This window comes from Saccoglossus kowalevskii, chromosome 2 (assembly GCF_978046115.1).
Source record: "Saccoglossus kowalevskii chromosome 2, keSacKowa6.1, whole genome shotgun sequence".
NCBI classification, from domain to species: Eukaryota; Metazoa; Hemichordata; class Enteropneusta; family Harrimaniidae; genus Saccoglossus; species Saccoglossus kowalevskii.
In genome coordinates this window covers 34,215,105-34,358,169 of record NC_140642.1, presented here as the reverse complement: position 1 = coordinate 34,358,169, position 143,065 = coordinate 34,215,105, and the positions used below count along the sequence as shown (strand labels likewise).

General features: G+C 36.7%; 4 protein-coding genes across 4 annotated transcripts; 2 read left to right on the top strand and 2 right to left on the bottom strand.

The window, feature by feature from the left end:
• Positions 1–35,260: 35,260 nt before the first annotated feature.
• On the bottom strand, positions 35,261–44,562 carry LOC146748944 (uncharacterized). The gene is made up of 4 exons (XM_085505796.1): positions 44,463–44,562; positions 37,397–42,040; positions 36,971–37,076; positions 35,261–36,715 (listed from the first exon to the last, which is right to left on the bottom strand). The coding sequence occupies exons 1-4, from the start codon at positions 44,518–44,520 to the stop codon at positions 36,523–36,525; spliced, it is 5,001 nt and encodes a 1,666-aa protein (XP_085361922.1). The 5' UTR covers positions 44,521–44,562; the 3' UTR covers positions 35,261–36,522.
• A 1,610-nt stretch (positions 44,563–46,172) lies between these two features.
• On the top strand, positions 46,173–63,647 carry LOC100367846 (zinc carboxypeptidase-like). The gene is made up of 14 exons (XM_085505795.1): positions 46,173–46,199; positions 51,977–52,078; positions 53,701–53,805; positions 54,050–54,160; positions 54,294–54,384; positions 55,785–55,993; positions 56,892–56,976; positions 57,622–57,814; positions 61,198–61,324; positions 62,199–62,390; positions 62,502–62,588; positions 62,737–62,898; positions 63,156–63,245; positions 63,522–63,647. Exons 1-14 carry the CDS (start codon positions 46,173–46,175, stop codon positions 63,645–63,647), a joined length of 1,707 nt encoding a protein of 568 aa, XP_085361921.1.
• A 7,510-nt stretch (positions 63,648–71,157) lies between these two features.
• Positions 71,158–136,980, bottom strand: LOC100368150 (protein phosphatase 1 regulatory subunit 21-like). Its single transcript, XM_085494834.1, has 18 exons — positions 136,788–136,980; positions 136,174–136,242; positions 131,177–131,323; positions 125,238–125,336; positions 123,511–123,829; positions 121,844–121,896; positions 118,287–118,436; positions 117,620–117,721; positions 116,388–116,476; positions 115,828–116,057; positions 115,030–115,157; positions 114,362–114,529; positions 113,661–113,855; positions 113,134–113,268; positions 112,311–112,460; positions 76,176–76,274; positions 73,386–73,520; positions 71,158–73,181 (listed from the first exon to the last, which is right to left on the bottom strand). The coding sequence occupies exons 1-18, from the start codon at positions 136,839–136,841 to the stop codon at positions 73,152–73,154; spliced, it is 2,352 nt and encodes a 783-aa protein (XP_085350960.1). The 5' UTR covers positions 136,842–136,980; the 3' UTR covers positions 71,158–73,151.
• A 5-nt stretch (positions 136,981–136,985) lies between these two features.
• On the top strand, positions 136,986–138,498 carry LOC100368000 (transmembrane protein 223-like). Its single transcript, XM_002739209.4, has 2 exons — positions 136,986–137,767; positions 138,156–138,498. Exons 1-2 carry the CDS (start codon positions 137,227–137,229, stop codon positions 138,446–138,448), a joined length of 834 nt encoding a protein of 277 aa, XP_002739255.2. The 5' UTR covers positions 136,986–137,226; the 3' UTR covers positions 138,449–138,498.
• Positions 138,499–143,065: the final 4,567 nt, after the last annotated feature.

The following is a 143,065-nucleotide window of genomic DNA, read 5'->3' as shown; positions in this document are numbered from 1 at the left end:
TTAAAGACTTTTTTTTCCATATAAGGTATATGATAAAACGTCGGTCGCACCACGGGCGCTTGCAACAGGAGATGCGGTGTATTCGAGATGCGGTGTATTCTGCTGTACTGCCGCAGGATACACCGCATCACTCGTGAAAATAACTTCCATACGCAACGAAAGCCACGGGCAGGGTGTGGGGTTCTGTCATAGTATAGAAATAAAGACAGGGTATGAAACGTCCGCACTTGGAATCGCTGTATACCAAACAAATATGGCTGGTTTGTGAATAAACTCACACACTACACTCACCAAAAAAGCAATCTACTTGACTATCAGACTCTTATTTATCCAATTTTGTCATACGTTTGTAATAATTTGCCTGTAAATTCGCAAAAAATTATAATTTCTGGCGCCATCGAGCGTCACGACGTGAAAAACACAACTACTCCCTGACAAGCTCCGCCCATCGAACGCTCATTGGTGGAAAGAACTCGGGTCAAAGGGTCACACTCTCGCTCACCTCACCGGGGGATATCACCCTATTAATCAAAAGGTGACTCGTTTCGTTGACAGTGGTTGGTGCTCTACCCGCTTTGTCGCAAGTCTGGCATCTCGCCGTTGATGCTTAATAATATCAATGTCATTGAATTCTTCGCCCAGGTTAATTTCACCGACATATTGATTTTTGCCGCCCTTGTTGTCAAGCTGCAAATCTTCTTGTATGCTCATTTCATCCATTATTATGCCATCAGTTAATCCACATTCCAGTACACGTCGTTGTCCACCTGAACACATATGGGTTGAATCCAGGCCTTTGATTTATGACATTTTTATACATCATTAACAACCTCGTGGACAGCAGAATCAAGTACTTGTTGTCAATGATATCCTGGTAACCTTGTGGACCCCTGCACCAAAGTTGAATTGCAAACTGGATTACTGCCCTGTCTCTCTACGTTCTTTGGGTTGCACTTTATACTATTATTGATTATTGAAGTCAATAACGAACGCATGTTTGAATCACCGTTCGGTGCTATTATGTTTAACACATCCCTTACATTCATTTCCGAAACGACACATTTTTTTCTTTCAGGGCTAGGCTCATCTAAAGTTGTCTTTCGTTTTTGGCCGGTAGCGCTTCTGATAGTAGAACTTTGCTGACAGCTTCGACAAATATCGGAAGCAGAAACCTATGATAATATGCGACAACACTTTGAACAGTTTTACTATTTACTGGATTTGATTCAATTAATAGGCTGTGTGACATTAATATTACATGGTTTGGTTACACCAGTGCATAGTTTTATCCTGTCTAAGAAGAGTACTAGAATATTTAAGTTATATTCTGTAGAAAACATGGTTGTTGGAAACCCATACTGTTTCAAATCAACTGCCGTATCATTTAACTTAACACTAAAGGAGTCATCACTGATAAGCGTTACAGACATAATGTGGATAACAATCAGCTTCTCTCGGATAATGTGCTTTCACAAGGTTACAGTGTTACTAGTAATATCGGACTGAAATAACCCTTTATTCAACATGAATGTTGCGATTTCACATATATCAAGTGATTCTTTATATCCATCCTTATTGTGGCACCATGTTATAACTCTGTATATTTCTGAAAAGAAAATACACATCGTACTCAACTAGACTGAAATACAGTCAGATTATTATGACAGGGACCATGAAGAAAATTGCTGAAAGCCTCAATCACTTGGAAAAATATACTGTGAGTAATAATTGCGTGTAATAAATTACAAATTAACTGTATAATAATTAGCCACTGCAATTATTGTTTAAATAACGAAATACCCGATTGTGATTTCGCATTGGAATTGTGCACGAAGAAGGATGGGAAAATCAACGCGCACACGTACTACCCGAATGAATACATTGATTTCTAAATTAGCTACAAAGGATTGCAAAAATGACGACGATACAAGTTTATGATAAACTCATAATATTTCAATTTCACAAAGGGACCGACACCTTACAAACAGATTATTTTGTGTATGGCTATGCAATGACATTTTCTCTTTCCATACAAAAGTGCTGAATTTGGTACCCCATCTGGTGGCACATATGTGTATATCTTTTCAACGGGAGTACCCCCTAGAGGTTGAACAAATCCAGTGACGACTCAGTCACGTTGTGATTGGAGTTTGACTGGAAACTCAAACTAAGGTAACTAGAGTGATTTTGATAAGTCGTAAGCGTGAATAGTGTGACCGGCTTTATCTACATTGTTTACACACCTTCAACGTGTCTTTTTTCACTTCTCGGTATATATTCCAATCTGTCTTATTATTTCCAATCACAGCCAACGGTTGTCTATTGCGGTTAGACCTATATATTGTTGGTACAAGACATTTCAGAGCTCTAGAAAATGTCTGCCATTGAAATCGGAAAATAATGATATAGTACATCACTAAAAAAAACAAATCCTAGTCTATAACAACACACACCAAAAGGCGATATTTAATAGGATCTTACAGAAACAGAGCATTGATTGAGTCCTAGTCTATGTACATTTTTACTGTTTTTAATCTTGTCGTTCTCAGGTGGTCACGTGGTCGCAAATGACGTAGAATACGCTTTGTAAACTGACCCACACACAATACCATCACTCTCATTTGCACTTCTCAAGTTTGACAAAATCCTGTATATACATATACATGTAAAAACAGAATTTAAAAAGAAGACGAACTAACTTGCAATGTACTGTATATATACTGTGTAGATTGATGTATACGTATGGTGAAAAATAAATTCTAATTTATTCATATTAACGATTACAGTCATATTCGATCATCTATTCATTATAAGATACATGTAATAGCGTTTTGAACGTGTGTTACAAGTGTTGTTTTAACTTTAAAGCAATCGGTACAAACGCGAGACCGTGTTCGACGCCGGAAATGCTACTTTAATAGTGGCACCCCCTGTAAAGCAGCGAATTTTCGAAAAAGCATTTACCAACGCGTTGAGATTGGTGTAAAATAGTTGATGTTATATGCGATAGTACCTACCAATAACTATAAAATGCCATCTTTCAGTATTCATAAGAGATGAAACGCCCATTTCTTCCGGATTTTGGCTCCCGTATTTGCGTTCGTAGGTGACCGCTATTGTATTTGAAATCCGTGTGACCCTTTGACCCGAGCCCTTTCCACCAATGAGCGTTCGATGGGCGGAGCTTGTCAGGGAGTACATGTAGTTGTGTTTTTCACGTCGCGACGCTCGATAGCGCCAGATATTATCATTTTTTGCGAATTTACAGGCAAATTATTACAAACGTATGACAAAATTGGATAAATAAGAGTCTGATAGTCAAGTGGATTGCTTTTTTGGTGAGTGTAGTGTGCGAGTTTATTCACAAACCAGTCATATTTGTTTGGTGTACAGCGATTTCAAGTGCGGACGTTTCATACCCTGTCTTTATTTCTATACTAGTATATAACCCTACCCAAGCCCGTGGGTCGCACGGCTTACGCAAGCTATGGCGGTTCCGCCGCACGACCTCTGGCCGCAAAAGCCGTATCCAGTCCATAAAGAATAGTAGCGCCCTCCGCCGCAACTTGACTTGATTAGATTTGAGACAACAATATAGTGATAATAGTGATAGAGGGATAAGCCCCCCCCCCCCCACCAAGGGGGGACCAAGTCAGACCTGGTACCCATGCTGAAGTATAGCTTTTCAAAAAAGTCTCTAAACACAAACTTTTTTGTGAAATTATACCTCTTTTCTTAAAATAGACACCCTATATGCACACTAAAATCATACTGTTTCCAAGTTGAGGTAACATGAATTCATGAGATTCCATTTTTGCACACTTCACTACTATATTCTATGTTACGTCCGGTACACGCGTCAAATAACTAAATAACACCCCTTTTATGAGTTTTTTTATTTTGTACTGCGGCTTGCGTACCACATTTTATTCAGATACCCTCCCTGAGGATAAGGGTGTGAATAAACGATGACAGAAATATTCAGAATATGACATTTCCTTCGGTACGCAGTATAGCCGGAAATGGATGTTTACATAATCCCTAGAGGGCGCTTCCCGCATACCGCGATGGCTTGTGTATAATTTGACGGAGTTTCGTCAGAATACGTGTTGCCACGTAGCATTTAGCAGCTTTGTGTTCTACACTCCTTTAATTTAGTTTTATTTACGAGGTAACTCATTAAGCAGAGTAAGTTTAAATAACAAGATTATTTGTCCATTGCAGTAAGCATACTCGTAGATGTACAACTCCATTAGACGCATAGGGATGAAACCCACCACCCTCCCTCAGGTGCATTCGAGCATGTGGAGGGTGCAGCGGTTTTTAGTCCCGTCATTATTTGGGGTTTTCTGTTGTTGTTTTTTGCTGCACGTCTTGTGTGTCGCTTACAGGGATCGCAGTGTTTACTATTCTATGTGCGATAGTTACAAGCGTTCAATTTTCTCATCTATAAATCTTGAGATCAATGTGCTCGTGGCAACGGCACTACACTCTGATTACCAGTGTTTGCGTGGTTTTATGGTGTTGCAATGTATGTGGTAGAGTGTAAACTCCCAAATTATTGGAGAAATACTCTTAAAAGTTACAGACAAACGAGAAAACAAACCAAGTGAGGACAACTCTAGTTGACAGCTGGCTAGTTACGTACATAGGACATTATGTGTCTAAATTGCAATGACGGTACATTTAAAACAAGACATCATATAATGGAAATAACACCAGAAAACGTAACCGCTACGTTAGGCATTCCGAACGGAAAAGCCCTAAAAGTATGAACCCGACGCATTGTCAAATGCATTCAGAAGTCTCTAAAATGTGAAAACACAAAAATGTACAAAACAAAATTAAGATAATAAACGCGAGCATGAAGTGTAAACATATCACAAAGTAAAAAAAAAATCATCGAAACAAAACAATAATAACATCATTGATGTAGCCACTAGGAACTGAACTCGATGGATTGTCAGATGAACAAAGATACGAGTATTGGGGAGTCAATCAAATTTATATATTACACAAAACTCGAAAATGTACAAATCAAGGGATATAAATATGAAAGCTTTAAGTAAATTGATCATCGATGCATGGTATAAATATGTATTTATGACAAGATTTTAGGGTCACTTATGATATTATTGAACAAAACTTTTAAACATTACGAAATGCGAGCAAATTAATGCCTTCTTTTCAATGCAATATCACAATCTAATTACTTTTTTTTATAAAGCCAGAATGCTTTTTTAAAACCTAGGGTTTACTTAAATGTAATTTGTCACCTGGCCCACAGCAGTGGCCCAGTGGCGGATCTAGATGGGGGGGGGGGTCCTGGGGTCCAGGACCCCCCCGTTGAAAATGTATTCAATTTGTTTTTGTATAATATAAAAAAATCATTAACTGGCGATTTTAAAGTTTGGACACCCCCATACAAAAATACGGTATCCGCCCCTGTGGCCGCTGACCATCACATCCAGACCCGCATTCCTGACAATTCCTGCGAACCTGAAAACAAGTAATTTGCCGGCATCGCAAGCAACTGAATTGTCACGGTAAAAAGAAAATTGCCAAAATCCAAATACTTTAATGTAACTGCCGTATGTTAGAGTTTTGAGCGTTCCAACCTTCCACTGCTGAGGGCACTGCATTCATGACTTCATATTGAGTGAAACCAACAAGATACGTATGCATAGTGTTTTCAAACCAACATCCGTTCCAATCATAGGAGAAGTTTCCTATTCTTCTTCCCGATCGCCTATATTTACGCCAATAAAAAAAAGAAAAAAACGAAAAGAAATTGACAGATGTTACTATATTGCTCTTAAATAATTTCATAGTGGTATTCAGAGTGTGGGGACGGCTCAAATGAATCGATATGTATGCCCCTAGTATACAATAAGACAACAGTCGAATAAAAGAACCTTGTCTGGTGAGTGTGGACGAGAATAGTTCTCAGTCGAAATGTTTTTTTTTTTCTTATTGTGGCAAATAATTTTATTATAATATATAAGTAATTCATACATGTATGTATCGTTGACGCCAGCTTTACACACGACCCTAACATTCAACTAGAGACATATGAAGTGTCACATAACTTATAGTTGACGTGTCCTGTCAATTTGATTTCATATTACAGATCGCTAGGAACCCTTGATTTTGTACTGGAATTCGCATTAATTTCTCAGGACCCTGTACGATATGAGAATGATCTTATCTGTAGGAGCTGCTACTCTTGTTTGTAGGCAACACGCTGAATCATAACAAACATTTAATTATGGTCCATCCACATTTTCTCATTGTCTAATTGAGACAGTATTTAAAATTGAATTGGGTCTATGCCATTGACAATAATTATTAAATAATTATAGACCAGTGGCAATTGTGTCCGTTTTATCTAAAGTTTTAGAATCGTGTTTGCTAACGCGCCTCGAGAAGTATATTCATACCAGTGACTATCAAGTTGGCTTTAAGAAGAGGCACTCGACAGATATGTGTATTTTTGTACTTAAGTGCCACCAGTCGCCGGTATTTGCTTGTTTTATGGACGCATCTAAAGCGTTCGATCGGGTGAATCATTGGACACTGTTCAGTAAGTTAATTAATAGAGGTGTTCCATTGTTTATTGTGCGTTTTCTAATGGTTTGGTATAGCAGCCAGCTTTTCTGTGTACGGTGGACTTCGGTGGTTACAAGTAGCTTTAATGTGACTAACGGTGTCCGCGAAGAAAGTATACTGTCACCACAATTATTTGCATTGTATGTAGACGAGCTCAGTGATAAGCTTCGTTTGGCAAAAGTGGGATGCCATTTAGCCGGTGTGTCTATAAATCATTTACTTTACGCCGATGACTTGATGTTAATGTCTCCGTCGGTGAAGGCACTTCGTAAATTGGTTGAAATATGTGAGAAGTATGGTACACGCCATGATATTATATTTCATCCAATAAAAACAAAATGTATGGCTTTTCCCCAAAATATTGGAAACAAACCAGAGTTCCCTCTGTATATTTGTATAACAAACCATTACAATTTGTTGGTGATATAAAGTACCTTGGATACATTGTGTCAGCCTCTGGAGATGATGCTAGAGACATGCGTAGACAACTCAGGTCAATTTATGCAAGGGCAAATCTCATTTTGAGAAACTTTGAGAAGTGTTCGAATCATGTGAAATGTACTCTTTTTCGCTCATTTTTATATAGTAACTATTGCTTAAATGTATGGAGCAATTATAGTGTTAAGCAGTTGCGTGCTCTGCATGTAGCGTACAACAATGCACTTCGGTTGATTTTTAAATTAGAGAGGTCGAGCAATGCAAGTGGTAATTGTGTCAGAAGAAATATTTTCAATTTTTCAACACTTCATAGAAAATCTTTGTACAATTTTAAACAGCGATTGTTTCAGAGTGACAATAGTATAATTGATAGTTGTATAAACAGTGATTTATTTCTAAGGTCAAGTTTTTGGCGCAATTATAGACGCCTTCTTTATAAATAATGTTATTTCTGTTGTAATTTCTCTATGCACCTTTGAGTCTGAAATAAAGTATAATAATAATTTAAAGCGAGGGAGTCGTCACCTGCGCATGCGTCAGATGGCCATAGCGTGTCATTGTTTACAAACAAGCGTCTACCCGTGAGCATTTGCATTATTAGCGTGTGTTGTTATCGTCGCTTGGGACTCAATTCCCTAGCGTGCGCATCATTAACAAAGAATAATTATAGTTTTTTTTTGTAGATGAAAGTTGGCGACAGTGGCGGATCCAGCAAAATGCATTGGGGGGGGGGGGGGCAAGCTACGCTTAAGATATACGGAGCGTAAATCGCAGAGAAGCTATGCGTAATCCAGATAATACGAATCGTCATGCGTTTGGGGGGCATGGCCCCCTGCCCCCCCCCTCTGGATCCGCCACTGGTTGGCGAGATATTCACTGAAGCAGTGGCGTCAGGCAATGGACAACAATATACGTACGGTACCATCCCAGATTTACTCTGCAAGTGTTGTAATTTGTCTTTCGCACTGAAACTATTAGCCCTGAGTACAGTCCTGTAGGTTAGCCTTCTTCCGATGATCCTTCGGCCCCCACAGTCCTGAGAAGTCGCATAGACCGAGGATTCGACACCCGCCTACAAATTTATGGCGGAGAACCGTTCTGCAGTTTTCATGATTGTAACCAGCTAAAACATCTGTCGATCAATCTAGCGATGACAAATACTTTTTTGTGGCCGAAAAATGAACCTACATTACTGGAACGTTGGCGAAAACTGGTTTTACGCAACAAAACAACGTTTTGTTAATAAATACGTCAAGAACAAGATGGCGGCGTATATTTTCGGTTGACGTTGGAAAATGTCGATTTGATCGACCCTAGTGGGAACTCTTATGTAATTTCGCTTCCAGTTAGGGTATTTAGAATAGTTGGACCTATCGACCTGCTTCATTTTTAACTGCAAAGCTGAATGCCTCTTAAATCGCCCGATACATTCCTTCACAATAGTGTCGAATCCTCTGTCTATGCGACTTCTCAAGACTGTGGGGGCCGAATGATCAGCGGAAGGAGGCCAACCTACAGGACTGTACTCAGAGCTATGAAACTATACGATAAATATGTTTGTAATACGTCATCATCAACTGACCCGACTGCTCAAATCAAATGGGGATTTCCTGAAACAGAATGTGTATTTATTTATACTAACCATATGTCATACGTTGTGAATTCATGTGAGTGTTGAATTATTGTCACTGCAACTCAATATAATGGATAGTTTTATGGGAGGGACATGGACCACGATTTTCATATCTAGACACTGAACATCTTTCAATGAAGTAACTTTTTTATATCATGTAATATTATGTCAAGAAATAATATGAATCAACCAACTATCCAGGTACATGTATCAGTTAATTGCGTTATAACCTTGCTACATCTATAGGTACGATATTGCCCCATTCACCAATTCAACATATTTCAATATAATAAAACACTCAAAGATGCCATAACTTACTTAAAGGGCGGTAGTCGTCGCGTCGCGTCCTGTTCGATATGGGACTCATAACGACGTATACAACGCGTGTAAAATACATTGTTTATTTACATGAAATTCAAACACGCGCTGCGCGACGACCACCGCGCTTTAATCGTCCGAATACTTTATTCCGATATCTCAGTATTAATACCTGTATCTAAATAATTGCAATTTTCACAGATGTATCGTCAGGTTGCAGTGTTGACTGGGAGCATGGCATTATGGGTATCAAATATTCCCATACCACAGAACTCAGGGACACTAGAGAATATGCATTTCTACTTCCGGAAGACCAGATTATTCCGACAGCGCAGGAGACATACGCAGGCTTTGTCGCGGCTTACGAACATATTATGAACGAACGCGTATCTTCGTAAAGTAATTTACGTGAATTTCTGAAATTCAATAAAAAATTGTTTTAATAATAAACTGCTTATTTTAATCGGCATAACTATGGCCGATAATGTGGTGTATATCGATAACGTCATATCTCATTACGCTCTCTCACTTTACACTGGCCATTCTAAATTATTCATTCGTATTACTAGTAAGACTGACTCGTTGGTGTCAGCGATGGGAGCTGAAATTAGTATGAACAAATGTAATTACCTTGACTAATAAGAAATCCCTAATTGTTAATCAATCGTATTTCCAGTGATAGAGCCAAGTCTGTAAAATACCTAGGTATCAAAATTATTATTGCTACTAAGGCTTTTAAAGTGATATGTTTTCTTTAGCGTACATGCTCTCTTTTTGATGATATTTGAGTTTTGACAAGTAACCTGGAGTACTGTTCTCATGTCTAGACACCATCACAGAAAGCCAAACTTGAATGGATACACATTAACTGTATCATATCTACGATGGAAAGTTCAAATACTCTTCCATTCTTAGTACATCGATTTATTCAAACACTTTTGCATTCCTACACCAAAATCTCCTAAACATGTTCAAGATATAATAGGTATTTTCTGGGAAAGATTCATTCAAGTTTCATTCATGTATTTCCTGTCATAATATCAGAAAATTCTTTTTTTACCACGTGTGTGTAGGTTTTTTAATAGTACCCTCTTTACTTTAAAAAAATGTTCATCTTATATTGGGTGTAAGGATACTGCACAGTTCAAAGTTGTTTTTCTTCTACCACTGTCTTTGAGGGGCGACAGAGATGTGGAATTTACACATTAACACATTTTGCCATAGAAAATAAAGAGTTGCACTAATTTCCAACATAATAAACATCTGTATATACATTATAGCAATGGTCGACAATATATATGTTGATTGCAGTGCCATCTGACATCGTAATTTTACGAACTTTGAATTGTATTCACGACTAGGTAGTATGTGACGCCTCTAGGTTATTGATCTTAGGTGCTTCCCAAGCTTAGAAGGCGTAGGTTGTTACGACGTAAATTCCACACAATTTACGTAGTTGGAAGCAAATTATTACGTAGTGAAATCACGACTTTGCTTGTTTGGAAAAATTCACAATTTTCGTTTACTTATTCCTTCATTTGTATTTACTGATATCGTGTAGTGTTTTGTCGTACATGGGCTACACAAAACAAGTAGCGTTAATAATATCATCATTTATTGACGTGATGATCGAGGCTGGGTTAATTTTTATTATCACATTAAGTTCAAAAATCAAAGCAATTACTACCGCAGACAAATGATCGGTGCGTTTCTATTATTGGACCAATAACGCGCGCGCCAAAACGACTGGATGGCGTTCGCAAATAAACATCAAACAAATAAACCTTTAAAAAATGAAAGTCATTTCTCCATAAACATATTGGTCGGCGAATAAAATACACATTACCCACACTACATTCATCCAAACTACTAACATAGAAATCGTAATCATGGGCGTGTCGATGTATGCTACTACAGTGTGTGTTCATTAGGCCGTCAACGCATGCCAACCAATACGACTGGATGGCGTCCGAAAATTTGCAACAAATAAACATTCGATAATTGAATTATTTTCGCCCACGACATATTCGTCGGTGAATAAAATACACGATTTAGTGAAAAGTGCCTGTAATATCTTTTATGTTTATCATTAAAACACAACGGCAAATTGTCTGAGGTAGTATTCGCCAATTGCGGGATAATCAACCAAGACTAGATGAGAACTGATTTTTCTGTTTGATGACGCCTGACGTATTCATATCTCGATCGAGTTTGTATCATTAATATAATTATTAATTTACTGGTCAATTGTATTCAACCCAGGGAGTTCCGTTTGTCATAAACCCAAATAACACATCATATTAGCGATAATTTATTGAACGTTCTGACTTTCTGTTTGCTTTTTGAAATGAGCCCATGATTTTGAGCCAATTGCAGTACTTGTATGTGAGGTTCTACACGGTCCCAGGACATCAAGAATACAGTTAAATGTTACCACAGTATCAAAATCAAATTTCACTGCAGTTAAAAACACGGTAAAACCAATGTATTTAAAATCCATCACCAGTCCAAGGCAATTTACTAAAAATCATGATACCATTGTTGTCAATTGAAAGTGTGGGAATAAATACTATAAATATGCGCATAGCAAGTTTGTTACTGGCAGTAATCGTCTCAATTTCCAGAAAAAAAATAAGTTGCAAAAAGGGGAGAATACCCCTAAAAAAATAAGTCAGCAACTCAATATTTGACATTTGACACTCTTTCCCAATTTTAGGATGAAATGTTGAATGATGTTGCTGAATAATACAACTGAAACTATCCCTTTGAAAGCATCAGTATTACCATTGAACTGTAATTTCACGGTATTACTATCTATGTTTTCTAATATAAGTATTATTGTCAAGAAAACACCGCCTAATTGAAAGTATTGCATTTGAGTACATATACTGTACTTTACATACACTGATGTTAACAGCACTGGCAAGTTGGTCTCCCAACTTTTGATCAAGGCCACAGGCTTTTAAGAGTTGATATTCCATTTGTCTAACACATTATTCGTAGGAATTTAACACTACACACTACTGAGGCAAACAAATAACTTGCTCCGCGGATTTTAAATGACTTGTATATTTTACCGTTTGGGGTGATATTCTGCTAAAATCTGTTAAATGTTTTCAGATATTGTATAGCAAAAACATAATAATTATGTAATTTAGAAAGCAAGAGAAACTGTTTTTGAAAAGTTTTTTGGTAAAAAAATTATTAAATATTTTTTAATTGTGCTTGATATTTTTTTTTAATAACTTCTGCTCATTATCGCTATAGTGCTTAGATGGCCTAAATATTTGTTTTAATAAAGCAGTATTTTTAATTAATCCATCGAAAAAAGACCAAAACCTCGTGTTGTATGATAGCTAGGTAGGTAGTTACGCTAGGTAAATTATGCCAAAGACTGTCAGGAAACCTAGTTTCCTAGGGAAAACAATTTTTCTCACCGTCGGGCGGAGCTATTAAACCCCCCAAAAATTCCACACTACAAAAACGAGAACACCTTTTACTCTAAACATGTCTTCGGGATTTTAAATCAAATCGCCAACTTTCAGAATAAAATGAAGTGCAATTAAATAAAAGCTGTGGTACTAATTTAATGGGTATGTACAGAAATTTCCATTTTCCCTTTATTACTCAAGCTACAGAATTTGGGCAACTCATCAAATACGTATCTATATAGAGTGATTTTTTGATTGAGGAAATTAGAGAAACTCACCTGTTCATTTTTGAGTTAGTATATACTCTCTTTCTAGGCTTACGTACATTCTTTCCTCCTACGCTATAGTTTATAACACGATTTACTACCATTGGTATCTATTTATACCATTTCCTGTCCAAGTGGAAATGACTGATGAAATACATAATATTACCATCAAAGTAGGAATATCCAAAATCAACTGCATTGTAACGCAAGAAGACAGTATATAAGGCGTTGCTGCGATGGAGTGGCAACTTATTTCTACTCAACTCTCGACCAACTTCAAGAAGAAGCTACACCATTTGCAAAGGTAAGTACACTATAATGCTTTATTTTTAATTTGTGTTATGTTTTTTTATTTCCGAATAATCATTAAATAAAATTGAATTTATTATTACAATATTGAAACATGCATCCTAAACTTAAATAAAAAATATATAACTTGAAATTGTTTTAATGAGCTTAACTGTTACTTGATCGATGTTACAAACCGTTTGGTTTCTCATGACACTTTCCGACTATTACGCATGCCTCTTATAGTATCAGGTACTCACTGTGGATTATTTAATAATGCAATAGCTTCTATAAGTAGTGTTTGTAACTCGGGAGACAAATAGATCGTAATCACTAATATTTTAAACAGCGAATACAGGAAACTCTTTTTATTTCATAAACCAATTTGCCACACGTCCACACCACTTTCAAACACTTTTTGTAAAATTACCACCAAACTGTTAACGCATCTACAAACTCAGTGCCCAATAATGATCAACGGAATCGTTTTCAATAGTCTCAGAATTTCTAGTAATTTGTTCTTTAAAAAAAGAATTATTAACCTTTGTGTACACTTTTGTGGATGGTGTACAAATAATCACTGACCACCGAGCAACGCCATGCATACACTTCAGTTGCTCGGCCGACCCTCTTATACGTGTATAAAATATTAACTTATACCAACACGCAGCACTGAATAGTAGAGTACTGTTTTATGAACTATTAACGAAGTTGTGATTTGTAGCCGATAACCGCTGAGACTTTAAATGATGTTATAATCAATAGGCAATAACAATAAACGTAAATGGTGAAGTGTTTGCTACTATGTAATCTTTTGATTTATGTGGGTTCTTAAAACTATATTGCGTGTACTTTAATATAAGCATGTCTATCAAAATCCTGCTTTCAGATGTATGTTACACTATTCCGAATATTGGCACTCGCTCCCATGATGCATTTCGTCTCTGTAACAGAAGCAACACCTTTAGTGCATAGCGCACTGAGACGACAGAGTATGTGCGGACAGAACGTTAATTTTTGTCAACAGGTGGTTGATGATAATGACTGGTCAGTTGAAGTACAGTCTCTTCGTAATAGATATGTACGTACGTTTATTCCATCGTTCAAATGTTCAATGTCGCATGAAGTTATGCCATATCATCTTTTCTTGATAACAAAAACAAAATCTCAAAATTCGAATGATTTATTTCAGGCATTTAGACATAACAAGACGCCACAAGGAACAAGTTCTGGGATTTTGAAATACAACGTTGATAGAGATTGCTACGAACGTATGAATGTGAGTATACTATTTTACTAATTCCTACATTTATTTATTCTGTAAACCGACAACATATATTTAATACTCTTAACAACTCCAGATGATATGTTTGTTATTAATAGTTCAAATTAGGTGATTGATTTGCGTTGTTTTATTTTGTTTAAAGAAAGTTAATCAAGTGTGGGTTCATCAGTGTGAACTGGTTGAGTTATTGCCGTGGGTAGCTAGGATAGCAATTGATGAGAATGGTAGGACCCAAAACATGAGACATGAAGTGTTGTCCCTTATAGCACCAATAAATAATACAGTCAATCTAATCCACAACTTTGTAAGTATGAAAACAAACTGTAACTTTGTCACAATCGTTACTTCAATTCACTTGTAACATTCAACGTAATCGATCGATATCAAATGAATTGTTAACCTACACCACTGCGTGAAGAGAGTTAACTATATTCACCGCACACAGTCAATGTGATTCCGAACTTACAAAATATTGTCAATGGAATATTTGCGGATAAATGTGTATAACATTATTAAGAAAGGCGAGATCATTAAGTAAACAACTCTATGATGTTTATCTAGGTGACATCTATGGTATCATGCGGTGAGTATGAACCACACAATTCATGCCGACATTCTATTGAATTAGCTGATCCACAGTTTTGTGTATGGGTATGTACTTTTTTATTTAGATTTGCGCTATGCAATATACATAGAAGTAACAGAAATGTGCATGCAATGTGACTCAAACAGAAATCGGACCGATATGATATGTCTTCACGCATAATCGTAGGAACATCAGTGTTCATAACCAAAGAATGATAATGCATTAGTACGAGCTATAAAGAACAACTTAAACTCGTCCACGTTCATGCTAGTGTGCTTGTTAACAACCAAAGATTGAACTTAATCGGTTGTAAACTTTGTTACGTATGTTTTCTTTGTCAGAATAATACTATTGCTGATGAAAGAAACACCGATGTGTATTACTCTGTATTGGAAGATCTAAGCAAATCCGCGACAGTGATGCAAACTGCATTTCAAAGATTTCGGAAGGCAGATAGAACATGTTAGAGACCATGATAGAACATGTTAAAGACCATGCTTACAACGAAATAACACATGATTTTTTGTCATGAAATCGAGTTTTAACAATTTTCATTATTCAAAATCCGTAGTATTCTGTATGCGGTAATGGAATTGCACAACTAAGTTGTAAATTGACATTATTATCAACAGATAGATTCTAATTAATATTCATTTCGCCATGCAGCAATAATAATATATATTATGCATATTTTAGATAATTTATATTAGATTATATTTCTGTATACAACTCATTGTCGGTATGATTGCATAACAGTAATCGATGTGTTAGACCAGTTATACCAAATGTAGTTATGAAATATTTGCGACAAATTCCAAATGTTTTGGGACTTATTTCCTGTTTTGGCCCTACTTCAACCTGTTTTCTCTAACAAAATAGCTTTAACTATTGAATTAGCGCACATGGCATGTTTTAATGGATATGGATGCTATTTTAAATATTGTAATTGCTCGCATTTAAACATTAATACATTTGAATAAAACAACACTGCACAGTAATACACATCCGCCTCGAGGACTTTTTCCATGACATCATGCTTAAACAATTCTTTTCATATGTAAATTGATTTGAACGTCGACCATTCAGGAAAAGTTCTTTCCTAAATGATGTCACTGTCATGAATTAGTTTTCGCGTATCTGTTGACTGACTTATTTAGTTGATTACGAGTGAATGGCTGTGTTATATCTGTCATCATTTAGGCTCATGCGAGGTCCTGGACGGAACTTGACTCAGTGATTTGGAACTAATTACGATATGACCGTCGCCATCCGGACCGCTATTTCTGACAGTTGGGTATTTGCAGTTGTCGCATACGACTTATTTATCACTTCCGTGTCACTGAGAATGTTCTAGAACCGTACTGTGTCTGGGTGGAATATTCTAGATTTTTTTTTTAGAAAATGGTTGAATAGGTAATAGAACACTGCAGGAGCTAATAGAAGGTAATGGAACATTCTAGAAATTGGTAGTAAGATCCAGACTCATTATGTATGCTAGTGTAATGGTCTATTTATAGACAGTGGGGTATATAGAGGGGAGTTGTTCAGCACTGAGTTCAGATCGGAGATCTCGTTGAATTGTATTGGAGTGTAAGTATCTAGTTATTGGAGTAGTGGAGTTTTACCGCGTTATTGTACTTGATATTTGCAGAGTATAATAATACCAGTACCAGTTGAAACCTCATCTGTTGGCTCCGTGTTCGTATGTTATCATCGCCGCCAGGGAAGTCTTTCTGTTACTGTTGCCATGTCTGCTGCTTTGTAATTGGTTAAGATTTTGATACGTGATAAACATTTTAAGTCCTTGGAGACGGAGAGAGAGAGAGAGAACTCCACGAGGCGAGAGAGTCTTGGTCAGTGCTGGGCAGAAACCCGAGGAGGCAGTTTGCGCCGAGGCGTTCTCGATCTGGCTAAGGATTATCTATTGAAACGTATTTCGTTGTGTGCGTCCATTTGACTGTAAAGCTTAATTGACTTTCCCGGTCCGGTACCTCAAGCAGAAGTGCATAGAGACCATACGAGAATTTCCCTCTGACACGTGTTGAAGAAACCCAGACCAGAAGAAAATTCCCCCGTGATATTACCGGCATGACTAAAAAAATAAGCAATATAACTCAGGCCACTTGTAACAGATACCTTTCTCCATGCTTTCCTCGTTCGTGAAATTTCCATATGTTTGTTTATTTAGCTTTTAATGGAATTCTGCTGAGAAAATACGAAATCTGAGTTTGTAGCATGTTTTTTGGATCCTGTTTAATTCATTTTTTAAAAATCATACATAATCCTGTATTGCTGGAAATGCTGTTCGAATCTGACCATAACAGAAAATAACTATTTTTTCTCACCGTCTCTTGATTTTTTCTGAAGGGTCTGCGGAGCAAGGTCTGTTTGGAACGGATCCTTTTGGACCGTTAATTCACACGCATACCCCGTATTAGTAGCGTGTTATTTTAACAACTATTTACACTACGCATGGATTCTTTGGTAACTGGCAACGCAAATACGCAATATCCTATATCAGTACTGATTGCACCTCGGGTCATGTTCGAGTATTCCACACAGTACACAGTGTGACCTCCGAGTGTATTTTGTACTGCGAAGGTCAGACAATCAACACCTTCTGAAAAAAATTGTAATTAAATTGGTTTTCAACACACTCATCTTCCCACCATGTGAAGGGATGTACAATTTCACTGTTATAACAAAATATCGGAATTTTTTATATACACCCTCTAAACACTGTTTCTGTTGGTGTACGTGTAAACATCAACCATTTTGATACCACAAATACGCAAACCATTGAGCAATAAGTACGCCCTCTAGACCGAATGTGTGGATGAACTGAATGACAAGACCCAAAAATGGTGACATCGAAGATAAAGCAATTTGCTTATTAAAATTTAACAATATAGATGGCCGCAGATTTTGTCGTTGATTGTGCTTCAGTTAAAACGTTGAAAACAGGAACACTCCTGAAAATGAACCACTGAAGATCACTGAAATACCATATATTCAGAAATAAAGTTAAGGCATGATTCAACCTAATTCCAAAATCAGGTCGAAGTTATTTGCAGTTTTAAATGATCTTCACATACTAAATCTAATCAAATAATAAATAAATATTAGTTTTCATACGTACACAAACACACATATACCCATTTTTCAGCCGATTTCTCTAAGCTAAACTAAACTGTATTTATCATATACCTCGTATTGCCCGGTCTCGTAACGCTATGGGAATCCCAATGCGCGAGCCGTGCAATAATTTTCCATACCACGCCCGGGCCCCGTTTTCCATATTTGGAAAACGCGTCTATTTCCTGGAACTACTTTCTGTTTACAAACAACGCACGTAATTTGAGTCTGCGCTTCGATAATGGCTGGCGATATAATTCAGTGGATGGGAAATATACCCGTCCGAAAGACCAGTTGGACTGATGGACTCATTATTACCCTGACGAAAGCCGGAATTCCACCACAACCAATCATAAAGATAACTGGTCACAAATACGTGTCAAGTTTACAGCACTCCAATACTCACAGTCAGTTGGCATCTATGTCGCTGGATACACCCAACAATACCGATGCCAGCTGACTGCGACGACTGTCTCCACGGAAGATCATCGGCGTATTTCTTAGTTGAGATACGCCCGAATCTGGAACTGTAAACCAAAGTGCTTCTTGTCAAGCAATTGTTTCTCGTTCACCGACTACAGTTTTTAACAACTGTGAAAACAATGTGTGTCTACCTGCGACTACAACATCAGCTGCAAGAAAACGCCCGTTGACGGACGGTCAGTAAATGACCAACTTTTTAGCTTGACTGTGTAGTGTTCATTCTTAAGAAAGAAACTATATAATGAGTTCGTATTTATTGCCGTTAAAATATTGTTATAAATTTACTTTCATTTGCTGTTTCATTAAAACGTGATTTGTGGATATATTCGTTTGTTTGGTGGCATTGTGTGAGAGTTGTTGACGCGTTTGCGTCGTTTAGAATCGTATAAAACCGCGCCAGTAAAAATGCCCGTATCGAAACCCAGATTAAATGGAATAGGTTTTCTTTTGGGCCAGACGAGCGAAAAATAACATAAGTAAAGACTTTTTTTCATATAAGGTATATGATAAAACCTTTATGGACTGGATACGGCTTTTGCTGCCCTATGTCGTACGGCTTACGCGCCCTCGCAAGTTCGGGCGCTTCCGCTGCACAACCTCGGGCCGCAAAAGCCGTATGCAGTCCATGAAGAATAGTAGCGCCTTCCGCCGCCAACTTGACTTGATTAGATTTGAGACAATAATATAGTGATAGAGGGATAACACCCCCCGCCAAAACGGGGGGGGTCCGAGTCAGACCTGGTACCCATGCTGAAGTATAGCTTTTCAAAAAAAGCCTTTAAACACGAACTTGTTTTTTGTGAAATTATACCCCTTTTCTTAAAATAGACACCCTATATGCACACTAAAATCATACTGTTTCCAAGTTGAGGTAACATGAATTCATGAGATTCCTTTTTTCACACTTTATTACTATATTCTAAGTTACATCCGGTACACGCGTATACGCGTCAAATAACTAAATAACACCCCTTTTATGCGTTTTTTTTACTGCAGCTTGCGTACCATATTTTATTGAGAGACCCCCCCCCCCGCGAGGATAACGATGTGAATAAACAACTTGAAATTATAAACTATATACAAAACCCCAACATCCAATACAGTTGCCGAGGTGATCACATAAAACGTAGCTGGCTCGCCGTTTATTAAATAAACGATGACAGAAATATTCAGAATAAGACATTTCCTTCGTTACGCAGTATAGCAGGAAATGGATGTTTACATGACCCCTAGAGGGCGCTTCCCGCATACCGCGATGGCTTGTGTATAATTTGACGGCGTTTCGTCAGAATACGTGTTGCCACGTAGCATTTAGCAGCTTTGTGTACCACACTCCTTTAATTCAGTTTTATTTACGATGTAGCTCATGAAGCAGAGTAAGTTTAAATAACAGCATTATTTGTTTATTGCAGTAAGCATACTCGTAGATGTACAATTCATTACATACATAGGGATGAAACCCACCACCCTCTCTCCGGTGCCTTCGAGCATGCGACGGGTGCAGAGGTTTTTAGTCCCGTCATTATTCGGGGTTTTCTGTTGTGTTTACAGGGATCGCAGTTTTTACTATTCTATGTACGATCATTACTCGTGTTCAATTTCCTCGTTTATGTATACGTAGTTACTACACAGATTTGTTAATAAATATTGTGATCAGTGTGCTCGTGGCAACGGTACTACACTCTGATTACCGGTGTGCGCGTGGTTTTATGGTGTGCCATGTGTTGTATAGTGTACACTCGCACATTGTAAGTACTGGAGAAATGCTCTTAAAAGTGGCAGACAAACGAACAAACAAACATAGTGAGGGCAACTAGTCAGCTGGCTAGTTACGTACATAGGGCATAATGTGTATAAATCGGAATGACGGTACATTTAAAACAAGACATCATATAATGGAAATAACACCAGAAAAGGTAACAGCTACGTTAGGCATATCGAACGGAAAAGCCCTAGAAGTCTGAACCCGACGCAATGCATTCAGAAGTCTCTAAATTTTGAAAACACAAAAATGCAGAAATCAAAAGATATAAATATGAAAGCTAAACACAAAGTAAATTGATCTTCGATGCATGGTATAAATATGCATCTATGACAAGATTTTAGGATCACGAGCAATGTAATCCCTTCTTTTCAATGCAATATCACAATCTAATTACTTTTTTTATAAAGCCAGAATGCTTTATTAAAACCTAGGGTCTACTTAAATGCTATTGTCATCTGACCCAGCAGTGGCCTCTGACCATCGCGTCCAGGCTGGACAATTCCCCGCATTCCTGAGAACCGCTGAAAACAAGTAACCTCCCACCGCAGAGGGCACTGCATTCTTCCCGAATGTCTATGCCAATAACAAAGAATGAAAATAAATTGTTAATTTTGACAGATGGTACTCTATTTCTCTTATATAATTTCATAGTGATATTCAGCTGAATCATGCCCAACATTTAATTATGGTCTATTTAATTATGGACACGGTATTTAAAATTGAATTGTGTCTATATCATTGACAATAATTTAAAAACATGAAACCTTTTATTCAAACATAGATGAATTATTGTAAATAAACACATTTCATCAGGATGCTACCTCAATGAGTATTTGTAAAATAAATCAAGCTAGCACTGTTCTATTTTGTTATCGAAAGGCTTGGATGAAATTTATATATAGCTTATTTGTAAATAATCGGCTGTTGTGATCGATACAGAATGTACTAAGTGTGTAAGCTGGAAAGGTCAGTGGAGGCAGTACAAACATTTGTTCTGCAAGCTATGATTAATGTACGACCCCCTTCCTGTAAAATAGAAATGTACGATTCCCTCTCTATGGTAAATGTGACAGATACTACATGCACGGAAATTCAATTTTTGACCGAAATTTTAGAGAAATACTGTATTATTATCACTGTGAAGTGAAATTGTATTTGCAAGCACGAATAGCGACGAACGGTAAACTTAGAAATATTACAAGACAGGGACATCATCACCTTTTTCACAATGTGCAATGTAGGCTATAATTTCTAGTACAGTTAATCCCATTAATAATAGTTTCAGTTTCATTTTTAAGTATTCATATTTATCTCTGTATAACGAGCGGATTAGATACAAAGTTTGACAGACCATTGTTTTCCTCTAAGCAGTTTTGTTTCCTTGCAGAGAAAACTAGCCCGTTTGTTTTTTCTTCCATTTTTTCATAGTGAAAGAGCCCTTACTATGGCAATTTTCACTTTCACTCGTATCAATAGAATGGACTGAGCCACTCAGTTTCGATAAAATGTAATTATTCTGATTAGTTACAGTCTAGCAGCCATTTCGGCAACTATTTTCCACCAGAAGTAAATAATATGATTAAGCCGTAATTGCAACGTCTGGGTTATTAGTAATTAAATTCAAATACGCCATACTTCTGACGTACAAGTTATTGGTAAATAAATATGAATACGCAATACTTTTAAAATAGATTTATAAGTAAATGATATAACTGGGCCATACTTGCAACATACTATTATAAACTAAATAATAAGAAATACGCAATGCTCACAATATTCACGCTACGGGCTTGTTTGCATATCGGATAGACCCAATTGCTAAACAAGTGTTTCTAGCCTTTACACAGTAGTCTGCACGAGCGTAATAGATTTTGATTGGTTACAGCGTCACCCGTGGCTGTTCCGGTTCCATGTGTCAAGAAAGTTTAGATTGCAGAGTAACAGGAAGTAGTGCAGTCTCGTCGCCAGACCGTTTTCTTTTCTCTTAAGAATAATGTCCAGAATGTGCTCGTGTTAAGTGTCATGTTGGGAATGGCGAAATGAAATTATGAATATTTCAACCTCTAGCCCATGCTTAGGAGCTGTGTGCTTGCTTACTAGTTACTAGTATATAACTGCAATGACGCAATCTAAGATATGAAACACACATCTGGCCAATACTTCCGGGTGGCAAATGCTGGCCGAAACCATTGCCCATCGGTGGAATAGTAGAGGATGGAACATTATTAGTGTTGACATAGCTTTTTTGTCGCCATCCTAAGATGTGAATTGAATAGAGAAGTATAACTAAGGTTATATGAAATTGATATCTATAGTTGCACGTGTGCTGCACATTCTTGTTTTCTAAGATACCGGGTATGTATGTGCTAAAACCAGACACAGTACAATATTATTTGGCTTAAAACAATTGTTCTATGAAAATAATCGGTGTAAATTTTATTTCCTGACTACCTCTACAGCAATTTTACTTCTAGGCACATGTCTAGTATTAAAGCAAAAACCTTATTCCTATGTGGTAAGAGAATTATAATAAATACTAATACATTCTCAGACAACAGCCAGTTTATTTACAAATATTGTTCTTACAGATACCCCAAAAAAGAAAGAAAAAAAACATTACACCTTAGATCAAATATCAATTTATTATTACTTGCTAATAATACGGAGAATATAAGATAAAAAATGCAATGTCCACCATTTGGTATAGTGTGATAAAGTTAATTCCCCTCTGTTTATTTCTTTTTATATCTTAGAGGGTTCTTGTTTTGTATGGGGCATTAAGCAGGCATTGCTGGGCTCAAAGTTGTGACCATACTATCAGTTGCCAAGGCAACACACATACATACATAAGGAAGGGTTGAAAATATTTAATAAATTGGTTTTCTTAATAAAATTGGGGATGACATGAATATATTCATGAACCACTCACCTGTTTGTTTTTTTCTGATTTGGCAGTCAAATTCAGTAATTTTACAGTGTGACTACAAGAAATTAGTCAATAGAGCGCCCTCTACAGTTCAGGTTCAACATTTCTGACTAATCATTCAGAGGTGACATTTTGAGAAGCCTTAATGACAACTTTGACATTCCACCACCATCATCGTCGTCCAAAAAGTAGACAGAAAATGCAATTAAACCTGACATTTCAACTTGAAAACAAAGTTGGATGGTGAATGAAATATTAAGACCCATGTCCGACAAGTCGATCCAATATACTCATAGTTTAATCTCGTTAGTTTTGTCACAGCTTATACTGGCAGGGTTTGACCACCTTCCCCCATACATGTCAAAATCAAAAAATATCAAGGCATAATCTCTTGTGTTTTCAGAATACACAACCATTCACAAACAACAGGTACATTATAAACAGAATCAATAACATGGTCAGAAACATTGCGTTGGAAGACGCAACTTCACGACGTGTTAGAACGAACGAAATAGCTCATAGTTCCACAGGGAGACACATTACGCAGAATAGCGATATGTACTGTCAAATGTGAAAATAAATGAAACTCATTCGTAAAATAGGTGTTATTCTTGTAACAAACATTAAAATCTTGACCAAACAACTACGACCGACAAAGTCACCACGCTTCGCGAATTTCTATTACGAGCGTTGTCCCTGGGCCAGCTGATTGGCACTTTAAACAATATTCATTTCAAGACTGGGGTTAGACGGACTGTGTCTCACTATACACTGGTGCGTTTGAACACATTACAGGGAATTGTACTCATAATATCGCAGGTAAAATAGCGTATACATTGTTAAATTGCTGCAACATATAGCAAGCTCGAATGCAAGAAATACGAGATGTGAATATTTTGACGTGTGTTAAAATACTAGTATATTCTCTTTTCGGTCTTGAACGTGTTTCTTGGGGCCGGTGTATGGTCTCATGTAAGTGAATGTAGGTGAACACACAAGCATGAATTCTTACTTAGCCACATGTAATAAAATTGGTAGAATTTGCTATCATCGTCAACTCCTGGGATCATATGATTATGGACGATTCAGAGGCGGCTGCATGTAATTTTGCGTGAGGTGGTGAGTTCTGAAACCTAGACCATCTGAAACGCTATTTCCTACATTTTGAGGGGCAACTTTCGCTGACACAGAGGGTTTCAGCCCCCAACATTTGTTCCGGGTGGGCTACCGCCCCCTCTGCAACCCACTACCCCCATCCCCCGGCGCCGCCGCCACTGGCCTTACTAGTACGAGTGGGATTGATTCCCGGACCGCGTCTCATTTCCGTTCCAGTTATCAGAATATGCTCTATATCACCACATACACACACTCGGAACATAACAGTAAAAGATGCTTTGTGATGAATGAATGAATGAATGAATGAATGAATGAATGAATGAATGAATGAATGAATGAATATATTCGATAGTGCATGTACTATGAGTATAGCAAAAATGTTAGAAAACGAAAATCTTTCTAAATGCATGAATGTATATTCAATTTAGGATAAAGGGTTTTAAATTATTAACAGTTCTTGAATATATTAAATATGCTAAATTATCCTTTATTATCTTACTTATAACATAATACAAACAAATAGTAGTAATACATATATTAAATATATACGAAAAATACAATATCATTAGTTATGTTTTGTTATTATCAAATCTAATTAGTAGGCTTGGTTCTGCTTGACCCTCTCTGGGTACTGAAAAGTTTATTCAGGATATCGCTATCCCTGTAAAGGTGTTTTGTCCGGGAATTATAAAGAAAAGAGAAAAGGATGAACACTCCCTGTAAACTGTTGAACGCTATGAATAGATAGGATACAATCTCCGTCTTATAGAATGACTCCACCAACCCCAATACCCAGGTGAACCGTATAACTAAAGACAACTTCACACTCAGTATAATTTGACGCCTTTTAAACGCATAGTTGATGCTGGACTTGGTTTTGGATTTGCACGCTACAATGCTCTTGTCATTCAACTTGGTTAGTATTATGATGTAGCAAGTCAAATTGAAGGGTAGAATGAGAAACAGTGGCAGGTCAAATAACATCACCAATGCCAATGGCTTTGTAATCCAGCACATACCGCCCCGTACCCTACACTGAATGGAGTGCAGTCACAGACGTCAATGTACACCGAAACACCGACTATTAGTGCTGGTGACAGCCAAGCATACAGCATATACAAGAGAAACCGTTTCAAACGACCTTTTGATGAACAGGCTGATGCGAGTGACTGCGAGAATTTATGACAGAGATCAACGGCCAGGACATTCATCCAGAAAAAAACAAACCAACCACAAATAATGAGAGGCAATTGCAACACATTTACAAATGGTAACATTTTTTGTTTTATCAATAGCTGTTATAAACAAAAGCTGTGCCAAAAATAACGCGATTGTTAAGTTTATAACGATTCCGCTCGATAGTGTTCTGAGGTTTGGGAGCACCGCATACGTTATTAACGTAACAAGGCATGCAGATAAAGACAAGGAAATCCCAATAATACTGATGATCGTTTTGTGAGCATCATATCCACATTGCGCGAACCAGGGGCAGTGAACCAATCGTTGTTCATGCAGATGTATGCAAATAAACCATCCGTACTAAGCACAAACTGAGAAGATGGTATCACAAATTTTCTGTCATTGAGAGACATCTCCCCATCATTTATAACGAATTCAGTTTTAGAAAGGGTTGCTAACTTAAAGTTATCTTGGCATGATAACGTCTGATACTTATCTGAACACTTCTCAATTGAAACCTTACTGTAATTAACCCTGCAATTTTCGCAACATTCAGAGTGTATGTTAATAATGTCAATTACTCTTCGATATATTTCTCCTGAATGGGTCGGCAATGAACTATTGATTATTTGTTCAGTATTTGACACCAACAAAGTGTTGACTATTTCTACAGTGCCATTCGGGCAGAATGACGTGTCCGGACCAGTCAGTTCTTTGAGATGAGCAGACAAGAAGTACGAAGACGGCGAATCGACTAAGCGGGTTATATCTGTCAGTTCTCTGATTTTGGCGAGAAATGTCACTGAATAGGTTTTGTTGCTATGTTCGTGTAGCTCGACTGAACTCAAGTCGAGGTCAGTTGATGACAGCTTCAGCTTAATTTCGAGGCTGGAAAATAAGGTGGCGTTACTAAGCAAGATGTTTAGTTTGTTGTCATCCATTTGTTCATTGCAGATGAGAATCAGTATCAGATATTTAGTGTAAGCTTGTCGGCGAACATCATAGGACAACAAACGGTTTCTACCAACAACAGGAACATCAATACAATTCATCGTACCAATATCGAATATGGTATTCTCGTTGCATAGGTGTTCCTGATGACCTGACACTCTGTCGGTAGTTAATTCGATGTTTCCTTTTAAATCAACTTGAAATAGCACAGTTAGAGGGAAATGTGACAACATCTGCTTCATATATAGTTTTCTATTCAGTCCACATTCAAATTGCCGATCAAAAGGATTAATGTCATTACATAAAGCGCAGAATATATTTCGATATTTCTTTCTGTTGTGTTGTACAACCGAGAATGGCATGCTGCGACACAACTGTGCATTCTTCTGTAGGACATCGTTTGAGGTAGATGAACACCCGTCTATGACATCAGAATAACACGAATGTATACCGGTAATCTCGTCAAGTACTGGAACTAAATTCAAACCACATGTACTGTCTGTTTTTAGCGTGTCTACTAACTGCACTATGTCATATCCATTGACAACCGCTATTGTTGATTCTGCTGATGGACGGAGACATAGCCATTTCATTTTCAAGAAATGAACTTCTGACATATTAATACTGTGGCAGGCAGCGCAGTATATATTCAGATAATACATAGTCCCTTCTTCAGTCTTATGTTTAACAGGTGTTGATTGGACAATTGAAGAATTATCTGCAAAAAAAATGAAAACAGGATAATAATAAATAATAAGCATATAATTACGTCAGATTATGAATAATATTGTTTATCATATGAACAACTGTGATATTCCCAGTGTTCTTATTGTTTTGGCTGTGGCAATATATTGCTATAATATTCTTTGACTTCGTGTTAGTTTTGAGAGCAAATGCGAATCAAGAGATACTATTATTTTGTTCTGCAACCTTGCCAGTGTTGATCACTTTGTAATATAAACTTACGTAATCATTATTAGTATTAACAAAGAAGCTATTCTGACATTTTACTGCATTTCGAAGAACCAATGCTAAAAATGGAATCGGTGTGACGACGTCTTGTTTAGTTATATATATATAGAACGTTCTATTGAATTACTTGTAAATATTCGAAATGTTTTGATATTTCCTTGTTTTTCCATAAAATTGTCAAGGAACCCAATTGTATATATATATATATATATTAATTTGGTTATTCGACAAGATAAATCATTTCGACAATAATCTCCACATCACCCATTTCACAACAATAACAAATACACATAGTTTGCCGTCTGTCGTTTTCACGGGTATCAACCACCAATTGCAGTGCTCCTCTTTTTCGTGGTCAGTTTCGCCATTGTTGTGCTGATGCACATTATAATGAGGTCATTCGCAAATAACTTTCAATGAGTACATTATGTAGTTGTCATGATTTATATTTCCATGTGTTTAGCTGAGGCCGCTTTTTGCAGTAATAGCGACTTTCACTGATGGCCCCTGGATAATTCACACCTGCTCGTAACTTGTCATGATCAGGTTCATTCGTATGTTAGGGAATTAGTAAATGGAACAACTGGCTGATATAATGGTCGACTATGAAGTGTTGTTTTAGCCCTTGTGGCGCCTATAAGTATGAATCACACTGATGAACAACGTTGAAGAGATGAAGATTTCGGAACCCCTTAGGAAGGACGAGTATTGAATAGGACTGAATAATCATGGTGAATTGAGCGACATTAGAGACAAGATGAGAAAGAACGATCCGGACTAACGCGATAAAAAGAGGAGAGATTCTTTGACTTTGAATTAGAACTTTAGCTATTTGTGTATTGTGTAGAGAACCGCTCGCTGGACACTGTAACTGACACTGTGTAACTTAAGACGTTGAACTCTTTTTCAGAATCCCGGCTCTTTTGCTCAGTTATGTAACATATTGATTGGTTTTTACTACCGTTTTTTTGAACTTTTTTTTTGTGATATTGAATTGTATGTATGTGAGCGCCCAGATCTTTGTTTTGAACTGATATTTAGTTACGTTATCATTATAATGATTTAAGCGTTTCAGTAGACAAAGTATTTGCAACACATTGTTATGGGTTTTGTGAAGTTTTATGTTGTTTGTATGAGGTTATGAGTACGGAATATGAGGGGTAGAATATTGCCCCAAAGAGTTTTTCAGAGTTTTAAGAGCATGTACGTATTGGTTGATGATCGCAAGCTTTTGTTCATAATTGCCAGGATTATATGTAACTTAGTAGTGGTTTGTGCTTTTAGTCCTTTTTTTATTTTGATTGTCAGAGAAGAAACGTGTTGTGATAGCGACTTCTTTTTCGCATTACAATCCGACGCTGTTAATATATTGTTTAGATTCGATGACTCATGTGTTCAGTTTGAAGATTATGACAGGAGTTTTATTAATAGATTGTTTATTCATTGATTAGTAGTGACCGTTTGCAATGCTTTAAACGAGAGACACACCCTGGTAATCATGTGATTATGCTGTTGACAGCAGCGATTGGCTGATCGCGTGGTTACACCGCCCCACCTTAGTTGTTGACCTTTTGATATAGAGTTTGTAACCTTAGTAACGGGAGACAGTGCAGCAAAGGGCATATGTCGGCGGACCGTTTTGAGAAAACGGGACGGTTTGAGCCCCTCCCTGGAAGAGTAGGATATTTAGATTTATAACCCTTGATTTTTGTGACTTTCTATCTATTATACTTAATCCTTGTTTTTACTCTTTTGATCTATACCTTCTATTAGTATTGTATTTGACCTGTATGACGAATGTTGAGTGAATGCCGATGTCTTTGATTTGTGAGGCATATGCCAGGAAGCATAATCCTAGTTTGAGAGGAGGGAAGTGTTATGATTTATATTTTCATGTGTTTAGCTGAGACTGCTTTTTGCAGTAATAGCGACTTTCACTGATGATCTCTGGATAATCCACACCTGCTCGTAACTTGTCATGATCAGGTTCATTCGTATGTTAGAGAATTAGTAAATTGAACAACTGGCTGATATAATGGTCGACTATGAAGTGTTGTTTTAGCCCTTGTGGCGCCTATAAGTATGAGAGTTATGTCTGACATTATGGCGTGTTGATTACTTTGCGTGATTGGTTATATGTGTGGAGGCCACGCCTCGAGCTCTTAAGCTTCTCTGTAATTGGTTAAGAAGTGAATAAAGCCGATCTCAGAGTTGTAGCAAGCTCACTACGAGACACACGCGTCTTAACGCGATCTTGGGAGAGTTCCGATGTGGCGCTGAGATGAGAGGTTGAAACGATTCGATTCTCTGTGTGTATTTGTTCGATAGAAAGGTGGAGAAGTCCCCGAAATTGGTACCTCTTACGTGAAGGTTTAATAACACTCAAATTAATTCTTTCACATAGTCATGAAAACATGAATACATTATGTGATGAATACATGATTATGGGTAAAACATGAATACATTATGTGATGAATACATGATTATGGGTAAAACATGATACATTATGTGATGAATACATAATTATGGGTAAAACACGAATACATTATATGATGAATAGATGATTATGGGTAAAACATGAATACATAATGTGATGAATACATGATTATGGCTAAAACACGAATACATTATGTGATGAATAAATGATTATGGGTAAAACATGAATACATTATGTGATGAATTAATGATTATTGGTAAAACATGAATACATTATGTGATGAATGCATGATGATGGGTAAAACATGAATACATTATGTGATGAATACGCGATTATGGGTAAAACACAAATAAATTATGTGATGAATACATGATTATGGGTAAAACATGAATACATTATGTGATGAATAAATGATTATGGGTAAAACATGAATACATTATGTGATGAATACATGATTATGGGTAAAACATGAATACATTATGTGATGAATACATGATTATGGGTAAAACATGAACAAATAATGTTCTAACCTTTATTGACATTTCTGCACATCTTATGTAACTTACTGCCGACTATTTCATCTTGTGGGCATTTTGTAACCACTGACAACAAAATGTTTTCCGGGGCAATTGGTAAACAATCAGAAAATACGCTATCGTAAGGATCGAATCCCATTTGGAGCAAACCATCAGCCAGGATACTGTTTGAACCGTTCGTTATACATGCGTCAACGAAATCAGGACAGCAGTCTCCGTGCTTGATGCAATCAATGTTACAGTTACACATCCAACGATAATTAGGAAACGGTTCGTATATATTTGTTGGTGCATTGCAGATTGGGTTGCTACCAATGTAACACGAATTTAACACACGGTCACCATTTCGACTATGACATGACGGAACCGCGTCGTACTGGGCATATGTTTCAACAGTAGACGCCAATTCTCCTAAGGGTGTCCATCTGGATGTACTGCCAAGCTCGTCATCTGTATATGACGGCTTATCATCTCTTTTCCAACGCCGAGTCTGCTTTGGAGTTTGTCCAATTGGTAGAAGAGTATTTTTCCTGTGTTGATTTGACACTCTCAGTCCATTCTTCTTGCCATTATCAAAGTATTCTTGTCGATCTTTCTCCTGTTTCTCGTGCTTCATAAATGTAAGCGAAATACTGATTAAAACCATCAATAGAAAATTAATTTTTGCCAGTGATCCCATTTCTATCTCAGTCGTCTTCAAGAATATGTAAAAGTGTATGTACCATGCATGATAAAATATGTTACACTATGACTGATGATTCATTCATGCTCTATTGTTACACGCATGCATCATTCAATTATTAAATTGTTCGAGGATTAGTATTAGCTGATTTTTAGGCGTGAAATTTGTTATATGTGAATATGTTTCCTTTTATCTACCACTGACTTAGCTGAATCATTAGAACTACAGATGTCTATATTGCATCTATTACACACTTCTGTGCCCCTCGGTCTACAGGTTCACCGAAATTACTCGATAGACTACCACTGTACACAACCAAGCTAAAATTTAGTCTCTAAATATTTAAGATTATGATATTTAGATATGCGGGTAAGATTGAAATTGTACAAAACTGGTGTTTAGACGTAGTAGGCGATTATCGTTGTCTCGTTGAAATTATTTATCGAGTTCTGTATAGTGGAATACTACCCAAATATATCTAGCTGGAAAGACAACAACATCTTTATTGCTGAGTGGATTTCTAGTTTTGGGAATAGCATTCACTTCAAAATGCACAAACACCACCATAACTCGCGACTAATTATATAATGACACTGGTGTTTTCGAAACTGGGTACGTTTTGGATTAAGGTGTAATACTGTCTCAGATGATGTTTATCATTAATTGACAAGTCGTATCTCCAAAATCAATTATGTAAATTTCGAATTTCTGACAATAAAGTACATGTTGAAACTGACAGATGAAAACACAACACACTCCTCGTCAAAAAGAGTTGTATTTACTCCGACTAAATAAAATACGACTGTCGTGATTGTCTGTGTGTTTCACTGAAAAAAAAACATGATAGTAATGCCCAGATTAACAGTGTGTATAAAGAAGGTCGTTGGTTGCCATTAATATATATAATTTCTTATTGCTTGTTCAGTACCATTTTCTTTGTAACAAAAAACCAATGCAGTCTATTATTGTTTAATAGTTAATTCCACTTCGCAATAGAAAAAACAGTTTTTGTTTTTAGTATGTTAAAGGTTGGTCGGTAATGCGTATATATTTCACTTTCAAATCAGATTTGTGTTATTCATCATTACAATATTGACTTTGAATTGGGCAATGTGTTTTTAGAAAAAAAAACATACTTCATCCACAAGCATACCGAGGTCTGACGGGTTTTTCAACCATGCTTCTAATATGAAATATTTGAGAAAAGTTTAGAACAAAGCTGGGAACAAAATCATAAAATCGTAAGCAATGTAGTGTTCACAAAACGTCGAGAAACAAGACAAAAATACTTTGTGTACGTACCTTATTGAAATATGAGCATTTCCACCATTGCGTCGTTTTCGAAAAGTAGTAGTGGCTGTAGTTACGAGGAGATACATGTGAAACAAAATCTTCTTTTTATTTAAGCGATGGCGTACACAATTATTAACAATGATGGCACAATGATTACGTATGTACATTAACAAATGAAAAATTCGACGAGGGATAAGTCCCGTATAGAATACAAATAATAATGTAATGTTATACCGCACGACATTTGTACACCCTGGGGTTGTTCCGTACATTTACTTTTCAGTGATCTTTAATTTCCGGTGATTTTCCATATAAAATGCTGTTCCTTATGGCAAAACCGTAGTTTTGATTGTATATGACAGTTTTTGGCATATTTTTATCTATATCTAGTGCATACAATATGTCAGCAGACATGAGTGATGCCCGCCGTATAACGTAGACAAAAACCATCCCCGACTCAGAAAACGAAGCTACCATTCATCGAGTCGGGTGTGGTAAATTATTGGCGGATAGTACCCGGAAATTTACTCAGAACTGACGAGTTATACAACTCACCTGATGTGACATATGCAATGAGGTTATGTTCACACACGCCGTCACCGACAGATCAACAGACCAATTGCTTATCTGAAGTACATGGACGTTGTAGCACAATTGCCCTAGAAGCGTATAATTATCAATAATGGGAATAATAAAGAGAATAATATGATACAAAAAATAGTTTATAAACGAAAGCAATCAGAATATATAATGGCCAAATGGTTTCGTTCTACCGAGTTGAGTACAATATCCATCATTACCCGGGGAAGTTCGTAACTGGGTAGATTTTTCTGACAATGATTATACTAGATTTTTGTGTGTGTGGAATTTAATTGTTTGTGATGTAAGAGATTCGAATTGAGCATGTCCAACTACAGCGCATTCACTACTCGCTACATTATGTTTGGGGGCAGTGCGACTGGGAAGCTCGTCTGCTTACAGTGGCGAAGGACATTTGCCAAGTTTTCAGTGTGATTGTCTTGTTTCATCTTTCATGGTCGTTAAATATGCCTGTCATTTTTATTGCTTAGATGCACTGTTCCTCACTGTATATTGGACATGTTTGACAATGTAGAAGTTCATAACGGGGTAGGTCGTTCTGACCATGTATATAACTTCGATTGTGATTGTGATATGTGATTTCAGAAAATAGAAAACCTTGTTTAAGTTTGTTTTAATTTGGGTACTCGACTCATTGTCTCCATATTGCATAATGTATGTAGACTTCTCTCCGCAGCTGTTAAATGGCCCTTTCTCGTTATTATTAAAAGCGCAAGAAATCAAGGTACAATTACAAATGTCCAATTTTCATTGCTAAGATTTATGTGATTAAACGACGTGCTAAATTCGTGCTCCTAGATACGTTTATACACGACAAATTAATGAAAACGTTAATGGATTGTTCTATGGAGATGCATGATAAACATACTTGCGGCGGTTGGCAAATTGTCCATTAGGAAATAGTAAAATTCAAACGTAATGTATTTATGGTGGGATAAACAAGCTTGGTTAGTCTTGTATTTTGGTAGCATATTGCTTGAAAGGAAAAAAAAATATTTCGCACTTTGGCATGCTTCTTCAAATTTGACTTTAGACTAACTGATACAGATATAAACTGAGAAACATTCCCTTCATATTATGTGGAGCCGTTTGTTATTCTAATTTATGTTTGTCAAGTTTATTAAAGAGAGATAGTCGCCGCGTCGTGCATGTGCGACATTTGTGTTAATAAACAATGATTTTCCCACAATCAAATGCGCTCTTCTAATGGAAATCACAAGTACGAGTTTTGACCTGGGCGCGACATGCACTAGTTATAGCCGGTCATTCCTTCGATACTTTCCAATCACCTTGGTAACGTCTCAGCTTGTACTCGAACAGTCAAAGTCGCTATCTCTGTTTATATGAGACCCATGTCTCGCGCATGCGTGACGCAGCGACCACCGCCCTTTACTGTATTATCACAGATATTAACAGATGAAAGCTCATTGAGGCAGATAATATTGAAAAAGTTGTTCCAACTGGATCCATTATGTGTCAATATGTCATTTCAAAATTCCACCAACAAAAATACCAACGAAGCTCTGGTTTGGTTATTCAGGTGTCATACGCAATACAGCAGTTTGAAACTGTTAGCTGCCAGCCATGCAGACAAAGTCTACCCAGGACAATGGAGTATTTGTGAATAGCTTGCTCTGCTAACGTTCACTAACACACATCTCTCATGGAACCATATTCTTTAACTTTACTCAAAAGCGTAAGTGACGTGATTCTTGATAACTGGGCACTACGTAATCAAACTAGAAAAATGTTTGATTGCGTCATAATAACTGTAAATTTGATTATTGTGTGTTGCTGTCTGACAACCAATTAAAGAAACTGAATTGATAACTATACTGAAGGCACCAGTCTTGAAATTATATATTTTCAGTTAGCTGGTATGTGGGAAATTATACGATTATTTGTGTTATGTGTAATATCCACAGTTTTTGATGAGTCAGAATCATGAACCCCGGCAGCCGCACCAGAAACAAATATTAATCAAATGAAAACATTTGACAACTTCAATGTACACCCTTATATGCATGTAACAAATACATAATTTCGAGAAAAATTATAAGACATCTGAGAACTAACAAATGTCAGTAATGATTCGTACATAGATGCACCCTATGAAATTAAATTGTGTAAGGACACTTTGAAAGAAGCAGGGAATACATAGAAGAAATGAACAAATAAAACGTGCGTTTTGGAAGCTAAAATGACAATACAAGACAGATAACATGAAAAGTTATGAAAAACATCAAGAATGATTCAACAATTTGGTTAACTTGTTAAGAATCTGATGAAGTGTCGTGGCCTGTGGTAAGGCAGAGATTAAACAAACCAAAGTTTGCAGGAACAAACGATAGACTTTACTTTATTCAAAACATGGTTTCACCAACCCAGGTACAAAGCGCATGCGTTAACTACAAGCGCGGGAAATATGCTAATAAGACCAATATACTACATGAAGTGTACTTTAATGTTGAAATAAAAAAATGCTGTCACAAACGACATCAATACCAATGTTATGTATTTACACACACACGTTAGTTTATAAAACGCATAGAACGCTAAATGTTAAATAATCAGGAAATCGACATTATTGAGTAGTAACTAAGTCAGTCGCCGGATATAATTGCAAGACATATATGTTAGCACAACATTATAATTAGCAATATTAATCAATTTATTGATTCATTGTGTGTATTAACATAGAAAGTATTTTGTCAAGCCTAACCTAGAGTATCCACTTCATAGCAAAATGTAAAATTTAACCACACAAAAGGTATACTATAGTAAATTATAGGTATACTATAGTAAATTATAGATATGCTATAGTACATATAGGTATAATATAGTACATATAGGTATAATATAGTGAATTATAGGTTTACTATAGTAAATTATAGGTATAATATAGTAAATTATAGATATACTATAGTACATGTAGGTATACTATAGTACATATAGGTATAATATAGTACATTGTAGGTATACTATAGTACATATAGGTATAATATAGTAAATTATATGTATATTATAGTGAATTATAGGTATAATATAGTACATTGTAGGTATACTATAGTACTTATAGGTATAATATAGCACATATAGGTATACTATAGTACATATAGGTACAATATAGTACATATAGGGATAATATAGTAAATTATAGGTATACTATAGTAAATATAGGTATATCATAGTGAATTAATCATAGTCGAAAACAAAATTGTTGTTCAACAATACATCTGGAACTTAATGGTTCATTCAAATGGGTTGGTAACTTGGTATGACACTACAAAAACAATGACTGAGTCAAATATGTTTACAACTAAACACAATACTACATTGATCAGGGCACAGTTATAAAGAGTGGAGTTTGTTCTATTAAACAGGGACAGAGCGGGTGTGTGTGAGACATACGGGGCCATTTGGACACAAGTGTATTGGATTACCCAAAGTGCATTGAGTCACCAAAATCAAGCAAAGAATATATTATTTTATATTGGTGTGAACAACAAGTAGAAACAATTTTGAAGTACTGCATTTAAATAAAGTTCAAAACAACAAAAATTAAAAAAAAACATTAGTATATGGTAATCAGTCTATATATTCACTACGGGAATAGAGGAGCAATGAAAACCATGATCTTTATACAAGTCCTTTATTTCATCTGCTCCCGTTGCCCCATTGTCGTTCTTCTCTGCCGATTCTACATCCCCATCACTGTTCTCGTTCACCAAATCCGATTGGCTCGATGTCGGTGATTGTGCTTGGTATGACACCTTATTTGTCATTCTGGAAATAACGTAATCATTAATATTCATCAATTACAATCAAAGAGTTATTCATTAATTCAATTAAATGAAGACGAGCATCATTGTCATCGTCATTATGATAAAAAGTGATCTTAATTAATTGGCGTAGGAGAAATTGACTTTTATTCTACTATTGATCACATTGTAAAATACACATGCAGTGAATCTTCATCGATCATTTTAACAGACAGAAAACGACCCTTTTCCCTGGTGAATTGGTTAGTCTAGCATATACCTCTTGTACAAGTGTCTTCCCACAACAGCGAATATCCCTCCTACACCAACAGCAGCTGCTATACTGATTGCAACAGTAGAACTCTCCGAAATGATGCTGTTCATTTCTGAAAACCCAAAAAAATAATTGTTTTCTGATTTAATCATATGATCTATTATGATTTATTTATTTCCTCAACACATTGTCAGTGACATAATGTGACATGTGATCCAAGTGAATCCAAGACCATGTGGAAAAAGTTAATCATTATTCATTGATTTTAATTTCTCCTTTTTCGCTTATATATTTGATCTATATTGGCGTGCACAATCACAAAATAACCAATAAATTCCATGGCAAGTTTAAATTTAAGAACAGATGAATACACTCGAAAAAATTCTATTCTGAAAGTTGATACGTTACAGTGATTGAATGATTAATACTCACCTTCAAATACTTTTTGGGTAGTTAGACCTGCATGCTGTGCTCCAACATCACCTCCTACAGGAACAACACTTTTGAACCAAATATTGTTATAGGTGGGTGTTGTAAGTACCTGCTCATGAACTTCATGTACATTTTCAACATTTAATAGTTGACCATTTTTCTCATCCTGTTCTTCATTATCATTTATATTACCACCTTGAGTTCCCTCTATTTGACCTTCATCTTCTTCATCTGCTCTACCTGGATTATCACTTGATTGACCACTGCTACTCTGGCCCAGATCCCCATTACCATTTGTATTAGTGATTCCACTATGTACACCATCAATCGGTTGTTCTCCTTCTTCATCTGCAATATTCAAACTGTCAGTGATGTGACCAGTGTTATTCTGATTATGTTCTCCACCACCATTTGTAGTAGTATTTCTACCATGTCCACCGCCATCTGGTCCTTCTTCATATTCATCTGCACTACTTAAACTGTCAGCGGAATGACCACTGTTACTCTGTCCATGTTCTCCACCACCATTTGCTTTTGTATTTGCAACATCTCCGAAACCAACTTCTTCATCTTCATATACACTACCTAAACTAGCAGTGGAGTAGCCACTGTTACTCTGACCATGTTCTTCACCACTATTTGCATTATTATTTCCACCATGTCCACCACCATCTGGTCCTCCTTCATCATCATCACATGTACTACTTGAACTGTCAGTCGAGTGACCACTGTTACTCTGGCTATGTCCTCCACCACTATTTGCATTATTATTTCCACCATGTCCACCACCATCTGGTCCTCCTTCATCTTCACTTGTACTACTTAAATTGTCAGTCGAGTGACCACTATTACTCTGGCCATGTCCTCCACCACTATTACTATGACCATGTTCTTCACCACTATTTGCATTATTATTTTCATCATGTCCACCACCATCTGGTCCTCCTTCATCTTCACCTGTACTACTTGAACTGTCGATCGAGTGACCACTGTTACTCTGGCTATGTCCTCCACCACTAGTACTATGACCATGTTCTTCACCACTATTTGCATTATTATTTCCACCATGTCCACCACCATCTGGTCCTCCTTCATCTTCACTTGTACTACTTAAATTGTCAGTCGAGTGACCACTGTTACTCTGGCCATGTCCTCCACCACTAGTACTATGACCATGTTCTTCACCACTATTTGCATTAGTATTTCCACCATGTCCACTATCATCTGGTCCTCCTTCATCTTCACCTGTACTACTTAAACTGTCAGTGGAGTGACCACTATTACTATGACCATGATCTTCACCACTATTTGCATTATTATTTCCACCATGTCCACCACCATCTGGTCCTACTTCATCTTCACCTGTACTACTTGAACTGTCAGTCGACTGACCACTGTTACTCTGGCTATGTCCCCCACCACTATTACTATGAACATGTTCTTCACCACTATTTGCATTATTATTTCCACCATGTCCACCACCATCTGGTCCTCCTTCATCTTCACCTGTACTACTTAAATTGTCAGTTGAGTGACCACTGTTACTCTGGCCATGTCCTCCACCACTATTACCATGACCATGATCTTCACCACTATTTGCATTATTATTTCCACCATGTCCACCACCATCTGGTCCTACTTCATCTTCACCTGTACTATTTGAACCGTCAGTTGAGTGACCACTGTTACTCTGGCCATGTCCTCCACCACTATTACTATGAACATGTTCTTCACCACTATTTGCATTATTATTTCCACCATGTCCACCACCATCTGGTCCTTCTTCATCTTCACCTGTACTACTTAAACTGTCAGTTGAGTGACCACTGTTACTCTGGCCATGTCCTCCACCACTATTACTATGAAAATGTTCTTCACCACTATTTGCATTATTATTTCCACCATGTCCACCACCATCTGGTCCTCCCTCATCTTCACCTGTACTACTTAAATTGTCAGTAGAGTGACCACTGTTACTCTGGCCATGTTCTCCAGCACTATTTACATTAGTATTTCCACCATGTCCACCACCATCTGGTTCTCCTTCATCTTCACGTGGACTACTTAAACTGTCAGTCGAGTGACCACTGTTACTCTGGCCATGTCCTCCACCACTATTACTATGACCATGTTCTTCACCACTATTTGCATTATTATTTCCACCATGTCCACCACCATCTGGTCCTCCTTCATCTTCACCTGTACTACTTGAACTGTCAGTCGAGTGACCACTGTTACTCTGGCCATGTCCCCCACCACTATTACTATGACCATGTTCTTCACCACTATTTGCATTATTATTTCCACCATGTCCACCACCATCTGGTCCTCCTTCATCTTCACTTGTACTACTTAAATTGTCAGTCGAGTGACCACTGTTACTCTGGCCATGTCCTCCACCACTATTACTATGACCATGTTCTTCACCACTATTTGCATTAGTATTTCCACCATGTCCACCACCATCTGGTCCTCCTTCATCTTCACCTGTACTACTTATACTGTCAGTGGAGTGACCACTATTACTATGACCATGTTCTCCACCACTATTTGCATTATTATTTCCACCATGTCCACCATCATCTGGTCCTCCTTCATCTTCACTTGTACTACTTAAATTGTCAGTCGAGTAACCACTGTTACTCAGGCCATGTCCTACACCACTATTACTATGACTATGTTCTTCACCACTATTTGCATGATTATTTCCACCATGTCCACCACCATCTGGTCCTCCTTCATCTTCACCTGTACTACTTGAACTGTCAGTCGAGTGACCACTGTTACTCTGGCCATGTCCTCCACCACTATTACTATGACCATGTTCTTCACCACTATTTGCATTATTATTTCCACCATGTCCACCACCATCTGGTCCTCCTTCATCTTCACTTGTACTACTTAAATTGTCAGTCGAGTGACCACTGTTACTCTGGCCATGTCCTCCACCACTATTACTATGACCATGTTCTTCACCACTATTTGCATTATTATTTCCACCATGTCCACCACCATCTGGTCCTCCTTCATCTTCACTTGTACTACTTAAATTGTCAGTTGAGTGACCACTGTTACTCTGGCCATGTCCTCCACCACTATTACTATGACCATGTTCTTCACCACTATTTGCATTATTATTTCCACCATGTCCACCACCATCTGGTCCTCCTTCATCTTCACTTGTACTACTTAAATTGTCAGTCGAGTGACCACTGTTACTCTGGCCATGTCCCCCACCACTATTACTATGACCATGTTCTTCACCACTATTTGCATTAGTATTTCCACCATGTCCACCACCATCTGGTCCTCCTTCATCTTCACCTGTACTACTTGAACTGTCAGTCGAGTGACCACTGTTACTCTGGCCATGTCCTCCACCACTATTACTATGACCATGTTCTTCACCACTATTTGCATTATTATTTCCACCATGTCCACCACCATCTGGTCCTCCTTCATCTTCACTTGTACTACTTAAATTGTCAGTCGAGTGACCACTGTTACTCTGGCCATGTCCTCCACCACTATTACTATGACCATGTTCTTCACCACTATTTGCATTATTATTTCCACCATGTCCACCACCATCTGGTCCTCCTTCATCTTCACTTGTACTACTTAAATTGTCAGTCGAGTGACCACTGTTACTCTGGCCATGTCCTCCACCACTATTACTATGACCATGTTCTTCACCACTATTTGCATTATTATTTCCACCATGTCCACCACCATCTGGTCCTCCTTCATCTTCACTTGTACTACTTAAATTGTCAGTCGAGTGACCACTGTTACTCTGGCCATGTCCTCCACCACTATTACTATGACCATGTTCTTCACCACTATTTGCATTATTATTTCCACCATGTCCACCACCATCTGGTCCTCCTTCATCTTCACTTGTACTACTTAAATTGTCAGTCGAGTGACCACTGTTACTCTGGCCATGTCCCCCACCACTATTACTATGACCATGTTCTTCACCACTATTTGCATTAGTATTTCCACCATGTCCACCGCCATCTGGTCCTCCTTCATCTTCACCTGTACTACTTGAACTGTCAGTCGAGTGACCACTGTTACTCTGGCCATGTCCTCCACCACTATTACTATGACCATGTTCTTCACCACTATTTGCATTATTATTTCCACCATGTCCACCACCATCTGGTCCTCCTTCATCTTCACTTGTACTACTTAAATTGTCAGTCGAGTGACCACTGTTACTCTGGCCATGTCCTCCACCACTATTACTATGACCATGTTCTTCACCACTATTTGCATTATTATTTCCACCATGTCCACCACCATCTGGTCCTCCTTCATCTTCACTTGTACTACTTAAATTGTCAGTCGAGTGACCACTGTTACTCTGGCCATGTCCTCCACCACTATTACTATGACCATGTTCTTCACCACTATTTGCATTAGTATTTCCACCATGTCCTCCTTCATTTTTACTTGCACTATCCGAACTGTAATTGGGGTGACCACTATTTGTATCAGTAATTCCACTGTGTCCACCACCAACAGGTCCTTCTTCATCTTCGTCTGCACTATCTGTACCGTCGGTAGAATGTCCACTGTTGCTCTGGCCATGTTCTCCCATACCATTTTTCCCAGCTTCGGATTGAGATAAGGTAACTAGTGGAATAAAATGTAAGTGAGAGAATATGTGATTTCATAACATTTAGATTTAAAGACGGCCATGATGCAACGGCGCCGGAAAGCATCGTGTTGTGATGAGCTGTGGAAGGAAATCTAACTGCTATCTTTTTTGTTATAAAATATAGTGTTTCAGATGCTGAAAAGGAAAGATACTGCCAAGAAAACGGGCAGAGTTGTTACTAAATGTCAAAACAAATTGACGCTCGTTTTACGGCATCTCTGAAGATGCCATCTGTGAGAAAACCGTGATGCAGGGTGTAGATACCTTGACGGTCTTATCCCAATACTATAGTGCAGTTGTCGGTGTTGAAAAAAGATTAGATGCGTTTGGTGTAAAATTGAAAGACCGCGACAATTAAATTGTTGAAGTGTCGATTTTGTGTCGAAAGAAGTAGAAAGTATGGCAAGGACATTGACACACAAAGTTAACACAGCGGTCAGGAAAGCTATCGATATTCGAGTGGATGATTTTTATAATACAACTAGAAGAAATAATCTTATAATTTATAATTTTCCAGAGGAAAGTTAGGAATTTCCACATTACTGTGAAGAATTTCTTCAAACTTTGGGGCTGCAGCCACAAAGAGGCGATGCCACCTTGAAGACGACTGGAAACTGGTGCGAAACCACGCAAAATCTGCACTAAAAATATAAATATTATGGATAACGTCAGTTTTAGGTCAACGAAAAATAACGACGATTGACTGTTAAAATGAAGGAACTTCAAGATTTTGAAGTTTAAAATCAGATGTTTTTCGATTATTTATAGTAAAAGTAAAGGAAGACAAAATAGAAATAAAGAGGATGATATCGAAAATTGAATTTAGAAAAACAGAATTTCACCAAAACCAGGAAGCTAAAAACTAATGACAATAATTTCACTACTTCTTCTAAAGAAATTTTAAGTCTACAACATAATTTCTACAAAGAACTTTACCGTTGTAAACTTAGTTATGATGGACAGCTCTCTCAGCATATTAATCAATTAAAAATTATCCAGCGAGGGCTTACTTACCATTGATGAATAATTCAAGCTGGAAGGTCGTCAACTGCGCACGCGCGGGAATTGAGTCTCAAGCGACGATAACAACACACGCTAAAAACGCAAAGGCTCATGGGTAGACGCTTGTTTGTAAAGGGTTCAAATTGTAAAATTTGAATGACATCAATTCAAGAATTATAATTTGGTTTACAAAAGAAATCATGTGCACATTAACAAGAAAATTGCAGAATAAATAAATATATATAAATTCCATACTCATTAACAAAAATATTTCAATTTAATATTTTGTGTAATTTTCTTGGGCTGTAAATTATTGGTTAAAATTGGGGGAACTTTAGAGAAGATGACTGGTGTATTTTTTGTGGGAACATTTGAGACAATGGCGCACTGCTGGTTTTCAAAACTGGTGGTTATAAACACTGGTATCAACAGTCACAATTCAGTCACAAGTCGCTGTAATTAAAGTGTCATTTTTAATCATGCGTTAGTGATCGCAGAAATCATATTTTTTCCGTAAAGAAATAAAACTTTACTTTTCTTTAACTTTATAGATTTCTTTAAAAATGTTTTGTCCAACAAAGCAATATATAGCCATGGAAACATTTAAAAACATATGGAGTCTGTTATTGGCGATGCATGACCATAATAATTCATTTCAATTACGACATCCTGCTAGCAAATGTACTTGCTTTTCGTTATTTTCTTATTATTGTTTCAAGCTTGTAAATGTTTTTTTGTGTTTGACAAATAAATAAATCATTTTAAAGATTTTTTGAAATGTATTACAATTTGTGACAGGAGTGAATACACGATAATGATGTTCTATCACCTTTAACACATTTCCAGTATTAATTTGAAGTTTGAAATACAGTTAGAGTTTAATTGGCTCAGATAGGTATAGCGACGGTTGTCAAGAATGATGCGAGATTTGCAACAATCAACCTATACCTTACACAATTTCTGGTCTGCATAGCAGTGTAAGATTAAAGCTGGAGTACTTTCTGTCTGTATTCAATCCCAACTGTAAAGCACAGTACATGACCATTGTGATGTATTTTGGTGAAATTGAAATTGTTAGACATATTTTTAGTTGTTAATCTAGTGAGAGCTAAAGTGACCTGTATCCCTAGAAGTATGGGGCATCGTGCACTTTTGCACAATACTTTCTTTTTATGAGAATTCCCACGAAACCAATAGGAATATGAAATTTCAAACACTGGTGCCCTTTATACATGAATGTTAAAACCAAAATTTCCGATGAATGTGTTGAGTGGTTCTGAAGAAGTGGGTTTGCAAGCGTTTCATGCCTTTTTTTCCCGGGCGGGATCATTACATCTGCATTGTACATATACCATACAAAACATCACTCAATACGTTTTGCTGGTTTCTACTTACCAAAGATTATGAACATCAGAAAACAGTTCACGTAATTAACAGTGAATTGGACAGTCATGGTTGAACTCGAATGAAGTACACTACATCACCAAATAATGTCCACTGTATTCTGATTAATAAGAACATTCTCAACAACTGTGCCTTGGGCACTTTGGTGGTTTCTGCATATATTTACGTTTCTCTTAGGACTTAAATGTATTGTTTCTTTACTTTACTTTAATTGCATTAGGTTTTCGACTCAACTGCCGCCAGCCTGCTTCCATATTATATTTCCTCTCTCTAATATTGATTGTGTAGCATAAGTGTGTAAGAATAATTTCACGGATACTGATTCTTTTCAACAAAACACAATCGGTTTTTAATCGGCACTAGCAGTCAGGTATTATTAAAACCGAGTTCAAACCGAATGTTCGTCCGTTGCTTAGCAGACATAAGTCGCAACGCCCTATAGGCATACTTACGACAAAAACTACTAATGCGTTTGAGGTAACACTGTGTGGAAAGTCACGTCGACCATGAAACTTAACTGAGCCTGACAGGGTCAATTGAATGACTGTTTACTTGTACGTGTAGTTAGATTTGTAGATTTGTAAATCCGGTTACTTACGGTCGCCATCATGATTTTGCGCAAGATCCTAGCCTTTATGCAGCAACCTGAGTTACATATTGTTCTCTGTGTAAAACCAATGTGTTATAATTTGGTCCCACAACAACGGCTCGACAACGATTCAAAACATATTTTAATAAACGCGACGGTGGACACGCATTCGAATTCATTGCCACAGACGATTATCGATAGTCGACAGAAATGTTGTTATCCTATTTATATCATTTTGAAATAACACTAGTAGATATTATTAGAATAAGCATCATTGCGCCATTTGAGTGTAATATTCCGATATTTTGTGTATATCCTTATTATTATACCCCGTTTGTCGACTAAAACGATAATAAACGAAACAGGGCATTCTAAAGCAAGACGGGACGCGGCTTAGACTTAGAGACCATCCCAGCAGCGCCCTCAGTTTGTTGTTTAAATCTGCCCATGTTTTAATCTAACTGGGACATGGAGGCCAGGATTACCAACACTGTACTGAATCGTGCTGTTGTAAAACTTTTGAAAAAAAACACACTGATTATATCAAAGGAGTTATATTCTAGGCGGCAGTAACCTAGCCGCTGTTCATTAAGTTGATTACATCTTCTGGCCTTTACTACATGTTATAATACTTTCTCAAGATATTTTCTAGACAGTTTTTATGACGAGCGCTGAGATTTTGCATCAGTGGATTGCGGGTGTGTTGTTCGATTTATGCGAATTTCGAATACGTCACTGACAGCACGGCGCCCGGTGGCAAAATAGCTCTAAAAGCGACATCGATATTTTAAGTGATCTTTTCTTATCGGGGTCTTTTGAGCAAATTTACAATAATAAGGTTATTAACAAAATAAGGAAATCATATGCTCCGCGATTATTATTGTTTTCAGTGATCATGTGGAGAGGTCAATGGTCAAACAGAGTACAATATTCGAGGTCGCCCATCTGTCTGACAACCTGATCATGTTACGACGACCCGTTGTTACGTCACCATGGGTCGATTAGTGTGTAATTGGTGTTTATGTACCGTAGTACCGATTTGATTTATTCAAACAACACACAGCCTAATATTACCGTCGATTACTTTAGAAATAGCTGATAGCTGGCAAACCATGGACAAACGAAGTACCGTCGTTGAGGTCAGACAAAGGCGAGATAGTAATTGGGCACACTCGACTAATAAATGTCAACAGCAACTTCTGAATACAGTATATGAGGTTCCTATGTCGTCTACGTCCACATTATTATACATAAAATAAAAATATTGCTGAGCATCGCTTCAGAGGTCGGATAATTAGTAAGCAAACAATGATCGTTCAGTTAAAGCGGGGGAGTCGTCACCTGCACATGCGTCAGATGGCCATAGCGTGTCATTGTTTACAAACAAGCGTCTACCCATGAGCCTTTGCGTTTGCAGTGTGTCTTGTTATCGTCGCTTGGGACTCAATTCCCGCGCGTGCGCAGGTGACGATCCTCCCGCTTTAAGAAATCATTGTCGATTTTGCTCACCGTTCCGGCAATGATTTTGAGTTTCACAGTTTTTTGTGTGTTTTTTTCAGATACAGTTGATGTGTCCAATTCCGAATCTTGTTCAGTGTCACAGTGCAAACAAAAGAATGACATTTCAAACTCAATCAATTGTGTTGATATCAAACGCAAGATCCAAATTGACGCATGTGGCGTTAAAGGGTGGTGGTCGTCACGCAGCGCGGGTTTGAATTTTATGTGAACAAACAATGTATTTTACACGCGTTGTATACGTTGCTATGAGTCCGAGGCGGCGCGACGACCACCGCCATTTGAAATCAGTATTGTTATATGTGCGTGTACGCTGTCAACCCAAAATCCCGACTCAGATTTCCGACTTCCAACTTGATCAAACACAAGTTTTGTTACAATTACAGGTTCACCACAGCAGACTACCCGTCAGCTGTTGTGATACTACGTAGAATGTACCCATTGCAGCAAATATCGATTTAAATTCGTGTTAAGCATATTGCATGTTAGTACCACGTGAATAAAGATGCACATTGATCGGTTCTTGAAGCAATATACTACGCAGTATGCACGAAAGTAGAAAGTCCAATTTAATTACCAATAGCTTTACACTTGTGCAACAGGTCGTTTCAACTGAACGGGGTGATTCGTTATGGCGACGTTCCTACCCACGCGTGAATACCAAGGCAATCGTGGACTCATATCATTTGCGCTCAAAAAGTATTTAGCAACGCCAAATATAGTCCATTTCTGTGATTTTAACGAGAATTGTCTACTATTAAGATACATACAGTAAGTGACGTTGTAATATTCCTCGTTGAGATATAAAGTCGGTCATAGTAAAAATATGCTTAATGCCGGAACATCGGATTGTCGGACAAATAAATCCTCCCCCAATACTCGAATACAGTAACACGAATAACGAAAAATATTGTAGTGCTCAGCACCATAGATTACAGAGCTAGGTGTATAACACGTGTCACGTTTGGCGACCATAATTCTAATATACACCCTTACGGCACTTTTTTTATGTTAAAGGTAATTTCTATTGTTCTTATATAGTAAAAAAATCAAAAAAAAAAATCAGTTTTTAGTTAAACACGATAAAAATAGTTAAAATGTTTTCCTTAATCGAAAACAATCTGATTTAGGAATTGATTTGCATATTTTTATGGGGGAGTCGCCACCTGCGCAGATGGCCATAGCTTGTCATTGTTTACAAACAAGCGACTACCCATGAGCCTTTGCGTTTTTAGCGTGTGTTGTTTTCATCGCTTGGGACTCAATTCCGACCCTCCCGCTTTAATATTAGTTGTTGTCTTGTGTTTATAAAAAACGTATCGACAATTCGGTGTGTCTCAAGCTAGTCTGATGGAAACGTTTGTTTAAACAAATATTCACAAATTATAAAACTAGGACCCATTTTTTAGGAGTTTGTGAAAAATGTACCTATTTTGGCGCAGATGTCATGCTGTCTCAACAGGGTTGTAAACACGTATACAAGTTTGACGATGCAATGAAGTTTTGTAATGAACAAATTCGTCTTGGGGCTATTGATCAGATTTTTCAACTTAACAGAAGTCCATGTAGAAAAAATAATGGTAGTTTGGATAATATTGATTTTTATCATACACCTCGTATTGCCTCGCAACGCTATGGGAAGTACGCCCACACATCAAGGCAATAATTTCCCGTATCACGCCTGGCCCAGCATCATTCAAAACAAAACGCTTCATATCTAAATTACCTCGTGTGTTTGAGGCCAAGCCGTGGTAAAATTGTAATTACATCTATAAGGTATGTGGTAAAACCTTCGTGGACTGGATACGGCTCATGTTGCCCTCAATCGTACGGCTTACGCGCCCTCGCAAGCTCTGGTGCTCCCACTGCGAGACCTCGGGCCGCCGTATCCAGTCCATAAAGATTATTAATTTATTATCATATCTTCCTTTCAAGAATCTAGTTGATCTGGCTCTTATGTCTTTCACGAATTCTCTCGGTAAACAGGAGACCATTGTAAATATTTGAAATGTGATAATGCAATTCACAACAAACAATGACAATCACATTGACTGTCACTATCTCTTTGCTTAAACTTGTTTCATTTTACCCAGATGTATCTTCACATACTTATCTCATCACTATGTATACTAAACCATAGACCTTAAGAAACAGGGACATGCAACTTCAGTCAGAGACAACAACAATCCATTTGTCTGTGTGCAACGTGGGTTATAATCTTCTGTATAAATAATCCCATTAATACATATACCTAGTAGATTTATACTTCTGAAACAGTTTTAGTTGTTTCCATTTTACGCTTTTTTATATGTCTGATAAGTTATGCTGTGCCAATATTCACATTTGTCAGTGTGTAACGGGTAGGATAGGCTATATCGCTTCTATATATGATTAACAGTTCAATATAATGTCATTATTATGACAAACATTTTGACTGGTCATTGTTTACTATCAGGCAATTTTGTTTCATTGTAGAGAATTTTTTTTCCATTTCATAGTGGGATAGAAACTGTTAACTTCGCAAATTTTAGTTTCACTCGTATCAATGGAATATACTTGGCTATTCAGTATTGATCAAATGTAATTTTTCTGATTATATTCTAACCACAAAATTAACTCGTTTTGTGTAACTACACACTGGCAGCTATGTTTGGCTTATGGAACAGGAGAGGATGCAATAGTGGTGTTAAGTGGTTTCTCTAAGGTGTTAATTGGGTAGAGGATTATAACTAAGGTTACATGAAAAGAATGCCCACAGTTGCATTTCCCTGTTCACTAAAGTCTATGACTAAACATGAGTGTTACTAATAAGTTAGATTATTAACATTTTAAAAGAAATAGGAAACGTGAACATTTTCCCCAACATTATATTATTGAGGTTACGTATATAAAATCAAATTTTACTTTTCTTGAATAAATCATTGACATACTTCCCGGGACATTTTCATTCGTTTTTATTGCTAGGAATAACACATCACTGCATTTGTGTGCCCTCAAAATTCGAAGGCGCGTGCATTCCTAAAATGTTAACAAAACATACTAGTAATGGCTAGAAAAAGATGTTATATTCTTAATATTAGTGTTTTTAGTTTTAGTATTGCAGCAAAGTCCCAGCATACATCGGATTTCGCGTATGCGTACCAAATATGTATGGTGTCATATTAAATATATTTATTCAAATCATCAGAACAGACATGAAAATACATTGGAACGGACATTTGTGAAACTGTGGAATCGGTTCATGGTATGTCATGTACTTACGGTGACAATACACGACTGTGTTTCTTTAATTGTAGACGTTTTATCTGAGGGGTAGCTGTAAATGTGCGCACGGGCAGATGATAATCAATTACTCGCAATGCGACTGAAATGAAAAGTACCGGGGAGTATGGAATGTTACTTACAAAAGGGCACATGAGGAGGATAGCTGTTGTTAGCTGGGGTTGGGAAACACGAGGATTTAAAATAATGGTGAACCAAATATGTCTATATTATGCTAGTATATGATTACATGTAATATTGCTATCAAACCGTTATCACGTGACACGAGTATAAATTGCGTAAGCGTGGTATAGCCTTGTTCAGATAGTCATGTAACTTGAGCATGTTTGTGATGTCAATGAATTTAATATAAAACGAATAACCTAAAACAATGTCGCTGTGAAGCTGTGGATTTACGATTGGCTGCTCTATTGTTCGATAACTGGGAACTGGATGTAGAAAGAAACAATCAAGAAACAAATGCATAACAATCAGGTTTTAAAGATTTTTAAGTGCACAACTTATGCCTGTCAGAGAACCAACCGCCTTTATATTCCAAAACATTGAAACCGCTCAGAACCAATTTAGCTCGTAACACTTCGATTTAATTCCTTCATTTCACCTATCTATTTTCATAATTTGGAACCGAAGTGTGATTTCGAGATTGCCATGCACGCACATGTACGTGGGAAAAAAACTATTGCATCAGTCACAGTACACAACTTGGTGGGAATATTGGCATCATTTACTGATTGTATGTGTACTCGTGTTACAGGTATCAGTGAAACATGATATAAACAACGTCTTAGCTTATTCCCTTATTCCGAATGTACATTCGTATTGTTACATGTCGCGTGGAAGACTGGATCACGGCCAGCGCAACATTTCGCGTAATGTACGTTCTTCTTCTATATCTGCAATTTACTATCATTGGTATTAGTGGTGAAAGGGTCTGTGTGTATGTCAGTGTGCGTCTGGTTCTAGAGATATCAGTGCAAAAGGCACACACAAATAATAAAACTAGAATAATGCTCATATTTGATTGGGTTTTGGATGAAATCAGTGCATAATAATTACCTAATTTGCATGATAAAATATAATTAACTTTTCTGCTAATATCAGATTCAATGAAACTTGGTACATAGATGCTTAGGTATAAGCCATATACATGTTCAGTTTAGGGTAACATTTTGTAATTACTAATTCACTAATTTGCATAAATTAACCAATTTATAGGTGCTCCACAGATAACACGCATACCGCTCATCAAATTTTGATGAAACTAGATACATAGCTGTTTTTGGATAATCAACATATCTGATTAATTCAGGGTTGAAATCCATGCATATTGATTCATGTCTCCTACTTAATATGCATACCTGTAACGTATTAAGCACTGTTGCAAATAATGACATGCAACCAGTACTACAATACAGACATTTTACAATGTTATGTATCAGATGACAATAGATGGTTGCGTGACCTCATTAATATACATAACTATAATTAAGTACTGTTGCACATAGGGACATGCGACTAGTGCTATAATTTTGTTGTCTGGTGAAATATATGATATATATATATATTCTAATATAGTAAATACAGTATTTGTAATTCATGCCTCCAATACCTTCAGCACATGGGAGTTCTAAAAAAAATGATTCATCTAAGTAATAATTTTTTAGTTGACAATAAACCATAATTCGAATCGATTTACAGTATGGTGTATTGAACAACGATACTCAAAAACATAAGTTTGTGTCCGTATAGCTTCTTTAAATTTTCGATCCAATGAATCATAGTGTATCATATTTTGTACAACACCAGTCAGGTGTGAGAATATATGCCCATTGAACCAACATGTTTATTGTTTGAGATCTTTGTGCCACGAATGTCATTCTGGCATTAGTATAAACATGTAATGTCTGAATTCCACCATTTCATAATCCCTGCAGTATAATATTAATGGTGACGATTATTCCATTTACGTATGTCAGTAATCATACGCACCAGGGAATATTATTCATAGATAAATAAACAAACAAATTAATTAACTCATTAATTAATTAATACTTCATTAGTAACCACTTCTTTCCATCATCGATCAACATTTTCCCTGTCTCATTTGCAAATTTAGATCGACCAATGGGTGAATGATACAGCTGCTCGATACCCAACACTAGCGAAAGAGTTCGTTATTGGTAGCTCGTACGAAAACCGTGTAATGAGAGCATTGAAGGTAGGTCATTTAACTCGAGCAAAACATATTTTAGTTGTATAAAAACAACACACTGTGTTTTAGAACGTCATGTGATCTAATATTTCGTTTTTTTTCTAAATGCGTTATACAAATTATATCGAGTATGCCAAAAATGGCGTATTTGAAGAAAAACAAACTAAAGAAAACTAAAACGAAAAAAGGATGAAAGACGCCTCTTGGTGGCGCACAACTTTATAACGCATGTCCAAAACGCAAATATAGATTGCGTGTATTGTTGGCTCAACGGACCATAGGACCATAGGTCCGCTGAGCCTATGGGATGGGTTTCTGTCCTGCGTCTGTCGTCCGTCTATCTGTCTGTCTGTGTGTGTGTGTGTGTACGACTTCTTCTCAAAAACCGCCGAACTGCTTGACTCGAATTTTGGTGTGTGGATGCCTTGATGAGTGTAGATGGTAATTTGTTCATGAGAAGTCGATCTGCCAAAAATTATGCAAATTAGCCCCAAAAACTCTAAAATTTCATCTATACTACTATGACACTAAGTGGTCTACAGTGCTGATATTAATAGTGCATGTGCCATGGGTTGTCCTCTATCAGTTTTGTTAATTTGGTAAGGAAATTTTCAATTTCCTAATTTTGGCGAATATTTTAAAATGGTCATTTTTGGTCAAAAATTCTATTTTCGACTTCTTCTTCAAAATCGGTAGCCTGAATGCTTTGATACTTGGTGTGTATGTGTTGACATCTACTAGATTTGTTCATCCCATGGCCATATCTTTAATTCTCTAATTTTGGCAAATATTTTTGTAATTTTTGTTTAAAAATGGAATTTCAACTAAAAAATCAATTTCTTTGATTGGTCTATTGTGATTGTAATGAAAACATAACCACTCAACATATTTAAATGTGTATAGACATGATTGATTTTGGTTGAAAATTATGCAAATTACCTAATTTACATACCAATATATAGGCTATTTTGGTTATATCTTGAGAACCATTTAATATGTTTTAATAAAACTTGGTGCATAGATGTGTTGGGTCAGTTTCCAGATATATTTAGTTTTTGGTGGAAATTTATCTAATTTGCATATCAGCTAGTGAAATTCAAGCTATTTGGGTGCTATTTCAAGAACCATTCAACATATTTCAACAAAACTTGGTATATACATTTATTACGAATAATTGCAAATATCATGTTATGTTATTCTCTCAACACGCTGGAGTTCATTTTAAGCTCTCTTTGATTCTAATTTTATTGAATATTTATGTTATTTTTGTAAAAAATTCCACTTTTAGCATTATGTTTTATTGTCTCACTCACTGCCTTTTGGGGTATTTGTCATATACAGCACTAATCCTGTGTACAATAGCCGTTGAGCAACAGGCCATTGGCCTATTTTTTTTATATTGAAAGGGTTTAAAACAAACTATTTAAACAACTAATAGAAGTATTGTTGAAAAACAACGCATCTCCGGATAATTTTTTTTCTAAAAACTTAGGACCATAAATGGTCTGTTTCTTTGGCGCAACAATAAACAAGCGTTAATATTCCCGAGATCAATCGTTGTGTGTCTGACACTAGACCCAGTTCAGTCTCACGTGATTTGTGATAATGTACTACTATTGTTTACTTAGGTTGGAAGCGAATCGAGTGAAGTGAAGCCAGCAATGTGGGTCCATAGTGGTATTCATGCCAGAGAGTGGGTAACGCCAGCTACTAATACATGGATGACAAATCAGGTTAATAACAAGAAACATCCTCACATTATTTACGTAATATACAATGCATGTATTTACACTCGACTATTTATATTACAGAGACTAGTGTAAACTAACGTAACATATAGGTTGGTCCACAGTCCTATGTTGGGGGACTGTGGTTGGTCATACAAATCTTGATATTACACTTCGTTTATTTTAGTTCCAAGACCAATAATACATATGCATGATAACGACACGTAATATTATGTTATATATCCACCAGCTCCTTGTCGATTATTCAACAAACGATCTTGTGAGAACGCTACTGGACACATTCGATTTTTACATTCTACCAATTACCAATCCTGATGGATATGAATACACGTGGACAGATGTGAGTACGCCACCACGATGATAGACTTTCGTTTTTATTTTATTTTTATATATTATAAATTGAATTGAAACCCATTTTCTTTTTGAAATAATTGTATGTATTTTCGCTTCAATGATATAAATTTGTTTTTTAGGATCGAATGTGGCGCAAGACTCGGTCTGTGAATGACGATTCGACGTGCATCGGCGTAGACCCTAATCGTAACTGGGCCTATGAATGGGGAGGTAGGTAGACATTTTCAAGTGAAACCATTTTCCACTAACTATGACACAACTTTAGACGTAATACACCAGAGGACGTTGTTTTATATTAACTTGTCTCTCAAAGTGACTGAAAATACAATGAAATGTTGCAAATATATGTATACAGTGTCCTGTCTGTGATGGGGGCGCACTACATTCCATGCATGCATTGCACGCCATTCTCTTGGTTCCCATATACATTGACACACTGACCGATGTGATAGGTCATTGAGTTGAGTCACTGTGCAGTCCCCAACTGAACCATGTACAGTGTCGTGTCAGTCAATTAAGACGCCTTAACTCTTTGAGTAAAACACTCATCTAAGGCGCCCAAGTGTTCTTAACAATGGCGACCATTCATTAAGATAGAGATGCAGTTTACCTGACAGGTATTTTAAGTAGTTAATTAGGAAACCAATATGACCTCCTTTGTCCACAAAACTATATATTTTCGGAAAGCCTATTGTATGAATTTTAAAATTTCGTTAGTATTTTTTTTATGGACACTGTAGTTTGAAATATGCACAGAAATGTGCTTTTTTGGTCAAAAGTGATTTACAAAAAATTTGCTTCTAAAACATGCTTCTGTTTCCTGTCAAAATTGGTTTATGGGTACATCTGTTTATTATGAAGAAAGTGCCGTTTTAGACAGTTTTCAATTTTGCAGGGCAGCGGCTCTAATTTCACTACTTCAAATTTATGCATAAATTAACATCCAGGCTAGCTGTCTGTACGATTGTTGTAACACTGTTCAACCAAAAACAATACCCCGACGGCGTTTTGAAGATAAACACATTGTCAATTATTTGCGAAAATTTCAAAACAAAAGGTCAAAGCGTCTAGGAGCTATTTTTTTAAAGTTCTGGGGTGTGCACTAAAAATAAGCTGAGATAATTGCTAATTTGCATAACAATTCACTCAGTAAGACGTTTGCTAATGCTCATAATTAAAATGGCTGTAACAGTTTCAAATTTAAATGTATTATCGTTTTGTTAAAAGTTAAATATAGTGCTTAATATGGAGATCCCGTCATTTCTTTTTTTCACAATGTTTCTTTTTTTATTATTTATGTACAGCCTTGCTAAATATTGCTAAGCATTCAAAAGAAAGAATGTTTGTTCCTGTTTTCTATATTTTAAAATCGTCTTTGAGTATGTTCCACTATTCACAATTCTACAAAATGTTAACAGTCCATAACAACTGTTTGGTTAATAAAAAGCAAAAAAAAAAATTCACTCCCAAGTGCCCACGAACCTGCATCTCTACCTTAAATTCAATTCGTTCTGTTAGCTAGTCCAAATCAACAACTATGTACATGGAGAAAGCATTGACCATCAGCGAAATGATCCTAGTTTTGTCAGTTGTGTATTGTTCATTCACAGGCAGTGGGGCCAGCAAGTTTCCTTGTTTCGATACATACCGTGGTCCTTACCCACACTCTGAAGTCGAAGTCAGAAACGTGGCAGATTTCATTTTAGAGAGAGCAAAAACACAAGAGTTTGTCTTCTTCATGGATATTCACTCGTATTCGCAGATGTGGATGAATCCCTGGGGCTACACGGAAGAATATCCTGAGGACTACGATGATCATGTAAGCAATTCGACGCATGCGTACGGGGCGCGGGATGTCAATTAATTATTTTGTGTATACTAGAATAAAACGGACTAATAATTGGAGGCCGTGGCGTGTGTGTTTTAAAATGATGTGTGCATTTTAAAAACGGCGTGACTGTGCGTTTTAATGATGTGTGTTTCAAATTGACTGTTGTGTGTATGTGTTCATTAAATGTATGTGCATTAAAAGATTATGTATGTATTTTAAATTATGTGTATATTAAAATGGCGTGTGTATTTTAAAAATTATATGTATATTAAAATGACGTGTGTGTTTTAAAAATTATGTGTATATTAAAATGACATGTGTATTTTAAAAATGACGTGTGTTTAAAAACGACGTGTGTGTTTAAAAACGACGTGTGTATTTTAAAATAATGTGTGTTTAAAACTGACGTGTTTGTTTTTAAAAATGACGTGTGTGTGGTCGAATGAAAATTTGTGTGTGTAAAAAGCAAAAAACGCGTGCATTAACCTTTTTACGCCTGTAGGAGGCAATATTTTTGAATGATTATTTTTTCGTGTGTGTGCAGAAAAAACGTGTGCATTAACTTTGTTACGCTTGTGGAGGGCGCTATTTTTGAATGATTTTTTTGCTATAATTTAAAGCCAAAATTGTCTACATATAATAAAAGGTCATCTCGGTCTTATAACTTCAAATACTCTGGAATAATGGAAGTTGATTTACAAATCAATACTTTGGGTAGCTGTTTCAGTTCGCTTCATCAATTTGAGCAGAAATAAATAAAAAATCGACATTCCTCAGTTCATACCTAAAACACGTTTCACATCTCAATTACATTCCAAGTCCGTTTCATTGTATTAATAAAAACTTAGCCATCATTAACAAAGAATAATAATATGTTTGTTTGTAGATGAAAGTTGGCGAGATATTCACTGAAGCAGTGGCGTCAGTCCATGGACAACAATATACGTACGGTACCATCCCAGATTTACTCTGTAAGTGATGTAATTTGTCTTTCGGCACTGAAACTATACGATAAATATGTTGGTAATATGTCACCATCAACTGACCCGACTGCTCAAATCAAATGGGGATTTCCTGAAACAGAATGTGTATTTATTTATACTAACCATATGTCATACGTTGTGAATTCATGTGAGTGTTAAAATATTGTCACTGCAACTCAATATAATGTATAGTTTTATGGGAGGGACATGGACCACGATTTTCATATCTAGACACTGAACATCTTTTTAAATGAAGTAACTTTTTCATATCATGTAATATTATGTCAAGGAATAATATAAATCAACCAACAATCCAGGAACATGTATCAGTTAATTGCGTTATAACCTAGCTATATATAGGTACGATATTGCCCCATTCATCAATTCAACATATTTCAATATAATAAAACACTCAAGAATGCCATAACTTACTTAAAGGGCGGCAGTCGTCGCGCCGTGTTCTGTTCGATATGGGACTCATAGCGACGTATACAAGGCGTGTAAAATACATTGTTTATTTACATGATATTCGAACACGCGCTGCGTGATGACCACCGCGCATTAATTTTCCGAATACTTTATTCCGATATCTCAGTATTAATACCTGTATCTAATTAATTGAAATTTTCACAGATGTATCGTCAGGTTGCAGCGTTGACTGGGGGCATGGCATTATGGGTATCAAATATTCCCATACCACAGAACTCAGGGACACTGGGGAATATGCATTTCTACTTCCGGAAGACCAGATTATTCCGACAGCGCAGGAGACATACGCAGGCTTTGTCGCGGTTTACGAACATATTATGAACAAACGCGTATCTTCGTAAAGCATCAGAATATATGTAGCACCGTATTCGTATTTCAAGTAATTTACGTGAATTTTTGAAATTCAATAAAAAATTGTTTCAATAATAAACTGCTTATTTTAATCGGCATAACTATGGCCGTTAATGTGGTGTATATCGATGACGTCATATCTCATTACGCTCTCTCACTTTACACTGGCCATTCTAAATTATTCACTCGTATTACTAGTAAGACTGACTCGTTGGTGTCAGCGATGGGAGCTGAAATTAGTATGAACAAATGTAATTACCTTGACTAATAAGAAATCCCTAATTGTTAATCAATCGTATTTCCAGTGATAGAGCCAAGTCTGTAAAATACCTAGGTATCAAAATTATTATTGCTACTAAGGCTTTTAAAGTGATATATCTCTTTTAGCGTACATGTTCTCTTTTTGATGATATTTGAGTTTTGACAAGTAACCTGGAGTACTGTTCTCATGTCTAGACACCATCACAGAAAGCCAAACTTGAATGGATACACATTAACTGTATTATATCTATGGTGGAAAGTTCAAATACTCTTCCATTCTTAGTACATCGATTTATTCAAACACTTTTGCATTCCTACACTTAAAACTCCTAATCATGTTCAAGATATAATAGTTATTTCCTGGGAAAGATTCATTCAAGTTTCATTCATGTATTTCCTGTCATAATATCAAACCATGACAACACTCTCAAATTGCCGATATAGTCACACAAATATACAAAGCATGACTTCTATGCTTATTTACAGTGTCAATAATTCTTGAGTACCGGTTTCCTCTATGTCTATCTTTGCTAACAATTTGCCTAAGTTAGTGGGTGTAAGGATACTGCACAGTTCAAAATTGTTTTTCTTCTACCACTGCCTTTGAGGGGCGACAGAGATGTGGAATTTACACATTAACACATTTTGCGATAGAAAAAAAAAGAATTGCACTAATTTCCAATATAATAAACATCTGTATATACATTATAGCAATGGTCGACAAAATATATGTTGATGACGGTGCCATCTGACATCGTAATTTTACAAACTTTGAATTGTATTCACGACTATGTAGTATATGGGGCCTCTAGCTTATTGGTCTTAGGTGCTTCCCAAGCTTAGAAGGCGTAGGTTGTTACGACGTAAATTCCACACAATTTACGTAGTTGGAAGCAAATTATAACGTAGTGAAATCACGACTTTGCTTGTTTAGAAAAATTCACAATTTTCGTTTACTTATTTCTTCATTTGTATTTACTGATATCGTGTAGTGTTTTGTTCATACATGGGCTACACAAAACAAGTAGCGTTAATAATATCATCAGTTATTGACGTGATGATCGAGGCTGGGTTAATTTTTATTATCACATTAAGTTCAAAAATCAAAGCAATTACTACCGCAGACAAATGATCGGTGCGTTTCTATTATTGGACCAATAACGCGCGCGCCAAAACGACTGGATGGCGTCCGCAAATAAACATCAAACAAATAAATAAACATTTAAAAATTGAAAGTCATTTCTCTATAAACATATTGGTCGGCGAATAAAATACACATTACCCACACTACATTCATCCAAACTACTAACATAGAAATCGTAATCATGGGCGTGTCGATGTATGCTACTACGGTGTGCGTTCATTAGGCCGTCAACGCATGCCAACCATACGACTGGATGGCGTCCGCAAATTTGCAACAAATAAACATTCGATAATGAAATTATTTTTGCCCACGACATATTCCTCTGTGAATAAAATACACGATTTAGTGAAAAGTGCCTGTAATATCCTTTATGTTTATCATTAAAACGCAACGGCAAATTGTCTGAGGTAGTATTCGCCAATTGCGGGATAATCAACCAAGACTAGATGAGAACTGATTGTTCTATTTGTTGACGCCTGACGTATTCATATCCCGATCGAGTTTGTATCATTAATATAATTATTAATTTACTGGTCAATTGTATTCAACCCAGGGAGTTCCGTTTGTCATAAACCCAAATAACACATCATATTAACAATAATTTATTGAACGTTCTGACTTTCTGTTTGCTTTTTGAAATGAGCCCATGATTTTGAGCCAATTGCAGTACTCGTATCTGAGGTTCTACACGGTCCCAGGACATCAAGAATACAGTTAAATGTTACCACAGTATCAAAATCTCGTATTAGAAGTTGAATAGTCGTCTGGCTGTAGTGTTTCTATTCAATATATGCCTTGCGCAAATGTCACTGCAGTTAAAAGCACGGCAAAACCAATGTATTTAAAGTCCATCACCAGTCTGAGGCATTTTACTAAAAATCATGATACCATTGTTGTCAATTGAAAGTGTGGGTATAAATACTATAAATATGCGCATAGCAAGTTTGTTACTGGCAGTAATCGTCTCAAGAGAGGAAAGCGCAAAAACTCTAATTTAGCTCTGAATTTCCAGAAAAAAATAAGTTGCAAAAAGGGAAGAATACCCCGAAAAAGATATGTCAGCAACTCAATATAATGACATTTGACACTCATTCCTAATTTGAGGATGAAATGTTGAATAATGTTGCTGAATAATACAACTAAAACTATCCCTTTGAAAGCATTGTCATTGAACTGTAATTTCACGGTATTACTATCTATGTTTTCTAATATAAGTATTATTGTCAAGAAAACACTGCCTAATTGAAAGTGTTGCATTTGAGTACATATACTGTACTTTACATATACTGATTTTAACAGCACTGGCAAGTTGGTCTACCAACTTTTCACCAAGGCCACGGCTTTTAAGAGTTGATATTCCATGTGTCTAACACATTATTTGTGGGAATTTACACACTACTGAGGCAAACAAATAACTTGCTCCGCGGATTTTAAATGACTTGTATATTTTATCGTTTGGAGTGATATTCTGCTAAAATCTGTTAAATGTTTTTAGATATTGTATAGGGAAAACATTTTTTCTCACTACCGTCGGGCGGAGCTATTAACCCCGCAAAAAAATTCCACACTACAAAAACGAGAACACCTTTTACTCTAAACATGTCTTCGGGATTTTGAATCAAATCGCCAACTTTCAGAATAAAATGAAGTGCAATTAAATAAAAGCTGTGGTACTAATTTAATGGGTATGTACAGAAATCCCTATTTTCCCTTTATTATTCAAGCTACAGAATTTGGGCACCTCATCAAATACGTATCTAGATTGAGTTATTTTTTGATTGAGGAAATTGGAGAAACTCACCTGTTCATTTTAGTCAGTATATACTCTTTTTCTAGGCTTAAGTACATTCTTTCCTTCTACGCTATAGTTTATAACACGATTTACTACCATTGGTATCTATTTATACCATTTCCTGTCCAAGTGGAAATGACTGATGAAATACATAATATTACCATCAAAGTAGGAATATCCAAAATCAACTGCATTGTAACGCAAGAAGACAGTATATAAGGCGTTGCTGCAATGGAGTGGCAACTTATTTCTACTCAACTCTCGACCAACTTCAAGAAGAAGCTACACCATTTGCAAAGGTAAGTACACTATAATGCTTTATTTTTAATTTGTGTTATGTTTTTTTATTTCCGAATAATCATTAAATAAAATTGAATTTATTATTACAATATTGAAACATGCATCCTAAACTTAAATAAAAAATATATTAACTTGAAATTGTTTTAATGAGCTTAACTGTTACTTGATCGATGTTACAAACCGTTTGGTTTCTCATGACACTTTCCGACTATTACGCATGCCTCTTATAGTATCAGGTACTCACTGTGGATTATTTAATAATGCAATAGCTTCTATAAGTAGTGTTTGTAACTCGGGAGACAAATAGATCGTAATCACTAATATTTTAAACAGCGAATACAGGAAACTCTTTTTATTTCATAAACCAATTTGCCACACGTCCACACCACTTTCAAACACTTTTTGTAAAATTACCACCAAACTGTTAACGCATCTACAAACTCAGTGCCCAATAATGATCAACGGAATCGTTTTCAATAGTCTCAGAATTTCTAGTAATTTGTTCTTTAAAAAAAGAATTATTAACCTTTGTGTACACTTTTGTGGATGGTGTACAAATAATCACTGACCACCGAGCAACGCCATGCATACACTTCAGTTGCTCGGCCGACCCCCTTATACGTGTATAAAATATTAACTTATACCAACACGCAGCACTGAATAGTAGAGTACTGTTTTATGAACTATTAACGAAGTTGTGATTTGTAGCCGATAACCGCTGAGACTTTAAATGATGTTATAATCAATAGGCAATAACAATAAACGTAAATGGTGAAGTGTTTGCTACTATGTAATCTTTTGATTTATGTGGGTTCTTAAAACTATATTGCGTGTACTTTAATATAAGCATGTCTATCAAAATCCTGCTTTCAGATGTATGTTACACTATTCCGAATATTGGCACTCGGTCCCATGATGTATTTCGTCTCTGTAACAGAAGCAACACCTTTAGTGCATAGCGCACTGAGACGACAGAGTATGTGCGGACAGAACGTTAATTTTTGTCAACAGGTGGTTGATGATAATGACTGGTCAGTTGAAGTACAGTCTCTTCGTAATAGATATGTACGTACGTTTATTCCATCGTTCAAATGTTCAATGTCGCATGAAGTTATGCCATATCATCTTTTCTTGATAACAAAAACAAAATCTCAAAATTCGAATGATTTATTTCAGGCATTTAGACATAACAAGACGCCACAAGGAACAAGTTCTGGGATTTTGAAATACAACGTTGATAGAGATTGCTACGAACGTATGAATGTGAGTATACTATTTTACTAATTCCTACATTTATTTATTCTGTAAACCGACAACATATATTTTATACTCTTAACAACTCCAGATGATATGTTTGTTATTAATAGTTCAAATTAGGTGATTGATTTGCGTTGTTTTATTTTGTTTAAAGAAAGTTAATCAAGTGTGGGTTCATCAGTGTGAACTGGTTGAGTTATTGCCGTGGGTAGCTAGGATAGCAATTGATGAGAATGGTAGGACCCAAAACATGAGACATGAAGTGTTGTCCCTTATAGCACCAATAAATAATACAGTCAATCTAATCCACAACTTTGTAAGTATGAAAACAAACTGTAACTATGTCACAATCGTTACTTCAATTCACTTGTAACATTCAACGTAATCGATCGATATCAAATGAATTGTTAACCTACACCACTGCGTGAAGAGAGTTAACTATATTCACCGCACACAGTCAATGTGATTCCGAACTTACAAAATATTGTCAATGGAATATTTGCGGATAAATGTGTATAACATTATTAAGAAAGGCGAGATCATTAAGTAAACAACTCTATGATGTTTATCTAGGTGACATCTATGGTATCATGCGGTGAGTATGAACCACACAATTCATGCCGACATTCTATTGAATTAGCTGATCCACAGTTTTGTGTATGGGTATGTACTTTTTTATTTAGATTTGCGCTATGCAATATACATAGAAGTAACAGAAATGTGCATGCAATGTGACTCAAACAGAAATCGGACCGATATGATATGTCTTCACGCATAATCGTAGGAACATCAGTGTTCATAACCAAAGAATGATAATGCATTAGTACGAGCTATAAAGAACAACTTAAACTCGTCCACGTTCATGCTAGTGTGCTTGTTAACAACCAAAGATTGAACTTAATCGGTTGTAAACTTTGTTACGTATGTTTTCTTTGTCAGAATAATACTATTGCTGATGAAAGAAACACCGATGTGTATTACTCTGTATTGGAAGATCTAAGCAAATCCGCGACAGTGATGCAAACTGCATTTCAAAGATTTCGGAAGGCAGATAGAACATGTTAGAGACCATGATAGAACATGTTAAAGACCATGCTTACAACGAAATAACACATGATTTTTTGTCATGAAATCGAGTTTTAACAATTTTCATTATTCAAAATCCGTAGTATTCTGTATGCGGTAATGGAATTGCACAACTAAGTTGTAAAATGACCTTATTATCAACAGATAGATTCTAATTAATATTCATTTCGCCATGCAGCAATAATAATATATATTATGCATATTTTAGATAATTTATATTAGATTATATTTCTGTATACAACTCATTGTCGGTATGATTGCATAACAGTAATCGATGTGTAGTTATGAAATATTTGCGACAAATTCCAAATGTTTTGGGACTTATTTCCTGTTTTGGCCCTACTTCAACCTGTTTTCTCTAACAAAATAGCTTTAACTATTGAATTAGCGCACATGGCATGTTTTAATGGATATGGATGCTATTTTAAATATTGTAATTGCTCGCATTTAAACATTAATACATTTGAATAAAACAACACTGCACAGTAATACACATCCGCCTCGAGGACTTTTTCCATGACATCATGCTTAAACAATTCTTTTCATATGTAAATTGATTTGAACGTCGACCATTCAGGAAAAGTTCTTTCCTAAATGATGTCACTGTCATGAATTAGTTTTCGCGTATCTGTTGACTGACTTATTTAGTTGATTACGAGTGAATGGCTGTGTTATATCTGTCATCATTTAGGCTCATGCGAGGTCCTGGACGGAACTTGACTCAGTGATTTGGAACTAATTACGATATGACCGTCGCCATCCGGACCGCTATTTCTGACAGTTGGGTATTTGCAGTTGTCGCATACGACTTATTTATCACTTCCGTGTCACTGAGAATGTTCTAGAACCGTACTGTGTCTGGGTGGAATATTCTAGATTTTTTTTTTAGAAAATGGTTGAATAGGTAATAGAACACTGCAGGAGCTAATAGAAGGTAATGGAACATTCTAGAAATTGGTAGTAAGATCCAGACTCATTATGTATGCTAGTGTAATGGTCTATTTATAGACAGTGGGGTATATAGAGGGGAGTTGTTCAGCACTGAGTTCAGATCGGAGATCTCGTTGAATTGTATTGGAGTGTAAGTATCTAGTTATTGGAGTAGTGGAGTTTTACCGCGTTATTGTACTTGATATTTGCAGAGTATAATAATACCAGTACCAGTTGAAACCTCATCTGTTGGCTCCGTGTTCGTATGTTATCATCGCCGCCAGGGAAGTCTTTCTGTTACTGTTGCCATGTCTGCTGCTTTGTAATTGGTTAAGATTTTGATACGTGATAAACATTTTAAGTCCTTGGAGACGGAGAGAGAGAGAGAGAACTCCACGAGGCGAGAGAGTCTTGGTCAGTGCTGGGCAGAAACCCGAGGAGGCAGTTTGCGCCGAGGCGTTCTCGATCTGGCTAAGGATTATCTATTGAAACGTATTTCGTTGTGTGCGTCCATTTGACTGTAAAGCTTAATTGACTTTCCCGGTCCGGTACCTCAAGCAGAAGTGCATAGAGACCATACGAGAATTTCCCTCTGACACGTGTTGAAGAAACCCAGACCAGAAGAAAATTCCCCCGTGATATTACCGGCATGACTAAAAAAATAAGCAATATAACTCAGGCCACTTGTAACAGATACCTTTCTCCATGCTTTCCTCGTTCGTGAAATTTCCATATGTTTGTTTATTTAGCTTTTAATGGAATTCTGCTGAGAAAATACGAAATCTGAGTTTGTAGCATGTTTTTGGGATCCTGTTTAATTCATTTTTTAAAAATCATACATAATCCTGTATTGCTGGAAATGCTGTTCGAATCTGACCATAACAGAAAATAACTATTTTTTCTCACCGTCTCTTGATTTTTTCTGAAGGGTCTGCGGAGCAAGGTCTGTTTGGAACGGATCCTTTTGGACCGTTAATTCACACGCATACCTCGTATTAGTAGCGTGTTATTTTAACAACTATTTACACTACGCATGGATTCTTTGGTAACTGGCAACGCAAATACGCAATATCCTATATCAGTACTGATTGCACCTCGGGTCATGTTCGAGTATTCCACACAGTACACAGTGTGACCTCCGAGTGTATTTTGTACTGCGAAGGTCAGACAATCAACACCTTCTGAAAAAAATTGTAATTAAATTGGTTTTCAACACACTCATCCTCCCACCATGTGAAGGGATGTACAATTTCACTGTTATAACAAAATATCGGAATTTTTTATATACACCCTCTAAACACTGTTTCTGTTGGTGTACGTGTAAACATCAACCATTTTGATACCACAAATACGCAAACCATTGAGCAATAAGTACGCCCTCTAGACCGAATGTGTGGATGAACTGAATGACAAGACCCAAAAATGGTGACATCGAAGATAAAGCAATTTGCTTATTAAAATTTAACAATATAGATGGCCGCAGATTTTGTCGTTGATTGTGCTTCAGTTAAAACGTTGAAAACAGGAACACTCCTGAAAATGAACCACTGAAGATCACTGAAATACCATATATTCAGAAATAAAGTTAAGGCATGATTCAACCTAATTCCAAAATCAGGTCGAAGTTATTTGCAGTTTTAAATGATCTTCACATACTAAATCTAATCAAATAATAAATAAATATTAGTTTTCATACGTACACAAGCACACGTATACCCATTTTTCAGCCGATTTCTCTAAGCTAAACTAAACTGTATTTATCATATACCTCGTATTGCCCGGTCTCGTAACGCTATGGGAATCCCAATGCGCGAGCCGTGCAATAATTTTCCATACCACGCCCGGGCCCCGTTTTCCATATTTGGAAAACGCGTCTATTTCCTGGAACTACTTTCTGTTTACAAACAACGCACGTAATTTGAGTCTGCGCTTCGATAATGGCTGGCGATATAATTCAGTGGATGGGAAATATACCCGTCCGAAAGACCAGTTGGACTGATGGACTCATTATTACCCTGACGAAAGCCGGAATTCCACCACAACCAATCATAAAAATAACTGGTCACAAATACGTGTCAAGTTTACAGCACTCCAATACTCACAGTCAGTTGGCATCTATGTCGCTGGATACACCCAACAATACCGATGCCAGCTGACTGCGACGACTGTCTCCACGGAAGATCATCGGCGTATTTCTTAGTTGAGATACGCCAGAATCTGGAACTGTAAACCAAAGTGCTTCTTGTCAAGCAATTGTTTCTCGTTCACCGACTACAGTTTTTAACAACTGTGAAAACAATGTGTGTCTACCTGCGACTACAACATCAGCTGCAAGAAAACGCCCGTTGACGGACGGTCAGTAAATGACCAACTTTTTAGCTTGACTGTGTAGTGTTCATTCTTAAGAAAGAAACTATATAATGAGTTCGTATTTATTGCCGTTAAAATATTGTTATAAATTTACTTTCATTTGCTGTTTCATTAAAACGTGATTTGTGGATATATTCGTTTGTTTGGTGGCATTGTGTGAGAGTTGTTGACGCGTTTGCGTCGTTTAGAATCGTATAAAACCGCGCCAGTAAAAATGCCCGTATCGAAACCCAGATTAAATGGAATAGGTTTTCTTTTGGGCCAGACGAGCGAAAAATAACATAAGTAAAGACTTTTTTTCATATAAGGTATATGATAAAACCTTTATGGACTGGATACGGCTTTTGCTGCCCTATGTCGTACGGCTTACGCGCCCTCGCAAGTTCGGGCGCTTCCGCTGCACAACCTCGGGCCGCAAAAGCCGTATGCAGTCCATGAAGAATAGTAGCGCCTTCCGCCGCCAACTTGACTTGATTAGATTTGAGACAATAATATAGTGATAGAGGGATAACACCCCCCCGCCAAAACGGTGGGGGGGTCCGAGTCAGACCTGGTACCCATGCTGAAGTATAGCTTTTCAAAAAAAGCCTTTAAACACGAACTTGTTTTTTGTGAAATTATACCCCTTTTCTTAAAATAGACACCCTATATGCACACTAAAATCATACTGTTTCCAAGTTGAGGTAACATGAATTCATGAGATTCCTTTTTTCACACTTTATTACTATATTCTAAGTTACATCCGGTACACGCGTATACGCGTCAAATAACTAAATAACACCCCTTTTATGCGTTTTTTTTACTGCAGCTTGCGTACCATATTTTATTGAGAGACCCCCCCCCCCGCGAGGATAACGATGTGAATAAACAACTTGAAATTATAAACTATATACAAAACCCCAACATCCAATACAGTTGCCGAGGTGATCACATAAAACGTAGCTGGCTCGCCGTTTATTAAATAAACGATGACAGAAATATTCAGAATAAGACATTTCCTTCGTTACGCAGTATAGCAGGAAATGGATGTTTACATGACCCCTAGAGGGCGCTTCCCGCATACCGCGATGGCTTGGGTATAATTTGACGGCGTTTCGTCAGAATACGTGTTGCCACGTAGCATTTAGCAGCTTTGTGTACCACACTCCTTTAATTCAGTTTTATTTACGATGTAGCTCATGAAGCAGAGTAAGTTTAAATAACAGCATTATTTGTTTATTGCAGTAAGCATACTCGTAGATGTACAATTCATTACATACATAGGGATGAAACCCACCACCCTCTCTCCGGTGCCTTCGAGCATGTGACGGGTGCAGAGGTTTTTAGTCCCGTCATTATTCGGGGTTTTCTGTTGTGTTTACAGGGATCGCAGTTTTTACTATTCTATGTACGATCATTACTCGTGTTCAATTTCCTCGTTTATGTATACGTAGTTACTACACAGATTTGTTTATAAATATTGTGATCAGTGTGCTCGTGGCAACGGTACTACACTCTGATTACCGGTGTGCGCGTGGTTTTATGGTGTGCCATGTGTTGTATAGTGTACACTCGCACATTGTAAGTACTGGAGAAATGCTCTTAAAATTGGCAGACAAACGAACAAACAAACATAGTGAGGGCAACTAGTCAGCTGGCTAGTTACGTACATAGGGCATAATGTGTATAAATCGGAATGACGGTGCATTTAAAACAAGACATCATATAATGGAAATAACACCAGAAAAGGTAACAGCTACGTTAGGCATATCGAACGGAAAAGCCCTAGAAGTCTGAACCCGACGCAATGCATTCAGAAGTCTCTAAATTTTGAAAACACAAAAATGCAGAAATCAAAAGATATAAATATGAAAGCTAAACACAAAGTAAATTGATCTTCGATGCATGGTATAAATATGCATCTATGACAAGATTTTAGGATCACGAGCAATGTAATCCCTTCTTTTCAATGCAATATCACAATCTAATTACTTTTTTTATAAAGCCAGAATGCTTTATTAAAACCTAGGGTCTACTTAAATGCTATTGTCATCTGACCCAGCAGTGGCCTCTGACCATCGCGTCCAAGCTGGACAATTCCCCGCATTCCTGAGAACCGCTGAAAACAAGTAACCTCCCACCGCAGAGGGCACTGCATTCTTCCCGAATGTCTATGCCAATAACAAAGAATGAAAATAAATTGTTAATTTTGACAGATGGTACTCTATTTCTCTTATATAATTTCATAGTGTTATTCAGCTGAATCATGCCCAACATTTAATTATGGTCTATTTAATTATGGACACGGTATTTAAAATTGAATTGTGTCTATATCATTGACAATAATTTAAAAACATGAAACCTTTTATTCAAACATAGATGAATTATTGTAAATAAACACATTTCATCAGGATGCTACCTCAATGAGTATTTGTAAAATAAATCAAGCTAGCACTATTTTGTTATCGAAAGGCTTGGATGAAATTTATATATAGCTTATTGGTAAATAATCGGCTGTTGTGATCGATACAGAATGTACTAAGTGTGTAAGCTGGAAAGGTCAGTGGAGGCAGTACAAACATTTGTTCTGCAAGCTATGATTAATGTACGACCCCCTTCCTGTAAAATAGAAATGTACGATTCCCTCTATATGGTAAATGTGACAGATACTACATGCACGGAAATTCAATTTTTGACCGAAATTTTAGAGAAATACTGTATTATTATCACTGTGAAGTGAAATTGTATTTGCAAGCACGAATAGCGACGAACGGTAAACTTAGAGATATTACAAGACAGGGACATCACCTTTTTCACAATGTGCAATGTAGGTTATAATTTCTAGTACAGTTAATCCCATTAATAATAGTTTCAGTTTCATTTTTAAGTATTCATATTTATCTCTGTATAACGAGCGGATTAGATACAAAGTTTGACAGACCATTGTTTTCCTCTAAGCAGTTTTGTTTCCTTGCAGAGAAAACTAGCCCGTTTGTTTTTTCTTCCATTTTTTCATAGTGAAAGAGCCCTTACTATGGCAATTTTCACTTTCACTCGTATCAATAGAATGGACTGAGCCACTCAGTTTCGATAAAATGTAATTATTCTGATTAGTTACAGTCTAGCAGCCATGTCGGCAACTATTTTCCACCAGAAGTAAATAATATGATTAAGCCGTAATTGCAACGTCTGGGTTATTAGTAATTAAATTCAAATACGCCATACTTCTGACGTACAAGTTATTGGTAAATAAATATGAATACGCAATACTTTTAAAATAGATTTATAAGTAAATGATATAACTGGGCCATACTTGCAACATACTATTATAAACTAAATAATAAGAAATACGCTATGCTCACAATATTCACGCTACGGGCTTGTTTGCATATCGGATAGACCCAATTGCTAAACAAGTGTTTCTAGCCTTTACACAGTAGTCTGCACGAGCGTAATAGGTGTTAATTGGTTACAGCGCCACCAGTGGCTGTTCCGGTTGCACGTGTCAAGAAAGTATAGATTGCAGAGTAACAGGAAGTAGTGCAGTCTCGTCGCCAGACCGTTTTTTGTTTGTTTTTTTCTCTTGAGAATAATGTCCAGAATTTGCTCGTGTTAAGTGTCATTTTGGGAATGGCGAAATGAAATTATGAATATTTCAACCTCTTAGCCCATGCTTAGGAACTGTGTGCTTACTTACTAGTTACTAGTATATAACTGCAATGACGCAATCTAAGATACGAAACACACATCTGGCAAATGCTGGCCGAAACCTTTGCCCATCGGTGGAATAGTAGAGGATGGAAGATTATTAGTGTTGACATAGCGTTGTTGTCGCCATCCTAAGATGCGAATTGAATAGAGGAGTGTAACTAATGTTACATGAAATTGATATCTATAGTTGCACCATGGAACTATAAACCCCTATAATAGTTCCATGGTTGCACGCATGTTGCACATCCTTGTTTATACCTGGTATGTATGTGCTAAAACCAGACACAGTACAATATTATTTGAGGTTGCATAAAGTATATAGATTGAATTGGCTTAAAACAATTCTTCTATGAAAATAATCGATGTAAATTTTATTTCCTGACTACACCTCTACAGCAATTTTACTTCCAGGCACATGTCTAGTATTAAAGCAAAAACCTTATTCCTATGTGGTAAGAGAATTATAATAAATACTAATACATTCTCAGACAACAGCCAGTTTATTTACATAAATTTATTCTTGAAGAAATGAAAGAACATGATTCAGTGTATACAAGTGACAGAGAGACATCAAACCAATCTACGACATAAACCCATTGGAAATAAAAAGAACATTAATCTGGTCAGATACCCAAAAAAAGAAAAAAAATGAAAAACATTACACCTTAGATCAAATATCAATTTATTATTACTTGCTAATAATACGGAGAATATAAGATAAAAAATGCAATGTCCACCATTTGGTATAGTGTGATAAAGTTAATTCCCCTCTGTTTATTTCTTTTCATATCTTAGAGGGTTCTTGTTTTGCATGGGGCATTAAGCATGCATTGCTGGGCTCAAAGTTGTGACCATATCAGTGCCAAGGCAACACATACTTCGTGAAGGAAGGGTTGAAAATGTTTAATAAATTGGTTTCCTTAATAAAATTGGAGATGACATGAATATATTCATGAACCACTCACCTGTTTTTTTTCTGATTTGGCAGTCAAATTCAGTAATTTTACAGTGACTACAAGAAATTAGTCAACAGAGCGCCCTCTACAGTTCAGGTTCAACATTTCTGACTAATCATTCAGAGATGACATTTTGAGAAGCCATAATGACAACTTTGACATTCCACCACCATCATCATCGTCCAAAAAGTATACAGAAAATGCAATTAAACCTGACATTTCAGCCGGAAAACAAAGTTGGATGGTGAATGAAATATTAAGACCCATGTCCGACAAGTCGATCCAATATAATCATAGTTTATCAGTAATGGGTTTTCCTGTTTTTTTTTATTTTGACCTTTCGTGAATGAAATCTCCCTTCGTGCAATTCATCGTAATAGTGTTCCAAAAGCTGGTTATAACATACTGTAGAATACTTTATTTTTGCTTTGAATTTATTTTCGCTGTTTTCACTGCAGTAATGATTCAGTGAAAATAAATTTCAGCGAATAGACCTTTTTTCCAATCAGTGACACAAAAACACCCAGCTAAAATAAAGTATTTTACAGTAGGTAAAAGAAACTGAGCTTCATTATAAGGGTCAATTATATTCCTTCAAGAGACTTTTAATATAAAATACGGAATTTCAGAACAATATATTTAGAAAATAAATAACATACCAGCATATAATCCTCATGCGATACGGAAGGTTAAAACTCAGGATTTCAAGCTACAGTATGTTACAAGAGGGGACCGTGCACAAGTGGGTGGGGTCGTACCCCAAAATATTTAAAATTGCTAAAACAATGACTCTGCATGATTTAGATTTGATTTCATCAACATATTTCTGAAATGGAGTGCTTTCCCAATCATCTACCGAAATCACACTTTCACATGGATTTAATATGTTAAACTCACAAACATAATACAATCTAATACAATTACATTCTTAATAATATATTACCAAAATAGTTGGCTTACAGTGTCTGAAAACAGACTCTACAGTGTATTCTATATAAATTACCAACATTTAGCTGTTTATGACAGCAGTAATGTATTGGCTTGTTTTTTGAGCATGATACAACTATTTCAATTCAAGCAGTGTCAGTGTGCATGACTGGTAGTGCACACACAATAAATACCATCGTGTACCCATCAATGTTTCTTACAGGGTTGGGATTTGATTACGAACCATGTTACCATGTGTAGGGGGAATTTGACAGTGTTCATGAATAATTTGGTAACAGAAATTCACAACACCCTTTGGCACTAGCTACATATTCTGATTCCTTGAGGGGGTGGGGGTAGGGGGTTGACAATGCATATTTGGTTCATATACTTCACCTTGGTGGGTACACATTGTACATTACATTAAGAAAGGACTACTTGCGGCAAATAATGTTGACTGTAAATTTACGCAAATGTTCATAATTTGATTACACTAAGGGAAATTAAAAGTCTGTGAAATCTGGAAATCTGAAAATTGATATCCTGTGATATGAAAGTGGTCTACTGTAGTACATCCATGATTATTGTCCTAACTTCAAGGTAACAAACTTTATTTGTGTTTTCCCTTCTTGTTTACAGGCTGAAAAAAAAATCAGAAATAGTAAACTGTCGCATCATAGAAACAACCATGGTATCACACAGATATACCATTCAAGCAATATTGTATTGTATTGTATTAATAGAGCGCACATCAAATATTGTATTTTTATTGATCATGATCAAACTGTGATTTAGTAAGTGCATATTGCTACTATTTTTTTTAATACCATATTGCAATACTTACCTTAGCAGCAACAGTCATTTTTAGAGCATCTATTTCATCTTTCTGTGAAGTAAGTTGTTCATTCATGCTACACAGATGGTCACTCATCATACTAAGTTGAGATTCATAGCTACGTGTTGTTGTCTGTAGTTCATCCTATAAAATAAGGCAGATTAATTTACAAAATAATGTTGAATCATCCAAATTTCTGAGATGGAAAGAGCTTAGGGCAGGGGTGAGTGAGGTGACCAGAGAAGCTATGAAATAGAGTGAGGTGACTAGACGAGCTCGGAGGAAGTGAGGTGGGCAGTTAAAAGATCAGAGTGAGTGGGGTGAGCAGATAAGTGATGGACAGGAGTGGAGTGAGCAGATGAGATGGGAGGGAGTGAAGTAAACAGACAATAGATGGGAGGGCTGAGGTGTACAGACAAGAGATGGGAGGGAGTGAAGTAAACAGACAAGAGATGGGAGGGGTGAGGTGTACAGACAAGAGATGGAAGGGAGTGGAGTGAGCAGATAAGAGATGGAAGGGAGTGGAGTGAGAGGACGAGATGGAAGAGAGGGAGTGAGGTGAGCAGATAAGAGGTGGAAGGGGTTGCATTGAGCAGATGAGGAGGGAGTGAAGTAAACAGACAAGAGATAGGAGGGGGTGAGGTGTACAGACAAGGGATGGAAGGGAGTGGAGTGAGAGGACGAGATGGGAGGGAGTGGAGTGAGCAGACCAGATGGGAGGGAGTGAAGTACACAGACAAGAGATGGGAGGGAGTGAAGAGTACAGACAAGAGATGGAAGGGAGTGGAGTGAGTGGACGAGATGAGAGAGAGTGAAGTAAACAGACAAGAGATGGGAGGGAGTGAGGAGTACAGACAAGAGATGGAAGGGAGTGGAGTGAGTGGACGAGATGAGAGGGAGTGAAGTAAACAGACAAGAGATGGGAGGGAGTGAGGAGTACAGACAAGAGATGGAAGGGAGTGGAGTGAGTGGACGAGATGGGAGGGAGTGAAGTAAACAGACAAGAGATGGGAGGGAGTGAGGTGTACAGACAAGAGATGGAAGGGAGTGGAGTGAGTGGACGAGATGAGAGGGAGTGAAGTAAACAGACAAGAGATGGGAGGGAGTGAGGTGTACAGACAAGGGATGGAAGGGAGTGGAGTGAGAGGACGAGATGGGAGGGAGTGGAGTGAGCAGACCAGATGGGAGGGAGTGAAGTACACAGACAAGAGATGGGAGGGAGTGAAGAGTACAGACAAGAGATGGAAGGGAGTGGAGTGAGTGGACGAGATGAGAGGGAGTGAAGTACACAGACAAGAGATGGGAGGGAGTGAGGAGTACAGACAAGAGATGGAAGGGAGTGGATGAGATGGAGGGGTGAAGTAAACAGACAAGAGATGGGAGGGAGTGAGGTGTACAGACAAGATGGGAGGGAGTGAGTGGGGTGAGCAGATAAGAGGTGGAAGGGAGTGGAGTGAGCAGACGAGATGGGAGGGAGTGAATTGAACAGACAAGAGATGGAGGGAGTGAGGTGTACAGACAAGAGAAGGGAGGGAGTGAGGTGTACAGACAAGAGATGGAAGGGAGTGGAGTGAGTGGGAGGGAATGAATTAAACAGACAAGAGATGGGAAGGAGTGAAGTAAACAGACAAGAGATGGGAGGGAGTGAGGTGTACAGACAAGAGATGGAAGGGAGTGGAGTGAGAGGACGGGACGAAGGGAGTGAAATAAACAGACAAGAGATGGCAGGGAGTGGGGTGTATAGACAAGAGATGGAAAGGAGTGGAGTGAGTGGACGAGACGGAGGGAGTGAAGTAAACAAACAAGAGATGAGAGGGAGTGAGGTGTACATACAAGAGATGGAAGGGAGTGGAGTGAGAGCACGAGATGGGAGGGAGTGAAGTAAATAGACAAGAGATGGCAGGGAGTGAGGTGAGCAGACAAGAGATGGGAAGGAGTGAGGTGAGCAGACAGGAGATGGGAAGGAGTGAAGTAAAGAGACAAGAGATGGGAGAGGAGGGAGTGAGGTGAGCAGATAAGAAATGGAAGGGAGTGAGGTGAGCAGACAAGAGATGGAAGGGAGTGGAGTGAGCAGACAAGAGATGGAGGGAGTTAGGTGAGCAGACAAGAGATGGGAGGGAGTGAGGTGAGCAGACAAGAGATAGGAGGGAGTGAGGCCTACAGACAAGAAATGAGAAGAATGAGACCGGGCAAAAGTGATTGGTTAGAGTGAGTGAGGTAAGCAGAATAAATTCACAGAAATCTGAGTATCAGAATCAGAAATATGTTCTCCTCAATGTTATTGTAAATCATTATTAAAATTCATATTGATTTCTATTGCACTATCAGGGGGAAGTCATGACAAGTCTTTTTGTATATTATATATGCGAGATATATGACTTTATGAGTGATGTATGTGTGAAGTTCAAACTTAATTGGTCCAGGCACGTCTGAGATATGGCCCATAGAACTGCACTCAATTAACCAAGATGACTGCCAGTCACCCATTTTGGATTTGATGGTGATAAAACTGCATATTCGATATGTTGTATGTATGAAGTTTGAACTTGATCAGACCAGACATGTCAGTTGTTCAACTGGAACTGCATTTTTTTAGACAAAAAAGGCTGCTAGTCGGTCAGTTTGAACCCAGTCCAAGCTTTAAAGTGGCTGCCATTCTGCAATCTTGAATCAGATCACAAAACAAATGCATGTGCATATATCCAATGTGATGTATGTGTGAAGTTTGAATGAAATCGGCCCAAGCATACAAGATACTGCAGGAAAGGAATGGATGTATGGCTGGGTCAAGACACTTACTTTTAATTGGGAGTTTTGTTTACTGCTCAAAACCAGTTCACCTTGCAGTTTTTCCTTACTCTTGTCAGCTAGCGTTAACCTCTTTCGCAAAGCCCGACACTACAATAAATATAACAACATTTACATAATTATCAGATCACACATGCTACTGCATATATTAGTTCAGAAGATTTCACCACTACAATATTGAAAAGTGATGGTCATCACACCATGCATTGTGTTTACACAACCCACTTGGTTTTACTAACAATATAATATGGTCGCAAGTACTTGTACGAGTTTTGATTTGGGCAAAATGGATGTAGTAGATCATAATTTAACTATTTAAACATTGGTACATACAATGTCTCTTTTCTCTGACTTGCATAATTCTCAAAATTGTTTCTGCAAATGTGCACAAATTGCATTATTGTGATATATAGTATGTTATCAACATTCTTGTTTGCATGGGATCTATACAATGTATCTGCCACATGTTACTAACAGGAATACAAGATAGTCTCCCGCGAACCTGGTCGCCAATATTCCGCACTCCAGGACGCAACACTAAAGGTCAAACAAAGGCACACAACCAGAATATGTCAAATAATACTAATTTAACAAGTCATTGTCAATGACACGTCCCCGTTCCGTTCATATTTGAGTGACATATACATTCAAAGCAGATCATGACCGAAATGCACCTGCATATGTACAACACATTGTGCTAAATCTGAACAAAATCCATCCATGCATGACTGAGATCTGGTTCTGGAATTGTGAAAATACGTGATTTTGATGCATTTTCGGCCTTAAAATGGCCATCATTCCGCTATTGTTAAGCAGATCATGAAACAAATGCACATATCTATTTGTGACATGATGTACCATGTGTGTGTGAAGTTTGAACTTGATCAATCCAGACATGTCTTGGATACGGATCCAGAACTGAATTCTTTAACAAAATGGCCGCCAGTCGGCCATTTTGAACTTGATCCGAAAAAAAAAAGACGTGCATCAAGGTCCTATTATGTTTAATGTATGTACCAAATTTGAACAAAATCCATCCATGCATGACTGAGATCCGGTTCTGGAATTGTGAAAATACGTGATTTTGATGCATTTTCGGCCTTAAAATGGCCATCATTCCGCTATTGTTAAGCAGATCATGAAACAAATGCACATATCTATTTGTGACATGATGTACCATGTGTGTGTGAAGTTTGAACTTGATCAATCCAGACATGTCTTGGATACGGATCCAGAACTGAATTCTTTAACAAAATGGCCGCCAGTCGGCCATTTCGAACTTGATCCGAAAAAAAAAAAGACGTGCATCAAGGTCCTATTATGTTTAATGTATGTACCAAATTTGAACAAAATCCATCCATGCATAACTGAGATACGGGTCCGGAATGGTGAAAATGTGCGATTTCAATGCATTTTCGGCCTTAAAGCGGCCCCCATTTGGCTATCGTTAATGAGATCATGAAACAAATGCACATACATATTTGTGACATGATGTACCTTGTGTGTGTGAAGTTTGAACTTGATCAATCCAGACATGTCTCGGATACGGATCCAGAACTGAATTCTTTAAAACAAAATGGCCGCCAGTCGGCTATTTCGAACTTGATGCGAAAAAAAAAATGACGTGCATCAAGGTCCTATTATGTTTAATGTATGTACCAAATTTGAATGAAATCCGTCCATGCATAACTGAGATCTGGGTCCGGAATGGTGAAAATGTGCGATTTCAATGCATTTTCGGCCTTAAAGCGGCCCCCATTTGGCTATCGTTAATGAGATCATGAAACAAATGCACATACATATTTGTGACATGATGTACCTTGTGTGTGTGAAGTTTGAACTTGATCAATCCAGACATGTCTCAGATACGAATCCAGAACTGAATTCTTTAAAACAAAATGGCCGCCAGTCGGCTATTTCGAACTTGATCCGAAAAAAAAAATGACGTGCATCAAGGTCCTATTATGTTTAATGTATGTACCAAATTTGAATGAAATCCGTCCATGCATAACTGAGATCCGGGTCCGGAATGGTGAAAATGTGCGATTTCAATGCATTTTCGGCCTTAAAGTGGCCGCCATTTGGCTATCGTTAATGAGATCATGAAACAAATGCACATACATATTTGTGACATGATGTACCTTGTGTGTGTGAAGTTTGAACTCGATCAATCCAAGCATGTCTCAGATACGGATCCAGAACTGAATTCTTTAAAACAAAATGGCCGCCAGTCGGCCATTTCGAACCCGATCCAAAAAAAAAAATGACGTGCATCAAGGTCTTATTATGTTTAATGTATGTACCAAATTTGAACAAAATCCGTCCATGCATAACTGAGATCCGGGTCCGGAATGGTGAAAATGTGCGATTTTGATGCATTTTCGGCCTTAAAATGGCCGCTATTCGGCTATCGTTAATCGGATCATGAAAAAAATGCATGTGCATATGTCCCATATAATGTGTGATGTATGAGTGAAGTTTGAACTTAATCGGTCCATGCATGTTCGAGATACAGGTGATCACGGACGCACGGACGCACGGACGCACGGACGCACACAGGGCAAAACATAAGTCCCCGTTTTTGGACTGCGTCCGAACGGGGACTAATAATACAGTAAACATAAACCATTAACAGGAGTAATATAAATCACGTAGAATTAAGTAGTAAAGTAGAATTATGTTTAATCCAACCATTCAATCATTGAGTGTAAAGTAGAATTATGTTCAATCCAATTATTGAGAGTAAAGTAGAATTATGTTTAATCCAACCATTCAATTATTGAGTGTAAAGTAGAATTATGTTTAATCCAACCATTCAATCATTGAGTGTAAAGTAGAATTATGTTCAATCCAATTATTGAGTGTAAAGTAGAATTATGTTTAATAAAACCATTCAATCATTGAGTGTAAAGTAGAATTATGTTCAATCCAACCATTGAGTGTAAAGTATAATTATGTTCAATCCAACCATTGAGTGTAAAGTAGAATTATGTTTAATCCAACCATTCAATCATTGAGTGTAAAGTAGAATTATGTTTAATCCAACCATTCAATCATTGAGTGTAAAGTAGAATTATGTTCAATCCAATTATTGAGTGTAAAGTAGAATTATGTTTAATAAAACCATTCAATCATTGAGTGTAAAGTAGAATTATGTTCAATCCAACCATTGAGTGTAAAGTAGAATTATGTTTAATCCAACGATTCAATCATTGAGTGTAAAGTAGAATTATGTTCAATCCAATCATTGAGTGTAAAGTAGAATTATGTTTAATCCAACCATTCAATCATTGAGTGTAAAGTAGAATTATGTTTAATCCAACCATTCAATCATTGAGTGTAAAGTAGAATTATGTTTAATCCAACCATTCAATCATTGAGTGTAAAGTAGAATTATGTTTAATCCAACCATCCAATCATTGAGTGTAAAGTAGAATTATGTTTAATCCAACCATCCAATCATTGAGTGTAAAGTAGAATTATGTTTAATCCAACCATTCAATCATTGAGTGTAAAGTAGAATTATGTTTAATTCAACCATTGAGTGTAAAGTAGAATTATGTTCAATCCAATTATTGAGTGTAAAGTAGAATTATGTTTAATAAAACCATTCAATCATTGAGTGTAAAGTAGAATTATGTTCAATCCAACCATTGAGTGTAAAGTAGAATTATGTTTAATCCAACGATTCAATCATTGAGTGTAAAGTAGAATTATGTTCAATCCAATCATTGAGTGTAAAGTAGAATTATGTTTAATCCAACCATTCAATCATTGAGTGTAAAGTAGAATTATGTTTAATCCAACCATTCAATCATTGAGTGTAAAGTAGAATTATGTTTAATCCAACCATTCAATCATTGAGTGTACTGTAAAGTAGAATTATGTTTTATCCAACCATTCAATCATTGAGTGTAAAGTAGAATTATGTTTAATCCAACCATCCAATCATTGAGTGTAAAGTAGAATTATGTTTAATCCAACCAGCCAATCAATCAATGAGCGTAAAGTCGAATTATGTTTAATCCAACCAGCCAATCAATCAATGAGCGTAAAGTTGAATTATGTTTAATCCAACCAGCCAATCATTGAATGAGCTAAAAGTTGAATTATGTTTAATCCAACCAGCCTGTCAATGAGCGTAAAGTTGAATTATGTTTAATCCAACCAGCCAGTCAATGAGCGTAAAGTTGAATTATGTTTAATCCAGCCAGCCAATCAATCAATGAGCTAAAAGTTGAATAATGTTTAATCCAACCAGCCAATCAATCAATGAGCTAAAAGTTGAATAATGTTTAATCCAGCCAGCCAATCATCAATGAGCTAAAAGTTGAATAATGTTTAATCCAACCAGCCAATCAATCAATGAGCGTAAAGTTGAATTATGTTTAATCCAAGCAGCCAATCAATCAATGAGCGTAAAGTTGAATTATGTTTAATCCAAGCAGCCAATCATTGAATGAGATAAAAGTTGAATTATGTTTAATCCAACCAGCCAATCAATCAATGAGCTAAAAGTTGAATTATGTTTAATCCAACCAGCCAGTCAATGAGCGTAAATTTGAATTATGTTTAATCCAGCCAGCCAATCAATCAATCAATGAGTTAAAGTTGAATTATGTTTAATCCAACCAGCCAATCAATCAATGAGCGTAAAGTTGAATTATGTTTAATCCAACCAGCCAATCAATCAATGAGCTAAAAGTTGAATTATGTTTAATCCAAGCAGCCAATCATTGAATGAGATAAAAGTTGAATTATGTTTAATCCAACCAGCCAGTCAATGAGCGTAAATTTGAATTATGTTTAATCCAGCCAGCCAATCAATCAATCAATGAGCTAAAGTTGAATTATGTTTAATCCAACCAACCAGCCAATCAATCAATCAATGAGCGTAAAGTTGAATTATGTTTAATCCAACCAGCCAATCAATCAATGAGCTAAAAGTTGAATTATGTTTAATCCAACCAGCCAATCAATCAATGAGCGTAAAGTTGAATTACGTTTAATCCAAGCAGCCAATCATTGAATGAGCTAAAAGTTGAATTATGTTTAATCCAACCTGCCAATCAATGAGCTAAAAGTTGAATTATGTTTAATCCAACCAGCCAATCAATCAATGAGCGTAAAGTTGAATTATGTTTAATCCAAGCAGCCAATCATTGAATGAGATAAAAGTTGAATTATGTTTAATCCAACCAGCCAGTCAATGAGCGTAAATTTGAATTATGTTTAATCCAGCCAGCCAATCAATCAATCAATGAGCTAAAGTTGAATTATGTTTAATCCAACCAGCCAATCAATCAATGAGCGTAAAGTTGAATTATGTTTAATCCAACCAGCCAATCAATCAATGAGCTAAAAGTTGAATTATGTTTAATCCAACCAGCCAATCAATCAATGAGCATAAAGTTGAATTACGTTTAATCCAAGCAGCCAATCATTGAATGAGCTAAAAGTTGAATTATGTTTAATCCAACCTGCCAATCAATGAGCTAAAAGTTGAATTATGTTTAATCCAACCAGCCAATCAATGAGCTAAAAGTTGAATTATGTTTAATCCAAGCAGCCAATCAATGAGCTAAAAGTTGAATTATGTTTAATCCAACCTGCCAATCAATGAGCTAAAAGTTGAATTATGTTTAATCCAACCAGCCAATCAAGCAATGAGCTAAAAGTTGAATTATGTTTAATCCAAGCAGCCAATCAATCAATGAGCTAAAAGTTGAATAATGTTTAATCCAACCAGCCAATCAATCAATGAGCTAAAAGTTGAATAATGTTTAATCCAGCCAGCCAATCATCAATGAGCTAAAAGTTGAATAATGTTTAATCCAACCAGCCAATCAATCAATGAGCGTAAAGTTGAATTATGTTTAATCCAACCAGCCAATCAATCAATGAGCGTAAAGTTGAATTATGTTTAATCCAAGCAGCCAATCATTGAATGAGATAAAAGTTGAATTATGTTTAATCCAACCAGCCAGTCAATGAGCGTAAATTTGAATTATGTTTAATCCAGCCAGCCAATCAATCAATCAATGAGCTAAAGTTGAATTATGTTTAATCCAACCAGCCAATCAATCAATGAGCGTAAAGTTGAATTATGTTTAATTAAAACCAGCCAATCAATCAATGAGCTAAAAGTTGAATTATGTTTAATCCAAGCAGCCAATCAATGAGCTAAAAGTTGAATTATGTTTAATCGAACCAGCCAATCATTGAATGAGCATGTTCAATGTAATCAGCCAAAAGAACCTTCTCTTTTCAGTTTGAATTGTGAAATTTATAAATATTTATAAATCTTTATAAAATTGAAGGGAATGGGTTTGTTGTGTCTATAGTATAAAATTTCACTTTTTATTCCATCACCAAGCACACATTGACATTTGCATTTACTTTCAGGTGCTGCTTCATTTTCTATTCCAGTTTTATATATGTTAAACATATGCCGTCTACTAACGCCTCTCATCCGTAATCCAGTCAGAGTCGTAGTATATATAGGCGGCAGTGAATAAACAAAAAGTTCTATGAACTATCTAAAGTGCTGTCACCTGAGTGCATGTACTTTGAAAGTACACTGACATTGTATATAGTGTGTTGAACGCGATCTGGATGATGCTCTTTATAGTGCATTGTATTAGTTTTCACATACTACATTTATAATGCCAATACATTATTCATTTATGAAAGACCTACAATAATCATAACCTGAATACAAATATTTTGTTTATACATAAATCACATCCCTTTTTTTTCAACATTGTTGTCCCACTTGAATACACAATTTTGGGGTGTACTGTAAAATACTTAATTTTAGCTAGAATTAGTTTTTGCTGAAAAGATTTTTTTGGGCGTTTTGTATATATTGACAAGTTGTATGTAAAATATAAGGAGAAAAACGAAATATTTTATTTTCACTGAATCATCTATTCAGCAAAAATACCAAAAATAAATTCATAAACAAAAATAAAGTATTTTACAGTATTAGGCTACATTTTCTGTGTGCAACAGTGATAAAATCTAGATTCAATCTGTTACGATCAACTGTGACACAATCTAGTTTTTGCTCAGCTGTTAACACAACGTCTGTTGAGGCCATTTTTTTTATTTTCATTAATTTAAGCGTTCATTGGAGGCTTTCAGCTGGTGATATGATAATAATAATAATAATAACTTTTGGTTGAGAGTAGTATAATTTTTTTGCTGAAATTTACCCTGTGTGTGTTATACTGTAGAATACTTTATTTTCGCTTGGAATTTATTTTTGCTATTTTCGGGATGATTCCGTGAAAATAAAATCCAGCGAATATACTTTTTTTCTTATATTTCACATTCAAATCATCAAAAATCAGTGAAAATAAATTCCATACAAAACGCCCAAAAAGCCTTTTCAGCGAAAATCAATTCCAGCGAAAATAAAGTATTCCACGGTATTTTGGGCAATTCAATAGAATATACATATGTAGTCATGGCCAATATATTAATTAATTGCACTGGGAAATGCATGTAGAGATTACCAGAATACAAACTAGTAATAGGAACTTTAAATGTCAATCAAATCCCACCATGACAAAGTCACAAGCATCATGCAGTTGATTGCACAATACAATAGTAGCCTTTGATTATAGTGCACCTAACCCATATTTCGGCATAGTCAAGGTCATGTACGTTTACATGGGATTCAAACAATTGAACTTCTCAATTGGTACATGTACACATAGTATCCAACTAGTACATACATGCACAACAAAACCTCATTGCATGTTAAACACATTGCAGAATATTTATGTAACATTTTTTCTACGAGAAGAGTTTGAGCTGACTTCTGACTGTTTGAGGTGAAAACAGATTTTACCTCCATGATTTAAACTACTGTAAAATAATTATGCTGGAATTCATTTTTGCTCAAAGATTTTTTTTTTTTTTTTATGAGTTGAATGTAAAATATAGGGGAAAAAAGGTATATTCACTGGATTGTACATATTATCCCTGAATCACCCATTCAGCGAGTATTTCACAGAATTTTATATCTTAACATTTTATTGCTGTATACTGACAGAAATGTTATTTCTAAAGATGCAATAAAACATTATTATTATTATACATCACCGCGATGCCATAATGTACAGTATGCCGTAATTTTGCAGTATTGCACTGGGTATTTTCATCCTACAATATTAAGACACACATATGGAATGATTATGACCATAAGCGTCCTGTAATAATAAAAACAAACATGGCTGCTTCACTAAATCTGTTCTAAACGTTTTGGATTTCGGCATTTCCATGATGTATCCCTGGGAGGAAAAGATGTATAATAATAAGGCTATTACGAGGATACAGCAAAGTATGCATTCAGACTGTATGTGAACACATCGACCTCTGCTGCGTGTCGGTCGATACTCCTGCTGTACTGTCTTCACACATACTTTGCAGTATTCTCGTAATAACCTCATATTATTATAATCATTGGAATTGTGAACATGATATATTTACCCACACTCGCACACACACACGTTTCCCAATGAAATAGAGTTGCAATTAAATTTGTTGCAAATCAATTGAACTTTAATTTGATGTTAAGATTAGAGTATTAAAAAGAATACGTATGGAATACCAACCTAAAAACCTACCAGTAATATTAAAATCAAGTAAAATTGTGATGTAATACTAAAGGTAGGCTACAATGACTTTTACCATGTACCTTTATTGCATGCTGTTGTACACAAACTCTACATAAAAAAGTTTGGTCACTAAACTACTTTTCATACATTTCGTACACACGTTGGTTTCTATGGTAAAAAGATTAAATCATATCTGAAAATTTTGCTTACATACATATGGCACTTATGGTTTCCACAAATTATTGAAAAATTTAATTATTTATTTTGTTATGAAATAATACTTTAACATGAATTCTTATTGAAATAGTTCCAATAAAAGGCCAATTCTGGCATGTTTTCAGAGAGTCCCTCGCCCAATAAGCCCAAAGCTTGGAGACTTGTGTTTAAACTACATGCATATAATGCTTTTGAAACAAAAAAAAAACATGATTATATTTTCACTCTTATTTTAATAAAAATGTCTGGGAACAACCTCAAATTTAAAATGTTGAATGTAAAATTGAGGAGCCTCTAAAATTGGCTTCACTTTTATTACATTGGCTTAATAACTAATTCATTTTTGGTTTCAAATACCCCAGGAAAGTGTTCTAGGTTCTCGAACTTCTTGGTGTAATTAGGCGTTCGTATGCAAGAGTTTTTTCCACACAAAAACACTGAATTCGGCCGAATTTTGTTATCGGTTGGCTAAATATGACCCCAACTGATCGTATTTTGTAAAAGATTGGTATTTTTGTCCCGATTTGTAGGAATCTAAAAAACGCATTTCACAACTTGTCTCTTATTTAGTTTTATGCTGCATTCAAAATGGCGGCCCCCCCATATAGTAAATATTGTATTTATTTTATTATCACGTGTGTGCCAGCTGACTGTTGTTTTTGAGCCAAACTAAAAGTTGTTTTTACATTACTTGTGCATTATGTATCAAATTCAGATTTTATACTGAAGTGGAAGAGTACGTCGAGATACATGGATGGAAAACTTGATACTAACGCTTTGATTGACTTTGCTGCAGTTTGAAAATGACGACTGTTATTATGTCTGAAATGAGCGAGGGGTTGACATTTTCGACAAATTTAAAATTTCGACAAATACCCAACTTCCAATTTTTTAAATTACTGAAAATAATTACAATATAAAAAAATAAAGAATGGTTTCTGTATACTACGCACGCTAGAAAATACTTGCAATTCACCATGCTGACAACCCATATAAAATAGTAATCACAAACCACGCACCCGTCAATCAAGTGGCGCCAACAAGTCTAGATTGGGCAAAGACCAAAGTGTTTTGCAAAGTTGCAAGTCATTTTGCTAACTGACTGTCCGAATAATTCTCAGAACGGCTGTAAAGTTCATATTGTAATCTAGTTTTGTTCAGCTGTTCATATGCTGTGTTACGAGTGTGTCAAATATAGTACTGTAAAACCATTTATTTTCACTGGCATTTAACTTCAGTATTTTAATGTATTGAGCATATTCACTGTGTTTTGTTTTCATACACTTGGCAGAAAAACAATGAGTTCTATTTTTATTTTACATGTTCACATGCATTTAATTTTAGCAGATTTTATTTATCAGCAAAATTAAATCAAAGAAAGTATAGAAAGAACTCTATTATTAGAGACACAGTAAAAATAATTCAAAATTACTTGTACATGAGATATTGATGAAAAAGCTGAAAACTAATTATGTAAATCAGGTAACTAATATGAACAGAACAGAACAAAAATATTATGAATTATTATGCTAATTAGAGAATTAATATGAACAAATTTTAACTCAAAATTAATCAGGTCTGTCTATTGTCCTAGAGCATTTATGTACCAAATTTTATTCAAATGTGATGATCAGTAATTGAGATATCAGTGTTAATTATTTATGTTAATTAGGTGATTAATAAGCATGAATATTAAAAACCCTAAAAACTATCAGGTCTGTGTAGTGTCCTATGATATCTATTTACCAAGTGTCATTAAAATGTGATGATTACTACTTGAAATATCAAAAGCTGAAAATTAATTAATTATGCAAATTAAGTAATTAATATGTACTGTTATTACCCTAAAAACTACCAGGTCTGTGCAGTGTCCTATGATATCTATGTACCAAATTTCATTGAAATGTGATGATTAGTACTTGAGATATCAGTGGAAAAGCCGAAAATTGATTACCTAATCATTATGCAAATTAGGCAATTAATATTGCACAGATTTATACCCAAAACTAATCAAATCTGCGCATTAGTTTGGAGCATCTATGTGCCAAGTTTCATAAAAAATCAATGTATGGTTCTCGAGATGTCAGTAGAACGGACACACAGACACACTAACTGCAAAGATTCCCTTTTTGTGCTTCGCACACAGGAGTCAAAAATAGTGAATAATTAATGTATTTATAGTATATAAAAAATCCATGCAAAGATTTAATGAAATATTACATTAGGCCATAGACCGCCCAGTCTACAATAATACGGTAGTACATTAGTCCAGCGAAGTCAAATTCATTTTGATATTTTACACACAAACTGATTAAAAAAAAGTTGAGCTATTCCATTGGTGCATAAGGTATATATGGTAAGTACATTGATAACAGTATTACAAATACAAAGTTCACAGCGTCCCATCTGTAACTGTGTACATAGCACTAGTACATTCTGTGTGTATGTGCACAGAACCACCTACGCACACACAGCTCACACGTACCTCAAATACATTTTAACAGGTCATCAGCATATTAAAGAAAAAACTGTTTCATTAATCATGAAATGTTTCTGGGTGAGTCCATCACCTTGCAATCACAAGGGGTGCGAGACATATCTTTTTCCCTTGGTTCGTCAGCCAGCAGCTCACAGACATTCAAGTCTAAAACTGTGTGATCTCCAGCTCATCCATCATTATTGAATGAATGAAGTGTAATGGAATTTATTTAATGGAATGAGAATATAGTGACTGAGTATTGGAAGGTGTACCAAACATAGTAAATGGTATAACCCACATTGGTAGGGTCTGTAGTTGACATGTATTTTTCTAGTATCACTGATGATGCACTACATTGGGTGATTCCATTTAAAGACAGGGATGTTCCCACAGTACAATGTCCTTACTATGACCGTAATATGGTACAACAGGACCTCATGACTAATTATAGCATGGGTTCTGCCAAACGAAAGCAGAGATGGATAAGGTGGTGCTAACCTATATCAATAAGGTAGCACTAAATCTACATATTTCAGTGATGTTTTTCGAATACAGTTAGGTCAATATTAAATTAACCAACAAATCACATAGATTATCCAAAGCATTTCAAAAAGCCATGAATGTCTTTTATATTTAAATATTTATAAACATTACATTAACTTTGAATAAAGCATGAAAACTGGACCTGAGAGCTATAGACAGTTCGCTTATAGTTGTAACTATTGTCAGAGTAGACATCCTAGTGTATCAGGGATTTAAGTACTGTTTTTTTCTGAATTGATATTATTGTCAAAACGTGTGAGAGTTACAATGCCTCAGTGAGGCATCACAGCCATGCCTCTATTAATGATTAATGAGAGTTTTTCCCTGGTATTTTTTGACAAGCTGTTAGACTCAGATAATATATTGATAATACTGGAGAAAAACATTTTAATTAGATGATAATTATCTAATAATGAATTGGAATGCAATGTTACAATGTCCAATAAATTTGTTGATACACATTTTCTGATGAACTATTGTTTTGAAATGCTAGTCATCCATAGTGTGCACTCAATTTTGTGTATACATTCTGCACTGAATCACATACATGTATAACCAGAATTAAAACAGTCTTTCTGTGCCCCACCTGATTTGTCCCTTAATCCCAATGCAGTGCCCTTTGCATGACCTTCAATTCAATTACAACCATATCTAGGTGTGGTCAACAAAGTTACAAATGAAAGCAGATAGCAAGAAAGCAGCCTGCCTCTCCCCAGATCATTTTAAATGGTATGTCCCTGTAGTCTATGTCAGTTAAGTGGTAATGCAGTGCCCTTTCCATGACCAATATATTTCCTGTTTGTGTATTTTTACTTATCATGGTGAAAACCTGCACACATCAGCAATTTATTGTCATAATAGTGGCATAAAAACACTACTGTACAAATCACATATATCCAATATGTAGTGCATAAGCCAAAGAAATACACAATTCAACCAGAAATAGATCAGAGCTGTTCACAACAGTTAGATTTGAAAGGAACTGAGCTGTAAGATACGGTCCTGAAAATTAAAGAAGATACATACAACAAGAAATAAATAACCATCATTCTGACTGTGCGCAGGGCTACTTTAACAGTCACTGCGGGATCAATATGTTTATAAGACAGACAAATGAGAAAACTGCTTCCCTAAGCTGGCTGTGTCTCGTAATTAATTATCATGCATAGCAGTTGTACAGACAGTACAGAAATACACCAAGGATACTGTGACACCAGACAGTGGTGAGACAGCCTACATTCAATCCATAAACATTTACACTATTAAATGTCAATGCACTTTGGGTATGAGCAACCTAACATGAAAATAAACCAGAAATAAACTGGCTGTGAATGCTACAAAATTTCAAATTATATTAAATTGAAACTCATACAAATGTTGTTTCACCCTTTTCAATCTATAATTGTATAATAGTTATTTATAATCACAATGTGACCTGAACATGACCCCCCTTCCTCCACCAACACTACCAACAATAAAAATAAATAAATCTTCCAAGTTTCAACAACAGCTCAGCTGAACTACTGTCTGGATAGTTCTACAAGCACAGAAAACATTGCAGACTTTTACAAGTACCCGGTAGCTGACACTACCAAGTATCAGTGGAATAATCTAAAAAGATATCTAGGTTGACTCATGCAAAATTGAGCTTACCCCCCCCCCAGCAAGATAATGAACCAATCCAGTTATACAAGTCATAAGGTCATCATAGAAATCTGGAGCACCAAATAATGACTACACAGCAGGATCTAGGTATGCATGTATTTTGTTGATTTAGTCCATTGTTACCAGGGTTACGTTGAGGGTTACATCCTGTGGTTATGTCTACTGTGCATTATTTCAGCTGCAATTCATTTTTTGCTGAAAACACAGAACGAGCCCTTCCAGCAATGACCTGCCCCACCCTCAATAAATAGTGGACTGTTCAGTTTCAGCAGACTTAAAATGGCCTTCCCCAGGGCAGGTAGTTTTCAGTTGATATTGCTGCATTTTAACTGATAATGGTACAAGTCAAACAATGTAAGATAGTGGGGTTTTCAATGCAAACCCAAGTTTAGGATTTAACATTTCAGGATAAATAATAGTATATCAGAAAATCTCTCATTCTAAGCCTCACCTATTTAAAGTGGTTTGGCCCAGACCTACATATGGTAATTTGTTGGCAATGAGTCACTGATATTAAAAGGGATTACCAGGCTATTCAGATGAAATAGTGGGTTAGTCAAGACAGAAATCGGTCAAACCAATTCCTGTGAGGTAGAACAGGGTCAGCCGAGTTAACAAAAGAAGTCAAGTTTGCTTGATGTGGGCTATGCGTGTTTGATCTGGGTCAATTCCCACAGAACTAGATCTCAAAAAGAGATCTTCTCGGGCAACTAGGATTACATGGATTTCTGTTCACACTCTGTTGTCCTGGTTAGTTTGTGTGTTTCAACTGTCACATTTAGACTGCCATATCTCACTGATGTCTGTGGGCAGTATGAAGGAAAAAATCATTCTTGTATATATATATATATATATATATTTATTTTATGTAAATTAACTTAGATTATATTACTTTTGTATGTCATTTTGCAAAATACACTGAACTATAAAATATTTTCAACAAATTTAGCTGTGTGTCAAAAACAAAAACATTCACCAAAATTAGAGAATCGATAGTATTGTCACAAAATGAACAAATCTGACAGCAGTCTGCATAGGGTATCTACATGTACATATATCAAAGCAATCATCTAGTCAAAAATGACAGAAATATTCACTGAAATTAGAGAATTATTAGATTATTGTCATGAAATATAGAAAGTTGATAATATCATTTTTTCCACAAAATAGCAACCCTATTCACTAAAATTAGAGAATTAAACCACCAGAGGTTCATTTATAGCAAATTTGAAACCCATACATCCTTTTTTTAACAACAGACAATCAGTAATATGAATACCGATACATTCCGTCTGTTTTCACTACAGCAGGGTGAAAAAAAAAAATTATTATTTTTTTTTTTAATCGTGTATTTTTTTACACAGGTAAATGAGTAGATCTCGATACTTGAAAGATTTTATATTTTCGTTAATGTATTTGCAAAAAAATAAATAATGTACTCCTAATAAATGCTGGTTATTGCACAGTATGTTCTTGACAAATATCAATATGCAGGCACACATTTGACGTATGTTATATTTTTTTTATTATAGGTCTTTATATAAAATTACTGGCTTGTACGGCTAAAAGTGGAGCTGCCCGGAGCAATTTGTACAGATTATTTGTTTAAGAGCTACGTTTTCTCTGTCATGAATCAATCTTGTCACATAGCAATTGAATAACAGACTCAGCATTTCAAGTAGTTTCAAATTATGTATATCAGTCGTCAAACACGTTTTCATCAAACATGCATATTAATTAATTATTAATACCAACATATATTTTATGCCAAATTTATGGAGCAGCATTTTGTAATTTTGTTTGTACATATTTCTATAATTTCTTTATTATTTTTGGGGAAAAAAACAGGCATTATTTCTTGCATTGCGATTGTTTGGAGCACATTTTGTGATTGAATGACAGCTATAGAGAAATTGAATTCTAGATAACCTGTTTTAAACAACAAAATATTAGCATGAATTGATTTGTCTTATTCAAAGAATCAAACACAAGATACTGTATGGTATACTGCATGTACAAGATGCTTCAAATTACAGTGCAACAGATCAGTCACGCCATGCCACGTTTAAATTTAGCATATAAAAAGCACTATTTTATAGGCGTTGATACATTGTATGTGAATTATATTGAAAATTAATTAACGAGTAAAATCGTATTTGCTTTACGAGAATTTCACTATATGTTTGGTATATGCACAGAAAAAATGAAATATGTTTTTGTTCAACAACCTCTCATCAAAACTTGAACAGACATATTGAAAGTGAAATGGGTGTATCAGAATGTGCATCAAATGTTTATACTGGCATAGTTGCAAGTATTCCTCACGTTTTCATTAATTGTGGCACTATTGGCAAATACATATACTAGTAATAATTTATTTTGTTTATAAGTCAACAGCCTGCACCACAAACGTAAGCAGCATGAGTAATTACAGATGACCTCAAATTGTCCTTTGAATTACCAAGCTCACATGGTGCCCTGTCAGGTTAAAACAGTCAGCTGAAGTTCAATGATATATATAGCAGTGACCTCTAATTGACACCATAGGCTAAAAGTTCAATATATTTGTATCATCCTCATCACCAGCACTGCAATTGTTTTTGAAGGTTCAATAAAAAGGTAACGGGAAGGTGGCATAGACAAATATCAAACAATAATTTGTGAGGTGAAAAATTACCAACTTTCATCAACAAACATTGAAAGTAATGCATTTTTTGTAGAAAGAGAAAAAGAAAATCATTCAAGAATTATAATATGCTAAGCTGGCTACCCCACACCGAAATGGGATGATCCACACTATGAGCTGACTACCCCACTCAAAAATGGATTGACCCAGACTATGTTGAGCTGACAGTCCTACTAAAAGATGGATTGACCCAGACTATGCTGAGCTGACAGTCCTACTAAAAGATGGATTGACCCAGACTATGTTGAGCTGACAGTCCTACTAAAAGATGGATTGACCCAGACTATGTTGAGCTGACAGTCCTACTAAAAGATGGATTGACCCACACTATGCTGAGCTGACAGTCCTACTAAAAGATGGATTGACCCACACTATGCTGAGCTGACAGTCCTACTAAAAGATGAATTGACCCACACTATGTTGAGCTCACACTATGTTGAGGTTTTGTTGATGGTGATTCTGGGGAATAATTTTCAAAGAGTCCCACATGAAAGAAAACAAAAATTATTCGGATTACCATTACCTTTACAATAAATGAACGATTGTCATGCCACACAAGTGCTAGAATTGTTTAACCTTGACAGTCTCTCCTTACTCATTGATCTGCCCAACAATTAATGTTGACTATTTTGGTAATATTTTGCACTGCATTGTGGGCAAATTTTATGGTAGCGAAATAGGAATCTCTGATTAACATTACATAATGTAAATTATATTGTGTTCTTCATTGACCTAATGCATCAGGTACGCAATTTCAGTTATGGATGACCATTTCACAATTCCAACATACAAATAAATAAATATTATATATCTATGAAATATGATCATTATAGAATACAATTAATATATAATTAGCTGCTTATCATTGGTTAAATACAATGAAACAATTTAATGCATTTTAAATTTTCAACTACCGGTATAGTGACTATTTTCCACATCAATGATGCAAAAATTACCATTTATTCTCTGCAAAATTTGTTAGAAATGACCACATAGATAGAGTATCTATGATGAATGACAGGGTGATATAGGTAAGTAATTCTATTGAAAGACTTTTACATATTTTTAGACAATCCGGCAACTTGTACACGCTGACCAGGTGAAATTATAGAGAATTAGAAATGGAAAAATCTGTATATACCTCTGTAACAACATAACGCATGTTGGCAAATGCCTTACAGTCGTTCTGAGAATTATTCGGACAGTCAGTTAGCAATATATCTAGAAACTTTGCAAAACACTTAGATCATTTCCAATCTAGACTTGATGACGTCGTTGTGCACCCGCAATTGGGAGCATTCCACTATCTTGCTAGATGCAGGTAAAACGCTGTTTTTAAAATGACACACGTTGGATACCATACATTAACAGGTTATATGTTGTATATGCATTCAAAGTGTTATTTTAAATCGGTATAACTATCTGAATCCACCTGACATAGCACAATTTGCAAACAAAAACAAAAAAAACTGAGTGTTGAGTAACCCCAGGTATTAATGAACTTGTCATAGGCGGGAAGGCTCAAAGTAAAGTTTCTTAGCATTGGACGCGCTGCAGTTTCGCGACAGTTTTGAGCCAAACTAAAAGTTGTTTTTACATTACTGGTGCATTATGTATAAAATTCATATTTTATACCGAGGTGGGAAAGTGAGTCAGGGTTACAAGGACAGAAAACTTGATTATAACGATTTGATGGACTTTGTCAAATCAAAAGTGCCTTCCTTGAGCAAATCACTTTTTCAACTGCAGTTTAAAAATGACGAGGGTATGATGACCGTTATTATGTCTAGTCCATTTTTGTAACAGGTACAACTGACTAAAATGAGCGAGGGGTTGACCTTTTCGACAAATTTAAGCAACACCCAACTTGCGATTTTTAAAATTACTGAAAATAATTACAATGTAAATATAAAACAAGCAGCCTCTCGGCTGAGATAGCTCCGCTGTTAGCGATGCACATTTAATTAAAGAACAGAAGATATCATTAGAAAATGAACAATATGGATAGTATCAATGCAATGGGACTTGCTGTTTTCAACAAGAATTCAAAAATATCATTTTTCACCATAAATGATTGTGGTTTTTAACAAGAAAAAAATATCACTTTTTACCAAAAATGACAAAAATATTCACCAAAATTAGAGAATTGACGATATCATTACAAAATGAACAAATCTGAGAGTGGTCCACATGTACAAAATGTAGTACCTATATATGTAATATCAAAGCAATTGGACTTGTGGTTTTTAACAAGAAGTTGAAAATATCACTTTTTACCAAAAATTACAAAAATATTCACCAAAATTAGAGAATTAAAGATATCATTACAAAATTAACAAATCTGAGAGAGGTCCACATGTAGTACCTATATATGTAATATCAAAGGAATTGGATATGCGGTTTTTAACAAGAAGTCGAAAATATCACTTTTTACCAAAAATGACAAAAATATTCACCAAAATTAGAGAATTGAAGATATCATCATGAAATGAACAAATCTGAGAGAGGTCTACCCAAGGTACATATACACCAAGTATCAAAGAATTCAGGCTTGTAGTTTTCAAGAAGAAGTCGAAAAAGTAAAACATTGACACGGACGACGACGGACAATCACTCATATGATAAGCTCTGCTCGACAAAGTCGACAGCGGAGCTAAAAAATAAAGAATGGTTGCTGTATACACATGCTAGATAATACTTGCAACCCCTATGAATTAGTAATCCCAAACCAAGCGCCCGTCAATCAAGTGGCGCCGACAAGTCTAGATTGGGCAAAGACCAAAGTGTTTTGCAAAGTTGCAAGTCATTTTGCTAACTGACTGTCCGAATAATTCTCAGAATGGCTGTAAATTATCAATAAACATTAATATTTACCAAATTCCAAGTAGAAATATTGTCAAGTAGTCTTATATGAGCCGTGTTTTAGTATCTATGAAGAAGTCACCATTTTGAATTGCGTGCATCTTGCAATCAGATCATTGGATATCATGAGTGGGATATGAAAAATATCAAATGGGATGTATCACATGAAACGGACATGATACACAGTTTTATTAACCCTTGATTTTGAGGTATGAACACAAGATCATAGATGCAGTCATAAAAAGCAGTCATAAACGTTTGATTTACTGACATCTCCAGAACTTGGAGGTAAATTCTACGACGCAATGTAACTTAATCATCTGAACAAATATCAACATAAAAAGTGCATGATTGTATTCTTTTAAATCCCAGCTTTCTGACTACATATATACTGTCATAGTTACATGCTTAATAACTGTTAATAATCACAATTATACTACTGTAAAATACTTTATTTTAGCTGGAATTAATTTTTTCGCTGAAAAGACCTTTTTGATATTTTGTATGGAATTTATTTTCACTGATCCTTGACAAGTTTAATGTAAATTATGGAAAAAAAAATATTTTCACTGAATCATTCCTTCAGCGAAAAATAGCGAAAATTAATTCCAAGCGAAAATAAAGTACTTTTTTTTTTCCCTCTTACTACCTTAACATTTTTTTGTGCTTTAAAATGTTAATGTTTGACTAGAAAGGCTTGAAATGTGATGTGTGCATGTATGTGTAAATGCTTGATTTGAATACATTTTACAAATTAAATGGCAAGGGAATGAAAGAAATGCACATGCATGTGTGTGACATGATGTATTATTTGTGTGTGTTTCAATGTATTTGATAAAGATATGCATCGATGTGATCTGGGATTGCAGTAATTTTTGCAACATTTTAGCTATAAAACGGCAGCCAACTTGAATTGAATCACTGAACAAAATATATCTTCAGGTTTCAGCCAATGGCTGCTCGTAGCCAATTTAAATGCCTTGCAAGAACCAATTAAATTTTTTTAATATTGTTTTTCTCAGGTGTTCCCTGTTTGAGGGCGTGATCACCTGGGTCAAACGTGAGACTAACATGTGGTCTTTTGTTTACTACTTAGCGGCTGTGTACCTGTGGGTTTATTCTGTGTGTATTTGGATGTTCTAATCTTGGTGTTTTTCCAGTGATTTCTCTAGGTACAACTCAAATACAGTAGGTGTGTCTTGTTTACCTGAGATTTGCAAGAGTTTGATCCGGCCAACATGTTATTTTTTTCATGTGGTTAATTACTGGCATGTTAATTTCCCATTTTTGAGCCATGTTTTCGACTTTGTTTATCATTTTCATACAGCAATCTCGTCATATGTTAACATTGTCGTCTAAGGAGTTTCAATTAGTGGTATAAGCCCTTCATATGTGTGTCATTTTCCTTCTATGTATGCACCACGGTTAAATACAACTATATACTCATTAAGTCACTGCTTTCAGACTTTTACTAAACAAAGACTTACGCAAACACTGGGTTAGTGATTACAAGTAGCGACCCGAGGTTGGGTAATTGATAAGATAGAGCATTTTTATGTCTGCATTGTAACCATGACGATATTACATTTTAAAATGTTTTATCAAATACTGTAAAAAATAATAATAGTATTGAGTGTATCAGTATAAAGGTATATGGTAATTGTGTTTCTACTACACAGACACCAAGTAATTAGTATATATCATGTCTAAATATTTATTATTCATCATACAGATCATCGTCCAAATAGCACAATTTCGCTAAAGCCGGCCATTCATAACCGACCCACGAACCTGTGTGTGATCGTGTTAGGAAAAGCTGTATTTCACTGCACTTTCACAACACGTTTATTTGATTCCGCCATTTTAATTGTACCAAGTGATTTATTGTAGTTTATTTCGTGAGTTCTGATTGGGTGATGCAAATGAGCCGAAGTGAATCTTATAATTGTTTGAGGCGTGCGACACACACTGAATCGTTGTGAAATCTGCCAATGGTCAATGTTGAAGCTTCGGTCAAATAAATGGTCCTTGGCTGGCGAAGATACATACAGATGTTCTCTGAACTACTTTTTTTGATCTCTGAAATAGTACTTTGACTGTAACTTTGAGGTCAATAAACTATTACTAAGGTCTTCCAGCTGACTCACTTTAACCAGAAGGTTGTTCACCTAACAGGCAAGAATTTGTGAACTATTAGTGATGCTGACCTTTTCTGGCAGAATAGTCAACTGTTGCCATGAAAGAAATGGCAAAAAAAACTAAATATTTCAGTCAAAACTGTGCAAGCATTACATTTCAGCAAAAATACTGTTGCCCTTCTAGACTCAATGAACAAGACATTTCCAAATTATCATCACCCTAACAAGCAATACGAAAACATACCTGTTATACCATGGTTCAACCCACAGGAACAAGAATGGATGGGAATTCATCAATATTAGTACATTTCATCATTCATCAGCTTTTAAAAATTCATATAAAAATAATGGAAGGGGATTATTTTTTAGTTTGATGTGAAAGAAACACAGTTTTGCTCTGTATCAAGACAAAAAACTCCTGAAATTATGGACTGTTCCATTTGGATGAAAACACAGTCAATGCAAACAATTAATATTAACATACAGGTGATTCAACGCTGGTAACTCATTAACCTGTCTGAGAAGACTATACATATATATGTATGTTATTTTTTTTTCTTCAGATGCTCTGGTCATGAACATGCTAGACACAAAATAGCAAATTCATTGGTTAAAACATTAATGAGACACACATACCACAAATTTTGACCATTTTTGCTGATAATCCAAGATGGTGGCAAAACAATGTAACTGATCACTAAGCTTTGTCAATCGATTAAAGCACTCCTGAGAAATAAATGCCTAAAATTTGTGCATTTTTACAGAGAATCCAAAATAGCGACCATATCTTGCAACTGCTTAAAAATATGTTCAGGAAGCTTTGGTCATAAATGTCAAAATATCAAGTTGAGGCAAAGCACTCATGAGAAACAAATGGGAAATTAGTTTGTGCGTATAGCCACTGTATATTGTATCCTAAACAATTACATAGTCAGAAAGTTTTAGTTCATTGAACATCAAGACATTTATTCAATGGTAAAAAAACAAGGCTGAAAAGTCACAAGTTTTATTTGAGAAATTACAGTTAGCAAACTAAGCTACAATAAATTCTGTGTGCTTAGACCCTCAGAAAGAGTCCAAATACCAGTTTAACTTCAATCCAAGATGGCTACAGACCCAATTGACCAATCAAAATTCTGAAAGTCAGGAAAATTACATTAGGGTCTATCATTATTTTAGAAAATTTCAGACTATTTCAATTCAGCTTTTTCACAGGAAATTGGCGGAAAAAAAGAAACACCTGAACAAAACCACTAATCATTTCCAATTATGATTTGGCCATCTTGAATCAAATCAATATACGTAACTATGTATTCCACCAAAGCAGTCCTGACAATATGAAGAACGTTTTTTGAAAACAAAATGGCCATTTTGAATTATTTGAACTATGAAATATTTCCATTTATATACCAAGTTTTGAATCAAATCCATTTATACATGTTTTAGATCCCATTTCCCATTTGGGAATTGAAGAAAGGCTTGATTTGAGAGCATTTTTACAAACGAACGGAGAGATGGAGAGATGGAGAGAATATTTAAGGAGATAGTCTTGATTTCCATTGAGCGAAAATAGTTAGGGAGGTAGGCAGGTGTTGTATTATTTCAAAACATGTGTTTAAATACTTGGCAAGAGGGTTGAAGAATTCTTATTTTGCATAATACAAACAAATTTGTCATTTTTATCCTTTGCTAAGAAATTATTTAAACTATATACTAGTATTACATGTTTTTTGGCTTCAATAAATAACTTAATTCTAAGTTGATGGAATTATAGCATTATAAAACATTTTTGTCTTTATTTTGTTTGGAATCTCAAATATCCAAATTTCAATTTTCAGAGAGTGGTTGCTGAGCCTAAATTTTGTTAGCCACCAGTAGGTCATCTTGAATTTGGTAACCAATTAAATATATGTGTATAAATGTCCCAAGCACTGATCCTGTTCTAAGGTGCATTTTTAATATTAAAAATGGCCACCATTTCAGCCATCTTGTTTAATATTGTGAAACAGGCTTGTACATATGTGAACATACTATATGTGTGTAAAGTGTAAAGGGTAAAGTTGAGCATGTTGGAGAGGGGGGCTTCAGAACAGCAATTTTGAAAGCAAAATGGCTGCCAGTATGCACCATGAGTGAAGAAATCTAATTACTCACTAAGTTGTCATTTTCAGTTCAAACTGGACCTAATTATGCAAGTAATAGACAAAGACAAGCAATGAGTTACTGTGTGTCAGTAGTGCACAGACGTCAAGCAATTAGCATATTATCATTTCATCATACAGATTATGAAATTACTTCTGGATTAGTGTCTAGACTGTATTAACCAGGTGGTCATTAATCTAATAACCCTGTTTTTTCAACCTGCTTACATTAACCAGAAGGGCATTCACCTAGCGAGCAAGACTGTGAACTATTACGAGTAAAACAACATTCTCCGAGTGAAATACTGATATGTGTGTTAACAGAAAAAATAACGTAATTAAATTACAAACTCAATGAATAGGACATGATATGAAAACATCCCTATTATACAATGGTTTAACCCATTCCTTATCAACAATTCAACAGCAGACAGATTGACTGTTCCTCATTTCATGTAAAACAGAGAGGGGAATAATTTGTCAGCACTCTGTTTGAAATCAAAAAATCCAGACAAGACAACAAATTTTCAACAGCTGTGCAATACAGATATGGACTGTTTAATTTGGATGAAAAGATAAAGGTGATTCAAAACTTGGAGTTCATTAACCTGTCTCCTGTCTGACAAGGACAAATACCAGGACAAGATGATTCAATATAATTTAGTGCAAGTCAGTACTCTAATAATCTAATTTGAAAATTAGGGGTGATTTCACATCTGTTCTAGTTGGGTTTTTTCCTCTACATGACTGCAGCTCAAAGATAATGCAGAACCATGAAGTGCTTTATTATTAATAAATGGATTAATCCATTTGAAAGCTGTTATAGTACCTGTCTCCCATCTACTCACAATGGATTAGTCCAAATGAAGGCTACACAGCTTGTTTCCCCTACATTTGCAATGGATTAGTCCAGATGAAGTCAACAGAGATTGTCTCCCCAATTATTCACAGTGGATGACTTTAAGCAATTTCTGCCGAGCTTATCTCCTCCCATCCATAGGCAATAGAATAGTCCAAACTAGAGATAGAAGATGTATCCCACAATGCAGTAGTACAGAAATATTCCGTAAATGCACTAACGTAGGTTTTCAATTTCACTATTTTCACTGACTCGGTGAAATCAATTGCCAGTGAAAATAAATGGTTTTATAACAAAAAAATCAAATATTTTGAAAAGCAATAAAATTCAATGCTGTCAGACATTTTCACTGACTCCCTTGTCTTATGAGACCCAGTTAAATTACCACCTGAATCAAGGCATTTTTTTATCAAAGAGCAACAATCAGTGGTGATTACAGACACATGCACCCAATAGTACTGGTACTTAAGAAAGTATAACAATTATTAACAAGTCATTGTCAATGACACAGTCCCCGTCATGTTTTTCGTGACTTTGTCAAATAATGAAAAGCATAGTCAGATTACAGTACTCATTCCGCCCAACCTCCTGCTTTTATCGCTTTTTTTTCCCCGACCGCTTATCACTTAATTTCCGACCGCCTGCTGCTTTCCGACCGGAAACCAACCGCTTTTTTTCCGCTCGCTCGCTTGCTTTTGTTCACTCGCTTGCTATTGCTGGCTTCACAAACATCGTCCGCTTGCCAACCGACCGCTAGAGTAACGATGATTGTACATTGTATCTATAAACTTATGTTTTTATTCGTAATAAATTTAGGTTTTAATGACGATTCAAAATACAACGTGTATTGCTTCTCTGTATTGGGAAGAGGGACAAAGACGCCTTCAAATCACTTGACACATTGTAATGTTTGCTACGCAATCGAACTGTGACCTGTATTTACATATTTACGTCCTTGTGTGTGTAGTTCAAGCAGCTATATAACTGGTCAATCAATTGTGATATGTATTGAGTACTAGTATTTGTGTGTTGTGTGTGTGTTTCTGTGTGTGATTTTGACTAAATTTATTCCAAACGACTCTCAAAATAATTTTTCATGCAAACTTTGTCAATGGTTCCCCGACACTGATTCCTTTTTAACTTTCAATTTTTCCAAGACGCGGCAAACCCTGCTCAAGACCGGAGACGTCGTTGAGATGCAGGCGCTATTACTCTTCGCAACGCGTTATATTTATTTCCAACACGTGTGGTTGGCGCCTTTGATTGCGTTTATTTTGTTCTTTTATTCACGTAATCTATCACTGGCGTTTGTTTTGTCGCGTCCCACAACTTAATGTCCAAGCTGATTTTGTTTTGGCTGTAATTGAACTATGTACAGCTCATGGAAGTATTTCGCCCAGAGTTCGCAAAACGAAATACCCTGCAAAATTGAAATCTTTTATTTTATAACAAGACATTGGGGGCAAAAATAAAAACCATAATTGTAATTCAACAAGTTTATGTAACGGGTTAGTCCGCTTGCCAGCCATCTATTTAAAAAACCGCGATCTCCATTGATGTCGGCTTCGACAACTTCGAACAAGTAAGCTGGGCACTGGCTAACATTACATTTGTGAGTATTGTATTTGTTTGACAAATTGTACAGTCATTCTATAACAATCGATCGGTCGGGTTTTTTTCACAGTCTTACTATTCCTGCAGATATTCTTCAATTGTTAAAGGTGCCACGGATTTACATAACTACAACTTGACTCGTGTTAAACCCAAACCATGCGTGCATGGCAACCATCATCCTACACACGGTTACTCGGCGAATACCATACTCTACAATAGACATTTTTCGCTCTCCACCAAAAATAGATGGTTTTATTTCATATTAGTTGTGTCTGTGTCAGTGCCATATTTGATTTCACATGTTTGTTTCGATCTTGTTTATGATGGTGGACATTATTACTACGCGTATGTATTATTACCAATTTTATATGGCAGTGTGATCCACCGTATTTTTTCAACGGTCGTTCTATAAATTTCTGATTGTATTTATTCTTATTTTAACATCATAAAACTAAAATGACACACTTGTACATGAAACAATAGATAATGAACTGTAAATGCGGGCGGTTGCGCTGTCAGGCGAGCTAGCAAGCGATTGAGTGAGCGTGCGAGCGGATACGTCCAGATTTGCGTGGTCTAATTGAACAAAGAGAACGAAAAGTAAGCGATCGAAATCCAGAAGTGGGCGGGAGGTTGGGCGAAATGAGTACTGTATATTTAAATCTTGGGATAGTATTTAGCATATTAGCACAATGCTTGATCAATAATTAACATGCACACTGGTGCCATCAAGTTCACATTACTTTCACTGATCATGCACGCTGTGGTGCCATCAAGTTCACATTATTTTCACTGATCATGCACACTGTGGTGCCATCAAGTTCACATTACTTTCACTGATCATGCACGCTGTGGTGGCATCAAGTTCACATTACTTTCACTGATCATGCACGCTGTGGTGCCATCAAGTTCACATTATTTTCACTGATCATGCACACTTGTGCCATCAAGTTCACATTACTTTCACTGATCATGCACACTGTGGTGCCATCAAGTTCACATTACTTTCACTGATCATGCACACTGTGGTGCCATCAAGTTCACATTACTTTCACTGATCATGCACACTGTGGTGCCATCAAGTTCACATTACTTTCACTGATCATGCACACTGTGGTGCCATTAAGTTCACATTACTTTCACTGATTGGTTAATTAAGATTCATAGAACACAATGCTTGATCAATAATTAACATGCACACTGTTGTGCCATCAGACATGCCTAAAAACAGTTGATGACATGTTTGAATTTTGTGAGTTTATTCGTTTTGACAAAAATGACCGCCATTCAGCTAAATTTCAATGAAAACAAAAAGTAACTGAAAACAACTTTTAATCAATTACCGGGTATATCTTGCCTTTGTACAAAATTTTAAATGACGTGCATCAGTAACACACCATGACCGATGTCAATGCCAAGTTTGAATGAAATCGTTCAAGGCAGGTCTGAAAACAGTTGATGACATATCCAAATTAGGCGAGGGTTCTCTGAACCCGCCTATTCACATAGTTCATACCCACCATAGACTCCGGTCAGTCAAAATGACTATTTTGAACTGTAGGCATTAATCAGCGATTCTGCCAGTGACGGAGAGATAGAATCCAGGTCAGGGGAAGCCCCATGACCTCAAGATTCTTTTACCCCTTACGTCACGAACCCACGTGACCGAGGCCACCTGGCAGCGCCACAGGTAGCCGTCCTTCACTCTGGTTCCTTTCTCTCCGCCTCAAGGACTTAGACCAACGCGACGGAAAGAGTGGGGAGGTTGGGGGGGACCCGGAGTCTATGGTGGGTATGAACTATGTGAATAGGCGGGTTCGGAGAACCCTCGCCTAAATTCACTACGTTCAATTACCCACCATAGACTCCGGTCAGTCAAAATGACTATTTTGAACTGTAGGCAGAGTCAGACACCGATAGGTGGCGGGTTTTTCCGAGCAAACAGAAAAAAAAGGAGAATGATGAAAGACTTTTCCCCAGTTCGGGATGAAAACACACCCAAAAACCTAAGTTAAGACCCAAGAAGGGTGGTGTCTTACCTTGCCTGTGCTGTCCCCGAAGCAAGAAGCCAATGCTGCTGTGGTGGTGACAGGGTTCGGTGTGCCTGAGAAAGCTAGACCCAAGCCGAACTCGGGGGTGATAAGCTTGAAGTAGGACCGAAACAGTTTGCATGAGGGCGTAGGTCGACAGAAGCGAAACCTGGGAGCTTCCAGGAAGTGCTAGTGGAACAGACAATCTGCCCGCAAAAATGCAGAGACTGACTTATCGCCTATGCGCAGAGGCCCCTGCAGTCGTTCGGGCTGGGTCAGCAAACAAGGCCTGACCCGCTACGACGGGGCCTAACCTGAAGAGACCCTGCTCAATAGATTGGGTGTCTCCTAGGTAGTAGTTGATGAAGACGTTCTGCGTTCTCCAGAAGCCTGCCCTCAGAATGTGTTTGAGGGGGGCACCTGACGCTAGCGCTAGTGAGTTAGCAATCGCACGGACCTCATGTTCTTGTACTTGGTGTCTCTGCAAGGTCTGTGTTGAGGAGGATAGTGTATTATAGACCTCCAGTACAGTCGCAGTAATCCACCTGGGGATGGAAGTCGGGGAAACCGGCTTATCCCGCTTGTCAGGGCCGTAACACAAAAACATGTGTTTGGTTCCCCGTCTAGAAAACCTGGTATGGTTCTCGTAGCAACTCAGCGCTCGGACCGGGCAGAGAAGCAATTCCTCCTGGTCTTCCGGACTGACAATATTTGCCAGCCGGGGGATGACGATCGGTTGAGGATCGTGTCCTAGGATTTGGTTCTAGGCGAGAAACCCGATTCGTGTCTTTAGCACAACTTGATTGTCCATAACGGCGGTACATCATCCGAGAAGGACAATGCCCCCCAGCTCTGGCCGACGCCTACCTGAGGCGAGGACCAGTAGGAAGACTATTTTCCACGTCAAAAATTTGAGTGGTGCTTGATCAGAGAGGCTCAAAAGGCGGTCTGCTTAGAGCGGACAACACAGCCGACAAGTCCCAGTTGGGCAGTTCCCTTGCATGGGGTCTCAGCGTCTGGAAAGCAGTAAATAGGCTCCTAATAGTAGGACAATCGGTTAGTCTTGCTCCCGTACGTTTGAATGGTGGGGCACAAGGCCAACCTGTAGCCAACGATCGCTGCGTAGGACAAACCCACTTCGTCAAACAGGTGGACGAAGGAGCCTGCTACCTGGCCAATAGAGGGATGGTATCGATCAATCTCCCTTCCGCTACACTAACCAGTGTATGCTCGCAGCCTAGAAATGTAGGCTGCATTGGTGGAATCCCTGTTCGCCCTGGCCAGGACGTTGGCAGCCCGCTCAGATAAAGCTTTCGTATGTGCGGGTCTAATGAGAGCCTCTATGCGGGTAAGTGATACCCGCTGGGCTTGTGGTAGTGCGCCGTCTGGTTGGGACGGCATGTCCGGTAAGTCCGGAAGCACTGCTGGTGTTTCGACTATCGTTTCCGACAGAAGTGGAAACTAGGCCCTGTTTGGCCAATTGGGTGCGACCAATGATAATATGCGGGTGTGCACCTGTCGAAGTCTTCTCCGGTGCCCGGTGGACTAGCGGGAAGGGAGGAAAAGCGTACACAACTAAGTGTGTCCGCGGGGTAGCAAAGCGACCCTGGCCCAGGCTCCTGGAGTCAGCAGGAGTGTTACGTACGTCGGGAGCTTGGTGTTCCGGGGTGCGGCAAACGGTCTAACCTTGGACAGCCGAAACAGCCTGGAGGCTACCCACTGGGGTATCAGCCACTCCGTGTTCTGGAGACTGAGTCGCCCTGAAAGGGCGTCGCCAGACTGTTCCTCACCCCTGGAAGGTGGTGCGCGGTTAGCTCCACATTGTATTCCAGGCACCAAAGGAGGATTTTGCTCCGCTAGGACTGACAACGATGGGGAATGCGTCCCCCCCTCCTTCTTGAAGGAGACCACCGCTGCGTTGTCTGTGCGGAGCAGGACTCTGTGGTCTCGAACTACGGGTAGAAAGCGTGGTAGTGCTAAGTACACTGCTCACAGTTCGAGCCGGTTGATATGGTAGTCCCGAAACTATGCGGGAGCCATATCCTTGGGCTTGTTCGTCCAATAGATGCGCTCCCCAACCCTGGGGGGAGGCATCTGTTACCAGAGTCATACCTGCGGCGAGCGGGTCCAAGGGGGCCCCTCTGCCCGAGGTTGGTCAGTGACGACCACCAGGGCAGGGCTTCCTTCACTTGGTCCGAGATCGAAACCCGCCTATCTAGTTCCCATAGGAGAGCTCGGCGTTATAACAAGCGTTATACCGGGCGGCTGCGTAGTGCGGCCTGGGGAACGACCCTTCGAATCGAGGTCATCATTCCGATGATCCGCATTAGTTCACAGAGGGACACCGAGGGAACGCTGACTAGGCATTCGGCTAGGCTGCTTAGCGCTAAGCAATATGCTTGAAATAGCTAAGCCAAGCTTACCTCTGTGTCAAAACTCCATGCCCAGGGACACCAACTGCGCGTTGGCTCGAGGTGGGACTTGTTGATTTACTAACGAGCCCAACTGGTGAAGTAAATCCTGTGTTAGCCTGATGCGTTTGGCTATTACCCCTTGCCCGGGTTGTTGGTAACCAGTAGTCTGGGTACGGGTTGAGGTGTACCGACATCTGGTGAAGCAGCAGCACTACCTGTTTCATCCCTCTGGTGAACACGTAGGGCGCTGTGCCTAACCCGAACGGGGGGGCACCGAAGTTCGAATATTTGGCCCAGCTGGGCGATTCGAAGGAGATGGCAACTCGCTAGGTGCATCGGTACGTGCAGGTAGGCCCCGCTTAAGTCTAGCGGGGCTAGCCAGTCAAAACGGTGGATGGAGAGAAGAACCCTGAATGGTGTCTCCATGTGGAACCGATCGAGGGGCACGTACTGATTCAGTCTGTCTAGGTCCAAAACTGGACGCCTGCCACTTGTAGATTTGGTACTACGAACAGATTTGGGTAGAAGCCTGGACTTAGTTCCGGCTGATGTACCCTGTGTATGGCGTCTTTCCCCAGCAAACTGCTACTTCCTGTCTGATTGCTTCCGCCTTGCGGGAGTCCCCTGGCAGTGCCCAACAGGGGAGACACTGATGGGGGGAAATGGAGATTTCAGCGGTATGCCGTAAACGGATGTCACCACCTGCAAAGGTCCAGGTATCGGTCACCCGCCGTCTCCAAACCGGACTACACCGGCGCAATCTGTGTACGACAGGGATGTGTGGCCTTGTGTTCGGCAGTTGCAAGGGGGGGAGTGCTCCCTTCACCCACTAAGTTGTGATCTGGCCACTCACCGAACACGTGCCTGTCCCCCCCGGTTGCAGAGGTGAGCGTCAAACATGCTTCCCCTGCTGCCGGGTAGACGTCCGCCCAGAGAGGGTGAGGAGCCACCACCTGGCTCTTACCTCCCTGGGGGCGCGCCACTACCCTTCCCTCCCATGGAAAGGTATAAGCGCTTGCCTCCTGGCTGATTCTGGCTAGCGGACAACGCCCTAGGGCGTTTTGTTTTCTGTGCTTGGGGTGCCCTCCGCTTGCCCATGGCAGGACCAACTGGCTAGCGGATTCGATCTGAACCCTCTGATTCATTGCACTCCGAAGCTTCGAGACTGTACCCACCATTCCCTGAACAAAGAGGGTGGAGGGTGTCCAGTCTGCGTCACTGAGGTGGGGGACGTACGCCAAGCTCAGCTTGTCGGCGAAAACACGTGCGTCTAAGGCCGCGTCTCGTAGCACAGTAGTGGCCCTGGCCAAGCGAGCCAGGCAACACTAGGGGGTGTCGCACGTAGATGTGCGGTGGCCCACCAGTAAAAATGTTGCCTGGTCTAGGAGGCTGGTGCGTTCTGCCTCCAAGGTCTCCAGAGTGCTGGGCACGCATAATAATGCGCTCAAGCAACTCTGCCCTCAGGGCTAGATGGGTCGTCCTCAATTGGCAAAGACACCCATGGAACGCGGCTATCCCCCTTTGCCCGGTTTGCCAAATTCGTGGTACCGGGGTCTGGGGAAGGAGCCATGGAATCCGGTTGGGGGCGTTTTGGTCTCATCCCACGCTATGGGGTCTGATCCCGAGACACACCGACCGGGTAGCGTTTGGTCCAGTGGGAAGTGTTGCCTAACGTTATCCCCACCCGGGGGCCTTAAGCATTACATCCTCCGCGGCTGACCAACGCCGCCCATCAACACCGTTTGTGTGCTCTGCGCCCCACTCCGCACTCAGACGGACAGGGGAGAGATGTGCCGACGGGGTTGCTTTGGATCCCGACGCCTGTGATCCCATAAGTGTTGAAGCCACCTTAGGTGGTCACTTTAGGATCAAGGGTGGGGGTATATACATCGTATCACTGGGATCGATGATACTCCGCCTCACCCCAAAAGCGTGGCTCACCGAGTCATACAGATGGAAGACTCTGAGGGACCGCCCGGAGTACCGGCTGTATCCAACGCGAGCGAACTGCGTCTCCTTTAACTTAAAATATATGAGAGGGAGCGTGTTCGACTGTGCGTCTCATGACAGGGTCGGTTCCCTCTGGGGACGTCCGTGGGTCGGTAAGAAAGTAGTCAAAACCCACAGCGGGGACCGGACACAAGGATAAATTCGTTATAGTTGTACCGTTACCGCGTGACGAACCCTAGCTGGCTGAAAGTGGGGGGGGTCAACGCGTGCCCTGCCCTGAAAGCCCTGCCCCGAGATCGGAGACTTGGCTGCCAACACCCCGTTGGCATTCAGTGCCCGCGGATCCAGAGAAGGACCGGTGCAATTAGCCTGAGCCTCGGCCACCCCCCAAAATAGTGGGAGAGCCGTGACTGGGAACGGGGGTTCCCCGGAAGAGACGTGTTTGAATGCAAACATGCTTTTGTGTCTCTTCCTGCTTGCCCACCGAGGGGACACAGTGGAGACAGCTCGCTCCGACTGCGTCTGATCTACCCGGCCTGCCAGGGACGCAATTGCCCAGACAGTCCTTCGACCAAAGCCCTCAACTCGGAGGCAAACTCAGCGCCGTGCGAGGAAGGGTCCACGAAGAGACCCGCAACGGGCCCCATAGGAGGAAAGCCTCCAGGGGCACAGCCTCGCTGCAGCCGGTAAAATCGGGTAAAAAGCACCGCCTGAAAAAACAGACTGTGAGGATGCCCTCCGATCAGCGGGGGAGACCGAGAAAATATCGGTACCTCCGCCGTCGGGCCTCTTACTCGACGTCCCGGTACATGAAGTACCGGTAGCCGAGCGTGAGGACTTTCCACTCATGCAAAACACGCAACTCACTTTAACCGATTTGTTTACTGGACGCGCGACCTTGCTGTGACGCGGTCAGTGTCAGCGATTTTGATGGCTCTGAAAGAAAATCTCAGGCCTTAGAACTCCAGTGAAAAAAACACGCTTTCACGCAAAAAAAAAAAAAACCCCGGAACCCACACGTAGCCACAACAAAGCATCTCGGATGCGGGTTCTATGCTGGTAGATTCTGAATAAACCACTGTACGGTCGGCTCGAAAGACGAGGAGACCGGAAGAAAAAGGCAGCGAGCCTTGGAGCTGTCATTACATCGATATATTGCTAAATACATTAAAAATAAAAGACGACATGCATGAGGGAGACGAATTACAGTTGTAAAAGGTGCCGCCATGAAATCAACATGTGATTACGTAGTGGCGCCGGATTTTGATTTCTTTGCTGTGAAAAATACTACACGCAAAGGGGAAAAGGACACGAGGGTAAAAAAAGACAAGGAAAACTTATCCTACCAGCTACCATGTCGGATGCCGAGCAGCGGCAACAACCCAAGCTATAAATCCGGACAGGAAAAAAAGCAGGCGATCCAGCAGAGCTCGCTAGATTTCATCTCCACTCGAGGCGGAGAGAAATTAAGAGTGAAGGACGGCTACCTGCCAGGTGGCCTCGGTCACGTGGGTTCGTGACGTAAGGGGTAAAAGAATCTTGAGGTCATGGGGCTTCCCCTGACCTGGATTCTATCTCTCCGTCACCGGCAGAATCGCTGATTAATGCCTACAGTTCAAAATAGTCATTTTGACTGACCGGAGTCTATGGTGGGTAATTGAACGTAGTGAATTGTTTATTTTTGTTTTTTTGGGACAAAAATGGCCACCAGTCGGTCAAAAGTCAACAAAATAAAAAATAAACCAATGTCTCCCATTATGACTAGTCTTTGTACATGCTTTGTACATGCGTCTCTGAGAAGTGATGACGAACGCACGGAGCCCAAAACTAATAAAATATTTTGGTAAATAAAATAACAGACCACCGGGTAGAATACAATATTTTCAGCAGATATCAATCAAATTCACATACTTTTGTGTCCATTCAATTATGAAATAATCATTCCACAGGTCAAGATTGACAGTATGTTCTGTGCAATGCTTTTCTCAATATTCCCAGTAATCTGTTCTCACATGTAGCAATTACAAGACAGAAAAACAATCCATGTATTGAGACCAATCAGATTTATCAAACGAGTATAGTATAGTGTTCAGAGCCTTTGGCTGGGAACACATGAAACTAACTATGTGATCTTACACGGTCAAAAATTGGAGTTCCTATTTATTCCATGTATCCATTTCACAGCTTTTTGTCGTCATAAATACATCAGAATCATGAACTCTTTGAGTGCATCAAAGGATTTTCAGTACTTTCTGTATTCATATGCATATCCTTCCTTGAACATAGCTAACTAACTATTTCAGGACAAGTTATGGCAACAACTAAACAATTTTCCTGATGTTTTGGAAAATCAATATATTTATGGTATTTTCTGGCAATTCAGTGACATATACATCAGTAACAAGCCATGCATGGCACAGTCCCCGTTAGTTATTAAATTTAAGAAATATAGTTTTGTTTATAGTAATATAGCTGGAATATAACCATGTCAGGAATATGGTTTTTTAACATTAAAATGATTGACATTTGTATCTGATCATCAAAACAAGTACTTGTCCATATTTAGAGATATTGCTCTGGAACAGCATTCAAAATCAGCCATTTTGAATACATGTATATATATCACATGATGTATAACGAATATATAAAATTTGAATATAATCAGTCAAAGCATTTAAGAGTAGGCTCTATAAGCCCAATCATTAAAACAAAATGGCCGCCAGTCAGCCTTTTTGAATTCAATCTGAAAAAAAAAATGCCGTGCATCAGGAACCCGTAATGTCTAATATATGTACCAAGTTTGAACGAAATCCATCCATAAATGCCAGAAATGCTTGATATTTGATGATTTTTTAGCACAAAAATGACCACCATTCGGCCATTTAGAATAGGATTGTCAAACCAATGTAACTATTTATCTATGACATGATGTATAATGAATATTTAAAATTTGAACATAATCAGTGAAAGCAAGTCAGAGATATGGCACGAGAACCACATTCATTGAAACAAAATGGCCGCCAGTTGGTCATTTTGAATCTTATCTGAAAAACAAAATTATTTGCATCAAGGTCCCATAATGTCTAATGTATATACTGAGTTTGAACAAAATCCATCTGTAAACACCCGAGAAATGCTTGATTTTGATGATTTTTAGCACAAAAATGGCTGCCATTCGGCCATCTTGAATCAGAGCGTGAAACAAATTGACGTGCATATGTATAATATCATATATGATGTATGTGTGAAGTTTGATTGTGATTGGTCCAGGCATTTCTAAGATACAGGTCCGGACGCACGCACAGACGCACGCACGCACGGAGGTCAAAACATAAGTCCCCGTTTTCGGACTGTGCACTGCCAAGTTGAGGTTGGAAGAATTAGAAATGATGAAGTCTGTACACGCAACTTTAGACGCAAATGACTTATTTGCTTCTAAAATAATGTATCATTCTCGCCCATCATCACATGCACTGTTCTTCCAATTTACATAAACATGGCTTACATGAGAGAAGGGTGCATGCCTCCAGTTACTCACACACCAGTCTGTTTATCTGTCTTAGATGACAATCATACATGACACAGGTATACAGTCAAGAAAACATCATGATGAATGAGCTGAGTTGAGTTGAGTCATTGTCAGAGTAGACTCAAATCTCTGTCATTTCTTTATCATTAGGGTACTGCAATGATCTTAGGATTTTATTTTGTTGATAGTAATATGTGTGTCAATATTATCACTTCATTGTTGATTATGACCACATAGTACAATGTAGTTTATGTTATTTAATCAATTCATTAATTTGACATTCATTTCTTCAAATCTTCAGAGGAATCAGTACAGTACAATCACTACACTATGTACATGGTTTAGTTAAAAGTGTTTATTTTGAACATCTCACCTCAGCATGGAAATTAACAGCCTGACTGTCGGACTTCTGCATCTGAGTAGTTAATTCAGCTATTCTATTGCCGTAATGACTCTTTATCAGCTTCTCTCGACTCTCCTCTTCTGAACTCGATGTGGAAGCCAATGTTTCAAATTCACCAAGCTGAAAATACAAAATCAAGAAAAGAAGATAATTTGCATGTTACATCATGAGGACTCGGAAACTTTCCACATGTTATTTGTATAGGAAACTTTTAACTCGGTTTCAACCATGGTTTCAATTAAATCACCAATATCTAGGTAATACTGTTTCTAATACTGAACATCAAGAACATAAAGCTATCATGCTACATAAAATATAAATATTAATATTGTACTAAGAGACAAAGCAGTTTCTTCATAGAAGTCTATGTGTATTGTAACTTCTGATCTCTGAATTTCTACTAGAAAAAAGATTGTCCTGAGCTAAGAAAAAGGTATAAACTTATTTTTATATCTAATACGAGTTACCGTAGTCACATTTCACAAAAGAAACTTTAATAATTTGTTCCTTATTTTTTTCAAAATCTTCATTTGATCACCATATTAACAAAATAATTATAATTTAATATGTAAAAATTTGCGAAATGTACTGTAAAATATAGTTTATTTGAGCTGGGATTAATTTTCACTGAAAAGACCTTTTTGAGTATTTTTATATGTAATTTATTTTTACTGACTTTTGATGAGTAGAACGTAAAATATAGGAAAAAAGAATATTCACTGGATTTTATTTTCACTGAATCACCCCTTCAATGAAAAAGTATTTCACAGTATTACATATAAGAACTGCCTACCATTGATGTCTCTGTTTGTATTTCATGATTAACCTCTATCTTGCTTGTTGAATTATTCTGTGTTGGTACCATAGGACTTGGCTGAACTCCACCTGATCTAAACCTTTGTAACTGTGCTTCCAGTACCCCCACTTTCTAAGCAGACACAGGAAAATATATATTAGACACATAAATCAGCAGTATTTACATGGAATGTTCATATTCACAATTCCCCATTGTTTTATTTGAAAGATTTTTTCCCACTAAGTACCGGTAGTCTTATTTTTCAGGACTACGCACATTTAAAAACATGACCATGACAGTGATGTTATTTTCAACTGTCTGTGTATGTCGTAGTATGCCTTCAGAGCATGCACCAATATTTCTTGATCAGCCTCTGCTCAACGTATCCATTTTATTTTCATTCTTTTTTTCAGTGCCAACATTCTCTTCAGTAATCTCTGACTTTCTGTCAGTGTGCATGCCACCATAAGTCAACATTCAAATTTCCTTTTGTTTTTATTCTAGATTTTGTTGCATCACCATACCTGTAATTCTTTATCATATTTTATCTGTGTGAGTTGTGATTCTAACATCCAATGTTCTTTGTCCTGTTCCAGTTTGGTTATTTTCTCTAGATTACTGGCTACATGCTGAGCAAGTCCCTCTTTACTCTCCGTGGAACTCAGCAATATCCTTCGGTTCTGTATTGCAGTTTCATAGGGCACAGATTCTGGGGGAGACTGTGATAGAAGTAGTAAGTTTTTATTTCATACCTCATCATTGAACACAGTGTTCAGAAATTGAACACTCAATTCAAATAAGGAATCTACCTATGGCAGTTGAAATCAACACATGTTAGTATTGATATTTCTACAGATTTTGATAGTTCATGCAGAACACATACTAGTGTTCGTAATTCTGATATATTCTATTTTTGTTGATTGCAAGAATCATTCCATGCATTATGCAACTGCCTTCAGTCTGATCCAGTAGTCTATATTCTTATATACGAGACCTGCATGATACAGAGGTTGTACAACAGTGAACCATGTTAATTCCATCGCCAAAAACACAGCCAATCACAACCCATGCCAATGGTTTGGGTTGTTTTCTGTGAATAATAAAGCTACATACTAATAAAGTTTCCACTCAAAACATTTCATACACTACCTATCCCTCCCACTCATTCATTTATTCGTTCATTCATTTGTTTTCTGGAAAAATCGTAAATTGGTTTAGTAAATACCCTTTTCAATGCAGCCATGTACTGCACAGCTTTCTGTCTGAACTGAGTCACTGCTGGTGATGTGGACGGACCATCAGATTCTAAAGGACCAACAAAACTATGACCTCTTGTACGGAAACCAACAGGACCACTGAAGAAATCAATGTGAGATTTGACAAAACTAGACATCTGCAGAAAGCCAATAAAAAAGAAAAAAAGTGTCACACAAGCCAGAAATCTATCTACCAATTAAAAATAAAATGAATCACTTAAAACTGTAACAAAATTTATAAGTTAAACATCTAAAACTGGTGTGATATTTAAAGACGATTTAATTATGAAATTTAAGTAACATGAATTGAAGGATCAAAAAGGTGTATTCAGAAAAACATAACACATTTGTCTGCGAGTGGCCTTGTGTACTCAGAGTGCATAAATTATGTTCTTTTTTAATAGGACAATAATGCTGCTCATTTCAGTTTACACAATCAAACCTAACCAAGCATCAGTCTGTGATGTAACTGCAAAGAAATAAGTTTCATCTTGCATGTAATTGGATCGTATATAACCTAACAATGGATATCTAATTTGCATATCTTTATGTGGTGATAAAAACATTATTTAATACATTAAAACCTATCATAATATAACACATAGAAGCCTGGTTAAATCATGAAAACTATGCCTACCTTTCCAGTAGACGTCACGAGTGATATAAGCGATGATACGACGCACTCATCAGTGGTTTTAAGTTTCTGAGATGCAGTTGGTAATTGATGCTCTAATGATACTTTGGAATTATAATGTTTTGAAACGTCTGTGAAAAAAAAAAAGATTACAGTACATATTATTTTAAACCTGCAATCTACATTTTAGAGGTAAGGTGTTTCTTGACCACATTAGTTTCAGTACTGACGCAATAACCTTCACTAGTTTGTTAAGTGTTGTATTTATTCACTTTGTCATTCATTTTTTCAAATTTTGACAGTTTTTAGTAAATCTTGTTTGTACGCCAGGTTTGAGAACTCTCCCCTTGGACCATCTCAGGTAGTAGTCAAATATCTCTTTGTATGAATGGTCTCAACTGTGTGAGATATATAGGTTACCGTTACACATATATTTCACATACTGTAGGTAGGAGATGCATTTCTAAAATAATTGTCACAGTATTGGAGACTCCTTACTTTTGAGACGAGTGACACATTTATTATTATGAAATTTTACCACTAAATTTTCTAGCATCAAAAATTAAACAGTACTGTAAATGCATTAATTATTCACTCAGTTTTAATTTGACTATTTTAACGGATAAGAGAAATTTACTAAATAAATCTACATGAATATGTAAAATCACAATAGAAATGATAGTTTAATTTGAAAAATCTGTGAATACAATTAAATATCGAAATAGTGACATAGAGTATCAGTAAAACTTAATGCCTTTACAGTACACTAACTTCATTCCCAGCATGCAGTGAAATATTTACCTCTCATGACACTATAAAGGTCTTCTATACATTTAGACAGCTGTTTGAATAGGACACTGTGATTGGCTGCTGGTATATCACATGACTTTTTACTAATTGATGCGATACAATAAATATAAGTATCTAATCTACTTAGCACAGTTGCAAGTTTCTTCAAAGCCACATGTAATTCCATATTTCTAATTTCTAATGTCTTGGAGCAGCTCGATATCGCACATTCTTCCTCTAAACTGTAAAAAATAACAGTATTATCTTATTGAATACATTGATTGTTGTGATAACGAATATTTCAATAACAATGAACAGCGCCTTCATGTGATAGTAAATGTAATTACATGTAATCCACATTTAGTTCTCACAATAAGAATACATTCATGTTTGTCATGATTATACAGAAAGGGGGGGGGGATTTTGGCCCAAACTAGGCTTGACCAAACTATGTAAATTAATTTGTAACAATTCGTGCTTGTTTATTCATGACAAAGGGATTAATAAATCAGTGAATTCTATATTGAACTGTAGAGGGCAGTGTTTCACCAAAACACTGATGGACAACTTACCTAAGAAGTTGGTAAGGTAATAACTTTTGATGATAATACACATAACTTCTGAACTTGTCAGCAAAATTCTGAAGACCAATTGCAGTTTCCTGAGAAATAAAAATAAACAATTAACATCCTCAGCATATCTGGTCTCCATATTATCAACTTGTACATGCCTACACTGCCCTCTACTGTCAGAACACAATCTACTCAAGTTTACAGTAAATACAGATTTCTTATCACATTATCATGCATGACATACCACATGTTTTGGGAAATGAAATCTGTTTTTTGTAATCACAACACATTCTGTCCTTGGTGATCAACTAGGCTACAGGTATTTGACAAACCTTTTTTCTTGAGTTGGTTGAACTCGGAAGCCAAATAAAAATTGTGTACAGCTGAGCATTATGGGAGAGAACTTGCTATTGTAAACACTGGTAATGGGAAAAATAGGCTAGAAAATGAATTAAATGTTAATGTTTTGATAATAATATACAACTTTTCATCTTACCAAGCAAAATTTCAAGATAATAAATACTTTCCCCATAGAAACAAGTGCAAAATATGTGTTCAAGACCATCCTCTGCATAAAGTCTAAATTTCTAAAAAACATTTGATACCTTTTTCGCATTAAATTTGTATTTAATGACTGTTCACTGGGCAAAGAAATATGTACATGTTGCTGGCGACGACTTATATAGACTGTGTTCATCTAGTTGGTGGACAGTTGAAGCCGCATGTTAATTTATTCAAGGCAGGAAAAGTAGTAGAGATAATTTCTGGAAATTTTAACCGTGTGTGTCATTGGGAAGGCACTCTTTGTGTGTCACATAACTATGTTTACTAAAATAGGGTGGGCGATCGATTGACACTCAGCTCATTCGTATCACAACTTCATCCATTTGTTTGAATGTACACAGTAAAATTGAATAGGTGTCAAGCTTGACTGTGGGTGATAACGAGAACACTGAGATGAATGACCTGGAGTACAAAATATGCAATTTATTTTAATGGCATTCACCAATAATTATGAAAGCATGAAGAAGATAAAAAACATATACTTTCATTTTGGCTAGAACCTCTTTAGCAAATGTTTTTGTAGTGAGGTTCAACCAAACATTATTATTATGTGATAATTATTTATCAACAAAGAATGTTTCTATCAAAATGTTTGTTTGATTGTTAATCTCCTCGGATAACCAGCTAAATGTTTAATAGACAAGAGCCCATGGTGTATTTCCACTTACCAGTGTAATCAAAGCATCGTCTTTGACACTGTCTTGAAAATTCGTAAATGCTGCTTCTATTGCTCTCAGATAAGATGCGTTTTCATGTAAATAACTACAATACTGGAGAATATATAAAACAAATAAACATGAATAATATCCGACACAGCGTAAATTATAGGTTTTAACATGCCTTGGATTGCTTTGACAGAACAACTTTTCAACAAAACTGACACAAATATTTAATTATACTGAAAAAAAATTTATTTTAGCTTAAATTAATTTCTCTGAAAAGACTTTTTCGGTGTTTCGTATGGAATTTATTTTCACTGATTCTTGACGAGTTGAATGTAAAATATAAGAAATAAAAGTATATTCGCTGGATTTTATTTTCACTGAATCATTCTTTCAACGAAAATAGTGAAAATTAGTTCCAAGCGAAAATAAATTATTTTACAGTAGGACATAGCTATAAAGAGTCAATAATGTCCAGGGCCAAGTAAGTCCACACAGATTTGTGGCAATCAAAGTTACCTTTAAAATAAAGCTCAGCATTGCATGAATTCACTGAGACGCAGATGTGTATCCAAGTTAATCCACAGGGCGCAGCAACTTACACCAATCATGTCAAGTAGCAAAAAAAAAATTTTTAGGAGATGGCGCCCTCAATATCATGATTGAAACTTACTTTTTGATTGACAGGACTAAGGGCATCAGTGGTTGAATCAACAGGATAGACTTTAGAACGTTGCTCAGCGTAAGTATGGAAATTAGAAAGACCAGATACAAACTCTTTTATCAGTGTAGCAGCTTGTCCGATTACTTCCTTAGCTTTCATCTAAATATGACAAGAAACTGGGTCAGGGTGATAGTGATTTTTATCCCATAATATTTACTGTCCAGTTTTAAAAACAATGCAAAGAAAAAACTTGATAATAAAGAGTTATTTCTGACACTTAAATGCAAACAAACTTGGTAAGATGTATTTGAACAGTTCATATATCATTAAACTGAGATTTAAAGTTTAACCATCAAGATCACATACTTGCGTACCCTAGTGATGTCACTGATGATGTCATATGTAAAGTAGTATGTGATTTTGTGAGTTAAACATATCAATCACTGTGTCAATAGTAATTGTTCCAGGTTTAAAATATCAAAAGTTGTAGGCTGCACTGTAAAGTAGTTTTTAACTATCAGCATGCAACTGTCAGTCAAAAAATAACACTGACTGCCCAGCACTGATTCCTTGTGACAACATTACCTATAAATGATTTAATTAACAGAGATATGTATATTTAATAACAACAGCAGACAACAAAGCTATAAATCTATTATTTATTTGAGTACAACTGATTGGATCTCACCAACCAGCCACTGCATATGTGCAAAAAACATAAACAAATGTGTCATTTCATGTGTCAGGTTGTTCTAAGAATTCGAGGTATGTAAATGTGTCGAAATGGGCGTAGTGCGAGTGGTTAGTGCTAGTAGCACTAATCCGAAATAGTACTAGATCTAGTGCTAAAATGGCACTAGATCTAGCGCTAAAATGGCACTAGATCTAGTGCTAAAATGGCACTAGATCTAGTGCTAATATGTACATAGTGCGAGTGGCATTGATATCGCATTGTCAACGACGTCAATACATCCCGTAATTGTCCGAAAATGAATTAATATTTATGTAAATTGTTGTATCTTTCATTCATTGGAAATGTGCTGCAGTGGGAAAATTGAGAATGTACATGAATGTCATTGTCCACGTTTGTCGTAATCACGGTTACTAAAAGAGACCTTTGAAACAACGCGATCGGCCGGGAAACTAGCTCCACGGACAGTGAAACTGCAGGTCAAACTTCGCAATTTTTACAAATTGTGAATAGATACACTGTATGAAATCGTATTGTGTGGAAGTTTGTGTTTTCAGCTTCGGTGGATATAAACTTGTAACTTGTATGTAAATGGGGGAATTCAGCGTTAATTTTTAATCGGCGCCACATTTAATGAAAATAGATCTTCAATGAAATTATGATGCCATATATGAACTAAATAAAAAAATTGTATACTCCTAGTCTAAGTCCCGGGTCCCTGTAAAACTCGGTGGATTTTGTGTGTACGGCGACCTGTGAATGGGCATGTCGCTCAGTACCGCTGGGAACCAGACAGAAAATGAACCGTTGTCTGGTTGTCATGACATTGACCTTTGCGGACATAATCAACCAATGATAAAAGTGGATTCACACAATCCTGTTGTTACATTGTACCAAGGAGCATAGACCTTAGAATGTCTATGCAAGGAGGTACTAACGGAAGCAGCGACAACCCCTCTCAAGTGGCCATTTAAGCCTCTTAACTGACTTATTCCCCTTTGTTTCAACCCAAGTTAATCCTGACAAGGACACTGTCAAGCTCATCTTTACACAAGTAACCAGTTAGCGGAATATGATATAACCTCGCCGATTTTTTAACATGACCATATAATATATGTCTAGACACTTTCTCAGCAATAGTATTTTTTAGGAGTCCTATTATTTGTTCTAGACTCTCGAAATTTTGTTCTTGTTACAGTTGCTAATAATTAAAACATGCGAAATCTGTGAAGTTACAAGTTAGTCTGTTGAATTTCCGGTTGTGAAATGCGTATTTTAACCCTTCACAGCTAAACAAACCCAGTGCGCATACGTGATGACCGTAGTTTTGTATAGCGGCGATTTTTCGGCAGTTTTTAAATATTTTGGCGTAATTTTTTAGACATTTCAATCTTTCCGGACGCCTAAAATAGTCTATTTAAGCACCGTCCCTCAACACGGACGGTGATTTAAATTTTTATTCAAGAGCGTGTTTATTGTTACAAGCGTGAATGGGTAAGCTTCGTTTGGACAAAGAGCTGCTATCACTGTAAACAATATTAAATTATTCTTCTGATGCTCAGTTCATCTTTTGAAAACAACTATTTTTTGACTTGAAAAAAAAAATCATGCCATTTTCCCATCAAAATCCAAGCCAAAATATCGTACTACAACATCGGCAAATCTCTTGCGTTCAACCTATTTAAATGAGCTATGGTGATTTGAACACATGGGCATCCTTCAGCATTTTGATTGGTTAATTAGCGATTTGACCTATTAGCTCAACTCATGCAAAAGAAACATGGCGGATACCCATACAGCATCGAACGTTTATATGCGATCGGAATCATTTGCTTACGATGAAACTAAGTGAATTTTATTTGAATTTCATAACAATTCAACGAATTTATTTTTTGTGCATTATTATAATCACTACTGAATAATATTCAACAATTGTGAGACGCAGCATGACCGGATTGCGCAACCATAATCATTTGCTACTACGCAATGCAGTTGTGTTCGTTTTTATTTGAAACTTCGTTGAGAATATACTTTCGTTACCAATAAAATAAAAACAAATGTATTTGAAAAATGACACTGGGCGATATTGTAATGAAATTGCAGGCGGTCTACTTTTTAATTCAACAAGAATTATTAATTATTATTGTTAACTCTGCAATAGTTTCTTTCGTCTTAGGTGGCCCAACTGACGGTGTTGAAAGTCTGCGTAGTTAGATACTTCAATGATGAAAATGGAAGTCCCCAAAAAATATTTGATGATTATTTTTTGAAATTCTGAGCCCAAAATAAGTGCCCACCAGCCGTGAAATCCCCAGGGAGATTTTCGGATGGCTAATTTACGACGGCATATAAAGAAAGTATTATTATGGATATCTCGCGTATATTGCCGATGTTTTATACTGTTTGTAGTTTGAATATGAAAGTGGTTGTTGATGCCCCTCCTATTATTCGACGTCGTTGACAATGCGATAACAATGCCACTCGCACTGTGCACATTTTAGCACTAGATCTAGTGCCATTTTAGCACTAGATCTAGTGCCATTTTAGCACTAGATCTAGTACTTTTTCGGATTAGTGCTACTAGCACTAACCACTCGCACTACGCCCATTTCGACACATTTACATACATGAAGAATTCACATAACCAATATTCATGCAAACGAGAGGGTAGACATGGAAACAATATGTAAATTAGATAGTATACACGGAAACCATATGCAAATAAGATACTATACATAGAAACCATTATTTATTTTTGACTGAAAACTTTGTGCACAATAGACTTCATACAGAAACATCTAAGCTGTACAGCTGTCACAATCATTATGACCCCCCCCCCCCTAGTGAAAATAACCTCACGATTTGAGTACCTTACCTGATGTTTTCTGTCATGAGTTGGGACATTCAAAGAATTAAAAGACCGATTTTCTGCAAAGCCAACAAATAAATATCTTACACAGAGATAAAACTAAATTGATAGAGGGCAGTAGTTACTGGTAAACATTTGCCGATTTCAGGTGCATACAATATTACCGGTATACATATGAGCGCCATATTTTTTCCCTCCAAATTCCTGATATAACAATTTTCTAAAATTTGTTTGTGAATTTTGAACCAAATAAACATAACCTCCTATTTGCTGCCTGTCTTGATCAGAATTTTTAAAAAAAAATCAAAAAAATTATGCACTTCTAATTTGAGAATGGTGCAAAAAGTTTACTTTGAATTTTAATAAATACAACATGTTTTTAAGAATATCACATTACAGGTATTTCACATTTTTACCTACAAAAGGAACAATTATTTTGGTGAATAAAAATGATAACTAGCCATGAACTATGGCAAACAATATCTATCTCATGTGCCGAAATGCCATATGTGATAATGGTGAACGTTACACAAAATAATAAACATCTTAATGAAACACAAAGTTTCATTTGTTTCATGATCTGTGGTGATCATTGACATATTACGCATCGCAAATGTCAAAAGACAAGCAGCCTATCGGCTGAGATAGCTCCGCTGTTAGCAATGCACATTTCAATTAAAGAACTGAAGACATCATTAGAAAATGAACAATATGAATAGTATCAAAGCAATCGGACTTACAGTTTTTAACAAGAAGTCGAAAATATCACTTTTTACCAAAAATGACAAAAATATTCACCAAAATTAGAGAATTAAAGATATCATTACAAAATGAACAAATCTGAGAGAGGTCCACATGTAGTACCTATATATGTAATATCAAAGCAACCGGACTTACAGTTTTCAACAAGAAGTATCACTTTTTACCAAAAATGACAAAAATATTCACCAAAATTAGAGAACTGAAGATATCATCACAAAATGAACAAATCTGCGAAAGGTCTACATGTAGTATCTATATATGTAATATCAAAGCAATTGATCTATTGGTTTTTAACAAGAAGTCGAAAATATCACTTTTTACCAAAAATTACAAAAATATTCACCAAAATTAGAGAATTGAAGATATCATTACAAAATGAACAAATCTGAGAGAGGTCCACATGTAGTACCTATATATGTAATATCAAAGCAATCGGACTTGCGGTTTTTAACAAGAAGTCGAAAATATCACTTTTTACCAAAAATGACAAAAATATTCACCAAAATTAGAGAATTAAAGATATCATTACAAAATGAACAAATCTGAGAGAGGTCCACATGTAGTACCTATATATGTAATATCAAAGCATTTGCACTTGCGGTTTTTAACAAGAAGTCGAAAATATCACTTTTTACCAAAAATGACAAAAATATTCACCAACATTAGAGAATTGAAGATATCAATATGAAATGAACAAACCTAAGAGAGGTCTACCCAAGGTACATATACACCAAGTATCAAAGCATTCAGGCTTGTAGTTTTCAAGAAGAAGTCGAAAAAGTAAAACATTGACACGGACGACGGACGACGACGGACGACGACGACGGACGACGACGGACAATCACTCATATGATAAGCTCCGCTCGACAAAGTCGACAGCGGAGCTAATAACATTAACATGCATTTCTTACCAGTGTCGTTAAATGCAAGCTTGTCTCGTACAGTTGTCTCCGCTTTCTGAAGTCGATAAGTTAACTCTTCTCTAATCTTAATCATTTCATCTTCACATTTATTTGCTTTTATAGTTGAGTCCTTGACATCTTTTTCTTGAGTTTGTAACTTTATTTCAAGCATAGCCTTGTCTTGTTGTAACTTATCTATGATTTCTTTATGTCTTTGTTGCGTACTTTCCAACACTGATTGGTGCTGGGCATTGTCTCTTTCTAACACTATCAGCCTTTCTTGCAACTGCATAATTATTTGTCGATGTTGTTCTGATGTTTCATGGACCTGAAAATATATCATAAAAGTCTCTTTGTTTCTACTAGACAGATGAAATTGAGGTGTGCAATTCACATCATATTTGAATCACGTCGATTCAAAGTTCAAATTTTGGGATTTAAAGAAAATGCTACACAAATGTATGAGTTTATTTTTCCATATTTGATATATCATGTTACAAGAATGAAGAAAATGAAAGAACATAATCCCTGTGAGTTCTCAAGTTTAAGAAATATATATATTTTGAACAGGAACAGTCAGAGCATGTTAGAGATATGGTTTCAGATTTGCATTAAATGAAACAAAATGGCCACCAGTTGGCCATTATGGGCCCGATCTGACAAATAAAATCATGTGTACATACGAAGCTAGAACAAAATTTGTCTATGCACGACTGATATCCAGATCCAAAAATGCAGAAATAAATGATTTTGATGAACTTTCAGAATTAAAACAACTGTAATTCTGCCATCTTGAATCAGATCACCAAAATGAATGAATATGCAGATGTGCAATATGATGTAAAGTTTGAACATGATCGGTCAAGGCATGTCAGAGATATGGCTCTGGAATAGCATTTGTTAAAATTATATGGCCGTCAGTCTGCCATTTTGAATTTGATCACAAAAAACAAAATGAAGTGCATCAAGGTCATTTAATGTCCAATGTATATACCAAGTTTGAATCAAATTAGTCCATACATGACCTAAATCCAGTTCTGGAATGCCAGAAATGCTTGATTTTGATGAATGTTTAACACAAAAAATGACCATCATTTGGCCATCTTGATTAGGGATCTGAAATCAATGGATGTACATATGTATCCCACGATGATAATGTATGTACGTAGTTTGAACGCACGAACGCACAAATGCACAAATATCAATATGACTCCATGTTTTTGGTTTTCATCCAAGCTGGGACTAAAAATATGGGGTCACTAGTGTCTTCTAAGCTGATTTGCTGTGATGCAACTAGCTGTGTTAATTCACTGACACACCATTGTCACAACAGGAAATCATACCGTTACATACTGATCTTGAAAAACATCTTTCGGAATTGGTAATTTGGTTGAATGAATTTTACATTTTATAAGGAAAATATGTGTAAATACGAAGGAATTCAGGGGCAAGAACATACAATTTTTTTTAGTCTTGAAGGCCAACCTCCCCTGCACTCAACAAGGTGACTCGTTTTGTATTTTGATTCAGGATTCCTACAATAGCAGGTCTGGTACCAAGGCACACAAAGAAATCAGTCAGCTATGAGGTAGAAACAGCAAGGACTGTAACTACAATGATATGAGCAATGAAATATGAACCAGTAGTGGGTGATTACTATGTTTATATTGGGAGTAAAATTACCTCTCTGCAGTTAGTTAACTGCATCATACTGATACATTGTACCGAATTCATACCTGTTTATGTAATCTTTCATTTTCTGTGATCTTACTCTGTAATTCTTCCCCAATCACATTACTTGCTAGGTTTTGTTGTGGTGAATCACTGCTAGGTTTCTATATAAAAAACACATAAATAATATGCATTCTGCAATGATAATATAATCCACACAATAATAATATTATCAAAGTATTAAAATGAAGAAATAAATATTATATATACTTAGGCCAGACTTTTATTATCCCTTGTTTCGCAAACCCACCGAATGAACAGGAGCCGAAAATGAAATAAAAATAAAATTTTATTTCAGCATAATTTCTCACACTCGCCAACTTGTAAGCACAAAAAATTGCTAAAAAAATATAATTATTATCTTCATTTTTTTACTGCCCGCCACACAGCAAATCCAAGTTGAGTATCATGATCAAAGTACCGAAGTCTCGCGCAGATGAGAAACAAGGTTATACATGGATTAAAATTTTATTTCATTTCTTCTCTTCGATCAATGATCTCACTTACAATTCTTTGAGAATCACACTCAAACTAATGGAAAAAAAGAATTAATTTTATTTTTTTCCCCCTCCTCAAAAAAAATGCCTTATAAAAACCCGAGAAACAAGGAATAAAAAAAAGTCTGGCCTTAATATGAATCATTAATTGCACAGTTTTGCAAACTTATTATAAATATATTCACCCATGTGTGTGTGATTCTACCCCAAGAAATTGTGATGATGACTTCGGTAAAATACAGTGATCTGATTGGACGTGTGTATAAAACATGCACCCAATCAGAGTTGTCATTATTTAACACATATGGGGACATGGCTAGATATTTTTACAATTCAGCAATGCAGCTGGTAACACTGATTGGCAAAATGCTGCTGCTCCATAGTTCAAAAGGTCAATTCTCTCAGCTCAGGTGAGAGGCAATTTACAATAAAACAGTCCTTGAACAGCAGCAAAAGGACAATATTACTGTGAATCATTCTACAATCATGATTTAATAATATTGTTTTGACAAGTTTAGTAATATCTGTAACACCACATGTCTGGTCATAGTACTGATTTTTACTGCAATACACATAGGGGTAGAGTAGACACTAGTTTTTTTCACAAAACATGACTGTTCTAGTTATTATTAATCTCACAGGAAACCAAAATAGTAAAACAGAACTGTATCATGTAGAGGTATTTACATGAAAATTCTGTGATATTTGGTCATTTATTGATTTAACAGTTCACGTTACAGGCTTCATTAGAGAAGATTACAGTTAGTTATTCCACTGAGATTCACTACTCATTACAACAGGAAAATCTTACAGGACTGACAGTTTTTTGTCCCCATTTGTCAAGACATCAATCCACCAATTGGGATTGCCACAAGGCTGACGAGGTATGTATGGGGATCTAAAAACTAACTCTGCGACACGATTGTGCGACTCGCCGAATGTCGATTATTGAACTCTGCGACAGGATCGCAGTGTCACTCTGCGAAGATCACGATTCCTATTGGTTGGTGAGTCGAACAGCGCGAATCCCAATGGTCGATCGATGTAAGGGTACACAGCATGCCTTATAGAAATGTTCAGTTTTAAATGGTTATTTCGCCGACTGCTTGCGAACTACGGTAAACTAGTATTTACCGACGACATGCCGCACGGTTCGGTAATCAGCAAGTATTTAACATTGATTTATTAACATATATAACATCAGTCAAAACACATGCACGTTGGTGTTGGCTGCCTTATTACGGTGTAACATCAGGGAGCTGGTAACATTAACGTCATCTTGAAGTTGTAAGGCTTCGTCCGCAACTATGCTCATTAGCATAGGCGGCAGCTTTAAAGCGAGCAGAGCGCACGATGTTACGTTGTTTTTTTGTCATTAGCAAGTATAATTTATTATGACTATATTCATCACTTTGAATTCCCAAATAAAGCGTGTAGCGGGTCAAACTGTTTCTAGGCAATCAATATCATTTTATTAAGAATAAGCAGGTATGTACGACCTAGAAAAAGTGCCATATGCGAGTACCAAGTTGCGAGTCGCAAGTAGCAAAATATGCCATATGCTAGTGGTAAAAACGGCATATGCGAGTGGTAAAATGTATCATTTGCTAGTATCAAAAAAGCCCTATGCGAGGGGTAATACAAAGGCCAGGAAAACTGGTGTATGTGAGGGGTGGAGTCATTTGCCAGTTTGCTCAACGGCTGGATTAGTTTGCTTATAATATAATAACGTACGGTTGGTTAAGATTGGCATGATGCTGTTGAGGCTTTTACTTTAGGGGTGATTCATATACATGCATAACAATAATGGTAGCAAATAGGTGTCAACGCGATCTAGCCTAGGGGTCAACCGGCGCACGCCGCCCGGTACTCAACATTACAGTCGACTAGTGTACGCGGATTACATCACGAAGGCCACAAATAAAAGCAGCTTTAACTACTATTTCCAGTGCTTTTTGTTTATTATTCATTTAAGTGCTTATATCAAAAAGTTCGTTCAGTCGTTTGCATAGAATCGATGTTTGCTCTTCACACACTGCACAGGAAACGTGACAGCACAATAATTTAATAAACGGCCATGACCAGCCAGCACACTCCACATAACATGTGAAAATTGGTCTGCGATTAAAGAATTACAATTGTAGTTAGTAAAAACGGGTGTTCACAGCAGGGTCACAGAATTCTTGTGTCACGCGCTGCCGGTTAAATGAAGACAATGGCAGGTTTCAAAAGTAGTCACACCTCGGAGAGGTGTTAAATTTGCCACAACCCAAGTGTTAACTAGCACACAATTCCATACTAATACATCGACACGAATTGATAGTATACGTAAAGAAATAAAGTGCATGTTGAGTGATATGTCCGCATGTTTACGAGACGTTTCTCATTGTCGTGCTTTAGAAAGTAATTCTTGTAAAATTTGTATGTTTTATATATGTGTTTTAGCAGTTGGTGTAACCATTTTAATTCCTTCTGAGAAGTTTAAGTGTTTCAATAAACCAAACCTCACACATGGAATGTGTCATCCGATCAAGCAACGGCAGACGCTTCTTTGTTTCAATTTGTTTCAATTCAAATTTGATCCGGGTTGCGTGTAAATACATTCCACGTGTGAGGGACGTCTCGTAAACATGCGGACATATCACTCAACATGCACTTTATTTCTTTACGTATACTATCAATTCGTGTCGATGTATTAGTATTGAATTGTGTGCTAGTTAACACTTGGGTTGTGGCAAATTTAACACCTCTCCGAGGTGTGACTACTTTTGAAACCTGCCATTGTCTTCATTTAACCGGCGGCGCGTGACACAAGAATTCTGTGACCCTGCTGTGAACACCCGTTTTTACTAACTACAATTATAATTCTATGATTCTTTAATCGCAGACCACGGGTTCATACTAATTTTACCGAAAGAAATAACAATTTTCACATGTTATGTGGAGTGTGCTGGCTGATCATGGCCGTTTATTAAATTATTGTGCGGTCACGTTTCCTGTGCAGTGTGTGAAGAGCAAACATCGATTCTATGCAAACGACTGAACGAACTTTATGATATAAACACTTAAATGAATAATAAACAAAAAGCACTGGAAATAGTAGTTAAAGCTACTTTTATTTGTGACCTTCGTGATGTAATCCGCGTACACTAGTCGACTGTAACGTTGAGTACCGGGCGGCGTCGCCGGTTGACACCTAGGCTAGATCGCGTTGACACCTATTTGCTACCATTATTGTTATACATGTATATGAATCACCCCTAAAGTAGAAGCCTCAACAGCATCATGCCAATCTTAACCAACCATGTACACATCATTTCATAACCATGGTAAATATTTGATTTTACTGTGATAAAACACATTTGAACGTACGTTATTATATTATAAGCAAACTAATCCAGCCGTTGAGCAAACTGGCAAATTACTTCACCCCTCACATACACCAGTTTTCCTGGCCTTTGTATTACCCCTCGCATAGGGCTTTTTTGATACTAGCAAATGATACATTTTACCACTCGCATATGCCGTTTTTACCACTAGCATATGGCATATTTTGCTACTTGCGACTCGCAACTTGGTACTCGCATATGGCACTTTTTCTAGGTCGTACATACCTCGAATAAGAGAGAAAAAACGTAACGTAAAGCTGTGTGAATGAATTGAAACAACTGCTGAAGATAGAAAACTAAAACAGCAGTGTCAACGGAAAATTAGATGGGTGCACACTCTCTGCATAAATGGAAACGATGGCTTTGTTTATTTGGCCGATGTCGGCGAGCAACAGATTTCCTGTACTCACTTCCTCGTCTGATCACCGGCCCTCAACGGTCTCGCGTATCGGTGTCGTCATAGGTTAAGTAGTTGAAACTCTTTCGCATTGATGCAAATATTTCAGCCTAATCGTCCCTTTCGAACCACTCGCGAAGTTGGTCATAATATGACCTAGACGTGCTTGCAATCTCTTGCGATTCCAATAAAAAATTCTTGAAAAATAAATATAAATTGCGTAAAAGAGGGGTGAACGCGAAAGTCCTGTAATTTTTCATCGGAATCACAACAGGCTGCAGGCAAGTCTAAATTAGTAAATATGACCCTGAGTTGCAGATTTGTCTTTGCCTCGTCTGTCATTGGCGTCTTTGCTTTCTTGCTTTTCATCATCATTGCGTTAGTAAGATGGTGTTATTAAAATAGAATATAGACTTAGAAAATAAAACAATTTCTCAGACGAAGTCTTGACTGATAATAATGCTGACAATGGACGTTAGATTAATATGCATTGTTTGCGACAGGAAGCTTGTCACCTGTTCTATCAGAATCGTCAACAACAGAGTGTTACTGGTAGTATACAATACATGTTATAAACATTGTGCAAATATTAATGAAACGGTAGTAGTGTATGAGCACTGATCTTTCCGAAATTTCGAAAAGCTGGGATGATGAATCAAGGTACAAAGTAACCGTTTTATCAATTATTGAAAAATCAAGAAAAAAAAGAAAATTTCCCTTCCCGCTACATTAAGATCAATATGGACCACCAAAATTTGGCGTTCATTTAAAAAAATAAACCATAATTTTCAGTAATACTGACTTCGAAAATTATGATACAAAAATAATTACATTCATACCACAAAGCAACGCCATTTTTGTTTACTTTTCACAACTGTTACAAAGTATTTCATTTCTGGTGGTTAAAATACCAGCTAATCGATCGTAGGACACAAGTTTGGAGTCCGTGAAAAGTACTTTGCGTTCTACTCGCATTGAAGCTGCCGCCTATGCTAATGAGCATAGTTGCCGGGACGAAACCTTACAACTCCAAGATAACGTTACACCGTAATAGGCAGTCAACACCAACGTGCACGTTACACTATTTAACTTTTCTAGCCAGCGATGTGATGTGTCTAATCACCGTAAACCATGTGTCATTTGTTTGGTCCCACAATTTGTCTTCCATGTGCTTGCCGATCACCGAACAGTGCGGCATGTCGCCGGTACATAGTGTTTACACACTTTTTTTTAATGTACTATTTTTACCATTTAAAAATTATTTTTTATAAGGCATGCGGTGAACATCGACCATTGGGATTCGCGCTGTTCGACCTACCAACCAATAGGAATCGTGCTCTTCGTAGAGTGACACTGCGATCCTGTCGCAGAGTGCAATAATCGACTTTCGACGAGTCGCACAATCGCGTCGCAGAGTTAGTTTTTAGACCCCCATACATACATGGGCTGACAGAATATACTCTTTCTTTCAATGTTAGCCGAGTAGACAGCCACCTAGACCATCAAACCAACAGTCTCCCTCATGCTAGGTGGAAACGCCACACAAGTCGATATTCAGATTATTGTACAGGATATCAATGCAGTTAAAACCTGACACATCACAAGCAATCATTGACAAATATAAACATTCTGGTTTCTAGTAAAAGTCTTAACATCTATACCTTGTGTTTCTTTCCTTTTACTTCATAACCATCTAACTCGCTCTGTAGAACGTCCACTCGTTTCGTCAACTGCTGATTTCGAAATGATAAACTGTCAATTTCTTGTTCATATTTCCTGATGGTTTGGTCTCTTTCTTTTACTATTTCCTTTGAATGAAAAAAAACAAACAGATTTATTGATGTCAGTGCATCGGAATTTGTACTGTAAAATCTGTATTAGAAGCAGTTGCTTCTATTAATATGATACAATTAAACAGAGGGGATGCAACTTCTAAAAGAAATAATGATTTTTTGGTTCTCAAGTTGTTCAAAAAGAGAAGTGAAACTTCTTTTAGAAATGTGGCTTATACGATAGTACTTGTATATTTAATAATCTGTATAACCATTTCTATCACCTCAGGAAGTGTGTTGTTATATAGATAGATTCCAGCAAATAAACAATACAACAAGCAGCCTATCGGCTGAGATAGCTCCGCTGTTAGCAATGCACATTTCAATTAAAGAACTGAAGACATCATTAGAAAATGAACAATATGAATAGTATCAAAGCAATCGGACTTACAGTTTTTAACAAGAAGTCGAAAATATCACTTTTTACCAAAAATTACAAAAATATTCACCAAAATAAATTAATTAGAGAATTGAAGATATCATCACAAAACGAACAAATCTGAGAGAGGTCCACATGTAGTACCTATATATGTAATATCAAAGCAATCGGACTTACAGTTTTCAACAAGAAGTCGAAAATATCACTTTTTACCAAAAATGACAAAAATATTCACCAAAATTAGAGAATTGAAGATATCATCACAAAATGAACAAATCTGAGAGAGGTCCACATGTAGTACCTATATATGTAATATCAAAGCAATCGGACTTGCGGTTTTTAACAAGAAGTCAAAAATATCACTTTTTACCAAAAATGACAAAAATATTCACCAAAATTAGAGAATTGAAGATATCATCACGAAATAAACAAATCTGAGAGAGGTCCACATGTAGTACCTATATATGTAGTATCAAAGCAATTGGACTTGCGGTTTTTAACAAGAAGTCGAAAATATCACTTTTCACCAAAAAATGACAAAAATATTCACCAAAATTAGAGAATTAAAGATATCATCACGAAATGAACAAATCTGAGAGAGGTCCACATGTAGTACCTATATATGTAGTATCAAAGCAATTGGACTTGCGGTTTTTAACAAGAAGTCGAAAATATCAGTTTTTACCAAAAATGACAAAAATATTCACCAAAATTAAAGAATTAAAGATATCATTACAAAATTAACAAATCTGAGAGAGGTCCACATGTAGTACCTATAGATGTAATATCAAAGCAATTGCACTTGCGGTTTTTAACAAGAAGTCGAAAATATCAGTTTTTACCAAAAATGACAAAAATATTCATCAAAATTAGAGAATTAAAGATATCAACATGAAATGAACAAACCTAAGAGAGGTCTACCCAAGGTACATATACACCAAGTATCAAAGCATTTAGGCTTGTAGTTTTCAAGAAGAAGTCGAAAAAGTAAAACATTGACACGGACGACGACGACGGACGACTACGGACAATCACTCATATGATAAGCTCCGCTCGACAAAGTCGACAGCGGAGCTAAAAAACCATTATAGATGTTTTAAGACCAGTTGTCTGATCTGTAATTTTCATTATGATCTACAGATATGGCTTTGTGGAACTGCAGTTGATTAAACAAGGCGGTCGCCAGTCAGCCATTTCAAATTGATAATTACAAAAATGCATGGACGATTGTCCAACATAATGTCTGATGTACAAGTAATTCTAAGTGGATCAGTCCAGGCACGATGTACAAAGATGGACAATAGCTGTCCATGTATAACCAAGATCCATGATCAATTGATCATTTTTAAACATTAAAATGGCCGCTATTCGGCCATCTTGAAATCTGATGAGTGATCCTTAAACAAATAAAAGTGCATATGTGCGGTATGATACATAATGTACCAATACAGTTTGAATGAGATTGGCATAGGCATGTCAGAGATATGACTTCTGAACAGCATTTGTTTAAAAACAAGTCAGTCGTTTTTAATCACATCTGGAAAAAAAAATTACATGCATTACAAGGTCTCCTTATGTTCAATGTATATATCAAGTTTGAACAAAATCCATCCATGACATACAGATCCCCAATTGCAGAAATGTTTAATTTTGATGGATTTTAAGCATAAAAAGGCTGTCATTGGCCATCTTGTATCAGATCGTGAAATGCATGAATGTGCATACTGATGATATGTATCTCAAGATGCAAGATGTATGTGTGAAGTTTGAACTGAATCCATGAAAGCATGCGTACGATATAACTGGATATGGATGGACAGACACAATCCATAAGTCCCTGTTTTCAGACTTTGTTTGAACTGGGATCAATAACATCACTTCATCAAAATTGACCATCATCAAATGTACACATGTTATTAGATGTATACTTTCACATTTGTCGAATTCCACATAATGTTTCAACATTACTACGATGCTATGACCTTACATGTAGTTTGTCCTGTTTTAACGTTTGATTCAGAATAAAGGCTAATAAAGGTGAATTAATAGAAGAATAAAATGATAAAATTGCAAAGGCATCAAAGAAGACTCATTAGTGTTAAAGAGATATTAACAAAACACTGGATCATTTTGAATGTTAACACTCAGTACCATGTATTAATTTCATTTTTATTTTTATTTTATTTTATATACCGGTATAAAATGGTTAAAACAGGAAGTATTTTCATGCCCATTATTTCTCCACGTGTTCTGCCAAGTATTGTATAAAGCTAGCTTACACTGGCTACATCCCTTCTGTGGGTTGTTTTCATCTGAAGTGAGACTAATAGTTGTTACACAGGTTAATGCATATAAAAGAGTACTTAGGCTTAGATTAAGAGAACATGTCGGTATTGTTAAAAAGCAACAGCTTGGTAGCATATCAATAAGGTCACAATGGGGTCCCACTGAAGAGATTCAAATCACATGAGATATATGTAAATTAGATATGTAAATAATTAATTAGGTCCCACTGAATATGATCATACACAAGGGATATATGTGAATTAGATATGTGCATAATTAATTACGTTCTACTGAAGATGTTCATACACATGGGATATATTTGACATAATCATATCAGCATACAATATCAAATCCCAAAGAAATTACATTCCAAATTTGTAATGATTGGATGAAGATAGTCTTAACTGTACCCATAAAAAGTGATGTATGTTTTAGAATGATGTCAATGGCACTTTTTAGTTTTCCACAAGAGTCATGCAGTGAGTGTCATTATGCAAACAATTCCCAGTATCAAGTACACACATATTACAGGACAAATTTGATTTTATAGCCAGTAGTTTCCATGTCTGTTGAGATTTTGATGCTTTTGTAACGATAAAAATGCTGAACAAATGTGATGTTGAAAAGCAGGCTATAAATCAGACAACTGGTCTTGAAACATCTATAATTTAAAATACTCATTCCAGGGCCAGTTTTGTTTTTCTACTTCAACCCAACCATTTCTCTCTTTCTCTTTTATATTGTGCTTCATAATTGTCTATTTTCAATACAAACAAATAATAATAAAAATAAAAAATAAACGTAAAGCATGGTCAAAATATTGGGGTATTGATTGTTTACTCTGTTCATATCAATAACGTCTTACCTTATACTCAGACTGTTTACTTAGTTCATCAATAACGTCTTACCTTATACTCAGACTGTTTACTCTGTTCATCAATAACGTCTTACCTTATACTCAGACTGTTTACTCTGTTCATATCAATAACGTCTTACCTTATACTCAGACTGTTTACTCTGTTCATCAATAACGTCTTACCTTATACTCAGACTGTTTACTCTGTTCATCAATAACGTCTTACCTTATACTCAGACTGTTTACTCTGTTCATCAATAACATCTTACCTTATACTCAGACTGTTTACTCTGTTCATCAATAACGTCTTACCTTATACTCAGACTGTTTACTCTGTTCATCAATAACGTCTTACCTTATACTCAGACTGTTTACTCGGTTCATATCAATAACGTCTTACCTTATACTCAGACTGTTTACTCTGTTCATCAATAACGTCTTACCTTATACTCAGACTGTTTACTCTGTCCATCAATAACGTCTTACCTTATACTCAGACTGTTTACTCTGTCCATCAATAACGTCTTACCTTATACTCAGACTGTTTACTCTGTTCATATCAATAACGTCTTACCTTATACTCAGACTGTTTACTCTGTTCATCAATAACGTCTTACCTTATACTCAGACTGTTTACTCTGTCCATCAATAACGTCTTACCTTATACTCAGACTGTTTACTCTGTTCATCAATAACATCTTACCTTATACTCAGACTGTTTACTCTGTTCATCAATAACGTCTTACCTTATACTCAGACTGTTTACTCTGTTCATCAATAACGTCTTACCTTATACTCAGACTGTTTACTCGGTTCATATCAATAACGTCTTACCTTATACTCAGACTGTTTACTCTGTTCATCAATAACGTCTTACCTTATACTCAGACTGTTTACTCTGTCCATCAATAACGTCTTACCTTATACTCAGACTGTTTACTCTGTTCATCAATAGTGTCTTACCTTATACTCAGACTGTTTACTCGGTTCATCAATAACGTCTTACCTTATACTCAGACTGTTTACTCTGTTCATATCAATGTCTTACCTTATACTCAGACTGTTTACTCGGTTCATATCAATGTCTTACCTTATACTCAGACTGTTTACTCTGTTCATCAATAATGTCTTACCTTATACTCAGACTGTTTACTCTGTTCATCAATAACATCTTACCTTATACTCAGACTGTTTACTCTGTTCATCAATAATGTCTTACCTTATACTCAGACTGTTTACTCTGTTCATCAATAATGTCTTACCTTATACTCAGACTGTTTACTCTGTTCATCAATAATGTCTTACCTTATACTCAGACTGTTTACTCTGTTCATCAATAACAGCTTTCTTCAACACTGAATGCTGTGCTTTCAACTGCAAGGAAATTACATCATATTGATCAGTTGAAACCCTTTGAATACCGTAATATTTTGCATATTTGTTAATTTGGTACCAAATGGACATAATTGTATACTGCATAGGTGACTATAGACAACTTTAAGATGTTCAGTTGGCAAAACATGAAGCATTTAGTGTGAGCAAACACATAAACAAAATTTATAACCATCTTAGTGGTGGTTTGTTCTCTTCGCTATTAATTTGGAACACAGTCCATCCCTACATGACCAAGAAATCGTACTTCTTCGAGCGTGTCTGGTCAAAAAGTAGGCGTTTCCTTGGTTAATTTAAAATAAATTGATGTCAAAACAAAGTCACATCATTTATTACATGAGACAACTTTACTTAGAAACAAGTAGTATGTTTTTTAATTATTTCATTGGCCCGAACAAACAAGTCGGAAGAAGTACATTGACCATTATTATGCAATAACTAACATCACGGATATTACATTCATTCATCATTGGCAGTGACCATCGGCGACGAGACATATAGATATTGCTCATCAACTAGTTACTTACTTTTGCGTACTCCTGTGCAAGTTTTTGATATTTTGCTTGCATATCAGCCATCATGTTCAGCTTACGAGACCTATCGTGATCTCAAAAAATGTCAGCTTCTGTGATCATTCGCTATTATTGCCGTTTTTCCATCTTCCGACTTTTCAGCCGACAGAAGGCAGCCATCTTGAATAAATTTATTTTCACAGGAGCATGCTGGGTAAATTTAATGGCGGTCGCCGTTCCGATATTGTCGTCTGAAATACTCAGTACAACCATGCTTTGCTAGAACATTGTACTGATATCGGTTGGTGGACAGACATTCAGACATCGCATGTGTACTCATACACGAATAGTTTAAACTACAGTAGCGTGACACTCGTAACTATCGATCACACGTGTGCTGAAAGGAACCTAGTAGTAACTACTAGTAACATTTTGACTGTCGATTTTCTTTGCGATGTATCTAATTACATCTTTTGCGAGGAAGGCTGCTAGAAGCTGTTTAACTCTCCACTTAACGAATGGCTGCAGCACGACATCAGTCTCGAGCAGGAGAAGCCTCACCACTACCTTGGCAATGACTTCCACAACAACAAGAACATTGAGGACAGCATTTCAGCACATGTGTACAAGAAACGCCCACAGGCAGTCCGTTTTTCTGAAACGCATGAACTTAAGACATTATTACGGTCGTCATAACATGGAACAAGGTCTACCAGATACGAATATTGTTAAAGATATATTGTTGTATGAAAACAAGAATTTCGTGTTTTATCGTGTCATCGGCATTACCGCAGTTATACAATATATACTTTGTCTGTACGCTGCACATGTTGTGTACAATGGGATGAGGGATACGCGATATGCTGAAATGTCTATTTATGGTGATAAACGACCGCCACCAGAGAAGAGGAAAAAAATAAGTTATTTTGGTTTCAATATTGAATTGGGTTCTTCTACATGGAAAAATTGCCTAACAGTTGGATGCGCTGGATTCGGTAATTTACCTGTTTTTACGTCATCTTTCTCAATTATTGACAACCTATCTGGTCTATATGTGTAGTTTCTGCAAAAATAACAATAATCAAACACAAAAGGCATTTGTGAAATAGGAATTTCCAGTGAGAACCATATGGTGTTTGGTTATCATAATTTTCATGAAAATATAAATATTAGGCCTGATAATTACTTACTAAGTGGCTACTGTCTACATTACCCTATATAATGGCAAAAGTGTAGCAGGATTAGTAAAAGTTTCTGATGCAAAATGCTATGTGGAGATAGAAATGGAATTTCTAATGACTATTTCTTCTTTGCAAGATTGTCTTGTACCTACATATCAGTCAATAAAATCTCTAATGGTTGTGTTTATTTCCTCTTTGCTAGGTGGTCTTATCATGGCTGCGATATGGATGTATTCTAGGCGAAGCGTGCACCAACTGGTTCTCAGAAGGGGAGGTCAGAATTGTACAGTGGTGCCGTTTGGTTTCTTTGGCAGGCCGTTTCACTTCACAGTACCTGTGAAAAGCATGTCGTGTCGGCAGACTAGAGATCAAGTAGATACTCATCTACCAATCAAAATCAAAAGATATAGCTTGTTTTTCCTGCTAGATAAAAAAGGCAAATTTTATAATGCCAAATTATTTGATTTCACTGTTGGTATGAGAAGGGTGGTTTAAAACTGAGAAATGTAAACTTTTTTAAAGTAAAATAAAAGTTGAAGCATAAATACAGTCTTTGAATTAACTTTTTAGGATGAGATGAAATTTCCATTCCACTCTCTCTTAACCTTTTCACGACCAGACTTTCAACAACTTGAAGACACCCAATCTTGACTTCACTATTTTCTTATATTCTCCAATATTTCTGGAAATGAACCCTAATTTTTGAGCCGACAGACTAAATTTGAGTCAATTTTCAGTTTTTACTCAAAATTTGGCTATTTTTGTCCCAATCTTCTGAAGGAAAGTGTAGACTATAAACAGGACTACCGGTATTATGTAAATTTATGATGAAAAGTGGAAACTGGTGGTGAAAAGGTTAAAACAAGCAGAGACTATCAAGATGATATTTATTTAAAGCTGCATTATTGAATATACCGGTATATTTTTTGTGCAGTTCTTTTAATGTCTCATCAAATGCAATTAAAGATGGAGGTAAGAAGTTGTTCACAAGTAGCCAGTGATTTTCATAGATTGGATTATGATAGGACCTTAGAGTGTCATCTAGTTTCACACACACAAATTTCGGACCAACGATTAAAATACAGTTTTCTTCCAACTAGAAGTGTGCATGATTTTATGGGAATCCTGTTTCAAAATGGAATCCTCAAAAATCAAGTTGAGTCAGCTTGTTTACTGCTGGAGAGGTCTGTCTTCAAAATTGTATGTTAATGTATAGATTACTTGAGTCGCATACAAAAATGTTGTGGCCTCTGATTTCCTTTGTTTTTACAATTATTTTGTTTATAAAATGTGAATTTCATTTTACCAAATTCCACACTCCATAACTATAGTATGGTAGTCCCTTGCAACAGCACTAAACAAAGGAAAGATTATCTGCTTCAAGTAGGATCTATATTGTGTTATAATCCAAATCCCCCTTGGAAAAGTTGTAACCAGAAATATTCATATGAACTTTCATTTGCAATATGATTATTTTAATTTTCGCATGATAAAAATAAAATGTATAGAATTACAGATTTTGGTTTACCTAATTATTCAAGCCATCAAATAAACTTAAGATTGATCTCTGAAATTTTCTTGAAGCTCTTCTTAAAAATAGTATGGAGAAATGTTTCGTGTAGATGCATCCTGGGTAGCAGGCCTTGTTCATTTTATAAAAAAAAAATATTGTAATAAAGCAAGTTTTGATTGTAAAGTATTTAAAAGCTGCATCTCATCATTAAAAGTTTGATTGTTACTGACATCACTTGAATAGAAAATTATCTTGTTCAACTCTTAGGAATCAATGCACTATAAAAACAAAAGAATAATGCAGTATCGGTATATCGCCCTCATGAACATGATAGGCAGTGTGTGGGTGTCCATGTGTGGCTGCATGTATGCCCTCAATGGTGGATTAGAGAGATCGATGCAGCCTTGCGGGTACTTTGTAGATACGGTAGTTATTTTTCAAGCCATTGACACCAAAGTAGATCACTGTAGGTCATCAGAGTGCGGCATTTAATCAACTGTGGTTCTATGTCACAAATGTGGGAATTTGTTTACATACAGTTAAACAACAACCCTATTAATGTCAGCTGAATCAATTCAAGTACTAGTCCATGGTATTTAGGAGATGACCAATAGAAAGTGGAGGAGGTTAAAGTTGGGTAGAATCTTCACAGACAATTTTTTAAAAAATCTACAGGAAAAGTCGCTTAAAAATATATATATGTATTTGAAATAGAAAAGCAATAATAAATGCAGCAACACTAAGTGAAATGTTTTATAATGGTAAACCCCTTGTGTCATCGTCTTGACGTCAGAAAAATGCGAACTGTTCCACTCTGGATGTAATTATCAATTTTTATCATATTTCAATATTTCACGCTGTTGACACCAATGCAATTCAATGATTGAAATCCAATGTGGGTATAGTCTCCATTTTTTTTTTATTTTCATATTTTATTTATTTTTATTATTATATACATAATTATTATATTACTATCTTTTTTGTTTTACTGACTGTTAACAAGTTTTTCATATACCATATTTTGGTCGCCTTAACTACCGAGATACAATGTATGAAAAAAATTAAGAACGGCAAATAAAACCAAAAAAAAGGTAGAAAATAGCAATAAATAAAATATGGAAAAAGAAAAATTAGAGCCTATATGTACACTGGATTTCAATTAGGATGACCCCAACATAACTATATAATTTCTACAGTACAGTGTATCATTTAAATATACAAATTAATTTGCATTTTACTCCTGTAATTTTCATCTACCAGTATATATAAATTCAGATTTCCATAGCAACATCCTCAGATTTGGGTATAGTATTTATTATTAAATTTCATTCACTGTGAGATAAACAAAATTGTAATTTGAAATTCTCAATTGTTCTAACGAATGACAGTGACTCAGTGTATCAAATGGTCAGTATGAATCATGAGGTGATTGTAGCATGCAATATTAATCTTTTGAATTATTCACATCTGTTGAAAATGCAGAGTCCAATGTCAATTGGTAGAAATAATGGGTCACCCATTTGAAATAATTGGGTGGAGGCGAGAGATTTGTTTTTAAAAAAAAAAATATGCAAGCTTTACACAGAAAAAAAAATATTTTGCATGAAAAGTGTTGCAAGGAAAACATGTTGACATATTCAAGAAAAAATATAAATATAAGACAATGCGAAAAAAAATTTGCACTGGTCACACTCTTGCACCCACCCATGATTTCAAATTGGTGACCCTAACAGGCAAACTGAAAGACAGCTGTATTACGGGTGCAGGTTACGAATAATAATACCCCCTGAGGGGAAAATGTATCTTTTTTACAAGATACTAGTCATAATAAAACATAGGAACAATGAATTTAAAGGTAAAATGTAGAAGTATATTTGATTCTACTATCTGTGGTCTACCTTTTATCCTAGGTTACATCGCAATCATCATTGCTATGGGATACCATTTATGATAATGCAGATTTGGGCCAATCATACGCATCTTTGAATACGCTTCAACCAATGAACAACAAGCAGAAGGTTGTATTACTATAAATATTTTGGGACTTTTTTGATTTTAATACTGGAATTGAATTATTCTTTCCATTGTATTAGAAGTTTATACATCTGCTCTGATCACATGTGTTGCTTTGTAACAATATTGAATTTAGCAGATATCGCCACACACCAGATTGTTGCCAGCTGGCAGAAACGATTATGTAATATATACATCAATTTCATTTATTTTAACCAGATTAATCACACATTTTATATAAAATAAACTACCTCACAGCTATTTGAATTATATTTGCTGCCAAATTAATATGCCATTTATCAGTGTTCCTGGATTACGTACACGAATCATGAATGCAGAGTTTTCAAAAATGGAGCCATGCTTGAAGGCATTTAAGCAATGTGTCTGAAATTGAATCAAATGCTGCGGCTTGTTCTAGAACAGTGTGACTACTATAAGCTTTCCTTTCTCAAATAATAACCTTTTGAATGGCATTTTTACACCAAAGTTTGTCTGCACATTTTTAATAATTTGTTAATATTTCACTAAATAACATAATTTTGCATAACAGTAACTAATCAATATTTTTCAAAAAAATATGTCAAAATATTCTGCAGATTTGTTTTGTGAAAGATGACAACAATTTGACTTTTAGTGTTGGATGGGTTAAAGGTCAAGGGTTAAATAACTATGGTATGAAATATACAGTGGCAGTTGATTAATTTGTGAATTTCAAAATTTTTTCAGTGAATTTTTCAAATATGTTTTAAAATATTTTAACCTTTATATAAAGTGATCACTAACACCACTATTCAAAACTGTTAAATTCCAGGCTGTACTCATGATTCAGTTTGTAAATGGTAAATTGAGTTTTTTGTGGAGAATGCACCTGAATAGTAGAGGATACACTTATTTAAATGACAGAGCTGTGTCTAGTCAAAAGTGAGTGTAAATTGTTAGTTTTGCATGCTCTCTTAGAGTTACACTTCTAAAATTCTAGAGCAAATACTGTAGTGATAATACAGTACAATATGCATTAGAAGCCACGGCTTCTATTAAAATGATACAATGCAACAAACGAGATACAGGCTTCTATTAGAGCAGATACACATGAGGAATTGTGAATTTTTGGTTCTCAATTGTTCAAAAAGAATGGATGTGACACCCCGGTAGGGATGCAGCTTCTCATACAGATTTTAGATACTTCCTTGTAGCTCGTCTATATTGTTCTACTAGTCTACTAAACATTGATAGTAACATTTTTGTTCAGTACCCTCCGTTAGCATTAACTTCAAGCTGTCTCCATTTACAACAATGCCTGTTTACAAGAAACTTGTGTCCTTTGTTTTAAACAGTCCCAGTTTTCTCTTTCTCTACAAAATTCTCTTTCTTTGTTCCAAATGGTCCCAGTTCACATTTTTTTTTTTTCTCAACATGATATGATCTGACATGATCTGAGAGAGTAAAACTTTCCTACATGTATTTGAAAATGGGACACTTTTTGAAACACACACCCCGTGATGTGAACTAATGAGCTTCATGCATGGTAATTACTGAATATTTGAATGCAACATGTAGTTCACTATGATACATACATGAATTTGGTG

What these genes read in the sequence shown, in the direction of transcription:
- LOC146748944 (XM_085505796.1), bottom strand. Translation starts at nt 44,520, where the DNA reads ATGACTGTCCAATTCACTGTTAATTACGTGAACTGTTTTCTGATGTTC. An exon ending in TCTGATGTTCATAATCTTTG is followed by an intron (nt 42,041 to 44,462) that starts GTAAGTAGAAAC and finishes TTATTCCACTAG; the next exon opens with TTACCTTATCTCAATCCGAA. An exon ending in TACCCAAAAAGTATTTGAAG is followed by an intron (nt 37,077 to 37,396) that starts GTGAGTATTAAT and finishes TTGGGTTTTCAG; the next exon opens with AAATGAACAGCATCATTTCG.
- LOC100367846 (XM_085505795.1), top strand. Translation starts at nt 46,173, where the DNA reads ATGGACAAACGAAGTACCGTCGTTGAG. An exon ending in GTGTAATGAGAGCATTGAAG is followed by an intron (nt 52,079 to 53,700) that starts GTAGGTCATTTA and finishes TTGTTTACTTAG; the next exon opens with GTTGGAAGCGAATCGAGTGA. An exon ending in CTGGGCCTATGAATGGGGAG is followed by an intron (nt 54,385 to 55,784) that starts GTAGGTAGACAT and finishes GTTCATTCACAG; the next exon opens with GCAGTGGGGCCAGCAAGTTT.
- LOC100368150 (XM_085494834.1), bottom strand. Translation starts at nt 136,841, where the DNA reads ATGATGGCTGATATGCAAGCAAAATATCAAAAACTTGCACAGGAGTAC. An exon ending in TTAGTCCTGTCAATCAAAAA is followed by an intron (nt 117,722 to 118,286) that starts GTAAGTTTCAAT and finishes TATATTCTCCAG; the next exon opens with TATTGTAGTTATTTACATGA. An exon ending in CCTTTATAGTGTCATGAGAG is followed by an intron (nt 115,158 to 115,827) that starts GTAAATATTTCA and finishes TTTTTTTCACAG; the next exon opens with ACGTTTCAAAACATTATAAT.
- LOC100368000 (XM_002739209.4), top strand. Translation starts at nt 137,227, where the DNA reads ATGTATCTAATTACATCTTTTGCGAGGAAGGCTGCTAGAAGCTGTTTA. An exon ending in AGTTGGATGCGCTGGATTCG is followed by an intron (nt 137,768 to 138,155) that starts GTAATTTACCTG and finishes CCTCTTTGCTAG; the next exon opens with GTGGTCTTATCATGGCTGCG.